Source organism: Manis javanica, chromosome 10 (assembly GCF_040802235.1).
Source record: "Manis javanica isolate MJ-LG chromosome 10, MJ_LKY, whole genome shotgun sequence".
Lineage (NCBI taxonomy): Eukaryota > Metazoa > Chordata > Mammalia > Pholidota > Manidae > Manis > Manis javanica.
The window spans coordinates 34873602-34975939 of NC_133165.1; the positions used below are offsets into that span (position 1 = coordinate 34873602).

The 102338-nt window shown below is 44.3% G+C and overlaps 2 protein-coding genes across 13 annotated transcripts; one reads left to right on the plus strand and one right to left on the minus strand.

Moving 5' to 3' along the window:
- Positions 1–12089: 12089 nt before the first annotated feature.
- MDH2 (malate dehydrogenase 2) lies at positions 12090–25949 on the minus strand. 3 transcript variants are annotated; one of them, XM_017654030.3, is made up of 9 exons: positions 25773–25949; positions 19825–19993; positions 18231–18314; positions 17618–17727; positions 16157–16282; positions 15364–15441; positions 14365–14464; positions 13878–14029; positions 12090–12409 (listed from the first exon to the last, which is right to left on the minus strand). In XM_017654030.3, exons 1-9 carry the CDS (start codon positions 25836–25838, stop codon positions 12278–12280), a joined length of 1017 nt encoding a protein of 338 aa, XP_017509519.1. In that variant the 5' UTR covers positions 25839–25949; the 3' UTR covers positions 12090–12277. The 3 variants fall into 3 exon arrangements, with proteins under 3 accessions (XP_017509519.1, XP_036858551.1, XP_036858550.1); XM_037002655.2 differs by having other exon boundaries at positions 12380–13607; XM_037002656.2 differs by lacking the exon at positions 19825–19993 and having other exon boundaries at positions 25773–25906.
- STYXL1 (serine/threonine/tyrosine interacting like 1) lies at positions 25892–101983 on the plus strand. Of its 10 annotated transcripts, XM_037002649.2 has the most exons (10): positions 26051–26185; positions 26443–26577; positions 35190–35293; positions 54857–54918; positions 58317–58455; positions 68292–68437; positions 81752–81897; positions 87346–87443; positions 89020–89132; positions 101725–101983. In XM_037002649.2, the coding sequence occupies exons 3-10, from the start codon at positions 35191–35193 to the stop codon at positions 101854–101856; spliced, it is 939 nt and encodes a 312-aa protein (XP_036858544.1). In that variant the 5' UTR covers positions 26051–26185; positions 26443–26577; position 35190; the 3' UTR covers positions 101857–101983. The 10 variants fall into 10 exon arrangements, with proteins under 10 accessions (XP_036858542.1, XP_036858549.1, XP_036858547.1 ...); XM_037002648.2 differs by lacking the exon at positions 26443–26577 and having other exon boundaries at positions 26048–26185; XM_037002650.2 differs by lacking the exons at positions 26051–26185; positions 26443–26577 and adding an exon at positions 34039–34186.
- Positions 101984–102338: the final 355 nt, after the last annotated feature.

The window sequence follows — 102338 nt, forward strand, 5'->3', positions numbered from 1 at the left end:
CCTCCCTCCCCTCCTCCCAGAACCTCTCTCTCTCTCTCCTTCTGCAGAGCCTGGGAAATTAAGGAGTCCCTTGTGGCAGACGGCAGGGCTGACCTTGAAGCAGATCTTTAATAAAATATGAGTGCAGCAGACCCTGCTCGCCGCCCTGCACTCCCCTCCTCCCTCTGGCCCCACACTCACCTCCAGTTTGTAAATCCCCCATAATGGGCCATTTCCTCCTTGGGGTCGTTTTGGAGGGTGCACATCCCTAGGATGGGGGAGTGTGACAGAAGGGAGCTTTTGTTGGGGTTGGGGAAGTGGATAGGAGGGGAGGGCTGCATGGAGGCCCTGGTCCCTGCCTACTTCTGCCTTAGAGTTTTACATGGGAATTCCCACACTCCAGGGCCTCATGACTGTCCCAGGGGTTCAGCCCCTTCCCCTCGCCCAGGGTGATCCTGGACTTGGAATTAAGTCCCTCCCAGTCCCAGGTCCCACTTAGCCTGGGTTTAGGTGTGAGTGACTCACGCTTTGGGCATGGCTGTGTCCCAGTGACAGTCCTCACTGACATTACCTCAGTCCTCATGATGAGCTGGGGATCTTTGTCCTATCTCACAGATAAGACACTGAAGATCAGGGAGGTTCAGAGCTGCCCACAGCCACCTAGTCCATAGGTGACCTGGGCAGTGAGTCCAGCCCAAAGCCACACTTCCCCTTGAGTCCCAGCCTTGGAGCTGTGGACAGTGTCATTTCTCCTCCTCGGGTCTGGGGCCCTGGCCCCCTGCCCTGTCTGGGACACAGCTCTTCCTCCTCTCCGAGGGTAGAACCCACTCAGGCCCTCGGATATGGGCCCTGTGGGAAGGACAGACCTCCCAGAACCAGGTTGCCAAGTAAGTCCCTGGCGCCTCAGGATGTTCCTTTGTACCCCTGGACATTTTGGAACCCCAGAGTCTGAACTTCCCTGCGCTGCCACATGGTGGGTGTGTGACTCTGCCTAGCCCAGCTGCTTTGCCCCTTAGATCTTGAAATGGGCCTTACAGGTGTGTAGGAAGTGTAGATATGTGCATGGATAGGGTGTGTGTAAAGGGCATGAGGAAAAATGAGTGAAAGAACTTGCATTGAATGAATAAGAAGTCATGCAAATAGATAAGTGAATGAGGCATGGAGTGGGTGAACTCTACCAGCTGGGCAAGTAGAAGCAGGAACAAACAGATTGTGTTATCTGGCTTCTTCCTTATAGACCTGCTGTGACCCAGATGCCCACCAAAGTTTAGTGACCCCCTTCCAGAATGGAGAGTTGTCTAATGGGACATGAATGCCCACCCAAGGACTACATCTTCCAACATTCCTTGCATTTTGATAGCCCATGTGACTAATTCTCACCAATGGAATGTGGGCAGAGTGACAGTTTCCTGGAAGAGGCACCTAAGAAGTGGGTTGTCCTCTATTTCACCATCCCCTAGCAGAATGCACAAGAGTCCAAGGCCCTGGGGACAGGAGAGGGAGCCACAGGACGGAAGGAGCCTGGGTCCCTGTATCATCATGTGAAGCAGAGCTGCCTACCAAGCAGGAACATCATAGCACTGTGAGAGAATGGGAAATGATAAGTAGTGATAAATTATTTCAGTTTAGATTTTATTTGTTATAGCAGCTAGTGTTGCCCTAACACTCACGGATGCAAATTATTCATTATGAAGCTATGGAAATTAGCCCTGAACCACCCAGGCAGGTGTGGTAGAGACCCTTGACAGGCATCTGTGACAAGGACCAGTCACGCCTGGGGGACAGAGAGCATGTCCTCACAGCTTTCTCTGCACCTTTCACATTCAGGGAGGAGTTAATGTGGCTCCTGGGTTGGGGGTGGGGCTCAGGGGTTGGGGTTAAAAATGACTGATTAGATAAAACTAACCTACAGTGTTAAAAGCCATGATAGTGGTTGTCTTTCAAGGGTGGTGACTGGAAGGAGCACAGGAGGGCTGTGGATATTTGTTTCTTGATGTAGATGCTGGGTACATGGGTGTGTTCCATTTGTGAAAATTCAGTGAGCTGTATGTGTATGATTTCTATGCTTTCTGTATATATATTTTATTTCAAGAAAAAAAAAATTTAATGCCCCCGAGAGGGATGGTAGGGTGGGAGAGAAAAAGTGAGGGAAGATGGGATGGAAACAAGGGCAGAATGTTGGTTGAGGGACAAAAGAGGGGTGCTGGAGAGGCAGAGGGCAGCCCAGTCCCTTTATCCATCACTGAGGCCTGGGACAGACACCTCCTCTTTTTCCTTGGCAGGTCACCGTAGGCCATCACCCTGTTGTCCCTCCATCCCACACTGGGCACCTACTGTTACCCCCCTCAGCAAGTGTCCTAGCCTGTCACCCCCAAGGAGTGCACAGCCAGCTATCCTGAAGGCCTGGAGCACCACCCCTGGGCCCACAGGTCTGACTGGGACAGGGCACTGGGGGGCAGTGGGGGTGGGGGAGGTGAGGGCAGCGTGGCTGCCGATATGGCAGCTGAGGCTATCTTGGAGGATGTGACCTAGTTTCATCTCCAGCATCCATCTTCTGACAGAATAGCTTTCAGTTACTTGAAGCCATCACACACGTCCACATAACATACACATATGCTGGACTCACACATGTCTCATGCATATCTCACACACATGTTACATGTTCTAAGTCCCATACACACACACACACCCCTACACATGCCACATCTCTACACACCTCTCACACATATCCCATACCCATGTCCTGTACCCATACCTCGCACACACACTCTTACACGTGGCCCCCACACAGCACATAGGTGCCTCATACACATGCCCCATGCACACACCATAACCACCCCTGGCCTTACACACCCTTATGAACACAGCTATGCCTCCTTTACTCCTGTTCAATCCAAACCTTAGACACAGACAACATCATACAACTGGTGACATGCACAGCACACACATGCTCCCCCACAAACATGGGCCCTGCATGTGAGCCTCCGTGTACAACACATGTGCCAGCATACCAGACTCTAGGACAGCGGTGGCTAGAAGTGGCCTGCCTTGGGAAGAGCATACCACAATGACCTGGGCTTCCACGCATTCAGAGGCAGGAGTGGATGAACTGAGGGTTCCTCGTTGGGTCCTAACCTGGACCCCCTCACTTCCATGTGTCCATTCCTGACTGTCTGGGGGCTGGAGAGGAGCCATCTCTGAGCTGCAGAAATCCTGCCTTACATGGAAGCACAGATAATCATGTCTTTGCAGGGATCTGCTGGGACCCCACGCCTGCCCCAGCTAGGGCAGCGGCCACTGTGAGCCAGGAGCAGGGCTGGGAGGCAGAGCCAGGCGGGAGCCACTGGGGAGCTCCAAGGTCCTTGGACCAGACCAACTTCTGCCTGCCCACCCTGGGGAACCCATTCGGGGTCTGGCAACTGGCTGGGGCAGGCTGTCGTATTGGACAGGGAGAGGGCTGGGCTACCTGGAAAAGGCCCGTGTGTGTGTGTGTGTGTGTGTGTGTGTGTGTGTATGTGTGCACACATGCAATGAATGGTATAAATATGATGCATTTAATTGCACACATCCAAAAAGCTTCCAGATACACTGCAGGCAGCATGGCCTCTTTCTCTCCCAGTCCTTCTTTAATTACTCCTCCAGGGATTCTGGCAGGCTGAATTTGCTTCCTGGAGCCAGAGGCCAGTTCAGACAAAGCCTGTGCTGGCCCAGCCTTGTGGGGGGTGAGGGGCAGCAGCGAGGCCTTACACATTTGCTCCGTCTGTGGCTGCCCTGCAGACCCCTGCTTCTTTATCTCTGGCTCAGCCCAAACATCCAAGTGAGGAAAATCACAAAACCATTCACCATTTACTGAGCACTTACTGTGTGTTGTGGACTTTGTATACTTAATCCTCTCAGCAAGCCTGGGAATGGACATTATCATCATCTCCATTCCACTAGTGAGGAAGCTGAGGCCCAGAAAAATTAAGTAATTTGCTCAAGGCTCCACAGCCTTGGGGTTGGGGAGAAGGTCTGTGGTATGGAGTAAGGTGGCCTCTTGTGTTGGCCTCATCTTCCAGGCTGTTGTTCTGGACTACTCCTGCCCTGCTGGACTCTTCCTTCTAGAAGGTTCTATTGCACTGGGAATTGTGGAGTCAAATTTACAATGCAGCATGGTTCTGCTGCAACTTGGGCAATTTTTGTCCTAGCTCCAGTTTTGTCCTCTGCGTGCCAGCTATTCACTTCTTTCTTTAAATCAGCTCCTGTTTGCATGTGGCCATGAGCAATCTGCCCAGGATGCTGCAGGCTTAACATCTGGCTTCTAACATGTAGATACACTTCATGATAAATGTGCCTAAGTCACGTTAGGGGAGCCCTGGCCTGGTGCTGAGCACTGGCCACAGCCCCTGCCTCCAGCCAAGACTCTGCAGCGTGTGGTCAGCACTGCCACCCCCACCTCCTGTGGCCTTTCCCCCAGGATTGCTGCTGGGACAGTCCCTCCCCTCTAGCAGCCAGGCTGATGACCCTGGTCCTCCCCCATGGAAAGTGCTCTGGGCCAGGTCTGTTCAGGTCTCAGTGAGGACTCAGGCCCCACCCACCAATCCCCACTGGCAAAGTCACTTGACATGAGCCTCAGTTGCTAATTGTCCCCACACATACCTATGCCTATAGTTAAGCTGCACTGGACTCAAAGGCTGGGGGGCTGGGCAGTCCCTCACAGCTTTCTCATTTGTCACAAAGGCCTCCTCACAGGCTGTGGGACACAGATGTGGAAGGTTCTGGAAGGGCAAGATGCTCTGTGGTATGAACAGGCACCCCAAATGGGGCAAATGCACCCCCCAACCCCCACCCCCAGCCCAGCCCAGCATAGGTACATCTGGCATTTGCTTTCAAAGCTTACCATGCCTGCCCCCCAACACATAGACACACCATACACCCCACACACATGCCACATACTCCACACACACACATACACACCGCCCCACCCCACCCCACCACACAAACCACAGAATCACCCCAGTCCACAAAAAGAGCATTTCCAGGCACCCCTGCCCTGGCCCCAATCAGCTGCCCTCATCCTGTCAGGAGGGGAGTTAACCTAATTATTGGCCTGCAGTCTGCCTAGCACGAGGCTCTCAGTCTGGCTGGGAGAGCATTAACACCAGCAGGAGCTGGGGAGGGAAGAAAGCAGGGTGAGGACGAGTTATTTTTAGGCAAGGGAGGTGGGGTTTGCTGGGGAGCTGGCTCCTGGCTTGGGGAGGAGGGGGCTCAGAGTCCTGAGGGCTTGGGTCAGTGGGAGGCAGCCTGGTTGTGGCCTCTTCTAAAAGGGACCAGGCCAGCCTGGGGCTCCCAGCAAACGGGGGACAGGCTGCAGGCTGGAAAGGGACTTGTCAAGACTTCCTACCAGAACCTCCCACTGGGCTGGGCTGCCTGCTGGGAAGAATGTGAAATGGCTCTAAAGCAGGGAGAAGGCTCTGTGTGGTCTGATAGCCCCTCCCCAACACCCACAGACAGACAGACACAGTGGGAGCAGGGCAGGAGCTACTGTCAAGCCTTTGAGCGTAGCTGGCCAGTGGCGGGGCTGTGACTTCCTCCAGCATGCAAGTCCCTCTGTGAATGGCTGGTCCCCAACATTCAGACCCCTGATCTGAATCAGTGCCCACCCCCATCCCTTATGGTATGTCACCAAGATTCTGCCTCCCAGAGTGGGGCATAGCAGGATGCCCCTGTTCATCAGCCCCTCCAGAAGCATACAAGACATCAATGCATGGTGAGCCAGAAACCCCTGAAATCCAACAGTCTGGTTTGAAGAGACAGGACCAACCCATGATGTGCAGGGAGGGTCTGCCCAGTAGTGGAGGGAGCTATTGGGAGCTGAGGCATCTGAGACACAGCCCTGCCCAGCCATGCACAGGCCACATGGGCTGCAGGCTCCTTGCTGAAGGAGGAAAGCTCTGCAGCCAGACCCCCGGGTTCAAGTCCCAGCTGTCTGACCTTGCAGAAGTTGCTTAACCCCTATGGGCATCCATTTTCTTAGCTCTAGATTGGAGATGCTAATTGTTCCCACTTTGGAGGCTTCTGATGGGGATTAAAAGGAATATGCCTGCAACATGACAACACCTAGGCTGGATGGACTAATTTCCTACGGCTACCATTACAGTCATTATAAACTTAGTGGCTTAAATCAACACAAATTGTCCTCCAAGAGGTCTGGAGGTCAGGAGTTCTAAAATCAAGGTGTCAATGGGACTGAATTCCTTCTGGAAGTTCTAGGAGAGAATCTGTTTCCTTGCAGGCCTTTCTAGAAGCTGCCTGAATTTCTTGGCTTGTGGCCTCTCCCTCTGCATCTTAGTATCTTCAAGTTTCTCTGACTTGCTTCTACCATTACATGCCCAACTCTGATTGAGCCACCCATACCACCTTTTATAAGGACCGTTGTGATTCCATTAGGTCCACACAGCACAATATAATCCCACATAATCCCACAGGCCCACATAATCTAGGACAATCTTCCATTTTAAAAAGAATTTAATTGCACTTACAAAGTGCCTTTGCCATGTAAGGCAACATATTCATGGGATCCAGGAATTAGGATGTGGACACCTTTGGGGGCCATTCTTCTGCCTCCCACAAAGAGGCTTGGGAAATAGGGAGTGCTCAGCAGATGGGAGAGAGGCGGCCTGGACAAGATGACACAGTTTACATGGCTGGAGGATGCTTCAGTCAACAACGGTTTCCAGGGGCTGCCCAAAAAGTTGGCCTTGTTTTAGGCAAAAAGTGACATCAGAATAAGGTGGCAGAGACAACAGTGCCCTGGTGCACAGCTCTTCACAGTTTGTAAAGGGCTTTTCATGATCATAGATAAGGAAACAGACTCAGCAAGTGGATGATGCTTCAGCTGGGGTCACTCAGGTATAAATGGCACATCAGGATTGGACTCCAGGACTGTTTGATTCCAAGGCTAGGGGGTCTTCCTGCCCACCCCTCCCAGGTGCCCACTGAAGCAGATAAATGCATAATGGGTTAAAGCAGAACGTTGGAGTGGGTGTGGCACCCTGAGAATGCAAAGGGCACTGGACTTGGGTCCAGCAGCCAGGGCTCCCATCCTGCACTGTCATGCAGGCTGTGTGAGCTTAGGCTGGTCACCCTCATCCATAAAAGGGGCAGTAGCCGTGGCAGCTGCATTAAATGACAAGATCCACCCATGAAGACAGGGAGTGGTGCTAGACTGTGAGTTTAGCTCCAGACCATGCTTTTGAAAGATATGTATTTGATTTTTCATTTTACAAGCTATACTCACTGTGTGTTTTGACCTCCGTTAGGATGAATTTCTCACAGTGCAATATTGAGCTCTACAGGGTGCATTCATTTACTGGAGCCACTGTAACAAACCACCACAAACTGAGGAGCTTAAATAACATGTGTTTACTGCTTCAGTTTGGAGGCAGAAGTCTGAGATCAAAGTGTTGGCGGTATGGGCTCCTTCTGAAGCTGTGAGGGAGACTGTCCCACAGCTCTCCCAGCTTCTGCTGGTTTGCTGGCCATCTTTGCTGTACCTTACGCTCATTAATACATCACCCCATTCCTGCCTTTGTGGTCACACGGCATTCTCCCTGCATATGTCTGTGTTCAAATTTCCTCTTTTCATAAGGACACTAGTCATTTTGGATTAGAAGGCCACCCTACTCCAGTATGATCTCGTCTGAACTAATTATGCCTGCAATGATTCTATTTCTAAATAGTCACATTCTGAGGCACTGTGGGTTAGGACTTCAACACAGGAATTATTAGGGACACAGTTCAACTCATTACACAGAGTACATAGTGCAAGAAGCTGAGAGCACCCTATGCACAGCACACACTCCAAAGGCAACGGCTGTCCCCATTCTAGAAGTTAACACTGCTGCCTGGCACGTTTTCCTTCAGGATCTTTTTCTATGCATTTACGTTCAAATACAAATAGTCTTGGGGAGTTCTGTTTTATCCTACATGGAAATACACATTCGTTTTCATTTAATAGGTTGTGGAGAGATTTCATGTTTGATCAGTGCTTATTTTATTAGATTTGGCCTTGGAGAGGGAGATGGGGTCTGCGAAACTGCTAGGAAACCACTCCAAAGCCCAGCATCTGGACCCACCCCTCTGGTTGAATTCAGCACAGCTTGGTGGGCGGGTCAGCAACAGGGGTGCTGTGCTGGGAGCGGGGAGCTTGCTCTCCATGTTCCTCTTCAGTTCCTCTGCAGAAGGGGCCCCATTCCGCAGTGGTATTAAATTATTTAACCACCAGAAGTGCTTTGGCGCTGGCTGACCAGCTTGGGAGAGGCCACACTGCCAGGCATTAGCCCTTTACTACAGGGAGGTCCGGGGCCACCAGGGGTGGGCAGCAGCTGCTCATTAGCCAGTTCAGGTATTTCTTTTACAACTGTATCAGCTGTACCAGTGCAAGCCAGCTGAAGAGCACCCTGCCTGGCCCTGCTTCTGGCTCTGGTAACCCTATTCGACTTGATGAGGGAATTAAGTATCTAGAAGAAAATAAAGAGGAAAGAAGAACACATTTCTGGTTGGTCAGCTCCAGCTGTTTTTAGGAGTGAGCGCACAGGCCCAGGATGGCAGGCGGCAGGCGGATGTGGGCGGCCTCTTAAACTGGGTTAATTGAGGAGATCCATCTCAGCCTGAGGGGATCAGAAACTGGAGATGTCTGGAAAGGCTCCTCAGGAACCCAGAGGCTGGCACCAGGCCCACCCCTGTCCCTGGTGCACAGCCTAATGGAGCCACTGCTGTGGATGCCCACAGGCCCTGGGGAAAGGCCCTGCTGCCCAGCAGCTTCTGTCCACCCTGGGTTTGGATTAATTAACCCGCACCCCCTCGGGGTGCTGGAAGGAGTGGCCTATCCTTGCTGTCCACACAGGGCCCTGGGGATAGGAGTCCAAGGTTACCTGGTTAAGGGAAGTGGGAAGATAATCTCTATGCTGCTCTGCCAACTCCTCTTGTGGGGCTAGGACTTAAGTCTCTGGGGCATGGCTAATGGGGAGGGGGCTGTTTTCCCCCAAGACCCCCCTTTTCAGCCACCTCCTGTTCCCTAGGCCTGTCTCCACAGATCTCCCTGGACTCACTCCCATCCCCATTATCCCTGCCAGAAGGCACTACCCCTTCTGTTTGGGGAGCCAGCAGAGACCAGGCAGGGCAGAGAGCACCATTGGCTCCTGCAGGCTCATCCTCCTCACTCCACCCCAACCCGCCACCTCTAGAAGCTGCTTTGCAGCCTCTACCTCCCTCTCCTGGCCATTTGGGGAAACTGCAGAGGGGGATGGTCTGCGGGCAAGCTCTTGTGGGAGGTCAGGGCCATTCTAGTCTGAGCTGTTCACGCCCCTTTCCAAAGCAGAGAGGACACGATACTCCTTTTTCCTCCTCATCTGTGTCTGCTCGGGACTTACAAGGCAGCTTTCCACAGGACAAATTTTCTCACTGGCTCATTACCCTTGTTGTGTGCCGCTTCTGCACCTGGCTTCTCTCTGCTTGCTAAAGACTGGTTCCTGGCTTCCCCCACCAAAGGCCTCAGCCAGCTCATTATCCTCATTAGCACCACACACTCAATCTCTGGGTTTTTGTTCCTCGTGTGTCAGGAGGCAGTCAGAAGTCAGGGATGGCAGCCAGTCGGCAGAGTGGGAGGCATGTAATTGGAGCTTCAAAGCGGGGCACAGCTGGTCTAACCCTGGCTGATAATAGGCTGATGGACTCCTGGGTGGGCGAAGTGGGCTGGCAGATGTGGTTTCCTCTCCATCCGTCGCCCTTGGCTCCCACTCACTGCCACCCCATTTTGGGCCCTCAGCCCTTCTGCTCCTGAGTGTCTTGGGTGGCCCCTGCCAGCACATCTTTCCTACTTAAAGGGCGGCCTGCAACAAGGACGTCACCCAGGCCCCATCCTGTCACAATCTGACAGCCCCATTGCAGGACTGTGTTACCATACTGCTCAGCATCTTGGACACTCTTCCTGTGTCCACTTCCCACAGAATGAGGTCCAAGCTCTTAGCCTGGCACTCAAGACCCACCCCAGAGCAGCCCTGCTCTGCTCATCAGGTACCCCATGCCATTCCTAAGACACATCCTGGGCCCATTCTTACGCCCAGCCCCTTCCTGCTGCTGCCAGCCAGCCAGCCTCCCCCCGGGTCTGCTGGACTCCTCCTCAGCCAGCAGGGCCATCTCAGATACCGTCTCCTCTTCCCTCCTGGCATCTTCATGGGGCAGTCTTCTTTAATCCTTGCTTCTGCTGAGACATTCAGAAGTAACCTTGTTCCCTTGAGTCCTGAGGTACTTTAATCTCCTTTTTTCTAATTCTCAGGTACCTGACTTATCCTTAACCCCTGAAACGCTCATTACAGTCAAGAGCTCTGGGGTAGCCAAGGTCCAAAGTATGGTGGGCACCCCTTCCCCCATTCAGCATAATCTGGAAGAATCTGGAATATTTTATATCTGCCCTCCCTCTCAGATGTTAGATCGACATTTCGGAGGGATGGGGCCAGGAGCCTGCATCCTAAGCATTCTCTTCTGGAGGTCCTTTTGTGGTTGCCTTGGTGCATGGAGCTGGGTGCTAGCGACAGTCTGCCGAGTCATCTGTGCTAGGTCCTACCTGTCACGCTTGCTGCCAGGATCCCATGAAATAACAAATAACCCCAAATAGGGCTAGTGTGTGCTTTGTGCATGGAACTCCAAGGGGGAATTAATCCAAAAGCACAAAGTTCAGAGCCATGTTCTTTGTAGTAGTGGAAATTTAAACCAAAATTATCCAATAACCAGGATAAATTAGAGCATGTTCACCCTGATGGTTATCCAGCATTACGTAAGTGGTAAGGGAAATCGCCAGAGTTGGCCCCTAAAGAACCAGGTCTGCCTAGAACTCATGCCCTTGTGGTCAGTCCCCTCCCACCATGCACCTGGCATTTTGTGATATGCTTTAACTGTAAGGCTGTGGCAGGAGCGATGCCACGCCAGTTATGAGCCAGAGCCTTAGCCTGGCAGCTCCCACTTTTGCCGTTTTGAGACCCCATGGGAGAGATGCCCAGCTAGCCCTGCATCCCCCAAACACCAGCACAGGTGTGAGCTGTCATCTTGGATGTGCCAGACTGGCTGATCCCACACCTAGAGGAGCAGAACCACCTGTGGAGCCTCGTCAACTGCAGAATCCTAAGAAAATGGCTTAAATACACCTACATTGGGGGAGGGAGGTGTTATGAAATATGCAAAATTACCAGGACAAATACCACTACCAGTGATTCTTTCCTGCTTTATATTTTGGCCACTTTTTAGGTTTTATACAATGAATGTGTATTACTTATGTAAGAAAACAGTATCATAATGATAAAATCCATTATCAGTTTTAGTTAAGAAAAGCTGTGGTAGATAAATGTGTCTGTCACTGGGCGTCGGCTCACCCCCACTGCCCTCTCACCCCTCAGCAGAAGGGCATCACCTGCTGCCGCAAAGCTCCTTCTCAGGTGTGGAGCGCCATTTCGACTTCAGGGCCGTGGCTTCTGAGCAGATGGCACCCATCCTAAAGGGAATCCCATCTCCCCTGAACTGCCTAGTTTTCCTGAGTCAGGCTAGTGCAGCCAAGTCCCTTTTCAGGCCACCAGTGGACATGAAGTCACCTTCCTGTATCCTTAGCCCTGCCATGGCGGCTGGCATGGGGGTTATTACTGGCCCTGCCCCAGCTTTCCTCACAACACTGGCTATGTGTTGTCACTGTCACTTAATCACGGCTTGGTCAGAAGGGGGCAGTATTCAGTGGAACAGAGATCAGCCATGGCGGCTCTATGTAGAAGATAATGTTCCCTTTGATGGAAGACCCCACAGAGAGAGTCAGGAGCTCTGACCCCGTGTGGGTGAAAGGGACAGTGTGAGGATCAGGCCTGAGCTGATCCTCCTGCTCACACGCCGGAGGAATGCAGCAGTATGGAGGCGGTCTGGGAGAAAGTCAGTGATAAATATTGCAGACTTTCCTGAAATTACCGATGAAACCATCACACTTCCAGTCTATTATTTAAATAACATCTAGCTCTGATTCGTGATGGAGAGATGCCAGACACTGACAAGTCAGCGCTAATGGGGAAGAAAGTGCAACATTTCTGGAGACCTTGAAAAAGAAACTCAAAGCCTGCTTTTATTGATGTACGAACAGACTGATCCGAGATTTTGGAAGGGATGGTATCGTTCATACAATACTCATCATCAAAGCAAATTAAAATACAAAGGGACCTGAAATGGCTTTACAGCGACATGATGCCTTAATAAGTTACAACTGGACTGCTCACTAACTGCTTCCTTATTTCATGTTTTTTACAAAGTCTTCTCCTTTTTTGATTGAGGCTTTCAGTTCAGGAATGGCCTCGGCTATCATCTTCTCTTCAAAAGAGGAGAGTGTGCCAATGCCTAGATTCTTCTCGATGCCCTGTTTCTGCAAGAGGGGAGGAGGTACAATTTTACAATTAAAAGTAATTACACAAATAAATTTTAAAAATCTTTAATTTCACAATAAGTTTCCATGAATGAGCGTTATGGGAAAATCCAACTTGTAATTGCATCAATTCTGCTTAGGCTACACCTGTGGCTTCTGGGCAGCCTGCGGAGGGACCCGTGAATACCCAGGATGGGGGGTGCTCTGCCAGCTCAGGCCCCACATAGTCCCAGATTGGGATCTGGACTCTGTCACTCACTGCACATCCCCTGGGCAACTGCTTACACACCAAGTTTGTTTCCTAACCTGTAACAGGAGTGTGCTATCTACTCAGGGAGCCTGTGAGAACACCCGTGGCGACCGGGCATAGAAAGCACTTAGTAGCACCTGATGTCACCCTGATGCAGTGCACACCTCTGGGTTCTAGGCTCTTTCCCCAGTTGGTAAAGGACTGAAGAAACATTTTGCCATCCACCTGAGTCCACTGTAATAAAGGAGGTCAATGTCTGACATGAGGGGAATTAAGTGTTTGTCACCATCTCACCCCACAGCAGCCTCCACTCCCAGCTGCCTCCTCAGAAAGCCCTCCCTGACTCTACAGCTTATAGGTCTCACCACACTCTGCACACACCTGGGCTGAACTGGTTACTGAATTAACCAGTTCAGTGTCCATCTTTCCACCACAGAGCCTGAGGCCATGTCTTAGGGATCTTTGAACATCAAGGTGTACGTGGGAAGGGCCTCTTGGCATGTTGCTAAACTGTTTCTATGAAACGAAGCAACCTCACACCTGCCTGATTTCAGCAGCTGCCACGACATAAGACATGGAAACCTGGAGTGAGTGAGACCTATGGGTTTCTGTTCACTGCAGACTGGGTCAGAGTCCACTGGACCGGACACCTGACCAGCTGCCTGGTGCAGCCAGTAGTATGATCAGCTGAGCTCTGACCTGGACACGACAGTGTTAAGGGGACAAACTGTAGCACAGCCCAAGGAAAACCAGTGGGGCAAGGAGCAAGGTATCAGCCACAGCTGACTGGAAAATACAACAGCTGTGCCACATCTTCAGGCCTCACTGGGACAGGAATCAGGCCTGGTGGCCCCCAAGGTCAGAACAGGAATGAGTGAGTTATGAGCTACAGCGAGATGGCCTGCACGCTGGGGGAGGGAGGCCTCTTTCCAGACTGTCCCGGGCTGCCTTGAGATGGAACAAAGGTCTTATCAGGAAACACACCAGCTGTCAGACCCACAGGAGAGGAGGTTTACATGCCAGGAGGTTCCAGCCCCAGGGTGAGGCTTCTCCCTGCTCTCAATTCTGTGGTGTGCTTCCACCCTCAAAACCCCAAGCACATGCAGGTGGTGGGATGTAGGAAACTGCAACTACGGAGTGACTGGACCACGCAGAGTGTCCCTGTCTTTAGCACAGAGAACTCTCCTTGCCCGAAGGCCCAGGCCCCAGGATACATACCCCCAGCAGCAGCGGTGTGGAGAAATAGTGACAGTCCGTCTCTTGGGACTTAACAAAGGAACACTCGACAACTCCTTCCTTGCCATTCATCGCATCCACCAGGGAGAAGACAAACCGGGCCCCAGCATACGCCATGGACAGCGTGGCGGAGCCTAAGGGGACATGCGTGGGTTAGTCGAGCTGGCGCAGCTACCATAAAATCCAGGCGAGGCTGCCCCGCCAGCGGAAGGATCAGCAAAGCCTCCAGCTTTTAGTCAGAGAATTTAGGTCAGCATCTTTTAATTTTACAAACTCATGAATGGTAGGGTTAGCTTTGTGGCCTCAAACACTGGTCCACTTCAGGAAGCCGAGCTGCCGTGGCTTTCTTTCAAGTGAACATACGTGAATCTTAGAAGAGGCTTTCCTCCTTGCTCAGGCCCCTGGCAGTCGACAGCACCAACAGGGCCTCAGACATCAGCACCCACAGCGGCTGCCTCCCACAACCTACCAGTTCCCGCTTTTGCCTTCACCACCTCAGTGCCGGCCTCCTGGATCCGCCCAGTGAGGGTTGTCAGCTGGTCCTGGGGAAAGTCCACCTTGGGGGTACACTGCAAGCCAAAGCCACAGAGGCCACGTGAGCAGGTCTGGGCGCCCGGCAAGCCCCTCCCTCCACTCACGGCAGCTCCCTCCCATTGCTGAGACCTGGGAAACCAACACCTTTTCTTTAAAGAAAAAGTCTACCTTGTTGGGAGGTGTAGACAGTTGCCTGCTCAATTTAAAATAACTTTACATTTTGGACTCATTTTACACTTAAGAGAAAAGCTGTAAAAATTGGCGCCCAGATTTCCCTCTCCCGGCTTACTCTGCTCTTAACATCTGATAACCACAGTGCAATTATGAAGAACAGGTAATTACAACTGGTCCATGTTAGCCAGCATACAGCCCATATTCAAATTTCCTCAACTTTCCTAGCTGTCCCTCTTCCGTCCCAGGTTCCCACGCAGGGCCACCTTCCCACCAGTCACTAGGCTGCAGTCTGCTCTCTCACAGTCCCTCCATCGGCCCCTGTCTTTCCCGACACTGGTCAAGAGTACTGGGCAGTTGCTTTGTACAGTGTCCATCAATTTGGACTTGTAAGATACTTTTTGTACGGTTATATATTTCTGGCAAGACCACCACAAATACTTTGTTCTCAGTGTATCACACTCAGGGGCCATGGGGTTAATTCACCTTGTTTCTACTAATTTTTAAACAAAGCAGCTTTGCCTGCTCTGACCTGACCAGGAAGCAGAGATGTTTCTCCCACGAGTTTTCACTGCACTGGAGTCGGGCCCTCAGAGCCCCTCCTGACCTCACTCACTCCCACAGTGAGGAGCCCTAACTGCAGCCCCACAGGAATCCTTTCAAAATACAGCAGACGGTTGAATCTTCATCAGTGTCTCCAGTTCCTCCCAGGGAGCCTCCTGAAGTGCTCACGACCCTCAGACTTCCCAGCAAGGTAACATACCTGAGAGATCAGGGGGATGATGGTCTTTCCAGCATGGCCGCCAATGACTGGAACATTGACTCGAGCTGGATCCAAACCCTGGTCACCAAAGTGGAAGTGTGATGCATTTATGACAAGTATTTGAGTATAAAACGAGCCATATCCCCACCAGCACCAATACTAGAAAAACCCGCAGAACTCAGGACAAAGTAAGGAAACCAGAAGAGACTCCGACTCCAGCTGTGCTTTGCTCTCCTACCACGGCCCCACCACATGCGGTGAAGAGACACTCATCTGGCGAGTCACTACGAGGTTCCCTCTGTACAATGAGCAGCAAACTGCCTCCTTGTAGGGCTCCTCCCAAAGCTGGCCCCCATCACTCTGTTATCTCCTCAGAAGCTGAGGATGACTGGCCTCTCCCCCACAGCTCATGTACAAGATGTCCCCACACCACCACAGATAGTGAGTCAAATGCTCTTTTCCTTATTTTACAGCAAAATTCAAGATGATTCTAGGAAACATAGGGGTGAGAAGTCTGTCAACTCAAACAGTAAACAGGATAGAACAAAACTGAGTTGTAAGGGGTCAAAACACCAAGGTTCCTTCTCAGGTCTCTTGCTGGGAAAGGCTGACTCCTTTGTTAAGCTGGAGGCACAATGCCTCCAAGAGTCTGTGAACCAGACAAACAGAAGGATCTGGTAGGAGTTATGGGAGGTGAGCAGTCGCAGGCTTGGCACCAGCCTTGCCCAGGAAGGGAGACCCAGCAGGACCTGGCTGAAGGAGCAGGACGCTCATCTGGCACTGCAGCTCTTACCTTCAGTTCTGCAACGAAACTGTTGGCTCTGACGATGTCCAGTGTCGTCACCCCGAAGATTTTGTTAGGGTTGTATACTCCATGTTTCTTGAAAATTTCTGCTGTGATTGGGATGGTGGAGTTAACCTAGTAATAAACCCAGAGAGCATTATTTGCCCTGTAGTCTGAGAGCAGAGACAGGCAACAAAGGGAAAAATCTTTTTGCCAAACTATTAACAAGTTCTGAAAGGCCAGATTAAACAGGCCTGGTAGCTGTGTTTATAGGCAAAGCCATCTTCATGATGGAAAGGTCACAGTGGGCAGACTTCCCACTCTGAGAGAACGCCCCTGTCACCCTCCATGGCAACAAACAAACCCTTCATTGCAGCAGGCACCCTTCCCCATGGGTGACAGGTCTCTGAGCCCACAGGTCAAAAATGCATGTGACCCCCCAACTATCAATTTTAAAATGTGATGAGGGCTCCACAAGGCACCTTTAGCTCCAGCTGGAGCTTACACCTCAGTGTACCTTCCTGATGAACAGACAGCATGGGGAAAAAGCTCAGCTGGCCTAGGGTCAAGCCCCAGCTCTGTCACTCTGCATGGTAATCCTGAGCAAGTTACCTCAACTTCCTAGGACTTGGGTTTTATCTGTAACATGAGGGACACAACTACTCATGAGGTTGTGATGATTTAATAACTTAATATATGGCAAGTGTTCGGCACAGTACCTGGTATCTAGAAAGAATACAATAAAAACAAAACAAGACAGCAGGATTTATATGAGGCCAAAGTGAGTCATCAACAGAAGTGGTTGCTTTCTACTTCTGACAAGTTGCCCAGATGAAGTGGGATCCTGCTCTCAGAGGCCAGGGACACAACCTCTGGGTGTTTATCAGTGGCCATGTCCCTTGGTCAACATTGCTGTCACGCACTTTCACCCAGATCCTTGTCACACACAGGACTAGAACCCAGTCAACCAGGAGTGAGGCATGGAGAGGGCTGCTGGTAGACACAGCTCAAGGCCCTGCAAAGGGCAGGAACGGAGGGCACAGCTGACCTCTCGGGGTGTGTGTGCATGTGTGTGTGTGGTTGTTCAGCATTCAGTTTTGGAAATAAAGAATAAATTCCTTGCAAAAACCAGAGAGCAGAGCCCAGGAGGCTGTGCATGAGATGATGTGTGACAGGGAACCAGGAACTGCAAACCCTAAGCAGAGCAGAGGAGGAGTTAACAGGCTAACGCCATCACTGCTGAAAGGAGCCTTAAAAATGGACTTACTTTCTAGGGGGAGAAACCAGGATATAGAGAGGGGAAGTGATCTGCCTGAATGAAAGCACACAGTTGGTGGGAAAACCAGGTTAAAACACATGCTTAGTTCATCCAATTTATCCAGTTGAGCACATTAATCTGCTTATCTTCCCTACACGCATACTACCGTACAGCTACTGTGAGTCTTCAGCACAGGACCCAGTAGCACTCACCGGATTTGCAATGATGCAAATATTGGCCTCAGGACAGTGCTGGGCACAGGCACTAGCCAGGGTGGCCACAATTGTGGCGTTGGTGTTGAATAGGTCATCCCGTGTCATGCCTGCGAACAATAAAACTCAAGATTTTCACAAAACATACCAAGTTTCCAAATACCTACCAAGTGCCTATATGGATGTTACAGGTAATTCAAACATTAGTGGGACACGGTCCTGTCCCGAGTAAGTCTATCTCTTGGGGAAAACAATCCAGTGTGATAAGTGCCCAAGGGGTTTGTGGGGGTGGAGCATGGGGAGGAGAACAGGGAGGGTGTTGTCTGAGGAGCAGCGGAGCAGCGGAGCAGCATCCAGGATCCACGGTGGAGGGGAGGTCCATGCACAAAATGTGTGCACAGAAGCACAAGAGGCTGGGCTGTGGAGAAACCCTACAGACTCGAGGAGGGTGATAAATGCTGCGCCAAGAAAGGCATTTGATCTTTATCCACAGCCAGTGGGGAGCCTTTGGAATTTTTCTGAAGTAGAGACAATGGCTAGATGCATTTTGAATAGAGAGTGACTTCCTCACCTGTGTTGCAGAAGATGCTAGGCAAGGCTTTCAGACACATACCTGGTTTTCGCGGGACTCCCGCTGGGATAACCACCACATCACAACCCTTCAGGCAGTCTGGCAGCTGCTCAGGCCCAAGGTAGCCTAGAAGAAAGCCCCCATGATGGCTCCTTCACCTTTTTGTTCCAGAGTGGCTGGCACCTCTGTGGGGACACTACCTGGGAAGGATGCTCCCCTACCCCACCCCTGGAGCCTGGGGTCCAGTGCCAACCACGAGGCTCCCAGAGAGGCTGCAAGGCCCACGTTTGAAGAGATTCCTTCTCTTGACTACTGGAAATCTGACAATTTCAGCTTGCAGGAATGTTCCCCTCCAGCCTCCACCTGCCCTGGCCCCTGCTTCAGGGACGAAGCCTCCAGTTTCCACAAAACCAAACCAAGTAAGCTCCTTGTCTTCATCTGCTTCAGCTCCCTGTCCAAAGAGCTGCTCCTCCCACTCCATGATCATATCAACCAAAGCTCATCTCAGGGTCAGATCAGAAGGCAGGCTGAAGGCCATGAAAGAAAACTCCTCTGCTGATAAACCAGGACTCTAAATACTAGTATCTATTTTGTTTACTCTTATCTTCCAAGGGAAAAAAGGTCTATTTTCAAAGACTTCAGGGAAATTTGCTCCAATGACCAAAATCTGCTTTGACTTTGCTACCTTTTTCCTTGCTGCAGAAGCTTTCCGGAACTCACACACACAGCCCAAAAGAATACGAGCGATCAGAGGGATCACGGAGGCACAGTCCTCCTGAGTGGGTCACGCCACCTGAAGACGTGTAAATACCACCAGAGGGGGCGTTCTCACACACTGTCGGTAGAGACGGACATTAGTACGGCCTTTCTGGACGGCAATTTGGTACTTTACAGTAAAAGCTTTAGAACAGCCACACTAGTTCTACTTTTAGGACTCTGAGAAACAAGATGTCAAGATGAAGGTGTTTATCACAGCTTATATATTTATAGTAGAGCAAAACAGGAAAATAGCTGATGGTCAACAGCATTGATATAACACTGAATCAAAGACAAATCATAGTACAACTTTAAAAATGATTTGACTAAGAACCTGGTAACATGGAGAAATGTTGCTATACTGTGAAGGTAACATAAGCAGGATATACAATTAGACAGTAACTCTGAATTATTTCTTGGATGATGTATCTGTATTTACTTAATAGGAAAGACAGATCTTCCTAAGAAGAGAAGGCTGTGCTTTGGAGAAGCTGGCCACAGTGCCGCTGGGGTGGAGGCTGGTCCCTGGCCGGGAGGGTGGCCACAGCACACGGGGGAACAGCATTCCGACTACACCCCCCCCCCCCCAGCTGGAGGAACCCAACAGCAACCTTTCCCCATCTTCCTACTACTTTTTAAACTGGGGAGAATTAAAAATGGGAATATTAGACCACCTTTGTTTTTCTGAAAGACACTATAGAAATTTTTATAGGCTAAAGTCTAAGAAGACCTAATCATTTGTAAAATTTAATTCTAAAATGAATGTGGAAACTCCGGGTCTCTGAACATTCAGTTTCATCTAAGAATCGTACCCTACAGCTTGTATCAGGTCCACTGGGGAGGAGAGAAGCTGACTCTCTAGGGTCAGTGTGCCCAGTACCTTTTACAGTTGCTCGGGTCTCGATGTGGCTCAGGTCCGCCGCCACTCCGGGAGTGTGAGCAATATCGTAGAGAGTCAGGCGGCTTACCAAGGGGCTGTTCTTCAAGAGAAGTGAGAGGGGCTGCCCGATTCCTCCAGAAGCCCCCAGCACAGCTACTTTAGCATTGCTCTAAAAAGAGGCACAGAGGAAGGACTCTTAAGTGGGAATCAGCACTGAAAAGATTCACACAGTGTCCTGCAGAACAGTGCACTGGGCCTCTTCTACTGCAGCAGTGCCCAAGGATGACACAATCGTGTTTCTACCAGTTCAAAGGTCCAGTTTCCTTTGAAGTTCAGAGGCTGGCTGTAGGAAAATGGGGATCTGGGGTCTGTACTCCAGACACTCCGACAGATGACAAACTTGACTCACTCAGGCAGCTGGGCTGGCAACAGCAGTCTTACCTTTAGCCTGTAAACAAACACTGAGCACCTACCAACATGCCAGTCATTGTACTTGGAGCTGCAGGAACGAAAAAGACCCCTGCTTGCCCTGGAGGAGTGAAGAGCTCTAACACAAGTGTTGTGTGCAAGATGGGGTGCATAGGGGGTGGGCAATCGGAGGATTCCATCAGCTGCACAGTCATGGCTGGAGCCTCGGGCAGGATCAGGAGGGATGTGTATCTTGAAAAGGCTCCTTCCCTTTCAGGTAGGTCAGAGCTGCAGCCACGAGTGCCTATGCCCCCCAATGGCATCTACCAGAATCAGCTGCTGAGCTAACGGGACTACAGAGGCCAGGGGCCTGGAAGGAGGATGGGGCTTAGGCTTGTGTATTCTTACCAAATTACCCAGGTGATTTGACACTGACCCAATTGTGAGAATCACTGCTCCCCACCAAGCTAAGAACAACAAGTAGCAGGTAGCTATGGGCGTGTAGGCTGGAACAGTTAATAAAGGGGTATAGCTTAGTGAAGTCACTGGCCCCCTGGAGTGCAGGGTCCAAGGAGACTAGACCGTTTCACTGACATCTAAAAGGCCAGAGCTCTTAAGAATTTGTATCAGTTTATCAGTCAACTTACTGGAACTTAAGTCAAAAGACGTGGCTTTCACCAGCCACTTCAGAGGTAAGTATATCTCACTGGCATCACCTAATTCCAGTCACTTTTTAAAAAACGGCTTCCTTGAGATGTATTTTCCATACATGATTTCCATAGTGCAATTCACTCTTCATTCTCTTAAAATTTACAATCCAATGATGTTTAGTATACTGACAGAGCTGTTCAACTATCACCCCAAACCCATTAGCATTCAGCCCCATTTCCCTACCCTGGCAACCACCGATCTACTTTCCATTTCTATGGTTTACTTTCCATCTCTATGGACTTGCGTTTGCTTATTTGGGAGTTTTCACATATAAATAGAAGCATACAGTATGTGGCCTTTTGTGTTGGCTTCTTTCACTTAGCATCATGTTTCCAAGGTTCATCCATGTTGGAGCATGCCTGCATTCTCCATTCCTTTTTACGGCTGAACAACATTCCATTGTACAGAGAGGCCACATTTTGTTTATCATTCATCAGCTGATGGACACTTGGGTTGTGGCCACCTTTTGGCTGTTTTAAGTAGTGCTGTTATGAATATTCATACACAAGTTTTTATGTGGCTATGTTTTTTAATTCTCTTGGATACATGCCGAGGAGTGGAATTTATGGATCATGTGGCAACTCCATGTTTAACCTTTTGAGAACTGTGAGGATGCTCTCCAAAGCGGTTGCCTAGTCATCCTTTAAGGCTCAACTACAATTCAACAGGCTCCAACTTCCTACATGCCACATGCCAGACTGACTTGCCAGCGCCCATGACAAGCCCCACAAACTGAAAATCCAAACAAACTGAACAGCATCTAGTGTGACAAGTGCTGCAGAGGGAGACACTCGGAAGAGCAGCAGAAAACGACAGAATAAGCTCTGTTACAGGGGCTTTTGAAGGATGAGCAGGAGTTTACCAGGTGGATGCTTGGGGGAGGAGATATGTATGGAATATAGCTGACTGAGGGAGGCAGTCCTCCACAGCTTGAGTGTTGTTTAACATGAGGAAGGAAGAAGGTAGGGCCAGAGCTGAGGGTCCAGCACAGCATATGTGGTCCCTCTGGGCAATGGGGAACCACTGAAAAGCCACCAAAGTTGGGAAGAACATGACCAGATCTGTTTTATGAAGATATGAGGCAGAGTGGAAGATGGACTGTAAATACACAGAATGGAGGGAGATGACCGCAATAGCCCAGGCGTGATCCAAGGGTGGGATGAAGGCGGCAGCAGCAAGAGGGACTGGCGGGTAATGAGTGATTTGAGGAATAGTACCAACAGATTTAAGTCGCCTCCCTTCCCTTCTTCTTCCATTCAAATGGCGAACAGAGAGGAATCGGGATGACAACTTGTTGGCCTGAGTAGACAACACTGCCTTTAAGCAAGAGCGGGAACTGAGGCGGGAGGTAAGGGGCTTAGCAGGAAGGATAATGAATTGTTTTGCATGTTGGGTCTGAGCCACTTGAAACAACCAGACAGACACACACCAGAGCCAAGCAGGGTGAAGGCTTGGTCTGGAGGTCATGAGCATCTGCACTGGGATGAATAGAAGTGATGGATGAGGCACGAATGGGAAGAGCACTAGGGACAGAACCCTGTGGACACCATTTGAGGAAGGGGAGTCTGTGAAGGATGGTGACCAAATGGGACTGAAGGCCACGTCCACCCCAGCCACTTGAAACAACTAATTTAATGACTGCTTCTTGGTCTCCCTGTCCTGTGAGGCACAGACCTTGCTATAATGATGCTCTGCCTGAAAACTCAAGCCACCCAGCAGCCTCATTGACTGGGGACACAAAGTGCTAACAGCTGGACATTTATCAGCTCTGCTCCGCAGCAGGCAGAGCAAAGTCTTTCCTCAATTCATTCTCACAGCTCTAGTAAGTGATATTAACAGACCCATTTTACAGGTGAGGAACTGAAGCACAGTCATTACAAGCCCAGGCTCACAAAGATAGCAGTTTGGGCTTAAAAGAAAAAAGAACAAAAAAGATAGACTTAGAGCTATTCTAAGCCCTGCCCTAAAGCTCACTCCTATTATCCAAAGGGCACCCTTCCCCCTAAATTCCACTCACTGCCTAAAAGCTTCCAGCCAACCTCAGAGAGCTGTTTCTAATCTAAACTAACAAAAGAGAAGGGGCCTATTCCTCCCAGGCTGGCAGCTGCCAGGGAAGGAGACAAACTGAGAAAGTAGCAGATGCAAGAACTCAGAGCACTGTGTGTGGTCATCCAGGGATGTGTCCACTCTGGATCCTTGCACTGTCACTGCATGTTGTATTTTACAGCCAATGATGCTGGTAATAACAGACTCTGGCTGCCAAAAACAAAAACCAAGCCAAAACCAAACCAAGACCAAACCAAACCAAAACAAAAGACACCCAATGGTCATCTGCCTAAGGAAGCTAAAACTCTAAAAGCATATACTATGACTAAAATTTGCATTTTTTAAAAATTGGTTTAAAGGTAGACCCTTGACTTCCCAGAAAACGTAACTAGGGAGACCAACCCAGAACCAATAACTGCAATGATTGCTCCTACATCTTGTCCCTAATCCTAGGGACTTCCAAATTCCAACTCCACATTCCCAGTTGTTAGGCATTCCCATGGCCCCACAAATCCAACTGCCTAAATCACTTAATCCTCCCTACCTCTCCCACCCCTGTTCCACACAGAACTTGTGTTCTCCCAAATTCAAACCTTTAGAACCATTTTCTGCCTCTTTCCTAATTAGACACCCAGTTAGGCCATGGAGGACTGGGCATCTCTAGCCTCTTCCTAGCCTGCCCAATTTCCATTCCAATTCCACTGTCCAACTTAGGTTCTCAGCTCCACCTCCAAACCATCCTTTCTTCCTAAAATTCAAAGTTTGAGTTGTTTCACTCCCTTGCTCAAAAAGCTCAAGTTCCTCATGTCCCGATTACTCTGCCTGGTTTCCAAGGCTGACCAGGGTAGTAGTTCCATTGCAGGGAGCACAAGACAATCCCAACGGGGTGGAGGATGAAAATGTCAAAATTTGTGTTTTTATCTGAAGAATAAAACTCTACTAAGAAACAGACTCATCTGGTGCCCTCACTCGGGTCCCTGGGTGGGCTAGTCCCATACTGTAAAGGGAACACAAGACTGGGGAGGACGGCATGACCTCCTCACTCTGCTTTGTGCTGAGATGTTATTGTTTATAACAAGATTTCATCAACTTAGTTAGCATTTATAAAACAGTCCTTACGTGGTGAGAACTCTACCTTGAGGTCAGAATCTCTGGCATTGCGAGGTTAGCTCATGGCAAGAGATGTCTCAGAACTTGCTGACCTTTTCTGCCTTGAGGAGTAATTGTTAACAATGCCCTGAGTCGAAATTGGATTGGATACATAGTAACAAATTTGCTTTTAATGCGGGTTTATTGCCGTTTGTTTTTATTAAAGCTCTATTCTTTGTTATAACATGTATTAGTACATCTATGTAGAAATAAATGCCTTGAGGCTGTGTGCTCCTTACATTTCCTGGAAAGGATAGAGGCTCTAAAGTCTCTAGACCAATGTACCATTTGGTGCAAACTCTTCTTTCTGACTTACGCAACTGCCTTCTCCATGTCTCCACTTGTGTCCAACAGGCATTTTAAACTCAGCATATCCCAAACTGAGCTCTTCCTCCCCTGGCTCAAACCCACTCTTTTCCAGCAGCCTCTCCCATCTCAGCAAACAGCAACTCCAAAGCCTGTAGCTCCTCTCTCTCACACCCGTCATCCAATGTCAGTGAACCCCCGTGGGTTTAGTTTGCTCAGTTCCCTTCTCCCACCCTTCAGCATGTCTTCATCACCTCCACCTGCCCTAAGTTTACTCACTTGGGCCTACCTCCCCTGCCACTTCACTCACTTTGCATCAGCTGTAGCATCCAGCACAGTTCTTGGCAAGAATGGATATTCAATGTATTTATTGGTATATTTTTCAAATGACTGAATGCACAGGGCAGAAGCTAAATGAGCATCAGGAATCTCCTTTAATGATCGCCTCCTTTTGCATGCGGTGCTTAAGAAGCAATGTGGGCATCTCCTAGGTTCTCAAACTTTGGTTGTATTAGAACCACTTGGGGCACTTGGTAAATACAGAGACCCAAGTGCTGCCCTCCTTCAGTAAGCCCGGGCCTCTGTTCTTTATTAGGTTTCTGGTGATTTTGACACACAACAGAGTTTGAGAACCACTTTCCCAAAAAAAGATGGCTAAAAATAGCTTAGGCCTAAGTACTCCCAGGCCAAGCCCTGCACTGTTATAACAACACCTGGGGGCAGGCCCAATCCACCCACTGCAGGAAGGATCCGTCAAAATGATCCTTAAGAGTAAGCAGAATCTTCAGGTTTTTAGAATGAAGACTTGGTGATCCAAAAGCCACAGACAGCGGTGCTGAGAGCTAAATTTTAATGCTCTGACTACATGTGTAACCTTGGACCAGTTTCCTACCCTCCGTACCTAAACTATCTCCGTAGGCACACTATCATCTGCACGGATGCTACAGGAGGAATAACATGAGTCAAACAACTATGAAAAGTTGCATAAAAACAAATTACTTTGGGCCCTAGAGTCCTGGCTTCCTGACCTTGACGGCACTCCTTGGCCTGCACTCGGCGAAAAGCAGGCCCTCTGGGGGACCTGGGGGCGAGCTGAGGAGCTCGGAGAAGCACACCGGCCCTGGAGCTGGGGCACCTACCCCTCTCCCGGGCTTTCCCTCCCGCATTTCCCGCCGGTATCAGGGCCGGCCCAAGGCGCCACAGCCGCTGGCCAGTACCGGGCGGCCCTGCGGTACAGCTGGCCCGGGGATCAAGGCTGCTAGCGAGCCAGAAATGCACGTGGCCCTGGCCGAGGGCCTCGCCTGCAGGCAGCCCCTCATCGGGCCTACCTGGGCCGAGGTGCTGAAGCTGCGGCGGACAGCAGCGCCGAAAGGCCGGGCGAGTGCGCAGAGCATGGCTGGGGCGGCGGAGGCGCAGACAGGCAGGAAAAGGAGCTGAAAAAGGGCAGATGACTCCAACGACCTCCAGGCTGCGCAGAGCCTCTGGGCTCCGCTTCCGGCCCAACTTCCGTCCCCACCTCTCAGATCTCGCGGTAACACGCCACTTCCGGGCTGTGCAGGAGAAAGACGGAGGGGCACGTTATGCTCCGTGGGAGCGCAGTTCTGGGCTCGGTCGTAACGCGCGTCAAATTTTGTGCGGCTGGTGGGGGAGACGCGGTCGGAGTGGGAGGGAGAGTCGGCACCCGAGAGGTGGAAGAGGACAGGCTTTAGGCTGGAAGAGCCTTAGAGGAGCCGTATTCCAGGTGGGGCTCCAGACAGGCCCTGACAGGGAGACCGGCCAAGGTCGTCAGCGGGTCTGGTGTAGCTGGTGCGGTCCGCCCCTGACCTAAGCCAAACCTAATCGGCAGGAGGGGGCTGTGAGCTTTGAAACACCCTGGAAAGGAAAGGGGAAAGGGGAGGTTTAGAGTCCCTGGGGGTGGGGCGGGAGGATGGGGTGCCCTCTAATCATCTTTAGCGTGCACCCCCACCTTGTTCTACATACGTACCGCCCACCCGCCAGGTGCACAGGACCTTTCTTTACAGTTTACAAAGCTTTAGAGACACCTCTAACGGAGTGGCCGACACTGAGCACTGACAGCGCTAGGCACTGCCCCTACGAGTTTACAGGAAAGCAAGGAAAACACCTGTGTTACAGGTGAGAAACGGGTATCGAGGTGAGATCTTGGCAGTCATTCAGTCCCTTCTCAGGTGTGAGCACAGCCAAGTTGTTTCTGCTTGAGGGACAAAGACACTGGCTGAGCTCTGTTAAGTGGATTTGTTTAGTGTTTACCCAAGCAGAAAGTAAAAATATGGTTCCTGCTTACAAGGAGTTTTAAGCTTCATTTTTTTTCCCCATGAGAGTTTGTTGCCCTCAAAAGTTCAGAGTCAAGTGGGGCAGTTTGTATGGGTCACAGTTCGTTGCCTTAATAAAGGAATGTACAAACTCAGTAGGGCGACCAATGACTTGAGCCTGCCTGGAAACAGTGGCTGGGAAGCAGGGGTGAAAAAAGCAGGAACGCCAAGGAACCTATTGACAAGGGGGTGCATGGTGACTGGCTTACAATTTCCTCCCTTCTTTCCACTTACTAAGCTACTAAGATGTGCCAGCCGAGTCTTGGAGCTGGGTATTCGGCTGTGAACAAGATCCACACATTTTTTGCCTTCAAGGAGCTGAGTGTAGTCGCGGAGACTGGTAAATTGCAGGCAGTATGACACCGGCAACATTAGGAGAATTAGGATGTGCTGTGGGAACCTGGAGGTGGGGCATCAAATGTCCTCCATATTTGAGGTGAGATGGGGGCCGTGCGAGAGAGAACCTCTGGAGGTGAAAATAGCCTAAACCGAGAAAAGAAGAGTAGAAGTTACTCAGTGGGGCTCCAGAGGAGGGAGAGCCCCTTGCTTGGTTGGGCATTGGAGTTCTCTGAGGGGCATTAGTAGATGGGTTTTAATAATGTAAAGTGTTCAGATGAGAAAGGAGATGAGCCCAAAGATAGACCTGGAGGTGGGGAAATCTAGGCCTATACTGAGAGGACATTGCATAGATAATTTCGGTTGGAGTGGGGACTTGATGAGTAGCCCTTTATCTTAACCCTGATTGTGTCCTTGGGTGATATACCCCTCTGTCTCACCACTGGAACTGAGAGCACCTTGTGGTCAGGTGTGTCTTTCATCTTGGAGTCTTTATTGTCCAGGCCAAGAGTGGTCTCTGGATTTTGGGAGAGTTGAATGGTTTTAGATAAGGTTGGAAAAACCATATTCTTCAAGACCTGTGAATATTATCTGAGAAGTTTGTATTTTACTCCTTGGGAGGCAAGTGTCCATTGAAGGCCTTTATGATACCATCAGACCTGTGTTCGAGGAAGCTTAGGCTGACCTTGGCAGGCTAAGGATTGCAAGGCAAAAATGTGGAGGGCAGGGAGATTGTTTAGGAGACTATCCTGAGATGATAAAGATACAAGTTAGGATGGTAGTCATAGGAACAGAGGGTGGGGCCAATAGGGAGCAGTCTCAAGGGAAGAGTTGATGAGTTTGTGCTCACCTGGGTTTAAGAAATGAATGAAAGGGATGTGGAAAGTCAGACTGACAGAAGTATATATGTACAGAAATGGGGAACTTTGGGGGTGTGGAAGGAGAGCTAGCTGGAGAAAAAAATAAAGAGCTCCACTTTAGGCAGGCTGAATTGGAAGTGATGATGAGTTGTCTACATGGAAATATCTAGGAACCAGGACAGATTTGCTGCAATAGCCTAAATGTCTGGTTCACATAGTCAAAACTGTGAACCTAACTCACTGTTCAAGCTTCTTGCCTCCTGCTCTTGAGCTGCTTTAGGTTCTCACCTTTGGAGAGTGGTTGACCTCTCTTACTTCTCTATCTTGCTTCCTCACTAACTCCTCCTGCCCTCTTCCCCATGCAGACTGTGGCTTCCGACACACTGATCCGTGTTGGCAGAGGGAGGGTTAAGAGTAGAGACAGGCAGGAAAGGTTCCCTTGTTATAAGGCATTATTATTCTCTGAGCCCAACAGAAGTTTGTAGCTGACTCTCTGCTCCATGTGCTGCTTCTGTGGGTCTTTTACCTGCAGTTCCCTTGACCCAGGTGGTTGCAGCTCAGTCTTGCTCCTGTCAATTGCTCCCTCAGCCCCTGGTTTCTGGGATCCCCCACTACCTGTCTCTCCCATTTCTCCATTGTTTCTCTAAGTGGTTCTCCTGGACAAAGTGCCTTTAAGATGGCTTCTGTGCTGCCTGGCCTGTATCTGGTCTATAGGAAACACTTCTGCATCCTTTGCCTCAACAAATTCTGGGGGGTGCAGGCTGTTTTAAGTGCAGCTTCCTCTCCTTGCTTTGCTAGCAGCTGGCAAGCCTCCAACCTTTATTTTAAAACTTTTTTTTTGTTTATTAATTTTTTAAATTAAGGTATCATTGATGTACAATCTTATGAAGGTTTCATAAGAACAGCACTGTGGTTTCAATATTCACCAATATTGTCAAGTCCTCACCCCATTGCAGTTACTGTCTATGAGTGTAGTAAGATGCTATAGAGTTATTACTTGTTTTCTCTGTGCTATATAGCCTTCCCTATGACCCTTAATCTTCTCCCTCCCTCCTCGCCCACCCTCCCCAGTCCCTTCTCTTTGGTAACCACTAGTCCCTTCTTGGAGTCTGTGAGTCTGCTGCTGTTTTTGTTCGTTGAGTTTTACTTTGTTATACTACACAAATGAGTGAAATCATTTGGTATTTGTCTTTCTCTGCCTGGCTTATTTCACTGAGCATAATACCCTCTAGTTCCATCCATGTTGCAAATGGTAGGATTTGTTTTTTTCTTATGGCTGAATAATATTCCATTGTGTATATGTACCACATCTTCTTTATCTATTTTGTTTATTCTCTCGAAGAACCAGCTCTTGGATTCATTGATTTTTTCTACTGTTTTATTCTTCTCAATTTTATTTATTTATTCTCTGATCTTTATTATGTCCCTCCTTCTGCTGACCTTAGGACTCATTTGTTCTTCTTTTTCCAATTTCGATAATTGTGACATTAGACTATTCATTTGGGATTGTTCTTCCTTCTTTAAATATGCCTGAATTGCTATATACTGTGCTCTTAAGACTGCTTTCGCTGCATCCCACAGAAGTTGGGGCTTGGTAGTGTTGTTGTCATTTGTTTCCATATATTGCTGGATCTCCATTTTAATTTGGTCGTTGATCCATTGATTATTTCGGAGCATGTTGTTAAGCCTCCATGTGTTTGTGAGCCTTTTTGCTTTCTTTGTACAATTTATTTCTAGTTTTATACCTTTGTGGTCTGAAAAGTTGGTTGGTAGAATTTCAGTCTTTTGGAATTTTCTGAGGCTCTTTTTGTGGCCTAGTATGTGGTCTGTTCAGGAGAATGTTCCATTTGCACTTGAGAAGAATGTACATCCTGTTGCTTTTGGGTATAGAGTTCTATAGATGTCTATTAGGTCCATCTGTTCTAGTGTGTTGTTCAGTGCTTCTGTGTCCTTACTTATTTTCTGTCTGGTAGATCTGTCCTTTGGAGTAAGTTGTGTGTTGAAGTCTCCCAAAATGAATGCACTGCATTCTGTTTCCTCCTTTAATTCTGTTAGTATTTGTTTCACATATGTTGGTGCTCCTGTATTGGGTGCATATATATTTATAATGGTTATATCCTCTTGTTGGACTGAGCCTGTTATCATTATGTAATGTCCTTCTTTATCTCTTGTTACTTTCTTTGTTTTGAAGTCTATTTTGTCTGATACTAGTACTGCAACACCTGCTTTTTTCTCCCTGTTGTTTGCATGAAATATCTTTTTTCATCCCTTGACTTTTAATCTGTGCATGTCTTTGGGTTTGAGGTAGCATATAGATGGGTCTTGCTTTTTTATCCATTCTATTACTCTGTGTCTTTTTATTGGTGCATTCAGTCCATTTACATTTAGGGTGATTATTGAAAGATATGTACTTATTGCCATTGTAGGCTTTAAGTTTGTGGTTACCAAAGGTTTAAGATTAGCTTCTTTACTATCTTAGTGTCTAACTTAACTTGCTTATTGAGGTATTATAAACACTGTCTGATGATTCTTTATTTCTCTCCCTTCTTATTCCTTCTCCTCCATTCTTCATATGTTGGGTGTTTTTGTTCTGTGCTCTTTTTAGGAGTGCTCCCATCTAGAGCAGTCCCTCTAAGATACCCTGTAGAGGTGGTTTGTGGGAGGCAAATTCCCTCAACTTTGCTTGTCTGGGAATTGGTTAATCCCTCCTTCATATTTAAATGATAATTGTGCTGGATACAGTATCCTTGGTTCAAGGCCCTTCTGTTTCATTGCTTTAAATATATCATGCCATTCTCTTCTGGCCTGTAAGGTTGAGAAGTCTGATGATAGCCTGATGGTTTTCCTTTGTAGGTGACCTTTTTTTTCTCTCTGGATGCCTTTAATACTGTGTCCTTGTCTTTGATCTTTGCCATTTTAATTATTATGTGCCTTGGTGTTGCCCTCCTTGGGTCCCTTGTCATGGGAGTTCTGTGTGCTTCCGTGGTCTGAGAGGCCATTTCCTCCCCCAGTTTGGGGAAGTTTTCAGCAATTATTTCTTCAAAGACATTTGCTGTCCCTTTTTCTCTCTCTTCCTCTTCTGGTACTCCTATAATGTGAATATTGTTCCGTTTCGATTGGTCACACCATTCTCTTAATATTCTTTCATTTCTGGAGATCCTTTTATCTCTCTCTGCATCAGCTTCTCTGCGTTCCTGTTCTCTGATTTCTAATCCATTAATGGTCTCTTGCATCTCTTCCATTCTGCTTTGAAGTCCTTCCAGAGATTGTTTTATTTCTGTATTCTCCCTCCTTAGCTCTTGCATATTTCTCTGCAAGTCCATCATCATGGTTATGACTTTTATTTTGAATTCTTTTTTAGGAAAATTGGTTAAATCTATCTTCCCAGATTCCTTCTCAGGGGAGGATGTAGAGGATGTCTGGGTTAGTCTGGTCTGGATCAAATTTTTCTACCTTTTCATGTTGATAGATGCAGTGGTATGCTGTTGGCTTGTCTGTCAGCTGGGAGAACCAAGACCCTTTCCACTTGCTCTTGGTTTTTCTTTCCTGGGACAATGGCGACCCCCTAGCAGCTTGTTTTGGCGGGTCTCTGTTTCTTGCCCAGCCACTATGGAGGAAGCTCCCTTGCTGTGGGCTTGGCCAGCCTCAGGCTGCTGCTCTGCTATGGCGGGGCTGCTCTGGAGGGGGAATGGGCGTGGGGCTGTTATCGCCATGAGGGGTCTCAGAGCTGCACTGCAGCCCAGGGGGTTAGGGTGCCCGGAGTTCCCCGGGATCCCCAGCTTCTGGGCTAAGTGTCCCAGGATGCTTCCATCCAGCTGTGGGGTCCCTGTCCCTTTAAGACTTTCAAAAAGCACTCGCTTTTCTTTGTCCCAGGGGTGTCGGCTGCAGGGACCCGCTCGCAGGTTTTACTGTCCATTTCGCTAGTTTCCTGCACTCCTCGCACCATGTGTCTGTACTCTGGTGCAGATGGCTAGGGCTGGGTGTTTAGCAGTCCTGGGCTCCCTCTCCCTCGCAGCTCCAACTCCTCTCCTCCTGCCAGGAGCTGGGGTGAGGGGCACTTGGGTCCTGCTGGTCCGCAGCTTGTATCTTACCCCCTTTGCGAGGCGCTGGGTTCTCACAGGTGTAGATGTAGCCTGGCTGTTGTCCTGTATCTTCTGGTCTCTCTTTTAGGGATAGTTGTATTTGTTGTATTTCCAAAAATATATATGTTTTGGGGAGGAGATTCCCACTGTCCTACTCATGCTGCCATCTTGGCTCTGCCCTCCCTTCTTGCTTTTTACCAGCAGGTGAGGGGCAGCTGTTGTTTGACCAGGGAGAGTGCCCTCCTTGGGAAGGAGAGCAGTCTGAAGGACTTGATCCCTGGGACTGGATTTTTCCCTGATGCCCAGAGACAGTCAGTGAATAAAGAGGTGGGGGTTGTAATGGGGGAAAGTGAATGGGAGCTTGAAGATGGGCTCTGAGGCACAGGCCAGATGGTTAGGGGCCAGCTACTAGGTTGGCTTAATGAACTGGGACTAGATGCAAAGCCCATTCTATCTCCCCTATACTCACCACCTCCAAAATGGTCTGGGGACAGGGCTTTCAGAGGTAGAGGACCTGGGACCTAACTGAGAGAGGAGTGAGGAGGTCTTTAGGAGGTGTCTCCATGTGGCATCTGTATGTATGGCATCAGGTTCCCATTGGTGAAAGCAGGAACAGTGACTGACAATGTATTGTTCAGCATGTGGTTATTGAGCCCTACTCTGCAGCAGATATCCTGAGTACCAGATAAGGATGCAGCAGTGAAAGGACAAGATCCCTGTCCTTACAACCCAGACATCCTAGTGCAGGGAGATTGCCAGTGAAGCAAACAAACGAGCATGATAATGGCAGATAATGGCAAGAGAAGTGAAGACAAACTCATATTTTGAAAAGATGGCCCCAACTGCCTGTGGAGATGAGATTGTAGGGAGAAAGCAAGCAAGAGGTCTAGCTGCACGGTACGGCATCATCAGGAGAGATGTGAGTGGGCTAGGGCATTAGCCTGGAGATGGAGAGGTGGATGGCTTTGGAATATATTTAGGTAGTGGAGCTGATAGATTGCATGTTCAGGGCTGTGGGAAGGAGGGATTTGGGATGTGGACTTGAGTACTTAGGTGCTGTATCGAGACTGGGAAGACTAAAAAGCCAAACAGGTATTGGTGTGGGCCTGTGTGAATTAAAGTTGTATCTTGGCCATGTTATAATTGAGATGCCCATCAGACATCTAGGTGGAGTCTGGATGCTCAGTAGAGAGGTCAAGCAGGGCCACAGTTTGGGGCTCATTGGTCTCCAAATGGTATTGAAGGTGCTAGACTCTAGATCTGAGAGTAGTGGGGGTTCTCAACTAGCAGTGACTTTGCCTCCTTCTAGGGGATATTTGGCAATGTCTGGAGAGATTTTTGGTTGGTACAGCTGGGTGGGAGGCAGGTTTGTTCCTAGATGCTGTTTAAACACCTTACCATGTGCAGGGCAGCTCCCTCCCCTGCCAACAAAGGATTCTATGGCCCCAAATGTCATGGGTATGGAGGTTGAGAAGGCCTGTCCTAGAGTGAGAGTGTAGATGGAGAAGAGATGACTGTGCTCAAGGCATTCTACATGAAGAGTAGAGCTTTCCGCAAAGAAGCCGGAGCAGGTCTTGTCTGAGAGGTTGTAGGGAAGCCTGGACAGTTGGAAGGAGTGCTCAGCAGGGTTAAATGCTAAGATGCTCCATTGTTTGAGCCCAGAGAGTAGTGACTAATGGCTTAGGCAACATGGACATTGTTGATGACCTTGCCAAGAGCAGTTTCTTTGGTTGGATGGGGTTAGAAGTGCCAAGGGAGAAGGTTGTGCTAATAGCCAACACTTACTCAGCATATCCTCTCTGCTCAGAATGCCGTACATTTGGAATTTCATTATTCTACACAAAACAGGCATGTACCATTATCCTCATTTTACAGAAGTGGCAATACCATTATTGCCCCTATTTTACAGGTGGAAACAGGTATAGAGAGGCTAATTACTCCCCAAGGTCGGGCAGTGGACAGTAAGTAGATAGTGGAGTTTCAGACCTACAGAGTTTGGAGGTGAGGAAGCAGAGACAGTGAGTCAACACCAGCCCTGGGAGAATTCTTGCTCTTGGGAACAGTCAGGAGCAAGGATGTTTGCATGTCAGTAGGAGCCATCCATTGGAGGCTGACATTCATGACGCTGGAGGAGGTGAGAAGGATCCAGGGCTGGTGTCCAGGTTTGGCCTTTCGCAGGAATGTTGTGCTCGTAACACTGAAGTGGATGAATCCCAACTGTTTTGGGCAAGATTACCCCTGGATTCAACTTCTTTTCCACCTTCCTGTGTTCTCCAGAGGCCTGCTGGGTAGCTCTTTGTAGTTCCCACCCCTGCTAAAAGGTCACCTCCCTGCAGGAAGCTGCTACACAGACCCAGCCCTTGCCCCTCAGTGTCCTTGGGGCACCAGAGGCAATCGTGCACAGGAGTGCATGTATCAGGCGCTGGCCCGCACTCAGGAGGCAGAGCCCAGGCTGGTGGGGCAGTCAGCACCACTTCCCAACACTGACCATCATGGTCCTTGTCATAAGACTACAAGGCCTCTCACAAGGGGACTCGGGTTGGCCTCCCCAGGGTCTTGTCACTCTCCCCCTGCTGTGGCCACACCAGGCTCCTCTGACCTCTCTCAGGTACTGAATATGCTCACCTTCCTTACCCTCTCTCCCTCCTCTACCTGACCAAGTCCTGCCTGGCCTCCCAGCTTATCTCAGCCTCACATCTCAGGCAGCCCTTCTCTGAGGCCCTCCTGTTAGCTACTGGATGTTGGCTCTTTTATAGTGCTTTTCAACCTTTAAGCATTTTTGGTCCAATGTCTGCATTCTATGCTAGCCGTAGCCTTCATGAGGTGGGTGTAGTTTACTAATTATTTCCAGTGCCTGGCATACAGTAGGTTCTCAGTAGTAACTTGCTGAAAGAAGAAATGAATTGGTGACTATTTTATAGCCTCCTTGGTGGTGTTGTGGTTCAGATATATTGTGTTCAATATTTTCTCTTCTGCAAACATTTCACTACAAAATTCTGAAGCTTTCTCGATCACTTTCATGATTACTGTCATCTTTGTTTGAAAGTGCGTGAAGAGTTTAATTCAGTGTCTTTGTGACCATTCATTTAAAACAGAAAGAGGTACTAAACCTATGCATTATTGATTCTTCCCAATAGGATGACTGGTTTGGTTTTGTGTGAACCAATAGAGCTGTACAACATCTTGAATCAAGTCACAAAACTCTCCAGATTGACTGAACCCAATTATCTCTGTTTATTGGGTGAGTACTTAAAAAAGTATGTTGTAGACAATTTCCTTCAGAGATTACTTTCGATGAATCAACAAACTTAAATGACTTTAGAAAACCATTAAACTCACTGCACATAACTCAAAATGCTGCTACTGTCACATTACTTGGAAATCATTCTAGATTAAATTTAGAGGAAAATTCCTGGAAGACTTATGTTCTGAGTCCTCTTGTTATTGTTTGAATAAAATATTTTAAATACCCAGCAAATATATAGTAATACTAATAAATACCCATGTACTCACCACTCTAATTTAACATAATAAATAAAATGTTACACACAGATGTACCATGACTGCTTCTATATTTTTATATTTTTGTTGCATATTCAGACATCTCAAAATAATGTGTGGTTTGAACATTTACACCAAGAGTACCTTAATATACATTCTTTCTGCAAGTTTCTTTTTCTTTTTTCTTTAAAATTATATTTTTGAGATTTTTCCACCCCATGTCTAAATGTGAAGATCTAATTTATTTATTTTAAATGGTAGCTGGGATATGTGCCTGTTCCTAATCGATTGCAAGGAGTTGCTTGTATTGTGCTGCCATTGTGAACTGCACTGCGGTCAACAATTTTGAGCATCTCCCCTTGTTTGGGTACAAGAGTTTCTTTAGAATATCTACCTAGAAATGGAATTGCCAAGTATTAAATTCAGCTCCCCTACATGTTGGCAAATTGCCTTCCAAAAAGATTGTTATTAGTTTATACTCCTGTCATCAGTGTGAGAAACACACTTATAATAACTTGTTTTGTTTGCCTTTAAAATTTTTGCAACCTGGTGTGAACTTGTATTATCATGTTTTCTCCTGAATTCAAACAAAATTGTGATAAAATACACATAACATAAAATTTACCATCTTAACCATTTTTTTTAACATAAAAAGCTTTTAATGTCACAGGTACATATATGTTACTCAGAATTTTTAAAAATTTTTTATTAAGGTATGATTGATATACACTCTTATGAATGTTTCACATGAAGAAACAATATGGTTACTACATTTACCCATATTACCAAGTCCCCACCCATACCTCAATGCAGTCACTGTCCATCAGTGCAGCAAGATGCCAGAGATCCACTATGTTCCTTCTCTGCAATACACTGTTCTCCCCGTGATCCCCAACACCATGTGTCCTAAACATAATACCCCTCAGTCCCCTTTTCCCCCAGTCCCCACCTGCCCTCCCACACCCCTCCCCTTTGGTAACCACTAGTTCCTTCTTGGAGTCTCTGAGTCTGCTGCCATTTTGTTCCTTCGGTTTTGCTTCATTGTTATACTCCACAAATGAGGGAAATCATTTGGCATTTGTCTTTCTCTCCTTGGCTTCTTTCACTGAGTATAATGTTCTCCAGCTCCATCCATGTTGTTGCAAATGGTAGGATTTGTTTCTTTCTTATGGCTGAATAGTATTCCATTGTATATATGTACTATATCTTTATCCATTCATCTACTGATGGACACTTAGGTTGCTTCCATATCGTGGCTATTGTAAAAAGTGCTGCGATAAACATAGGGGTGCATATGTCCTTTTTAAATTAAATTAAATTTTTATTTTGTTATCAATCTACAATTACATGCAGAACATTATGTTTACTAGGCTCTCCCCTTCACCAAGTCCCCCCCACAATCCCTATTACAGTCACTGTCCATCAGCATAGTAAGATGCTGTAGAATCACTACTTGTCTTCTCTGTGTTGTACAGCCCTCCTCATGCCCCCCCCACATTATACATGCTAATTATAATGCCCCCTTTCTTTTTCCCTGCCCTTATCCCTCCCTTCCCACCCATCCTCCCCAGTCCCTTTCCCTTTGGTAACTATTTGTCCATTCTTGGGTTCTGTGATTCTGTTGCTGTTTTGTTCCTTCAGTTTTCCTTTGTTCTTATACTCCACGTATGAGTGAAATCATTTGGTACTTGTCCTTCTCCGCTTGGCTTATTTCACTGAGCATAATACCCTCTAGCTCCATCCATGTTGTTGCGAATGGTAGGATCTGTTTTTTTCTTATGGCTGTGTAATATTCCATTGTGTATATGTACCACATCTTCTTTATACATTCATCTACTGATGGACACTTAGGTTGCTTCCATATCTTGGCTATTGTAAATAGTGCTGCGATAAACATAGGGGTGCATCTGTCTTTTTCAAACTGGAGTGCTGTGTTCTTAGGGTAAATTCCTAGGAGTGGAATTCCTGGGTCAAATGGTATTTCTATTTTGAGCTTTTTGAGGAACCTCCATACTGCTTCCCACAATGGTTGAACTAATTTACATTCCCACCAACAGTGTAGGAGGGTTCCCCTTTCTCCACAACCTTGCCAACATTTGTTGTTGCTTGTCTTTTCGGTGGTAGAGATCCTTACTGGTGTGAGGTGATATCTCATTGTGGTTTTAATTTGCGTTTCTCTGATGACTAGCGATGAGGAGCATCTTTTCATGTGTCTGTTGGCCATCTGAATTTCTTCTTTGGAGAACTGACTCTCTTCACATCCTCTACACATTTCTTAATCGGGTTATTTGCTTTTTGTTTGTTGAGGCGCGTGAGCTCTTTATATATTTTGGGTTTCAACCCTTTATCAGATCTGTCATTTACAAATATATTCTCCCATACTGTAGGGTACCTTTTTGTTCTATTGATGGTGTCCTTTGCTATACAGAAGCTTTTCAGCTTGATATAGTCCCACTTGTTCATTTTTGCTTTTGTTTTCCTTGCCCAGGGAGATAATGTTCATGAAGAAGTCACTCATGTTTATGTCCAAGATATTTTTGCCTATGTTTTTTTCTAAGAGTTTTATGGTTTCATGACTTACATTCAGGTCTTTGATCCATTTCGGATTTACTTTTGTGTATGGGGTTAGACAGTGATCCAGTTTCATTCTCTTACATGTAGCTGTCCAGTTTTGCCAGCACCATCTTTTGAAGAGACTATCATTTCCCTATTGTATGTCCATGGCTCCTTTATCATATATTAATTAACCATATATGTTTAGGTTAATGTCTGGAGTCTCTATTCTGTTCCACTGGTCTGTGGCTCTGTTCTTGTGCCAGTACCAAATTGTCTGATTACTGTGGCTTTGTAGTAAAGCTTGAAGTTGGGGAGTGAGATCCCCCCCCCACTTTATTCTTCCTTCTCAGGATTGCTTTGGCTATTCGGGGTCTTTGGTGATTCCATATCAGTTTTTGAACTATTTGTTCCAGTTCATTGAAGAATGCTGTTGGTAATTTGATAGGGATTGCATCAAATCTGTATATTGCTTTGGGCAGGATGGCCATTTTGACGATATTAATTCTTCCTAGCCAAGAGCATGGGATGAGTTTCCATTTGTTAGTGTCCTCTTTAATTTCTCTTAAGAGTGTCTTATAGTTTTTAGGGTATAGGTCTTTCATTTCCTTGGTTAGGTTTATTCCTAGGTATTTTATTCTTTTTGATGCAATTGTGAATGGAATTGTTTTCCTGATTTCTCTTTCTATTAGTTCATTGTTAGTGTATAGGAAAGCCACAGATTTGTGTATGTTAATTTTGTATCCTGCAACTTTGCTGAATTCTGATATTAGTTCTAGTAGTTTTGGAGTGGAGTGTTTAGGGTCTTTTATGTATAATATCATGCCATCTGCAAATAGTGACAGTTTAACTTCTTCTTTATCAATTTGGATTCCTTGTATTTCTTTGTTTTGTCTAATTGCCATGGCTAGGATCTCCAGTACTATGTTGAATAACAGTGGGGAGAGTGGGCATCCCTATCTTGTACCCGATCTCAGAGGAAAAGCTTTCAGCTTCTCACTGTTCAGTCTGATGTTGGCTGTGGGTTTATCATATATGGCCTTTATTATGTTGAGGTACTTGCCCTCTATGCCCATTTTGTTGAGAGTTTTTATCATGAATGGATGTTGAATTTTGTCATGCTTTTTCAGCATCTATGGAGATGATCATGTGGTTTTTGTCCTTCTTTTTGTTGATGTGGTGGATGATGTTGATGGGTTTTCGAATGTTGTACCATCCTTGCATCCCTGAGATGAATCCCACTTGGTCATGGTGTATAATCCTCTTTATGTATTTTTGAATTCGGTTTGCTAATATTTTGTTGAGTATTTTTGCATCTACGTTCATCAGGGATATTGGTCTGTATTTTTATTTTTTGGTGGGGTCTTTGCCTGGTTTTGGTATTAGGGTGATTTTGGCTTCACAGAATGAGTTTGGAGTATTCCCTCCTCTTCTATTTTTTGGAAAACTTTAAGGAGAATGGGTATTATATCTTCTCTGTATGTCTGATAAAATTCCGAGGTAAATCCATCTGGCTCAGGAGTTTTGTTCTTGGTGCCTATGTATTTTTAAATCTGAGAACATCTTAACCATTTTTAAATATATAGGTCAGGGTTCTTTAATACATTCATAATATTGTGCAACATTATGTACCTCACCAATCCATCTCCATACCTCTTTTCATCTTGTAAGCTGTAAAACTGAAACTCTATACCCATTAAACAGTAATTCTCCTCTCCCCCACCTGTAGTCCTTTGACAATCACTGCTCTACTTTCTGCCTGTGATTATGACTGTCTTGGGACCTCATACAAGTGGAATGTTAGAATATCTGTCTCTTTGTGACTGGCTTATTTGACTTAGCATCATTATGTCCTCAAGGTTCACTGGTGTGGTAGCATATTGCAGAATTTCCTTTCTTGTTAAGGCTGCATAATATAACATAATATATGTTATATATATATAAACTAATACAATGTAAACCACATTCTGCTTATCCATTTGTCTGTCAATGGACATGTGGGTTGCTTTCATGTTTTAGCTATTGTGAATAATGCTGCTGTGAATAAAGGTATACATATATCTCTTTGAAACCCTGCTTTTATTTCTTTTGGATACATATGCAGAAATTGAATGGCTGGATCATATGGTAGTTCTATTTTTAATCCCTTGAGCATCTGTCATGTTGTTTTCCATAGCAGATACATCATTTTTTATTTCCACTAACAGTGCACCAGGGTTCCAGTTTCTCCACATCCTTATCAACACTTTAATTTTTTTGTTTTTGTGTTTGAGTAATAACCATACTAATGGGTATGAGGTGGCATCTCATTATAGTTTTGATTTGCATTTCCCTAATGATTAATGATGTTGAGCAGGTTTCCGTGTACTTATTGTCATTTGTATATCTTCTTTGGGGAAATGTCTAGTGAAGTCTTTTACCCATTTTTAATCAGTTTTTTTTCTTTTGAATGTAGGAGTTTTCTGTATATTCTGAGTACTAATCTCTTTATCAGATCTAATTTTCATAAAGTTCAGTTTGTCTGTTTTTTCTTTTGTTGCCTGTTGTTGGTGTCATAGCCAAGAAATCATTGCCAAATTCAATGTCATGAAGATTTTGCTCTATGTTTTCTTCTAAGAGTTTTATACTTTTAGGCCTTATATTTATATCACTGACCCATTTTGAGTTATTTATGTAGTATTAGATAAGGGCCAAAATTCATTCTTTTGCATGTGGATATCCAGTTTTCCCAGCACTCTTTGTTGAAAAGACTTATGTTTGTAGTCCCTTGAGAGTCCAAATGAATTTTGGAGTAGGTTTTTCTATTTCTGTAAAAAATGCCATTGGGATGTTGATAGGGACTGCATTGAATCTATAGATTGCTTTGAGTAGTATTCACATCTTAACACATTAAGTCTTCCAATCTATGAACACAGAATGTTTTCCTATTCATTTGTCTCTTAAATTTCTTTCAGCAACATTTTAAAGTGTTCAAATCATTTATCTCCTCAGTTAAGATAATTCTTAAGAATTTTATTCCTTCTGATACCATTGAAAATGAAATTGTTTCCTTAATTTCCTCATCACATCATTCTTGTTAATGTATAGAAATATAACTGGTTTGTTTTGTATGTTGATTTTGTATATTGCCACTTTTCTAAATTAATTCTAACAGTTTTTTTGGTGGAATCTTGAGGAATTTTTACATATAAAATCATATTTGCATGATTTTCCTTCTTCCTTTACAATTTAGATACCCTTTATTTATTTTTCTTGCCTAATTGCTCTGGTATGTATGAATATTATTGATTTTTTCTGTTTTGCTTTTTTTTTTTTTTTTTTTTGAGAGGGCATCTCCCATATTTATTGATCAAATGGTTGTTAACAACAATAAAATTCAGTATAGGGGAGTCAATGCTCAATGTACAATCATTAATCCGTCTCAAGCCTAATTCTCGTCAGTCTCCAATCTTCTGAAGCATAACGAACAAGTTCTTACATGGTGAACGAATTCTTACATAGTGAATAAATTCTTACATGGTGAACAGTACAAGGGCATTCATCACAGAAACTTTCGGTTTTGATCACGCATTATGAACTATAAACAATCAGGTCAAATATGAATATTCGTTTGATTTTTATACTTGATTTATATTTTGATCCCACATTTCTCCCTTTATTATTATTATTATTATTTTTATTTTTATTTTTATTTATTATTTTTTTTTGAGAGGGCATCTCTCATATTTATTGATCAAATGGTTGTTAACAACAATAAAATTCAGTATAGGGGGGTCAACGCTCAATGTACAATCATTAATCCATCTCAAGCCTAATTCTCGTCAGTCTCCAATCTTCTGAAGCATAACGAACAAGTTCTTACATGGTGAACGAATTCTTACATAGTGAATAAATTCTTACATGGTGAACAGTACAAGGGCATTCATCACAGAAACTTTCGGTTTTGATCATGCAATATGACCTATAAACAATCAGGTCAAATATGAATAATCGTTTGATTTTTGTACTTGATCTATATGTTGATCCCACATTTCTCCTACTATTATTATTATTTTTATTTTTAATAAAATGCTGAAGTGGTAGGTAGATGCAAGATAAAGGTAGAAAACATAGTTTAGTGCTGTAAGAGGGCAAATGTAGATGATCAGGTGTGTGCCTATGGACTAAGTATTAATCCAAGCTAGACAAGGGCAGCAAAACATCCACGGATGCAGAAGATTTTTCTCAAAGCAGGGGGGATGAGGTTCTGAGCCTCACCTCTGTTGATCCCCAGTTTCTCACCTGATGGCCCCCCTGCGACTGTGCCTGTCTTAGGTTGTTCTTCCCTTGAGGAATCTTACCCGTCTCTGGCTAACCAGTCATCTTCCGGGGCCATACAGGGAAATGTAAAGTTGGTAAGTGAGAGAGAAGCCATATTGTTTGAAAAGGTTAGCTTTTTACTTCTTTGCAGATTTATGCCCTGTGGCTTCTATGCCCAGCACTTGTCTCGAGGTATCTTTACCACCTGGAGGAATTATGATACTCGGTAAATTCGATATGAGGCACGAATTCTATTTAAGGGTTGTAATTAGGAAGGAAGAAGAAAAGCTAAAGAGGTAGCATATGAAAGAAAACATGGGAGGATTGATTATTTCTTTGACATATCTTCTTCTAGAGTACCTTAAGTATGTATAGGTTTTAAACTACTAATTTGCACACACATATTAACATAATAGGAATACGGTGACATAAACAAAGCAAATCTATAATTACCATCCATCTCCAGTGAAGCCAAGAAAACCATTTAGGCACCCTAGGCATTTGTGAAAATTTGTCTATGATATGATGGATATTGTCCTACTGTACTTGAACAGTCTGAGAAAAATCAGACAAATTAAAGCAGCCCATTTCTGGGATCTGTTCACATCCCATATGTTCTTTTAACCGTAGATAGTCTGTAGTCATAAGATTTTGGAGTGCTACAACTTGCACCCCTCCCAACTCCTGGTTGAGTTCCAACACTACAGATGGGGTCAAATTCGTTGTCTCACTGTATGCACATGCCAGCCTAGACATCTCCCTCCTCATTCCAATGGCAAGTCCAGGAAACGGTGGGGGTGGATGCAGCCACAACCGCAGCATTGCCCGGATCCCTGTGGAGGCTTTTTGATGATCATCCCCCGGCACGAGTCCTCCAGAGAGTGCTGATGCCAGAAGCTTCTCCTCATATCGTATCTTAGTTCATTTTCTGGGTATCCAAGCTAGGCCTTGATCTTCTGCATAGAAACAAACAGACCCTTTGCCCACACTTTGACATGCCCTCTATACCACTGTGCAGAACTCATTGGAGGTCAGCACACAGGGACTGCCCTTTTTTTTTTTTTTTTATTAAGAGAAAGGAATATTATCAGAAAAGAGTACCTCCATAGCTGATCATCTGACACCCTTTAAGTGATCAACATTAAGGATATTTAAAGCATGCGTTGATCTTTGATTTACCAATAGTTTTATCCTATCAAGGAGTAATCCCCCTTTTCTTTCTTTCTTTCTTTTTTTTTTTTAATCTTTAATCTACACTTACATGAAGAGTACTATGTTTACTATGCTCTCCCCTATATCAGGTCCCCCCTAACAACCACATTACGGTTACTGTCCATCAGCTTAGCAAAATGTTGTAGAATCCCTGCTTGTCATCTCTATGTTGTGCAGCCCACCCTCCCCTTTCTCCCTCACCCCCCATGCATGCTAATCTTAATACCCTCCTTCTTCTCCCCCCCCACCCTTATCCCTCCCTGCCCACCCATCCTCCCCAGTTCCTTTCCCTTTGGTACCTGTTAGTCCATTTTTGGGTTCTGTAATTCCGCTGCTGTTTTGTTCCTTCAGTTTTTCCTTTGTTCTTATACTCCTCAGATGAGTGAAATCATTTGGTATTTCTCTTTCTCCGCTTGGCTTATTTCACTGAGCATAATACTCTCCAGCTCCATCCATGTTGCTGCAAATGGTTGGATTTTTCCATTTCTTATGGCTGAGTAGTATTCCATTGTGTATATGTACCACATCTTCTATATCCATTCATCTACCGATGGACATTTAGGTTGCTTCCAATTCTTGGCTATTGTAAATAGTGCTGCGATAAACATAGGGGTGCATCTGTCTTTCTCAAACTTGATTGCTGCGTTCTTAGGGTAAATTCCTAGGAGTGGAATTCCTGGGTTAAATGGTAGGTCTGTTTTGAGCATTTTGATGAACCTCCATACTGCTTTCCACAATGGTTGAACTAATTTACATTCCCACCAGCAGTGTAGGAGGGTTCCCCTTTCTCCACAGCCTCACCAACATTCGTTGTTGTTTGTCTTTTGGATGGCAGCTATCCTTACTGGTGTGAGGTGATACCTCATTGTAGTTTTAATTTGCATTTCTCTGATAATTAGCGATGTGGAGCATCTTTTCATGTGTCTGTTGGCCATCTTTATTTCTTTTTTAGAGAACTGTCTGTTCAGTTCCTCTGCCCATTTTTTAATTGGGTTATTTGTTTTTTGTTTGTTGAGGTGTGTGAGCTCTTTATATATTCTGGACGTCAAGCCTTTATCGGATCTGTCATTTTCAAATATATTCTCCCATACAGTAGGGTTCATTTTTGTTCTATTGATGGTGTGTTTCGCTGTACAGAAGCTTTTCAGCTTAATGTAGTCCCACTTGCTCATTTTTGCTGTTGTTTTCCTTGCCCGGGGAGATATGTTCAAGAAGAGGTCACTCATGTTTATGTCTGAGAGGTTTTTGCCTATGTTTTTTTCCAAGAGTTTAATGGTTTCATGACTTACATTCAGGTCTTTGATCCATTTTGAGTTTACCTTTGTATATGGGGTTAGACAAAGGTCCAGTTTCATTCTCCTACATGTAGCTGTCCAGTTTTGCCAGCACCATCTGTTGAAGAGACTGTCATTTTGCCATTGTATGTCCATGGCTCCTTTATCAAATATTAACTGACCATATATGTTTGGGTTAATTTCTGGAGTCTCTAATCTGTTCCACTGGTCTGTGGCTCTGTTCTTGTGCCAGTACCAAATTGTCTTGATTACTGTGGCTTTGTAGTAGAGCTTGAAGTTGGGGAGTGAGATCCCCCCTACTTTATTCTTCTTTCTCAGGATTGCTTTGGCTATTTGGGGTCTTTGGTGTTTCCATATCAATTTTTGAATTATTTGTTCCAATTCATTGAAGAATGTTGCTGGTAATTTGATAGGAATTGCATCAAATCTGTATATTACTTTAGGCAGGATGGCCATTTTGATGATATTAATTCTTCCTAGCCATGAGCAGGGGATGAGTTTCCATTTGTTAGTGTCCCCTTTAATTTCTCTTAAGAGTGACTTGTAGTTTTCAGAGTATAAGTCTTTCACTTCTTTGGTTAGGTTTATTCCTAGGTATTTTATTCTTTTTGATGCTATTGTGTATGGAATTGTTTTCCTGATTTCTCTTTCTATTGCTTCATTGTTAGTGTATAGGAAAGCTACAGATTTCTGTGTGTTAATTTTGTATCCTGCAACTTTGCTGTATTCCGATATCAGTTCTAGTAGTTTTGGAGTGGAGTCTTTAGGGTTTTTTATGTACAGTATCATATCATCTGCAAATAGTGACAGTTTAACTTCTTTACCAATCTGGATTCCTTGTATTTCTTTGTTTTGTCTGATTGCCGTGGCTAAGACCTCCAGTACTATGTTAAATAACAGTGGGGAGAGTGGGCATCCCTGTCTGGTTCCCGATCTCAGAGGAAATGCTTTCAGCTTCTCGCTGTTCAGTATGATGTTGGCTGTGGGTTTATCATATATGGCCTTTATTATGTTGAGGTACTTGCCCTCTATTCCCATTTTGCTGAGAGTTTTTATCATGAATGGATGTTGAATTTTGTCAAATGCTTTTTCAGCATCTATGGAGATGATCATGTGGTTTTTGTCTTTCTTTTTGTTGATGTGGTGGATGATGTTGATGAATTTTCCTATGTTGTACCATCCTTGCATCCCTGGGATGAACCCCACTTGGTCATGGTGTATGATCCTTTTGATATACTGTTGAATTCTGTTTGCTAATATTTTATTGAGTATTTTTGCATCTACATTCATCAGGGATATTGGTCTGTAATTTTCTTTTTTGGTGGGGTCTTTGCCTGGTTTTGGTATTAGGGTGGTGATGGCTTCATAGAATGAGTTTGGGAGTATTCCCTCTTCTTCTATTTTGTGGAACACTTTAAAGAGAATGGGTATTATGTCTTCTCTGTGTGTCTGATAAAATTCCGAGGTAAATCCGTCCAGCCCCGGGGTTTTGTTCTTGGGTAGTTTTTTGATTACCGTTTCAATTTCTTTGCTTGTAATTGGTTTGTTTAACTTTTGTGTTTCTTCCTTGGTCAGTCTTGGGAGGTTGTATTTTTCTAGGAAGTTGTCCATTTCTTCTAGGTTTTCCAGCTTGTTGGCATATAGGGTTTCATAGTAGTCTTTCATAATTCTTTGTATTTCTGTGGAGTCTGTTGTGATTTTTCCATTCTCATTTCTGATTATGTTGATTTGTGTTGATTCTCTTTTTCTCTTAATAAGTTTGGCTAGAGGCTTATCTATTTTGTTTATTTTCTCAAAGAACGAGCTCTTGGTTTCGTTGATTTTTGCTATTGTTTTATTCTTCTCAATTTTGTTTATTTCTTCTCTGATCTTTATTATGTCCCTCCTTCTGCTGTCTTTAGGCCTCATTTTTTCTTCTTTTTCCAGTTTCAGTAATTGTGATGTTAGAATATTCACTTGGGATTTTTCTTCCTTCTTCAAGTATGCCTGGATTGCTATATACTTTCCTCTTAAGACTGCTTTTGCTGCGTCCCACAAAAGTTGGGGCTTAGTGTTGTTGTTGTCATTTGTTTCTATATATTCCTTGATCTCTATTTAGATTTGTTCATTGATCCATTGATTATTTAGTAGCATGTTGTTAAGCCTCCATGTGTTTGTGAGCCTTTTTGTTTTCTTTGTAGAATTTATTTCTACTTTTATACCTTTGTGGTCTGAAAAATTGGTTGGTAGAATTTCAATATTTTGGAATTTCCTGAGGCTCTTTTTGTGAGCTAGTATGTGGTCTATTCTGGAGAATGTTCCATGTGTATTTGAGAAGAATGTATATCCTGTTGCTTTTGGATGTAGAGTTCTATAGATGTCTATTAGGTCCATCTGTTCTAGTGTGTTGTTCAGTGCCTGTGTGTCCTTTCTTATTTTCTGCCTGGTGGATCTACCCTTTGGGGTGAGTGGTGTGTTGAAGTCTCCTACAATGAATGCATTGCAGTCTATTTCCCTCTTTAGTTCTGTTAGTATTTGCTTCACATATGCTGGTGCTCCTGTATTGGGTGCATATATATTTAGAATGGTTATATCCTCTTGTTGAACTGAGCCCTTTATCATTATGTAGTGTCCTTCTTTATCTCTTGTTACTTTCTTTGTTTTGAAGTCTATTTTGTCTGATATTAGTACTGCAACCCCTGCTTTCTTCTCACTGTTGTTTGCCTGAAATATGTTTTTCAATCCTTTGACTTTTAGTCTATGCTTGTCTTTGGGTTTAAGGTGAGTTTCTTGTAAGCAGCATATAGATGGGTCTTGCTTTTTTATCCCTTCTATTACTCTGTGTCTTTTGATTGGTGCATTAAGTCCATTTACATTTAGGGTGACTCTTGAGAGATATGTACTTATTGCCATTGCAGGCTTTAGATTCGTGGTTACCAAAGGTTCAAGGTTAGCTTCTTTAGTATCTTACTGCCTAACTTAGCTCACTTATTGAGCTGTTATATACACTGTCTGGAGATTCTTTTCTTCTCTCCCTTCTTATTCCTCCTCCTCCCTTCTTCATATGTTGTGTGTTTTGTTCTCTGCTCTTTTTAGGAGTGCTCCCATCTAGAGCAGTCCCTGTAGGATGCCCTGTAGAGGTGGTTTGTGGGAAGCAAAATCCCTCAGCTTTTGCTTGTCTGGGAATTGTTTAATCCCGCCATCATATTTAAATGATAGTCGTGCTGGATACAGTATCCTTGGTTCAAGGCCCTTCTGTTTCATTGCATTAATTATATCATGCCATTCTCTTCTGGCCTGTAGAGTTTCTGTTGAGAAGTCTGATGTTAGCCTGATGGGTTTTCCTTTATAGGTGACCTTTTTCTCTCTAGCTGCCTTTAAAACTCTTTCCTTGTCCTTGATCCTTGCCATTTTAATTACTATGTGTCTTGGTGTTGTCCTCCTTGGATCCTTTCTGTTGGGGGTTCTGTGTATTTCCGTGTTCTGTTCGATTATTTCCTCCCCCAGTTTGGGGAAGTTTTCAGCAATTATTTCTTCAAAGAGACTTTCTATCCCTTTTCCTCTTTCTTCTTCTTCTGGTACCCCTGTAATACGAATATTATTCCTTTTGGCTTGGTCACATAGTTCTCTTAGTGTTGTTTCATTCCTGGAGATCCTTTTATCTCTCTCTATGTCAGCTTCTATACGTTCCTGTTGTCTGGCTCCTATTCCTTCAATGGCCTCTTGCATCTTATCCATTCTGCTTATAAATCCTTCCAGGGATTGTTTCACTTCTGTGATCTCCTTCCTGACATCTGTGATCTCCCTCCGGACTTCATCCCATTGCTCTTGCATTTTTCTCTGCATCTCATCCCATTGCTCTTGCATTTTTCTCTGCATCTCTGTCAGCATGTTCATGATTTTTATTTTGAATTCTTTTTCAGGAGGACTGGTTAGGTCTGTCTCCTTCTCAGGTGTTGTCTCTGTGATCTTTGTCTGCCTGTAGTTTTGCCTTTTCATGGTGATAGAGATAGTTTGCAGAGCTGGTACAAGTGACCGCTGGAAGAGCTTCCCTTCTTGTTGGTTTGTGGCCTTCCTCTCCTGGGAGAATAGCGACCTCTAGTGGCTTATGCTTGGCAGCTGTGCGCAGGCAGGGCTTCTGCTAACTGCCCGTTTGCTATGGAGTTCATCTCCGCTGTTGCTGTGGGCGTGGCCTGGCTGGGGCTGCTCCTCCAAAGTGGTGGAGCCCCATTGGAGGGGGAGCGGCCGGGAGGCTATTTATCTCGGTAAGGGGCGTCTGTGCTCCCTGTTGCCCAGGGGGTTAGAGTGCCCAGAGATCCCCAGATTCCCTGCCTCTGGTCTAAGTGTCTTGTCCTGCCCCTTTAAGACTTCCAAAAAGCACTCTCCAAACCAAAACAACAACAGGAACAATGAGAGAGGGAACAGAAAAAAAAAAGGAAAAAACACGCATTTTTTTTTTTCCTCAGGCGCTGGTCCCAGGTACCCACTCACTGGTCCTGCTGCCCTGCCTCTCTAGCACCGGGGTCCCTGTCCCTTCAAGGGTTCCAAAAAGCACCCGCCCACCGGTCCCGCAGGGAAAAATGCGTGATATTCTTTGTCTTCAGGCGCCGGTCCCAGGCACCCGCTCACCTGTCCTGCTGCTCTCCCTCCCTAGCACCGGGGTCCCTGTCCCTTTAAGGCTTCCAAAAAGCACTCGCCAAAAAGAGAAAATAAAAGGGGAAAAACGCGCGATATCCTCCGTCCTCAGACGCTGGTCTCAGGCACCCGCCCTCCGGTCCCGTAAGGAAAAACGCGCAATAATCTTTGTCCTCAGACGCCGGTCCCAGGCACCCGCTCACCGGTCCCACTGCCCTGCCTCCCTAGCAACGGGGTCCCTGTCCCTTTAAGGCTTCCAAAAAGCACTCACCAAAAAGAGAAAAATAAAAAAGGGGAAAAACACGCAATTTCCTCCGTCCTCAGGCGCCGGTCTCAGGCACCTGCCCACCGGTCCCGTAGGGAAAAACGTGCGATAATCTTTGTCCTCAGGCGCCGGTCCCAGGCACCCGCTCACCGGTCCCGCCGCCCTGCCTCCCTATCAACCAGGTCCCTGTCCCTTTAAGGCTTCCAAAAAGCACTCACCAAAAAAAAAAAACCGCTCCGGTTTCTTTCCACCCGCCGGGAGCTGGGGGGAGGGGCACTCGGGTCCCGCCGGGCCGGGGCTTGTATCTTACCCCCTTCGCAAGGTGCTGGGTTCTTGCAGGTGTGGATGTGGTCTGGATGTTTTCCTGTGTCCTCTGGTCTCTATTTTAGGAAGAGTTTTCTTTGTTATATTTTCATAGCTCTATGTGTTTTTGGGAGGAGATTTCCACTGCTCTACTCACGCCACCATCCTCTCTGTTTTGCTTTTTAAAACTTTATTTCAACATAACTATGCTTATAGAAATACATTCATTTTGGTTAATAGAATGCAATTTAAGTTTAACTTTTCCTACACAGTTTGGACCCAAATCTTGGTACATGGTTTAAAATGTGGGGTAAAAAAGGATCTTTAATCTGTTTAATTCTTCATCCATCACAAATGTATGAAAGATACTTTATCAGATGTCACAGCAGGCAGCAAGAACCTTGAGAAATTTACCCTTGGTTTAACCTCAGAAAAATAATGTGTTGTACTCTAAAGGTTTATAAAGTTGGTGTAACAAAACATTGTTTCAGTGCCATTTGACAAAGTTCAATCAATGGATGTGTATTGGTTGGGGGATGGAATGGGGTGCTATTGGCACATGTGAAACCAGAAAAGCTATCAGATTTTGTCAAGATTGCATGTATGTTGTAAATCTACCCAAACCAAAGTTCAAATAATTTCTTGAATCTGAATTAATAATATTGGTTGAATTCATCTGCTGAGAAAATGTGGTACACTAGTTGTTTTAAGTTTTTTTGATGTATGCAGAAACTAAGAAAATTAAGTTTTCTTTTCCAGCTATTCATATTTGATATTATACTACAGGCAAGGTATTCCTTCCACAGTCAGTATTCATTGGGCACATGTATTGAGGACTACTTGGGTTTAAATTTGTATCTGGACTCATATGCAAAATAGTTCCCAAAGTTAGAGACCCCATGACTGAAATAAAATGGTCCTTAAAAAACTAGGGCAAAACATCCAGTGGTCTTTTGATTAGAAGCCTTATCAAAAAAGGAAACAATATATCTTAAAATATCTTGAAAACCAATGTGAATATAAATTCAAAAGATAGTTAAAAGAGATCCACTTTTCATAAGACTACCTAGAATTAGATTTCCTGCATAGTCTAGTATTTCAAGTTTATTATGAGTTACTGAACATCAATTTACAAATAACATTAACTTTTTTTCTAGTTTTATTGAGAAATACTTGACATACCTTATTGTATAAGTTCAACAGGCACAGCACAATGGTTTGATTTACCTATATTGTGAAATGATCACATAGTAGGTTTAGTTAACCCATCATTTCATACAGGTAGAACAAAAAAGTTAAAAATTTCTCCCTGTGATAAGAACTCTTAAGAGTCACTCTCTTAACTTTCCCATATGTGATAGAACAGTATTAACTATAGTCATCAAATTGTACATTATAACATGTTAATTTTCTGTTCCTTTATCAAAAGGGAAAAATTCTGGCTTCAGTTCTGTTCAGTTGGGGGAAACTGATAAAATAAAAGATCCCAGCAGTTCCATGCAAATATCACATTTGTCAGATGGAAGAATGCCCACTGGACCAGATGTCTATATACTTTTTATTGATAAATTTTTTTTTTGAAAGGGCATCTCTCATATTTATTGATCAAATGGTCATTAACAACAATAAAATTCTGTATAGGGGACTCAATGCACAATCATTTGATAAAATTTTTAATAAGGACAAAAACATAGCATTAAGGTTCAGAACCTATAATTAGCCTGACAATCAAAGGCCTTGTTTTCTGGAAGCAGTCTTAAGTATTAAAGAGGAACAGTGACAATGAGCATTTTGTCTTGTTTCTCACTTTACCAGTCAGTGTGTTTGCTATAGATACTTAGTAATTTACCTATTAGGTTAAGGAATTTACCATGTATAATTAACTCACTAAGAATTTTTTCACAATGTGAATTGAAAATTTTCTGCATTGTCAAAGTTTCAAAATAGCCACAGTTGATAAAACCAGTGAATTACTTAGGTAATAGTAACAATGCACTGTGCATACACCAAAAAGACAGTTAGAAAACCAGGAGCATCCAGACTAGAACATGAAGTGAGGCTGGGGGGTGGGGGTGAGGGGGTGTGGGGCAGAGGTAGGGGTGGAGGGGTAGGGAGGTGGGGAATATTGTTACAAAGCAGCTGATAAAGTGATCCAGGTCAAGTTAACCTTGCATGCTGAATTTTCTTTGTATGATTTAACTGGTTTTTGTCTGCTCGGGATTATGGGGTGGAGGGCATGGTGGGAGGGGGTGGAGGGGTGAGGGGATGATCAAGGTTCCTCTCTATTTCTGATTTTAACAGCATCTATTGAAATGAACATACACTTCCCTTTAATATCTTAACATGATACTTCTAATATTACATAAAGTTTCTCCTAGATCACGCTAAGTTATTTTTTCACACACAGTTCGATTTGGCTATTTATTTCAAATTTTCACATCTATGTAATGCGTGAAATGAGTATACTACATAGTATACTTAGTTTAACTAGTTTTTAAACCATTACCATTTTTTGGTCAAGATTTTATTAATATCCATTCTGGTGATTTATATCATTATAGATTAAGATTATATTATTACGATTCACCATATGAAGTAGTATACTATAGTTGGCTCATTTTTGTTGCTATTGTCAAAGATAAACAAATCCAGGTACTAGTAAGGACAGATTTTAATCAGTAATATTGCAGTAGGGGAGAGTCCAGTGTGAAATGAACTCTAGTTTAATTTGCATAGAGGTGACTGTGGGTTTTAGGGAGAGGGAGGGAGCACAGAGCTAGGGGAGTGTGTCCGGTCTTAGTACAGCCGGGAAAGTGAAAAATTACAAAACGTGTGGGGGGCTGTCCACATGAAACCAGTGTGGGTTAGCTAACTGACATTTATCAAAATTAGGTTCCTACCTCCAAACAGAGGCTGGGATATGGGGGCCCTGTCCGAAGGTGTTGGCTGGAACAAACAGTGAGTTCTTTTGGCAGCCTTGAGTTATCTCAGGCAGGTGCTTTAAAGGGGATGGGGTCAGCCTAGGGATGTGGCCTCCAGCTGTTTGCAAAGATGTCTTAAAATGAAGATATCCTCAGATAATGTATCTTCAGATGTTTGGAGGTTTTTTCTCCACTCATTTATGAGTTCTTAATAAATTCTGGATACGAGTCTTTTTTGGTTATTTGTATTATTTTTATTGTCTCATAGCTCACTGTTTTACTTTTTTAATGTTGATTTTTAATGAAAAGAGATAGGAGTTCTAACTTGTAATGGCATTAGATTCATCAGTATTTTATTTTCTGGCTAGCTCTTTCTTATGTCTTTAAAAAAAAAATAGATTTTATTTTTCAGAGTAGTTTTAGGTTCACAGCAAAATTGAGCAGAAAGTTCAAGAGTTCCTGTATGCCCTATCCTCCACCTCCAAACATAGCCTCCCTAACTACCGCCATTCCATACCAGAGTGATATTTTTTTACAGTTGATGAATCTGTATTGACACATCATTACTATCCAAAGCCCACAGTTTACATTAGGTGGTATACATTTTATGGGTTTTGACAAATATACAATAACATGTATCCATCATTACAGTATCATATAGAATAGTTTTGCATTAAAAATCCTCTATGCTCTGCTCTTTCATTCACTCTCCCCCTGTAAGCCTGGCAACCATTGTGATCTTACTGTTGCCATAGTTTTTTTTATTTTCAGGAATGTCATATGCTTGGAATCATGTAGTACGTGTCCTTTTAAGATTGGCTTCTTTCCCTTAAATGCACATTTAGCTTTCTTCTATGTCTTTTCATGGCTCAATAGCTTGTTTCTTTTTAGTGCTTAATAATATTCCATTGCCTGGATGGACCACAGTTTATCTATTCACCATCTTTACGACATTTTTGTTGCTTTCAAATTTTGACAGTTAAGAAAAAAGCTGCTATAGACATCTGTGGTCATAAGTTTTCAACTAATCTGGGTAAATGCAAAGGAACAGTATTGCTGATAAGAGTATATATTTAGTTTTGTTAGGAACTGCCCAACTGTCCACCAAAGTGGCTGTACCATTTTGCATTCCTACCAGCAATGAATGAGAGTTCCAGTTGCTCCACATCCTCACCGGCATTTGGTACTATCTGTGCTTTGGATTTTTGACACCCTAATAGGTGTATAGAGATATCTCTTTGTTTTAATTTGCATTTCCATGAGGACATACAGTGTGAAACATTTTTCATATGCTTATTTGTTATCTGTATATCTTCTTTGGTGTGGTGTGTCTGTCATATCTTTTGCCCAGTTTAAAATCAGGTCGTTTGCTTTCTTAATTGTTAGATTTTAAGAATTCTTTGTATATTTCGGATAACAGTTCTTTTTAGGATTTATGCATGAGGCTCTCTTTGTGTTCCATGTTCCTCTCACCTTTGAGGATGTCAATACCATACCTTCTGTCATAGCAGGGCCATTAGAACCTCAGCTCCTAGGTTCTAGAGTCTGAATTTGGGTTGAAAATTTCATGCAGCATTTAGTTTGAGCTCACTCTGACTTTGATTTCTCCCCTTCCCACTTTTTGGACCTAAATCAAAGATACAAAGTCTTACCACCTTTTAAGGGGATGTGTGGATATGGATGTGAAGTGGCAGGGGAGCCATGTGGGCAACTGCCCATAACTATTCCTTATTGCCAAACAAATATATGTTGATGATAATGATGTAAGTACTCTACGGAGTTCGGTCATGTGTTCCTTTGCAAATACATGCTTTAAAAAATTAATTGCTTTTCCTTTTCAGATGTGCGTTCCAAGCGGGAATATGATGAAAGCCATGTGATTACAGCCCGTAGAGTGAAGAAGGTACCCCAGCAGAGTCAGAGTCCAGGGAGGCTGGCTGCCTTACGGGAGTGGGGGGAGAATGAGGATTTTACCTTAGATCAGGAGGTAGCACCTGCAGTTGGACACTGGGCACAGAGGCAGGACCACCCTTGTGCATCCCCCTTGATGTCTCCCACACTCCCTAAGGTGTCACAAGACCCCCATCATGGTCAACAGCTTCACTGAGCAAATATTGATAAAATTTCTTGACATGCCAGGCAGTGTCCCAGACCCTGGGGATACACAGAATGCAAGATGCCCTTGGTCCATTGTCTTCTGTTCCACTTAGGGAGCTGACAGTAAGCCACAGAGATAATTACTATAATCCAAACATGGAAGTGCCTCCTTTCTCTTCCCCTTCCTCTCTCCATTCCAACTTTTCTAGAAGCCAGCCCTGCATGCACCCTTCATGACCCCGTCCTGCAGGAGGCCCTGTTCTCCTTGCCCAGAGGGTGTCTTCTCTCTCGTGTCATTGCCATACCTGGCAGCCTTCACCAGGATCTCCCTCTGACCTCTGCACTCCTGACCACATTCCCTGCCTTTGACTCCCAAGTTCTCTCTCACTTGACTGATTTCCTCTCTCTTTGGTTCAGCTGCATTTTCTCCTGTTGCTGCTGAAAGAAACCCACTGGCCTGTCCTTGTTCTCCTCCATACCTGCCAGTGCATTTTCTCACTCAGATTTCACCCAGGCTTCCAGCTTCAGCTGTCCAGCTACAGTTAGCTCTCCTGTCCATTTTACTTCGAGAATTTTGTCTTACCACCCCCCTCACCTCCCACCCTGACCAATTCTTACTGCCACTGTGCCATTAGGCACCCGCCATGGCCCTTCCCCACACACGTCTTGACAGGGAGCATGGGCCCAGGCCCAGGCATTGTTCCAGGACAGGCTTGCTGCCCAATACTGCCTTCCCCACCCCAACCCATCATCATCTACTTTTTACTTCCCTGGGATTTCAGGTCTCTGGCTCTCAATCCCCATTTCACACATTTCTCTGCTTTCTGTAGCCTGCTCAGAGTCCTGTTGTGATGCATCACCCTTGGCCTCCAGCTCAGCTTTCAAGTCTGCTTATTCCTTTGATTCTGGCAGCATCCCCGGTGTGGAAAAGAGCTATTCTCTGCCTCAGCCAGGCTGATACCTCTCGCCTCCCCACCTCAGCTTTCCTGCCTCTGATTGCAAGCCTCAAGGACACCTAGCCCCTAGCAGGACACAGTGCCCACCTCGGCCTTCCCAGATCCGATTCCACCTCCTTTCTCAGCCCCATCTTGACTCCTCAACAACGCAACCCTACTGCGTCCCCATGGTCTAAGATGCACATGTTTTAACATTTCTGAAATTGGAACACGTCCTATAACTGATTGGCACTCTTGATACCAAGCATCTTTTTTCCCAAGGAGATGTAGTAGATACCTGTGGTAGAATCCAGATGCCTGTTCTGCCTGGCACCTGCCCCCTGCCCTATTTTTTGAGGTGATGTCCTCCTTGTCCTGCTCAAGCTACGGGGGGCCTAGAGGTGCTCCCTAAAATAGTATCTGGATTTGGCCACAGTGTTTGGCTACAGGCCTAGTATGAAAACAGCAAGTCAGAATTGGAATTAGAGAAGGTGGCTCTTTTTTGTTCAAGTGCTGGAGTTTGGAGGATAGGAGTCTGAGCATCACTGGTGGCCGGGACTCAGGCCTCCAGAGAAAGTTGTTTGAGAAGGTGGAGTCAGTGTGCAGGGAAAGCAGGGAGTAAGGGCACCTGAGAGGGCAGTCTGGGCTTTAGAGCCCCGCCTCAAGTTTTCCGGGGGACCAGCTGGTCCCCACTCTCCCTGAAGTATTGTTATATGCCAATAAATCCCTCCTTTTGCGTATCCTCCTGATGGCAACTATTATTAAATGGGTGGCACATCTTAGGACAAATGGTCTCTTAAAATGCAGGAAGTACAGTGTGTGTGAGCCTCTCAGCACACTGCTGTCCATGAGCACAGGGATGTGCATGCTTTGCTCACCGCTGTATCCTGGATGCTCAGCTTGGTCTCTGGTATTTGGTAGGTTGTTGACTTAATGGCGTGACCGGAATCTGTTGCTTCTGCCTGGACACTCTAACCCTTGTCCATCATGCAAAGTTCTACTCACTCTTGTGGGCTCATCTCAGATGCCTCCTGCTCTGTGCGGACTCTCTGAGTCCCTGAGGCCGACTCAGGCGTTTACCTTTTCTGTTTTGAATCTGTATCTCAGAACCTCACCCAGCATAGTGCAAAGTGGGTCCTCAGTGAGTGTTTATTGAACAGACCACCAAAAGTCCAGCCACATCTCTCCTGCTTGCCCACCTGCTCCAGCGTCTCTGGGCTGACCACACCTCTCCTCTTCCTTGTGTTCTTCTCCACACCCAGAGCCCCACTTTCCTGCAGGGCACTTGTCTAAATCCTGCTTGTCCTCTGAGTGCCATCTGTCTTGTGATTCCTTTAGACAAACAGGATCCCTACCCTTTGAGTCCCAGAGTGCTTCCCTGGTTGGGCCTCCGTGGGCCTCACCTCACTGTCTTGTAGGCAGTAGATGTGCTCTCGTTCCGTCCCACTTGTTAGGGCCTTGGTGTCAGCTGGACCAGCTTGTAAGGGATGGAGTCAGGCTCAGGTGCTCTGAATAGTGGGGGCTTCCTGGAAGCATTGAGAACAAATGAAGGCTAACCTCTCAGCTGCTGCCTACCAGGCCTCCCTGAGCTCAGAAACACCCTGTGGGACCCTGGGCAGTTCTGGTACTGCAGGAGCTCATCACCTCCTTAGCAGAAAGCATCTGCCATCCCCCATTATGGCGACAGCCTCTCCCCAGCTACTCCTTATGACCTCATGGTTTCTGTTTGTCCATTTCTTTTCTTAACCATATTTATGGCTAACCATGTGCTGGGCCCTGTTATAGAAGCTCAGGATACATCAGTGACTGTGAAGGGGCCAAAGCTCCCGCTCTCAACGAGCTCATAGTCTGCCTCGTCAAAGCTGCTTGCTCATGACTCCTGCTTATTCATGCCTTCTGCTTAGTGTTCTCTCTGTGGCGGAGTTTGGATTTGGTCCCCATTGCCAACCACTGACCCCCAGAGAGATGATGCCATCGGTTCAGTTGGCCACAGTTGCTCTGATGGCACTCGTGGCCTGGGCTGTAGACCAGCTGTTCTGTGACCAGGCACCTATCTGCAGTTGACTTTGCTGTGATCAGCTTTTCACAGCAGTGGGTGTGGGTGTGGCAGGTCCCTGAAACCCAGCGGATCCTCTGGTCCAATCTTGGTGCCTCCGTGCCTGTGTGTGTGATCAGGGGAGCGGGCCCTGTCCTATGTCCAGCTCTGCCTGGGGCTGCTGTGCCAGAAACACTTGAACTTGCCAACGGACCTCTCTTGTGGTTTTGTTAGAAGGCAAATGAATACCTTATCCCGGAGTCTGTGGATCTGGAGTGTGTGAGATACTGCGTGGTGTACGATGACAGCACCAGCATGCTGGAGATGGCCCTGAAACACAGTGATGATGACAGCTCTGATGGCAGCACAGACAGTGAGTGTTTACAGTAGCAACAAGCATAATAGGTAAGTTATTGAATGCTTTTGCCAGGCACCAGGAACCACGCACAGTGCTCTGCCGGGGTCAATGCGTGCAGTTTGCAGAACAACCGTATGAGGGCAGCAATGCTAAGACTTGGGAAGGGTCTGTGATATTTTTCTTCCTTGCAAGATGACAGGTGAGCCTGCCACAGTTTCACGAATGCTGGCAGAAGACATGAAGCTCCTGGGGCAGAGACAAAGGACTTTATTACTCAGATCCATAAGAGTAGCCGGAATGTCATGTTCCTGCCCTGGTGCCCCCAGCTCCAGCTCTCACAGGGTGACCTTCTGTGGGCTAAGTAACACCTTGCTGTGCAGTGGGTTGTATGATAGGAAAAGTGAGTTCAGGGGCCTGAATCTTTCATGGTGGGCAGAAAGCCTGCCTACCTTGGCTCTGGAGGGAGAAACGGTCTGTGTCTTCCAAGACTGTTATACATATATCCTGGAAAAGCCAGTACCTTTGTTCAAAGGACATGTATAAATAAACATGAGATACCATGGAGGATTGTCTCCTAACAGGTAACATCTCTATCTTATAAAGATGGGAAATTGAGACCTGGAAAGGTGAAATAACTCACCCAATGTTTCACACCTGGTGAGTTATCTATTGCTGTGTAACAAGTTATCCCCAAACTCAGTAGCTTAAGGCACCCAGTGTTAATTATTTCATAGTTTCTGTGGGTCTAGAATTCCGAAGCAGCTTAGCTGGGAGGTTCTGGCACAGCATCTCTCTTGAGGTTGTGGTCAAGATGTCAGCCAGGGCTACTGTCATGTGAAGGCTTGACTGGGCCAGGATATGCATCCAAGATGACGCCTTCATGTGGGTATGGGCAGGAGGCCTTAGTTTCACTCTGGCTGGTTGGCAGGAGGCCTCAGTTCCTCACCATGTGGTTCTCTCCCTGGGACTGTTTGAATGGCCTCACAACATGGCAGCTGGTTTCCTCCAGAGCAAGTGATCCAAGACAGCAAGAGAGCAAGGGAAAGCCACATGCCTTTAATGATGTAGTCTTGGGACTTAAACACAGTCATTTCTGCCATATTCTGTCCATTAGAAGCAAGTTACCAAGTACAGCTGAGCCTCAAGTAGAAGGGAATTAGACTCACCCTTTTAAGGGGGGAGTTATGAAAGAATTTGTGGGTGTATTTTTTTTATTTATTTTTATTTTTTTATTTTGGTATCATTAATTTACAATTACATGAAGAACATTATGTTTACTAGACTCCCCCCTTCACCAAGTCCCCCCACATACCCCTTCACAGTCACTGTCCATCTGTGTAGTAAGATGCTGTAAAATCACTACTTGTCTTCTATGTGTTGCACAGCCCTCCTCGTAACCCCCATGCACACTATACATGGTAATCGTAATGCCCTCTTTCTTTTTCCCCACCCTTATCCCTCCCTTCCCTCCCATCCTACCCAGTCCCTTTCCCTTTGGTAACTATTAGTCCATTCTTGAGTTCTGTGATTCTGCTGCTGTTTTGTTCCTTCAGTTTTCCTTTGTTCTTATACTCCACATATGAGTGAAATCATTTGGTACTTGTCCTTCTCCGCTTGGCTTATTTCACTGAGCATAATACCCTCTAGCTCCATCCATGTTGTTGCGAATGGTAGGATCTGTTTTTTTCTTATGGCTGTGTAATATTCCATTGTGTATATGTACCACATCTTCTTTATACATTCATCTACTAATGGACATTTAGGTTGCTTCCATATCTTGGCTATTGTAAACAGTGCAGCGATAAACACAGGGGTGCATCTGTCTTTTTCAAACTGGAGTGCTGCATTCTTAGAGTAAATTCTTAGAAGTGGAATTCCTGGGTCAAATGGTATTTCTATTTTGAGCATTCTGAGGAACCTCCATACTGCTTTCCACAATGGTTGAACTAGTTTACATTCCCACCAGCAGTGTAGGAGGGTTCCCCTTTCTCCACAACCTTGCCAACATTTGTTGTTGTTTGTCTTTTCGATGATGGCGATCCTTACTGGTGTGAGGTGATATCTATCTCATTGTGGTTTTAATTTGCATTTCTCTGATGATTAGCGATGAGGAGCATCTTTTCATGTGCCTGTTGGCCATCTGGATTTCTTCTTTAGAGAACTGTCTATACAGCTCCTCTGCCCATTTTTTAATTGGATTATTTGCTTTTTGTTTGTTGAGTCATGTGAGCTCTTCATGTATTTTGGATGTCAATCCTTTATCGGATCTGTCATTTATGAATATGTTCTCCCATACTGTAGGATACCTTTTTGTTCTATTGATGGTGTCCTTTGCTGTACAGAAGCTTTTTAGCTTGCTATAGTCCCACATGTTCATTTTTGCCTTTGTTTCCCTTACCCGGGGAGATATGTTCATGAAGAAGTCACTCATGTTTATGTCCAAGAGATTTTTGCCTATGTTTTTTTCTAAGAGTTTTATGGTTTCATGACTTACATTCAGGTATTTGATCCATTTGGAGTTTACTTTTGTGTATGAGGTTAGACAGTGATCCAGTTTCATTCTCTTACATGTAGCTGTCCAGTTTTGCCAGCACCATCTATTGAAGAGACTATCATTTCCCCATTGTATGTCCATGGCTCCTTTATCATATAGTAATTGACCATATATATTTGGGTTAATGTCTGGAGTCTCTATTCTGTTCCACTGGTCTGTGGCTCTGTTCTTGTGCCAGTACCAAATTGTCTTGATTACTGTGGCTTTGTTGTAGAGCTTGAAGTTGGGGAGCGAGATCCCCCCCACTTTATTCTTCCTTCTCAGGATTGCTTTGGCCTTTTGGGATCTTTGACAGTTCCATATAAATTTTTGAACTATTTGTTCCCGTTCATTGAAGAATGCTGTTGGTAATTTGATAGGGATTGCATCAAATCTGTATATTGCTTTAGGCAGGATGGCCATTTTGACGATATTAATTCTTCCTATCCAGGAGCATGGGATGAATTTACATTTGTTAGTGACTTCTTTAATTTCTCTTAAGAGTGTCTTGTAGTTTTCAGGGTATAGGTCTTTAACTTCCTTAGTTAGGTTTATTCCTAGGTATTTTATTCTTTTTGATGCTATTGTGAATGGAATTGTTTTCCTGATTTCTCTTTCTATTAGTTCATTGTTAGTGTCTAGGAAAGCTACAGATTTCTGTGTGTTAATTTTGTATCCTGCAACTTTGCTGAATTCCAATATTAGTTCTAGTAGTTTTGGAGTGGAGTCTTTAGGGTTTTTTATGTACAATATCATGTCATCTGCAAATAGTGACAGTTTAACTTCTTTACCAATCTGGATTCCTTGTATTTCTTTGTTTTGTCTAATTGCTGTGGCTAGGACCTCCAGTACTATGTTGAATAACAGTGGGGAGAGTGGGCATCCCTGTCTTGTTCCCGATCTCAGAGAAAAAGCTTTCAGCCTATTGCTGTTCAGTCTGATGTTGGCTGTTGGTTGATCATATATGGCCTTTATTATGTTGAGGTACTTGCCCTCTATGCCCATTTTGTTGAGAGTTTTTATCATGAATGGATGTTGAATTTTGTCGAATGCTTTTTCAGCATCTATGGAGATGATCATGTGGTTTTTGTCCTTCTTTTTGTTGATGTGGTGGATGATGTTGATGGATTTTCAAATGTTGTATCATCCTTGCATCCCTGGGATGAATCCCACTTGGTCATGGTGTATGATCCTCTTGATGTATTTTTGAATTCGGTTTGTTAATATTTTGTTGAGTATTTTTGCATCTGTGCTCATCAGGGATATTGGTCTGTAGTTTTCTTTTTTGGTGGGGTCTTTGCCTGGTTTTGGTATTAGAGTGATGTTGGCTTCATAGAATGAGTTTGGGAGTATTCCCTCCTCTTCTATTTTTGGAAAACTTTAAGGAGAATGGGTGTTATGTCTTCTCTGTATGTCTGATAAAATTCCAAGGTAAATCCATCTGGCCCGGAGGTTTTGTTATTGGGAAATTTTTTGATTACCGCTTCAATTTCGTTGCTGATAATTGGTCTGTTTAGATTTTCTGTTTCTTTCTGGGTCAGTCTTGGAAGGTTGTATTTTTCTAGGAAGTTGTCCATTTCTCCTAGGTTTTCCAGCTTGTTAGCATATAGGTTTTCATAGTATTCTCTAATAATTCTTTGTATTTCTGTGGGGTCCATCGTGATCTTTCTTGTTTCTGATTCTGCTGATGTGTGTTGACTCTCTTTTTCTCTTAATAAGTCTGGCTAGAGGCTTATCTATTTTGTTTATTTTCTCGAAGAACCAGCTCTTGGTTTCATTGATTTTTTTCTATTGTTTTATTCTTCTCAATTTTATTTATTTATTCTCTGATCTTTATTATGTCCCTCCATCTGCTGACCTTAGGCCTCATTTGTTCTTCTTTTTCCAGTTTCGATAATTGTGACATTAGACTATTCATTTGGGATTGATCTTCCTTCTTTAAATATGCCTGGATTGTTGTATACTTTCCTCTTAAGACTGCTTTTGCTGCGTCCCACAGGAGTTGGGGCTTTGTGTTGCTGTTGTCATTTGTTTCCATATATTGCTGGATCTCCATTTTAATTTGGTCATTGATCCATTGATTATTTCGGAGCATGTTGTTAAGCCTCCATGTGTTTGTGAGCCTTTTTGCTTTCTTTGTACAATTTATTTCTAGTTTTATAATTTTGTGGTCTGAAAAGTTGGTTGGTAGGATTTCAGTTCCCTCAACTTCTGCTTGTCTGGGAATTGTTTAATCCCTCCTTCATATTTAAATGATAATTGTGCTGGATACAGTATCCTTAGTTCAAAGCCCTTCTGTTTCATTGCATTAAATGTATCATGCCATTCTCTTCTGGCCTGTAAGGTTTCTGTTGAGAAGTCTGATGATAGCCTGATGGGTTTTCCTTTGTAGGTGACCTTTTTCTTCTCTCTGGCTGCCTTTAATACTCTCTCCTTGTCCTTGATCTTTGCCATTTTAATTGTTATGTGTCTTGGTGTTGTCCTCTTTGGGTCCCGTCTCTCGGGAGTTCTGTGTGCCTCCGTGGTCTGAGCAACTATTTCCTCCCCCAGTTTGGGGAAGTTCTCAGCCATTATTTCTTCAAAGACACTTTCTATCCCTTTTTCTCTCTCTTCTTCCTCTAGTACCCCTATAATGTGGATATTGTTCCTTTTGGATTGGTCACATAGTTCTCTTAATATTGTTTCATTCCTGGAGATCCTTTTATCTCTCTCTGCATCAGCTTCTATGCATTCCTGTTCTCTGGTTTCTATTCCATCAATGGCCTCTTGCATCTTATCCATTCTGCTTATAAATCCTTCCAGAGTTTGTTTCACTTCTGTAATCTCCCTCCAGATGTCTGTATTCTCCCTCCGGACTTCATCCCTTAGGTCTTGCATGTTTCTCTGCAGCTCTGTCAGCATGCTTATGATTTTTATTTTGAATTCTTTTTCAGGGAGACTGGTTAGGTCTGCCTCTGCAGATTCTTTCTCAGGTGTTTGAAGTATCTTGGACTGGACCAAATTTTTTTGCCTTTTCACGGTGATAGGAGTGGCTGTAGGCAGGTTGCGGGTGTGTCAGCTGGGAGAAGAAAGTCTTTTCCTGCTTGCTGGATGCCTTGCCCTTCTCCGCTGCCTGTGACGGTTACCCGCACTCATGGAGCAGCCCACCGGGTTAGTCCCCTAAGCTGCTGTGGGCGGTGTGTGCATCAGAGCAGCGCGGAGCCCTGCAGGGAGTGGCAGGCACACTGGGTGTGCTCCTCCGTGTTAGCGGCGACCCTGCTGGGAAGCTCTGTACCAGCAGCGGCCTTTGGGTCTGGCCTGGGTGACTGTGCCTTGGGCTGGGATTCTGGTTGGCTGCTGGGTGCGTGCCTGCTCCCTCTGGCTCTGCTGCAGGTGCACATGGGCCTCTACTGGGCTCCTCTGGCTCCCCTGCTGCCGGTGCGCACGAGCTGTGCCTGGGCTGTTTGGTTGCGCCGCTGCGAGCTCGCACAAGCCTCTCCTGGTCTCCTCTGGTGCCGCTGGTGCACGAATCTGCTCTTGGTCCCTTCTGGCGCTGCCGTCCCCGGCACACACTGCCACTCTCCCACTACTGGCTACTGGGCCAGTGTGTCGGGGTCCACGCCAGTTGGAGGAATGACTGGCAGGCTGCTTAGTGCCATGAGGGGCTTCAGAGCTGCACTGCCTCCCCGGGGTTTGGGGCGCCTAAGTTTCCCCGAGATTCCCAGCTGCTGGCTAAGTGTGCCGTGACAACTTCGTCCAGCTATGGGGTCCCTGTCTCTTTAAGACTTGCAGAAAGCACTCGCTTTTCTTTTGTCTCAGGGGCGCCAGTTGCGGGGACCTGCCCACAGGTTTTGCTTTTCCATTTCTCTAATATCCAGCACCCCATGCACCTTGTGTCTGCGTTCCGGGTGTGGATTTCTAGAGCTGGTTGTTTAGCAGTCCTGGGCTTTCACTCCCTCCCCGTTCCAACTCCTTTCTTCCCGCCGGGTTCTGGGGTGGGGGAGTGTTCAGGTCCCACCTGGCCGCGGCTTGTATCTTACCCCCTTCGTGTGATGCTGAGTTCTCGCAGATGTAGATGTATCCTGGCTGTTGTACTGCATCCACTGGTGTCTCTTTTAGGAATATTTGTATTTATTGTATTTTCATAAATATATATGTTTTGGGGAGGAGATTTCCTCTGAGCTACTCATGCCGCATTGTTCCCGTGATCCCCCCTGTGGGTGTATTTTAAATCATGCCCACCATGCCAGTGGTGGGGCTAGGATTCAAACCTAGGCAATTGGCTTTACTGGTCTCCCAAGACTTAGATAATGATGCTGGAGAACAAAGCAGTCACTTCAGTCCAGAGCCAGAGCGTGAAAACACGGTCAGTCTGAATCTGCTTTCCTAAGCCTCTGCTGCGTTTTCCATCCACTCCTGGTTTGGGGCTGACCCCCCTCACCATTGGCAGGGGCTCTGCTGCTTGTAGCTCAGGCACTAATACGTGTGGGTGGGTCCATGGGCAGAGCATCACACAAGTGGGCACCAGGTGGCGCTAGGCTTCCACCTTGAATAAAATCAGTCATCTCTGGAGGTCCTTAGCAGGAAAATGCCCTCTCTTCCCTGAGCATATCCTGTTGTGCTCCAGTGTTCAGTCCTAGGCTGGACCCTGAGACTCCAGGAAATGGTGGTCAATAAAAATAATCGCCTCTGCATTCCATCACTGACCTCACTGTGCCGTGTTCTCAGTAGGAAACCCCAACTCTTCTGGTACATGCGGAGTCTTGTGGGGAAAGGCCACCTCAGGGTTTCTTTCACCACATGCTCCTCCTCTCTACTAGCAAGAGGCACCAAGGAATGGCTGTGTGTGGGACCTTCAGCACCTGGAAGCAGGGGCTGGTCTCTGTGTAGTCCTTTTCTGCAGAGCTCCTAGTGGCAGGCAGCTCAGCCTGTATGGCCTTTGGCCGCAGGCCTCTTTCCTTGCTGTGTCTGCAGCCAAAACGTTCACAGTGTGTAAGTCACGAGGTTCTGCCCTGTACTGTGCCCTCCTACTTGGCTACCCTGGTGCTCCTGGTCCCTGGGCCTGCTGCATCTCCCCTCATCTCCCCACCTTTGCTGTGGGGGCCTCAGCATCCTCGTGGGAAATGGGACACAAGCTGTTTTCAGCTCCCCATTGCTGGCAACATGTTTCAACCTCCCTAGCTGGGTCTCATCTTAACAACCTGAGAAGTAGCTTCCCTTGTCTAGGCTGTACGGACTCTCCCTGAGCTCTTCTTAGCATGCAAATGGCAGCCTCCCTCTTGTTTGAGAGACATTTCCCTTATGTTAATCATCTTTCCTGGCAACGTATAGGTTCTAGACCTGCACACTAGGCTCCTGATAATTGTGGAGTTCCCTGGGCTCTGAAGGGGAGCTTTGGGAATTTGGGATTCCTTTTCTTCTCCTTTCTCAACAAAGCCTGACCTTCAAGATGATTCTCTGGCTAAGCACCCAAAATAATTTACAGCTCCTACTGGAGTGGTGACCCCTTTGATCTGCGTGGCATTCTCCATCCCACTGCAGCAGTCGGTGCCCCAGTTCAAAGTGTGGGAAACCTCACATGATTGGTTAACTCAGGATTAATAAGAATAAAAATAAGTGAATTTAACCTTTCAAAAATATTAACTCGATTAGCATTCTTGGGTGGATAGCCTGGACCCTGGGGTGTTCTCATGGCTTTCTGCCAGAGTCTCTCATTGCCTCCTGGAAACTGGCCTTTCTTCAGCACTGACCCCATGGCCCTTGAGCGTGAATAAGTCTCCAGTGGGCTGTGTGATACTGGCAGGGGCAGTTGTCTGGTTTGAAGGCAGCAGCACTGTGGCTTGAGAGTCCCTGCCCAGCAACCCTGAGGCCTCTGACCCTCATTATTCATTCTCTTGCTCAAGAGGGAGCTGGAATGAGAAGACCCAGGATGCTGGCTTCCGAGGCAGGTCCCCTGGGGTGGGGGTTGCCTCCTGTCTCTCCAGCTACAGGTTCGCTTCTTGCCTGGCTGCTGAATCTGGGTTCTTCCTCCAAATATAGTCTTTCCAGATGGGCCATAGCCCATTTACATCCTCAGCAGGACATATATCAGACATTGTCCTGCTGGAATTAAGTTCCTCTGCCTGGACAGAAGTTGAGTATGGAAGAAGTTGAGTCCATGGCCTCCCTTTGTCCTTTCAGCTGGCTCTCCAGAGTCTGCTGCACAGAATTTTTTTTTAGGGGTCAGATCCTGGCCTTAGGAAATCTTGGTTTAGCCCTAATTATGCAACCTTTGGGTCTTGTAGCTACTTTACATATAGTCTGATAGTGATTCTGCAGATCAATGAAGGCATTTAAGATTCAACTGATGTCAAAACAACCGTGAGATATCACCTCACTCCCACTAAGATGACCGGGATCCAAAAGGCATGTGGTAATGAGTATTGGTGAGGATGTGGAGTACTGGAACCCTCGTACTCTGCTGGTCAGAATGTAAAAGAGTACAGTTGCTGTGGAAGGTTTGGCATTTTCTCGAAAAGTTAAATGTAGAGTTACCATATGGCCCAGCAATACCACTCCTAGATATGTACCCACAAGAAATAGAAACCCGTGCACACAAAACTTTGCACCTGAATGTTCCGAGCAGCATTATTCACAGTAGCCCCAAAGTGGAAACAGCCCAGTGTCCATCAGCAGCTGAATGTACCGAATGTGGTTGATCCATGCAACAGAATAAAAAGGAATGGAGCTTGGGCACAGGCTACAGCATGAATGGATTTTGGAAATGTGATGCTAAGTGAAAGCTGCCAGACACAAACACCACATATTATGTGATTCCATTTATATGGAATGTCCAGAAAAGGTAAATCCATAGAGAGAAGTGAGATTAGTGGTTGTATAGTGCTGGGTAGGTGTTTGTGGGGAAATGAGGAGTGAAACCCTCCAACTGGCACAGGGTTTTTTTGGGATGATGGAAGTGTCTAAAATTGATGGTGGTGATGGGTTACACAACTCTGTGAATATACTAAAAACTGTTAATTTGTACATTTTAAATAGGTGAATTGTATGGTATACAATATATGATATATATATGACATTTATCTTAACATTAAATCATCCTTCCCTGGAACTGTACATATGTGACATATATACATATATGAAATCTCAGAATTTACAGGGGAAAAAAAGTAGGTCAACTTACTGAGTTGTAAGTTGCTCTTTAAGTTTTAAGTCTAACACTCATCTTTATTTACATTTGCTTCAGCTTCCTAGATAGTTGCTTTTCAGAATAAAGTGGTCTGGAGCTTTAGACAAATGGCAAGCACACAGGGGACATTCATCTCTTGGTCTCCATCCTTAGTAACAGCACTTGGAGCTGCCATTGAGTGTGGCAGAGCCCTGACCCTCCTCACCCGCCACCCCGTTCGCATCCTGAAAGGGGGCTACCAGCGCTTCTCGGCCATGTACCACTTCTTCCGGACACAGAAGATCATCTGGATGCCACAGGTAAGGCAGGGAGCTAAGCACGGGCAGGCTTAGAAAGAAGCATGGGCCTCCCCTGGGCCAAGGAGGAGGGGAGCAGGGTAAGAGAAAGAGGAGGAGGCAGACAACATGGAAAAGATGGAAGAGATATCGAAGGCTGCATTTGGGGGATGAACTTGTGGTGAATTTATAATTGCCAGATTCAGGCCAAGGCCAGTGCGGTGTTTCAGAGATGGGGCCCATTCACTGGGCAGGGATCCCAGGGGGAGCTATAGGTGGTGGGCCACACTCAAAAGACAGGCAGGGGTGTCCTGATTTGAGGCTGTGTCTCCATTCTCAGCTGTCTGGTCCCACAGACCCTGGCTGGGTCCAGATATAAAAAAAAGGGTGTGATAGAGTCCCTGGCAATGTGAAGTCCCTTGTCTAGTAGGGCAGACAAGGGATGCAGCAGGGCTCTGGAGCCCAGAGGAGAGGTATTTCCTTCCTGGAGCCAAACCTTCAGGAAGAGGGTCTTGTGAGGAAGAGAACTGGGTGGCAGTGATTGGCAGCAGGGATGATCCCAGGGGCGTGTTGTGGAGTCTCAGCTTATCGAGTGTCTGAATGCCATGGCACGTGAACCCGCAGGAGCTTCATCCTTTCCAACTGTTCCTTCAGCTCTGTTCTCCTTGCCCTTAGCTACATCTTGGGCAGATTCCAACCTTTCTGGCCACTTTCAGTTACAAAAAATTTCAGTTTAGTCATATGATAAAATGATTGGGGAAATGTAACTGGATATTTGATGATAGTAAGGAATTATATTTTTTTAGGTTGTGAAGACATTATTATGCTTATGTGTTCAAAGTATGAGACCCTCTCTTTCACAGATACATAATGAAATATTTATGGGTAAAATGATAACATGTCTGGAATTTCTTTCAGAGTAATCTGAGGGTGGAGTGGGAAATTGGTGGGGGTATAGATGAAATAAAACTGGCTATTAATTGATAATGTTTGCAAATCGGTTTATTAAAATCTAGGGGTTTATTAAAATATCCTCTTTACTTTTTTTTTTTTTGAGAGGGCATCTCTCATATTTATTGATCAAATGGTTGTTAACAACAATAAAATTCTGTATAGGGGGGTCAATGCTCAATGCACAATTATTAATCCATCTCAAGCCTAGTTCTCGTCAGTCTCCAATCTTCTGAAGCATAACGAACAAGTTCTTACATAGTGAACGAATTCTTACATAGTGAATAAGTTCTTCCATGGTGAACAGTACAAGGGCATTCATCACAGAAACTTTTGGTTCTGATCACGCATTATGAACTATAAACAATCAGGTCAAATATGAATATTTGTTTGATTTTTATACTGGATTTATATGTGGATCCCACATTTCTCCCTTTATTATTATTATTATTTTTATTTTTAATAAACTGCTGAAGTGGTAGGTAGATGCAAGATAAAGGTAGAAAACATAGTTTAGTGTTGTAAGAGAGCAATTGTAGATGATCAGGTGTGTGCCTGTAGACTATGTGCTAATCCGAGTTAGACAAGGGCAATAAGACATCCACGGATGCAGAAGCTTTCTCTCAACACGGTGGGGGGGGTGAGGTTCTAAGCTTCACCACTGTTGTTCCCCAATTTCTCACCTGTTGGCCCCCCTGCGACTGTGCCTGTCTTAGGTTGTTCCTCCCTTGAGGAATCTTACCCGTCTCTGGCTAACCAGTCATCTTCTGGGGCCATACAGGGAAATGTAATGTTGGTAAGTGAGAGAGAAGCCATATTGTTTGAAAAGGTTAGCTTTTTACTTCTTTGCAGATTTATGCCCTGTGGCTTCTATGCCCAGCACTTGTCTTGAGGTATCTTTACCACCTGGAGGAATTATGATACTCGGTAAATTCGATATGCGGCCCGAATTCTATTTAAGGGTTGTAATTAGGAAGGAAGAAGAAAAGCTATAGAGGTAGCATATGGAAGAAAAGATGGGAGGATTGATTATTTCTCTGACATATCTTCTTGTAGAGTACCTTAAGTTTGTATAGGTTTTAAACTACTAACTAACTTGTGCACACATATTAACATAATAGGAATACGGTGACATAAACAAAGCAAATCTATAATTACCAGCCATCTCCAGTGAAGCCAAGAAAACCATTTAGGCACCCTAGGAATTTGTGAAAATTAGTCTATGGTATGATGGATATTGTCCAACTGTACTTGAACAGTCTGAGAGAAATCAGACAAATTAAAGCAACCCATTTCTGGGATCTGTTCACATCCCGTATGTTCTTTTAGCCGTAGATAGTCTATAGTCATAGGATTTTGGAGCACTACAACTTGCACCCCTCCCAACTCCTGATTTGAGTTCCACCAGTACAGATCCACTCAAATTCGTTGTCTCACTGTATGAACATGCCAGCCTAGACATCTCCCTCCTCATTCCAATGGCAAGTCCAGGAAACGGTGGGGTGGACGCAGCCACAACCGCAGCATCGCCCGGATCCCTGTGGAGGCTTTTTGATGATCATCCCCTGGCACGAGTCCTCCAGAGAGTGCTGCTGCCGGAAGCTCCTCCTCATATCATATCTTAGTTCATTTTCTGGGTAGCCAAGCTAGGCCTTGATCTTCTGCATAGAAACAAACAGACCCTTTGCCTACACTTTGACATGCCCTCTATACCACTGTGTAGAACTAATTGGAGGTCAGCACACAGGAACTGCTTTTTTATTTTTTATTTATTTTTAAATTTTTAAAAAAATTTTTATTAAGAGAAAGGAATAATATCAGAAAAGAGTACCTCCATAGCTGATCATCTGACACCCTTTAAGTGATCAACATTAAGGATATTTAAAGCATGCATTAATCTTTGATTTACCAATTGTTTTATCCTATCAAGGAGTAATCCCTCTTTTCTTTCTTTTTTTTTTTAATCTTTAATCTACACTTACATGAAGAATACTATGTTTACTATGCTCTCCCCTATATCAGGTCCCCCCTAAAAAACACCTTACGGTCACTGTCCATCAGCATAGCAAAATGTAGAATCACTACTTGTCCTCTCTGTGTTATAGAGCCCTCCCTCCCCTTCCTCCCCCCCCCATGCATGCTAATCTTAATACCCCACTTCTTCTTCCCCCACCTTACCCCTCCTGCCCACCCATCCTCCCCAGTTCCTTTCCCTTTGGTACCTGTTAGTCCATTTTTGGGTTCTCTAATTCCGCTGCTGTTTTGTTCCTTCAGTTTTTCCTTTGTTCTTATACTCCTCAGATGAGTGAAATCATTTGATATTTCTCTTTCACCGCTTGGCTTATTTCACTGAGCATAATACTCTCCAGCTCCATCCATGTTGCTGCAAATGGTAGGATTTTTCCTCTTCTTATGGCTGAGTAGTATTCCATTGTGTATATGCACCACATCTTCTTTATCCATTCATCCACCGATGGACATTTAGGTTGCTTCCAATTCTTGGCTATTGTAAATAGTGCTGCAATAAACATAGGGGTGCATCTGTCTTTCTCAAACTTGATTGCTGCGTTCTTAGGGTAAATTCCTAGGAGTGGAATTCCTGGGTCAAATGGTAGGTCTATTTTGAGCATTTTGATGAACCTCCATACTGCTTTCCACAATGGTTGAACTAATTTACATTCCCACCAGCAGTGTAGGAGGGTTCCCCTTTCTCCACAGCCTCACCAACATTTGTTGTTGTTTGTCTTTTGGATGGCAGCCATCCTTTACTGGTGTGAGGTGATACCTCATTGTAGTTTTAATTTGCATTTCTCTGATAATTAGCGATGTGGAGCATCTTTTCATGTGTCTGTTGGCCATCTGTATTTCTTTTTTGGAGAACTGTGTTCAGTTCCTCTGCCCATTTTTTAATTGGATTATTTGTTTTTTGTTTGTTGAGGCGTGTGAGCTCTTTATATATTCTGGACGTCAATCCTTTATTGGATCTGTCATTTTCAAATATATTCTCCCACACTGAAGGGTTTCTTTTTGTCTATTGATGGTGTCTTTCGCTGTACAGAAGCTTTTCAGCTTAATGTAGTCCCACTTGCTCATTTTTGCTGTTGTTTTCCTTGCCTGGGGAGATATGTTCAAGAAGAGGTAACTCATGTTTATGTCTGAGAGGTTTTTGCCTATGTTTTTTTCCAAGAGTTTAATGGTTTCATGACTTACATTCAGGTCTTTGATCCATTTTGAGTTTACCTTTGTATATGGGGTTAGACAAAGGTCCAGTTTCATTCTCCTACATGTAGCTGTCCAGTTTTGCCAGCACCATCTGTTGAAGAGACTGTCATTTTGCCATTGTATGTCCATGGCTCCTTTATCAAATATTAACTGACCATATATGTTTGGGTTAATTTCTGGAGTCTCTAATCTGTTCCACTAGTCTGTGGCTCTGTTCTTGTGCCAGTACCAAATTGTCTTGATTACTGTGGCTTTGTAGTAGAGCTTGAAGTTGGGGAGTGAGATCCCCCCTACTTTATTCTTCTTTCTCAGGATTGCTGTGGCTATTTGAGGTCTTTGGTGTTTCCATATGAATTTTTGAATTATTTGTTCCAATTCATTGAAGAATGTTGCTGGTAATTTGATAGGGATTGCATCAAATCTGTATATTGCTTTGGGCAGGATGGCCACTTTGATGATATTAATTCTTCCTAGCCATGAGCAGGGGATGAGTTTCCATTTGTTAGTGTCCCCTTTAATTTCTCTTAAGAGTGACTTGTAGTTTTCAGAGTATAAGTCTTTCACTTCTTTGGATAGGTTTATTCCTAGGTATTTTATTATTTTTGATGCTATTGTGAATGGAATTGTTTTTCTGATTTCTCTTTCTATTGCTTCATTGTTAGTGTATAGGAAAGCTACAGATTTCTGTGTGTTAATTTTGTATCCTGCAACTTTGCTGTATTCCGATATCAGTTCTAGTAGTTTTGGAGTGGAGTCTTTAGGGTTTTTTTATGTACAGTATCATATCATCTGCAAATAATGACAGTTTAACTTCTTCTTTACCAATCTAGATTCCTTGTATTTCTTTGTTTTGTCTGATTATCATGGCTAGGACCTCCAGTACTATGTTAAATAACAGTGGGGAGAGTGGGCATCCCTGTCTGTTTCCCGATCTCAGAGGAAATGCTTTCAGCTTCTCGCTGTTCAGTATGATGTTGGCTGTGGGTTTATCATATGTGGCCTTTATTATGTTGAGGTACTTGCCCTCTATTCCCATTTTGCTGAGAGTTTTTATCATGAATGGATGTTGAATTTTGTCAAATGCTTTTTCAGCATCTATGGAGATGATCATGTGGTTTTGTCTTTCATTTTGCTGATGTGGTGGATGATGTTGATGGATTTTCATATGTTGTACCATCCTTACATCCCTGAGATGAATCCCACTTGGTCATGGTGTATGATCCTTTTGATATACTGTTGAATTCTGTTTGCTAATTTTATTGAGTATTTTTACATCTACATTCATCAGGGATATTGGTCTGTAATTTTCTTTTTTGGTGGGGTCTTTGCCTGGTTTTGGTATTAGGGTGATGTTGGCTTCATAGAATGAGTTTGGGAGTATTCCCTCCTCTTCTGTTTCTTGGAACACTTTAAGGACAATGGGCATTATGTCTTCTCTGTGTGTCTGATAAAATTCCGAGGTAAACCCGTCGGCCCCGGGGTTTTGTTCTTGGGTAGTTTTCTGATTACCGTTTCAATTTCTTTGCTCGTAATTGGTTTGTTTAACTTTTGTGTTTCTTCCTTGGTCAGTCTTGGGAGGTTGTATTTTTCTAGGAAGTTGTCCATTTCTTCTAGGTTTTCCAGCTTGTTGGCATATAGGTTTTCATAGTAGTCTTTAATAATTCTTTGTATTTCTGTGGGGTCTGTCGTGATGTTTCCTTTCTCGTTTCTGATTCTGTTGATGTATGTTGATTCTCTTTTTCTCTTAATAAGTCTGGCTAGAGGCTTATCTATTTTGTTTATTTTCTCGAAGAACCAGCTCTTGGTTTCATTGATTTTTGCTATTGTCCAGTGGATCTATCCTTTGGGATGAGTGGTGTGTTGAAGTCTCCTAAGATGAATGCATTGCAGTCTATTTCCCTCTTTAGTTCTGTCAGTATTTGTTTCGCAAATGCTGGTGCTTGTGTATTGGGTGCATATATATTTAGAATGGTTATATCCTCTTGTTGGACTGAGCCCTTTATCATTATGTAGTGTCCTTCTTTATCTCTTGTTACTTTCTTTGTTTTGAAGTCTATTTTGTCTGATATTAGTACTGCAACCCCTGCTTTCTTCTCACTGTTGTTTGCCTGAAATATGTTTTTCAATCCTTTGACTTTTAGTCTGTGCTTGTCTTTGGGTTTGAGGTGAGTTTCTTGTAAGCAGCATATAGATGGGTCTTGCTTTTTTATCCATTCTATTACTCTGTCTTTTGATTGGTGCATTAAGTCCATTTACATTTAGGGTGACTCTTGAGAGATATGTACTTATTGCCATTGCAGGCTTTAGATTCGTGGTTACCAAAGGTTCAAGGTTAGCTTCTTTAGTATCTTACTGCCTAACTTAACTTGCTTATTGCACTGTTATATACACTGTCTGGAGATTCTTTTCTTCTCTCCCTTCTTATTCCTCCTCCTCCATTCTTCATATGTTGTGTGTTTTGTTCTGTGCTCTTTTTAGGGGTGCTCCCATCTAGAGCAGTCCCTGTAAGATGCCCTGTAGAGGTGGTTTGTGGGAAGCAAATTCCCTCAGGTTTTGCATGCCTGGGAATTGTTTAATCCTGCCATCATATTTAAATGACAGTCGTGTTGGATACAGTATCCTTGGTTCAAGGCCCTTCTGTTTCATTGCATTAAATATATCATGCCATTCTCTTCTGGCCTGTAGGGTTTCTGTTGAGAAGTCTGATGTTAGCCTGATGGGTTTTCCTTTATAGGTGACCTTTTTCTCTCTAGCTGCCTTTAAAACTCTTTCCTTGTCCTTGATCCTTGCCATTTTAATTACTATGTGTCTTGGTGTTGTCCTCCTTGGATCCTTTCTGTTGGAGGTTCTGTGTATTTCTGTGTTCTGTTCAATTATTTCCTCCCCCAGTTTGGGGAAGTTTTCAGCAATTATTTCTTCAAAGAGACTTTCTATCCCTTTTCCTCTTTCTTCTTCTTCTGGTACCCCTATAATACGAATATTATTCCTTTTGGCTTGGTCACATAGTTCTCTTAGTGTTGTTTCATTCCTGGAGATCCTTTTATCTCTCTCTATGTCAGCTTCTATACGTTCCTGTTGTCTGGCTCCTGTTCCTTCAATGGCCTCTTGCATCTTATCCATTCTGCTTATAAATCCTTCCAGGGATTGTTTCACTTCTGTGATCTCCTTCCTGACATCTGTGACCTCCCTCCGGACTTCATCCCATTGCTCTTGCATTTTTCTCTGCATCTCATCCCATTGCTCTTGCATTTTTCTCTGCATCTCTGTCAGCATGTTCATGATTTTTATTTTGAATTCTTTTTCAGGAGGACTGGTTAGGTCTGTCTCCTTCTCAGGTGTTGTCTCTGTGATCTTTGTCTGCCTGTAGTTTTGCCTTTTCATGGTGATAGAGATAGTTTGCAGAGCTGGTACGAGTGACAGCTGGAAGAGCTTTCCTTCTTGTTGGTTTGTGACCTTCCTCTCCTGGGAGAATAGTGACCTCTAGTGGCTTATGCTTCGCAGCTGTGCGCAGGCAGGGCTTCTGCTACCTGCCGGTTTTCTAAGGAGTTCATCTCCGCTGTTGCTGTGGGCGTGGCCTGGCTGGGGCTGCTCCTCCAAAATGGTGGAGCCCCGTTGGAGGGGGAGCGGCCGGGAGGTTATCTCCGTAATGGGCCTCTGTGCTCCCTGTTGCCCAGGGGGTTAGAGTGCCCAGAGATCCCCAGATTCCCTGCCTCTGAGCTAAGTGTCCTGTCCTGCCCCTTTAAGACTTCCAAATAGCACTCTCCAAACCAAAACAACAACAGCAACAACGAAAGAGGAAAAAAAAAAAAGGAACAAACGCGCGATTTTCTTTGTCCTCACGCGCTGGTCTCAGGCACCCACTCACCAGTCTTGCTGACTTGTTTCCCTAGTATTGGGGTCCCTGTCCCTTTAAGGCTTCCAAAAAGCACTCGCCAAAAAAAAAAAAGGAAAAGGGAGAAACACACGATATTGTTTGTCCTCAGGCGCCAGTCTCAGGCACCCGCTCACCAGTCTTGCTGCCCTGTTTCCCTAGTATTGGGGTCACTGTCCCCTTCAGGCTTCCAAAAAGCATTCGCCATAAAAAAAGGGAAAAACGCATGATTTTCTTTGTCCTCAGGCGCCGGTCTCAGGCACCCGCTCACTGGTCTTGCTGCCCTGTTTCCCCAGTATTGAGGTCCCTGTCCCTTTAAGGCTTCCAAAAAGCACTCACCAAAACAAAAGGGAAAAACGCGCAATTTTCTTTGTCCTCAGGTGCCGGTCTCAGGCACCTGCTCACCGGTCCCACTGTCCCGCCTCCCCAGTATTGGGGTCCCTGTCCCTTTAAGGCTTCCAAAAAGCACTCGCCAAAAAAGAAAGGGAATAAATACTCGATATTCTTTGTCCTCAGGTGCCGGTCTCAGGCACCTGCTCACCGGTCTTGCTGCCCTGTTTCCGTAGTATTGGGGTCCCTGTCCCTTTAAGGCTTCCAAAAAGCACTCACCAAAAGAAAAGGGAAAAACACGCGATTTTCTTTCTTCTCAGGCACCGGTCTCAGGCGCCCGCTCACCGGTCTTACTACCCTGTTTCCCTGCTATTGGGGTCCCTGTCCTTTTAAGGCTTCCAAAAAACACTCGCCAAAAAAGAAAAAAAACTGGTCCGGTTTCTTTCCACCCACCGGGAGCCGGGGGGAGGGGCGCTTGGGTTCTCCCGGGCCAGGGCTTGTATCTTACCCCCTTCACGAAGCGCTGGGTTCTCGCAGGTGTGGATGTGGTCTGGATGTTGTCCTGTGTCCTCTGGTCTCTATTTTAGGAAGAGTTGTCTTTATTATATTTTCATAATTCTATGTGGTTTTGGGAGGAGAGTTCCACTGCTCTACTCATGCCGCCATCCTGGCTCCACCCCCTCTCTACTTTTGTATAATTTTGAAATAATTTTTTTAAAGGGAGTAAAAATGATTAGTCCAGTATAGGCCAGGATAGTTTAACATTCCAATTTCAAATCTGAATCAAATTTCCTCTCTTCCCATCTCCAAGAGCTGGGCAGACTTTGATTCGCTGGGTGGCTGGGAGTGGGGAGGGGTGTGGGTTAGGTTCAAGGACATCCTCTTTTCTGCCCCATCTGGGCCTGACCCCGTTGGTGCTGGGGCTCCAGAGTGGGCCTGTCGGGTGTGATGGGCTGCTTGTCACGGGTGGAAAGTGCCTTGTTCTCACTCTGGCCCAGCCTAGTTCTGTATGCTGCTGGTTTTTTGGGGGAGCTTGTTCAGGGGCCCCGTTTATTACAGAGGATCCTTCAGAGAGAGCCATCTGTTGAGACTTCCTGCCAGGAGTACCTCCAATTCCCTTCCCTTCCTTTGGCAGCCCCACCATTGGCCCTGCCAACCCCCCACAGCCGCATTCCTCCACCTGAATCCCAGAATGAGCCACAAAGGAGGGTGATGGTGGGGGGAGAGGCCTGCAGACCCCACTGTAGCCCCTCCTTACCTTGCTGACTCCGTTGCTCCAGCCAGCCTCTGGGAAAAGGCAGGGACTCATGTCTCAGGCCATACATGTCCTCAGATCCAGGGTATTCACATCTGCCTCCCCTCCTTCCACTGAAGTAACTACACTGTGATTTTTAGCTTAATGGGGTGCAGCCAGTCTCCTCACCCTGCCTGCACTCCTTCTGGCTCCCAGAGGAACACACCTTAATAGCTTTTCAGTGTGTGGAGTATTTCTCTGCACACATCACACCAACAACATTGCAGATAACTCACCCCCAGCCCAGAAAGCTTTGGTAAGGTGTAATTGACATAGGATAACTGCACATGTTTAAAATGTACAGTTTGGTCAATTCTGATACATGTATACAGCTGGGAGTTGCCCTTTCCTCTGGTTGTCTTATGTACACTGGGAAGAGGGCTGGGTGTGGTGGGGTAGGGGGTGGCTCATGCCTGCTTTGGGACTGCTGTTAGTAATTCATGGGCAAGTGTGAAAGCCCCTTCCCCTCCAGTTATACGCTCTGACACACTGTAAAGCAGGGTGTCCTCACTGCTCCCCAAAGAGCTCCTTCTGTACAGGGGTGGGGTGGAGGCACAGAATAGGGCTCTGAGATGGCCTCTCTGCTTCAGACAAGAAGACTTCTCATCTCCTGTTTTGCATGGGGCAATCCCTTCTGTAAGTTTTCACTGTAAGCAAAAGGGTTCTGTTAACTAGAATTTGTGAAGACTGCACTTGAGAGAAATGGTGGTGCACTGCTGAGTGGTTTTAAGTTAAGGATTAGCATGGTCAGATTGCACTTTAGACATACCAGTGCAGATTGCAGTGCTAAGAGCAGATCAATGGGGCAGAGTGGATTTGGGGGGATCTGCCAGGAAGTGGGGGTAGAGAGGAGAGGACAGAGTGAAGAACTGTTTAGGAAGTGGCTAGGAAGTGGCATTGATTAGATTCAATGGTGGGGTTGGGGGGTGGGGGGTGGGAGAGGGAGGGGTCTCAGATAATGGCCCTGGTTCAGGTGCTGGTGACAGGTGGCCAGTGGTGTGTCTCCTTGAGGTGGGTGGCACAGGAGGAGAAGGCATGTTGGGGGAAGGCAGTGGGCTTGGTCTGGACATGTTAATTTGAGATCGCTGTTTCTTTTACATTTGTCCATGTGGTTGTCAAACGTACATCATCTAGAAGTAACAGGCTCTGGCTCTTTCCAGCACAGCAGGTTTTTATCCATGCCACACCCTCTTCCCCGCATCTGCACAGCCACAGGGAAGGAAGCTGGCTGGAAGTGGCATGAAGAGAGCTGATAGATGTGTGGAGGGTGGTGAGTGAGATTTTTCAGGGGAAACTAGGAGGATTTCATTTGGCTCCAGCAAGCTGAGTATTCTGGGGTGGGGTCAGCCCCAGCTCTAGGGAGGCTTGGGTCGCATCCGTGAGAGGTGGGCCTGCCTGCAGGCAGAAGGCTCGTGAGCCTCTCTCACCAACTTGAGGATTGACTCAGGTTGGTGTTTGCTCTCTAATAAAGGCTTTTGAGGCTGACAGCTTGGAAGACTGTGGGCTGGTGATGGGTTCACTGGGACGGCAGGGGTGTTGACGCCAGAAGGTTCTGGACCGAGGTAGATAGCAAAGTATCCTGAGGTACTTAAATTGTTATCTCCGAAATCAGACTTGGGGCCAGAGGAGTTTTAGAACTGGGTTTGAGCAGTGAAATGACATAGGCCTCCTATGAAATACTAATGGAAAAAAGGGGTTGGTTGCTAAACAGATCATACTGAAAACACCAATTTATACATTAGTGGATTTCTTCTTTTTTTTTTTTTGAGGTTATGCCTAGGTTTTACTTTACTAAATATCACAGGTAAAAATTTAATCCATGCCAACAGTAAATATGTAGCCACTGTTTCGTTGCAAACATCCAAGCTACAGGTGGTCAGCCCAGGAACTGGTAGGAAGATTTTCACCGGCTCTCAGTCCCTGGAGGCACCCTTTGAGAACAATCTTAGATTGGGGTGCTTTTCCTACCTAGTTTATAAAATTAGTCTTATGATTTGATGATAATTTTTCCTAACTAATACTCTAATAATTATCTATCTAATTACATTATAATCTAATTAGATTATCTAATAATCTAATAACGACTCTAGGAATCTTCCTTTGGAACAATCAAATTTTGTAATTTTTTCCTTCCAGTTTTATTGAGATGTAATTGACATGTACCATATGTAAGTTTAAGGTGTAAACTGTGTGTTGATTTGATACACATGTATATTGTGAAATGTTTGCCATAGTAGGTTAATGAACATATCCATCACCTTATACATTTTACCTGTTTTTGTTTGTGTATGGTGAGAACATTTAAGATTTACTCTTAGTAACTTTCAAGTATATAATACAGTATTATTAACTATAGTCACCATGTTGTATATTAGATCCCCAGGACTTATTCGTCTTATGTTTCAAAGTTTGTATCCTTTTGACCAACAACTCCCCATGTTCCCCACCCCAGCCCTTGGCAACCACCATTATACTCTCTGTTTCTATGAATATGGCTTCTTTTAGATTTTTATATTCTACATATAAATGAGATCATATGGATTTGTCCTTCTCTATTTGACTTACTTCACTTAGTTTAATGCCCTCAGGGTCACAGATAGCAGGATTTCCTTCTTTCTCATGGCTGAGTAATAATCCCATTGCATATATATGCTACACTTTATCCATTCATCTGTCAGTGGACTCTTAGGCTGCTTCCATGTCTTGGCTATTATGAATAATGCTGCAGTGACAATGGGGGCTGTTTCTCTGAGGTAGTGATTTCATTTCTTTTGGCTATATACCCAGAAGTGGGATGGCTGCATCATATGATAGTTCTATTTTTAATTTTTTGAGGAAACTCTATACTATTGTTGATAGTGGCTGTAGTTAGTGGATTTGTTTACAGCAGGATGTTCTCGATCCTTTAATTGTTAATATCCATGTAAGGTTCTGAGGGAGAGATATCATAGGTATCATTTCCCCTATGTAGTTGATTCCCTGAGCACTTTTTTCATAGTGAATTGTGAGGGACCAGTGTTTGTTAGGACACACTTTGGGAAATGTAGAAATAATACTTTCCATTGTTTCTTTGCTTTCCAAAGAAACCAAAAGTTTTCCTGTTATAACTTGGGACCTGGAATTCAGGAAGTTTCCATGTAACTGGTGTCCTGTTCTCCCTACATCTCTACATCAGAACTCATCAGAATTTATTACCTAATGATAAATAGATGCTATGTGAGTAGTTCTATTGTTTTTTTTTTTTAAAGGTGTTTAAATTCTGGTGGCCTCCAAGTATAATGAAAGGTCTGTTTCTCCCCACTCTGGGTTGACACAATTCTGGGCCATGATATGTTAGACTCCAGTCTTTGTGCACCTTGCAAAATGCAAAGAGGTGCCATAGAGGTAAGTGGATGTTAGTGTTTAGAGTCTTCATGCTGTATGGAGATGCTGTGGCTCAGTCCTTCTGTCACTACCAGCCCTCTTGTTCTTCATGCAAGTTGTTAACTTGCCAATCTCTTTGAATACCTAGATCTCAGGGTCATTCACTGTGCTGGACTATCTTTCTAAGCTAGTTTGTTGAGCCACATTTCCAGAGACAAAAACAACTTCTTCCTTGGGGAATATGAACATATTATAGTATATGTAACATACATATTATATATAGCAGCCTCTCTCCTTCCCCACCTAGGAACTGGATGCATTTCAGCCATACCCTGTTGAAATAATACCAGGCAAGATCTACCTAGGCAATTTCAGGCAAGCCTGTGACCCTCAAATTCAGAAGGATTTGAAAATCAAAGCACATGTTAACATCTCCATGGAGGCAGGACCATTGTAAGTAGAAATACTGTTGTTTTTTTTAGATTAAGTGTCACTCATTTATACAAGATTCCTAGTGCCCTGCATTTATAGAGTTGAATGGGCTCTCAGACATCACCACACACTGAAGTAGGGCCTGTACTTATCTTCACGTATTCCTGGCTTGAGGTCTAGCTTGACCATGGTATCCTCTGCCCCTAACCAAGACCCCATACTTACCCTTTAAATCTCACCAAAAGTAATGCTTCCCTGGTATTTAACACTATCCAGGTAGTATGTAACGTTGTACAAAGTATTGTGTCCTACCTTGCTTTGTCTAGCTTAGGCAAATGACCTATTGAGGAATGACCCCTGTCTTAGTCCATTTTGGCTGCTATAACAGAACACCATAGACTGGTGGCTTATAAACAACAGAAATTTATTTCTCATGGTGTAGAGGCTAGGAAATCCAAGATCAAGATGCTGGCGGATTTTGTGTCTGGTGAGAGCCTGCTTTCTCGTTCATAGACAGCTGTCTTCACTGTGTCCTCACCTGATGGAAGTGGCTAGCGAGCTCTCTGGGGCCTCTCTTGAAAGGGTACTAATCCCATTCATGAGGGCTCCACCCTCATTACCAGATTTACAGTTCCACCTTAAAAAACCTCCAAAAATCCAGAAAACAACTAAAATAAGGGTTTTCAGACAATGGGTAACAGCAAAGGATAGTGATTCCTGAAAGAAGGGGAAAATACCAAGATGAGCCCCACAATCAATCTGGCTCATTTCTAGGGGATAATTTGCAGGTCACAGTTCAGGAAGGGTGCCAAAACAGATCCTGTCATTCTTTCTGAGTTGACAGCACAGTTTTGAGAATTCAGAGAGGTCAGGTTGTCTAAAATTTGCAGGAGAGACCTTTATGGATAATAGCTAAATACAAAGAAGGAGCTCTGGACATCTGCAGAGTCCCACTGTATCTTCAGCTGAGTACTTCTAAACAGATGCATGTGAGGAAACTACTCAAGGCTGGGAGAATAACCAACAGAAATGAATAAGCAGTATAATCTCCAGAGATTATATGGGGCCAGGAGTAGTTTGTGTTTCAAGTCAGAGTAGACAAAACTCATGCTATACAGGGTGTCAAATGGAGCACTCAGAAAAACATTACCTTAGTGGTGACACAAAGCTAGCTCTAGATTAGGGATGAAAAATACAATGTCTGAGAAGAGAAATACCCTGGGTGGAAATAATGCAGATTTATAATCTACATTAATACAATGGAAAAAATGATTAGTGAATTAGAAGACCTAGCAATAGAAAATATCCAAAAATAACATAGGGATGAAAAAGACTTAAATAAAAATAACCCGTAACAGAACTTCAGTGACAGCTTAAACTTGCTTAACATGTATAACTAGAATCTCCAAAGGAGTGGAAAGTGGGGAGACAGAAAACATATTTGAAGAAATAATGGTCCCAAATTTCCAAATTTGATATAAACTGTAAATTCACAGATCCAAGAATCTTAACAGAATTCAAGCACAAGAAACATGAAGAAAACTACAGCAAGGCACATCATATCAAATTGCTTAATATCAGTGAAAAAGAGGAAAGCTTAAAAGTAGCTAGAGAAAAAAGAAGTATTACATACCAAGGAACAAAAAAGTAAGGATGGTAGCAAACTCCTTATTAGAAAAAATGGATTTGAGAAGAGTATGAAGAAAGAAAAAATTGTCAACCTAGAAGTAAATCAGTGAAAATATCTTTCAAAACAAAGAGAAAATAAGTATTTTTTCAGGCATATAAGAGTTTAAAAAATTCATTACCAGCAAACACTATAAAAAATATTGAAGGAAGGCTTTCAAGCAAAGGAAAGCAATACCAGATGGAAATCTGAATCTATATAAAAATAATCAAAATCACCAGAAGTGATAATTATGTCAATAAATATAGAACACTTTTCTCCTTGGTTTTAAATCTCTTCAAAAGATAATTAATTATTTAAAGAAAAAAAAAACAATGTATTTGGATATTATAAATTATGTAGAAGAAATATGCATGCCCACAATTTACTAAGGCAGGAAGGGGAAAAATGAAAGTATATACTTGGTAGGTTCTTAACTCTGTTTATGTGAAGGGGTGTAATGTTACTTGAAGGTAGACCACAGTAAGATAAAGATGTATCTATAAATTCTAAAGCAACCATGAAAAAATAGAAGAAAACTAAAAAATAAGACAAAGAGATATAATCAATAAGACAAAAAAGAGATAAAATGGAATCATAAAAAAACTCAGACTCAAAGAAGAGAAAAAGAGGAAAAAGGGAATAAAAAGATGAGATAGATAGATTCAAACGTAGTCATATGAAAAAATCACACTAAGTACAAATGATCTAAATACTCTGATTAAAAGGCAGGGTTTATAGGCTGTCTGTAAGAAATGTACTTTAAATAGGTTAAAAATAAAAATGGAAAAATATTCAGACTAAGACTAATTAAAAAGCAAACTTCTGGAGTGGTTCTATTATTATTAGAAAATAATATTACCAGAGATAAAGATCTTGCACATCTTGTGTCAGATTTCTTCCTAAATATTTGATATTTTGATGCAATTATAAGCGGTATTTAAAAATTCTCAATTTGATTGTCTTTGCTAGGGTATAAAATTGGTTTTTTAATATTAACCTTCAATCTTCTCCATCCAGATGCCTCCTCTGTGAAGCTTTCCTCAGCTCCCTTGACTTCCCTGCCCCTCCTGTCCAGGTTCATGGGCAGGTCTTTTTTTAAAAAATTTAATTAATTAATTAATTATTACATTTTGCTATCATTAATGTACAATTACATGAACAACATTATGGTTACTAGAGTCCCCCTATTATCAAGTTCCCCCCACATACCCCATTACAGTCACTGTCCATCAGCATAGTAATTTCCTATAGAATCACTACTTGTCTTCTCTGTGTCATACTGCCTTCCCTGTGTCCCCCCCCACCCCAACCTACATTATGTGTGCTAATCATAATGCCCCTTTTTCCCCCTTATCCTTCCTTCCCACCCATCCTCCCCAGTTCCTTTCCCTTTGGTAACTATTTGTCCATTCTTAGGTTCTATGAGTCTGCTGCTATTTTGTTCCTTCAGTTTTTTCTTTGTTCTTATACTCCACAGATGAGTGAAATCATTTGGTACTTGTCTTTCTCTGCCTGGCTTATTTCACTTAGCATAATACCCTCTAGCTCCATCCATGTTGTTGCAAATGGTAGGATTTGTTTTCTTCTTATGGCTGAATAATATTCCATTGTGTCTATGTACCACATCTTCTTTATACATTCATCTACTGATGGACATTTAGGTTGCTTCCATTTCTTGGCTATTGTAAACAGTGCAGCGATAAACACAGGGGTGCATCTGTCTTTTTCAAACTGGAGTGCTGCATTTTTAGGGTAAGTTCTTAGAAGTGGAATTCCTGGGTCAAATGGTATTTCTATTTTGAGCATTCTGAGGAACCTCCATACTGCTTTCCACAATGGTTGAACTAGTTTACATTCCAACCAGCAGTGTAGGAGGGTTCCCCTTTCTCCACAACCTTGCCAACATTTGTTGTTGTTTGTCTTTTCAATGATGGCGATCCTTACTGGTGTGAGGTGATATCTCATTGTGGTTTTAATTTGCGTTTCTCTGATGATTAGCAATGTGGAGCATCTTTTCATGTGCCTGTTGGCCATGTGAATTTCTTCTTTGGAGAAGTGTCTGTTCAGCTCCTCTGCCCATTTTTAAATTGGATTATTTGCTTTTTGTTTGTTGAGGTGCATGAGCTCTTTATATAATTTGGATGTCAACCCTTTATCAGATGTCATTTATGAATATATTCTCCCATACTGTAGGATGTCTTTTTGTTCTACTGATGGTGTCCTTTGCTGTACAGAAGATTTTTAGTTTGATATAGTCCCACTTGTTCATTTTTGCTTTTGTTTCCCTTACCTGGGGAGATATATTCATGAAGAAGTTGCTCATGTTTATGTCCAAGAGATTTTGCCTATGTTTTTTCCTAAGAGTTTTATGGTTTCATGACTTACATTCAGGTCTTTGATCCATTTTGAGTTTACTTTTGTGTATGGAGTTAGACCGTAATCCAGTTTCATTCTCTTACATGTAGCTGTCCAGTTTTACCAACACTAGCTGTTGAAGAGGCTGTCACTTCCCCATTGTATATCCATGGCTCCTTTATCATATATTAATTGACCATATATGCTTGGGTTTATATCTGAGCTGTCTAGTCTGTTCCATTGGTCTATGGGTCTGTTCTTGTGTCAGTACCAAATTCTCTTGATTACTGTGGCTTTGTAGTAGAGCTTGAAGTCAGGGAGTGTAATTCCCCCCACTTTATTCTTCCTTCTCAGGATTGCTTTGGCTATTCAGGGTCTTTTATGGTTCCATATGAATTTTAGAACTATTTGCTCTAGTTCATTGAAGAATCATGGGCTTTATGCCTGAACCTGGTCAACCAGATTGGGGCCATTTGTGTGTCTGGGCCTCCTCCCCCGTCAGATTGGGAGCTCTTTGAAGCTGGGAGAGGCTCTGTTTGATTTATCTTGTGTCCACTAGGGTCTGGCCCAAGGTCCAGCCCCCAGGAGGCAATGAGTGAGGAGTGAGTGTCTGAGGAAAGAGGAGATGGATGGATGGATGTGTGGATAAGGAATTGTGCGTGTATTTGTCACAGCTAGTGTACATGCAGAAACTAAACCAGCCAATTTTTGCTTCTGAAGCCACTGCAACTTTCTTCTTGCCACAGTGGTCTATATACTGCTGAATGTTCCCCAGCATGCCAGGCATTGTGTCAAGTGCCTTGCAGGCATCCTTTCACTAAATGTGCTGCACACTCCATCTCCCTCCCCTCTCCCCATTGTTCATAAAGCTCCAGCCACTCTGATATCCCTGGTGTTTCTCAAATACATTAAACCTACTGCCTCTCAGCACCTTTGCACTTGTATCCTCCTCTACCAGGGATGCCTTTTCTGGTTTGGTTCATCACCTCCTTTAAGCCTCTGTTTAAATGTTACCTCCTCAGTAAAGCCTTCCTGGACCACCCCATCTAAAACAGCTACCCCACCACTCTCCATCATCTTACCTTGCTTCCTCCATGTAACCTAACAGGTTCATTCTTCAAGGTCATTACACATTCCTTACCATCCTCATTTTTATTATCTGTACCATATTCTAGAAAAGTACCATGTTTGGTTAATAGTAATATCACTTTATTAAGCACTGACTGTGTGCCAAGCAGAGTGCTAAATGCTTTACATAGATTGACTTAATCTATGTGACACCCTGTGAGGTTGGTGCTTTCTTCTGAGAGGGCCCAGTTATTTGCCCACATCTCCCTGATGCTATCTCAGCATCCTTCTCCCACGGTCCTGCTGCTGTGGAAGAGGGATGCAATGTGGGGCTGTGTGGGAGTCTGCCTAATTACTTGTGCTTTTCTTCTGTTTAGTTTCAAAGGTGATGCTGACAAGCTTCTGCACATCAAGATAGAAGATTCTCCAGAAGCCAACATTTCCCCCTTTTTACGCCACCTCTGTCACTTCATTGGTGAGGAGCATTTTTTAACCACACAGCATCTGATCTGAGCCCAGAAGGCAGAGAGGCTGTGGCACCTTGTCTGATGCCTGTTCCTGCAGTCTCCACACCCAGAGCTCAGGAGAGAAAGGGCAGGGCCCCTCACAAGCCCAGGCAGGTGTGGCCAAGCCCCAGGACAAGCCTGCATCTCAGGAGCTCTCGGCAATGTGGGCAGCCACGCATTTGAGGTAGAAGAGCCAAATAACAGCACTGACTGTGGATTGAGTGCTCATGTTCTGGCGCTGGCTGAACTGCTATGCCCTTTTGGGTCTTTCATGTCCTGGTTCTGGCCTCACTGTGTTGTTGGCCTGTGGTGGAATGAGGGTGTTGGCCTACCATGGGTACAGACATTCATGGACGCCTGCTCTGGTCTGGACTCTGGGGACCTGGAGGTAAACCTCACTCTGTCCCTGCCCTCCTGTCTGGTCAGGGGGGTGGGATGGAAGGACTCTGCAGCCCATCCAGCTCTGACTCCCATGATCTGCTGTGTGCCCCCAGGGCCCCTGCTGGCCTCCCTCCACACACAGCAGTGCCCACCAGTGCCCACTCATTGAACATGGAGTTTTCAGTCATTCCAGGGCCCAGGATTGCCAAGGAAAGCAAGAGCAAGACGGCTGGAGAGAGTGAGGTGGAGCCAAGCCAGGAGCCCCACCCCAGGACTGCCTGCTCGGCACCATCGCAAACCCCAGCTTGCATTGCTGCATGAGGTGCTGGAGGACAGCATTTGCCACAAACGTCCCTTTTTTTGCCCAGGAGGTTGCAACTATCACTTGACTAGTATCTGAGACTGAGACTTGCCATGTGTCCCACCATGAGGTGCCAGAGCCCTATGCCACAAAGAGAGCCTCTCTCTAGCCCCCCTCACTGGGCAGCTCTGGGCCAGTCCTTAATCAGTCCATGCCTCAGTTTCCTTACCCATATGATGAGACACTTGACCTTAATCATTTCTGAGCCCTCCTCCAATCATTTCTGAGCCAGTCTAGGATGCTAGCTTCAATTTCCTCCCCTCCCCTTAACTGGGCAGGACTCAGGGCCTAAGGGACATTATTGAATGTGATTACAGCTGATGTTTCTGTGCCAAGCACTGGGCAATACAAAATGTAGGTAGTGTACTGTTATCCCATTTTCCAAATGAAGAAACTGGCTTAAAGCAACATGCCCACACCCACAGCCAGTGAGTAGTGGGGTCAGAATTTGCACCCAGGCTCCATTGCTTCTACCAGCACCCAAATGCCCTTGGGGGATAATCCTGTCATCCCCTCCCAGGGAGGCCAACTAGCAGCAGGGCTCCCTGGGGTGGATGCCTGGAGAGCCAAGAAAAGGCCTTTGCAGGATAATACTGAACACCTAGGTGTGATTCTCTTGAACTACCAGCTAGGCCTGAGGATCCCATCTGCCAGGTGATGAAGCTCTCCTAGAAGTGACTTGCTGTGTGCTGTTTCTAAGCTTACTCATGGACCGTGTGCCCACTGAGCTAGTCATCCCACAGCAGCTCAGGTCCCCAGGGAAGGGGACCACTCACAATCTCCATCTTCCCTTTGTCCTGCAGAAATTCACCTTGAGCTTGACTCTGTCATCCTAGTCTTTTCCACCATGGGCATCAGTCGCAGCTGTGCGGCCATCTTGGCTTACCTCGTGCACCAGAATGAGCAGACCTTGAAGGTATTCATTCCCTGGTCTAGGCTTAGACTACAGCTACCTTCAGGAGGTGGGGTCAGATCTGGACCTGGGAGGAAAACCCCAGCACTATCTCAGGGCCCTAACTGGGGCATGGGAAGAGGAAGGGTCAGGGAGGAGATCTTCAAGTCTGGGGATTTACCTAGCACACCACTCCCATGGGCAAAGTTCCAACAGTCTGGGTTGGAGACTGAGGCTGTGACATTAGAGGCCTGAGGCTGGGCTCATGGGGCAGGCCCAGGGACCCAGGCTGGGTGTGGCTATGGCCAGCAGCACTATCTGTGTGTCCCCTACTGGTGTCAGTCTGTCCCCAGAATTTGTTCAGGGTTCTTCAAGGGAGGTGCATTTTGGCTGCTGTTTCGAGTCAGAACTGCAGGCTGGCAGGGATTCAGAGTACACCCACTCCAACAATCTTCTTTTACCCTTAAGAACAGCAGGGCCCAGAGAGGGGAAGAAAGTGGGGCCCTATCAGGATAAACCCACCAGAGTTCCTGACTCCCAGGGCAGTCCTTTCCCACTGCCACTGCACTAGGAAATGGTAGGCCTGCCCTAAGGGACGGGGACCCTTGCCTGGCATGGCTTATGCATGATTTCAGAGGGCTTGGGTAGGGCACAGAAAGCTCCTTCATGTACCCAGGGGTGTGCTTGAAGGAAGGGGAGGGACAAATACTGAATGGGTCAGAGCCCATTGCCAGTAGTTTTAGACGTTGACCCTGTATGCTCTTTGGGGGTGAAACTGCAGGCTAGAAAGTCTTGGGTATCTAGCAATTCCACTTCTGGGTGTAGACCCAGGGTTCCCTCATATATAACAAGTTGTTTTTCTCTTGCTGCTTTAAAGATTCCCTCCTTATCTTTAGCTTTTGGCAATTTAATTATAATATATCTTGGTGTGGATCTATTTGGGTGTGTCTTGTTTGCAGTTCTCTAGGGTTCCTGATTTGGATGTCTGTTCCACCCTAGCTTAGGTCAGTGTTTTCAGCCATTATATCTCCAAATAAGATTTCTGTCCTTTTCTCTCTCTTCTCCTTCTGGGACCCCTGCAATATAAATATTAGTCTTTTTGGTGTTGTCCCATAAGTTTCTTAAGCTATTTTCACTGCTGTTCATTCTTTTTACTTTTTTAAAAATTTTATTTTGGTATCATTAATCTACAATTACATGAAGAACATTATGTTTACTAGACTCCCCCCTTCACCAAGTCCCCCCTACATACCCCATTACAGTCACTGTCCATCAGCATAGTGAGATGCTGTAGAATCACTACTTGTCTTCTCTGTGTTGCACAGTGATCCCAGTGTGCCCCCCTCCGATTATACATGCTAATCGTAATGCCCCCTTTCTTTTTCCCCGCCCTTATTCCTCCCTTCCCACCCATCCTCCCCAGTCCCTTTCCCTTTGGTAACTTAGTCCATTCTTGGGTTCTGTGAGTCTGCTGCTGTTTTGTTCCTTCAGTTTTTCTTTGTTCTGATACTCCACATATGAGTGAAATCATTTGGTACTTGTCTTTCTCTGCCTGGCTTATTTCACTGAGCATAATATCCTCTAGCTCCATCCATGTTATTGCAAATGGTAGGATTTGTTTTCTTCTTATGGCTGAATAATATTCCATTGTGTCTATGTACCACATCTTCTTTATCCATTCATCTCCTGGTTGCTTCCATTTCTTGGCTATTGTAAATAGTGCTGTGATAAACATAGGGGTGCATATGTCTTTTTCAAACTGGGCTGCTGTATTCTTAGGGTAAATTCCTAGAAGCAGAATTCCTCGATCAAATGGTATTTCTATTTTGATCTCTTTGAGGAAGCTCCGTATTGCTTTCCACAATGGCTGAACTAATTTACATTCCTACCAGCAGTGTAGGAGGGTTCCCCTTTCTCCACAACCTCGCCAACATTTGTTTTTTGTCTTTTGGATGGTGGCGATCCTGTGGTTTTAATTTGCATTTCTCTGATGACTAGTGATGTGGAGCATCTTTTCATGTGTCTGTTGGCCATCTGAATTTGTTCTTTGGAGAACTGTCTGTTCAGCTCCTCTGCCCATTTTTTAATTGGATTATTTGCTTTTTGTTTGTTGAGGTGCATGAGCTCTTTATATATTTTGGATGTCAATCCTTTATCGGATCTGTCATTTATGAATATATTCTCCCATACTGTAGGATGCCTTTTTGTTCTATTGATGGTGTCCTTTGCTGTACAGAAGCTTTTCAGCTTGAAGTAGTCCCACTTGCTCATTTTTGCTTTTGTTTCCCTTGCCTGGGGAGATATGTTCATGAAGAAGTCAATCATGTTTCTGTCCATGAGATTTTTGCCTATTTTTTCCTAAGAGTTTTATGGTTTCATGACTTACATTCAGGTCTTTGATCCATTTCACATTTACCTTTCTGTATGGGGTTAGACAGTGATCCAGTTTCATTCTCTTACATGTAGCTGTCCAGTTTTGCCAGCACCATCTGTTGAAGAGACTGTCATTTCCCCATTGTATGTCCATGATTCCTTTATCATATATTAATTGACCATATATGTTTGGGTTAATGTGTGGAGTCTCTATTCTGTTCCACTGGTCTGTGGCTCTGTTCTTGTGCCAGTACCAAATTGTCTTGATTACTGTGGCTTTGTTGTAGAGCTTGAAGTTGGGGAGTGAGATCACCCCCACTTTATTCTTCCTTCTCAGGGTTGCTTTGGCTATTTGGGGTCTCTGGTGTTTCCATATGAATTTTTGAACTATTTGTTCCAGTTCATTGAAGAATGCTGTTGGTAATTTGATAGGGACTGCATCGAATCTGTATATTGCTTTAGGCAGGATGGCCATTTTGATGATATTAATTCTTCCTAGCCAGGAGCATGGGATGAGTTTCCACTTGTTATTGTCCTCTTTAATTTCTCTTAAGAGTGTCTTACAGTTTTCAGGGTATAGGTCTTTAACTTCCTTGGTTAGGTTTATTCCTAGGTATTTTATTCTTTTTGATGCAATTGTGAATGGAATTGTTTTCCTGATTTCTCTCTCTATTAGTTCATTGTTAGTGTAAAGGAAAGCCACAGATTTCTGTGTATTAATTTTGTATCCCATAACTTTGCTGGATTCCGATATTAGTTCTGGTAGTTTTGGAGTGGAGTCTTTAGGGTTTTTTATGTACAATATCATGTCATCTGCAAATAGTGACAGTTTGACTTCTTTTTTACCAATCTGGATTCCTTGTATTTCTTTGTTTTGTCTGATTGCCATGGCTAGGACCTCCAGTACTATGTTGAATAACAGTGGGGAGAATGGGCATTCTTGTCTTGTTCCCAATCTTAGGTGAAAGACTTTCAGCTTCTCACTGTTAAGTATGATGTTGGCTGTGGGTTTCCCATGTATAGCATTTATTATGTTGAGGTACTTGCCCTCTATGCCCATTTTGTTGAGAGTTTTTATCATGAATGGATGTTGAATTTTGTCAAATGCTTTTTCAGCATCTATGGAGATGATCATGTGGTTTTTGTTCTTTTTGTTGATGTGGTGGATGATGTTGGTGGATTTTCAAATGTTGTACCATCCTTGCATCCTTGGGATGAATCCCATTTGATCATGGTGTATGATCCTCTTGATGTATTTTTGAATTTCGTTTGGTAATATTTTGTTGAGTATTTTTGCATCTATGTTTATCATAGATATTGGTCTCTAATTTTTTTGTGTGTGTGTGGTGTCCTTGCCTAGTTTTGGTATTAGAGTGATGCTGGCTTCATAGAATGAGTTTGGAAGTATTCCTTCCTCTTCTATTTTTTTGGAAAACCTTAAGGAGAATGGGTATTATGTCTTCTCTATATGTCTGATAAAATTCAGCAGTGAATCCCTCTGTCCCGGGGATTTTGTTCTTGGGTAGTTTTTTGATTACTGATTAAATTTTGTTGCTGGTAATTTGTCTGTTTAGATTTTCTGTTTCTTCCTTGGTGAGGCTTGGAAGGTTGTATTTTTCTAGGAAGTTGTCCATTTCTTCTAGGTTATCCAGCTTGTTAGCATATAGATTTTCATAGCATTCTCTAGTAATTCTTTGTATTTCTGTGGGGTCCATTGTGATTTTTCCTTTCTCATTTCTGATTCTGTTTGTGTGTGTCGATTCTCCTTTTCTCTTAATAAGTGTACCTAGGGGTTTATCTATTTTGTTAATTTTCTCAAATAACTAACCCTTGGTTTTTTTTTTCTTTTTTATCCAGTCAAATTTGTTGTTTTACTGTATGCACAGGCCAGCTTAGATATCTCCTTCTTCATTCCAATGGCAAGTCTAGGAACCGGTGGGATGAATGCAGCTACAACTGCAACAGCACCAGGATCTTTGTTAAAGTTTTTTGATGATCATCTTCTGGAATGACTCTTCCAGAGAATGTTGATGTTGGAAGTTCTTCATATCATATCTTAATTCGTTTTCTGGGTAGCCAAATTAGGCTTTGATCCTCTGTTAGTCCATTCTTGGGTTCTGTGATTCTGCTGCTGTTTTGTTCCTTCAGTTTTTCCTTTGTTCTCATACTCCACAGATGAGTGAAATCATTTGGTATTTCTCTTTCTCCGCTTGGCTTATTTCACTGAGCATAATACCCTCTAGCTCCATTCATGTTGTTGCAAATGGTAGGATTTGTTTTCTTCTTATGGCTGAGTAATATTCCATTGTGTATATGTATCACATCTTCTTTATCCATTCATCTACTGAGGGACATTTAGGTTGCTTCCAATTCTTGGCTATTGTAAATAGTGCTGTGATAAGCATAGGGGTGCATTTGTCTTTTTCAAACTTGAGTGCTGCACAACCCTTGGTTTTGTTGATTTTTTCTATTGTTTTATTCTCAATTTTATTTATTTCTTCTCTGATCTTTATTATGTCCCTCCTTCTGCTGACTTTGGGCCTCATTTGTTCTTCTTTTTCCAGTTTCAATAATTGTGACTTTAGACTATTCATTTGGGATTGATCTTCCTTCTTTAAAGAAGCCTAGATTGCTATATACTTTCCTCTTAGAACTGCCTTTGCTGCATCCCACGGAAGTTGGGGCTTTGTGCTGTTGTTTTCATTTATGTTCATATATTGCTTGATCTCTGTTTTAATTTGGTCATTGACCCATTGTTTATCTAGGAGCATGTTGTTAAGCCTCCATGTGTTTGTGAGCCTTTTTGTTTTCTTTGTACTGTTTGTTTCTAGTTTTATACCTTTGTGATCTGTGAAGTTGGTTGGTGGAATTTCAATCATTTTGAATTTTCTGAGGCTCTTTTTGTAGCCTGGTATGTCATCTATTCTGGAAAATGTTCTATGTGCTCTTGAGAAGAATGTGTATCTTTCTGCTTTTGGGTGTAGAGTTCTGTAGATGTGTGTTAGGTCCATCTGTTCTAGTGTGTTGTTCAGTGTCTCTTTGTCTTTAGTTATTTTCTGTCTGGTTGATCTGTTCTTTGGAGTGAGTGGTATGTTGAAATGTCCTAAAATGAATGCATTGCATTCTATTTCCTCCTTTAATTCTGTCAATATTCATTTCACATATGTTAGTGCTCCTGTGTTGGGTGCATATATATTTATAATGGTTATATCCTCTTTTTGGACTGCCCCCTTTATCATTATGTTATGTCCTTCTTTATCTTTTGTTTCTGTGTTTTGAGGTCTATTTTGTCTGATAGAAGTACTGCAGCACCTGCTTTTTTCTCCCTGTTGTTTGCATGAAATATCTTTTTCCATCCCTTGACTTTTAGTCTGTGTATGTCTTTGAGTTTGAGATGAGTCTCTTGTAAGCAGCATATAGATGAGTCTTGCTTTTTTATCCATTCTATTGCTCTGTGTCTTTTGATTGGTGCATTAAGTCCATTTACATTTAGGGTGATTATCGACAGATATGTACTTATTGCCATTGCAGGCTTTGGATTTGTGGTTACCAAAGGCTGAAGGGTAGCTTCTTTACTATCGAACCATCTAACTTAGCTCTCTTATTAAGCTTTTATAAACACAGTCTGATGATTATTTCTCTTCCTACTTATTCTTCCTCCTCCATTCTCTATATGTTAGGTGTGTTATTCTGTACTCTTTTGTGTTTCCTTTGACTGCTTTTGTGGATAGTTGATTTTATTTTTTGCCTTTATTTAGTATTTGGTTGGTCTACTTTCTTTGCTGTAATTTTATTTTCTCTGGTGACATCTATTTAGCTTTAGGATTGCTTCCATCTAGAACAGTCCCTTTAAAATATCCTGTAGAGGTGGTTTGTGGGAGGCAAATTCCCTCAACTTTTGCTTGTCTGGAAATTGTTTATTTCCTCCTTCAAATTTAAATGATAATAGCGCTAGATACAGTATTCTTGGTTCAAGATCCTTCTCTTTCATTACATTAAATATATCATGCCATTCTCTTATGGCCTGTAAGGTTTCTGTTGAGAAGTCTGATGATAGTTTGATAGGTTTTCCTTTGTAGGTGATATTTTTTCTCTCTCTGGCTACCTTTAATACTCTTTCCTTGTCTTTGATCTTTGCCATTTTAATTATTATATGTCTTGGTGTTGTCCTCCTTGGGTCCCTTGTGTTGGGAGATCTGTGTGCTTCCATTGTCTGAGAGGCTGTTTCCTTCCCCAGCTTGGAGAAGTTTTCAGCCATTATTTCTTCAAAGACACTTTGTATCCCTTTTTCTCTCTCTTCTTCTGGTACCCGTATAATGCAAATATTGTTCTGTTTGTATTGGTCATACAGTTCTCTTAATGTTCTTAGCTCTTGCATATTTCTCTGCAGATCCATCAGTATGGTTATGACTTATTTTGAATTGTTTTTCAGGAAGATTTGTTTTATCTATTTCCCCAGGCCCTCTCTCTGGGGTTGTCTGGGTGATTTTTGACTGGATCAGATTCTTCTGCCTTTTCATGGTGATAGAAGTGATTGTGGGCTGGTGGCACATGTGTCAGCTGGGAGAACAAATTCCCTTCCTGCTTGCTGGTCACCTTGCTCTTCTCTGCTGGAACAGTCTCTGGGATAATCTCCTGAGCTGTCATGGGCAGGGCAGCCCTCGGGATAGCCTAGTGCACTGTGGGAGGTTGCAGCCATGCCAGGTGTGTTCTGTGAGAATAGCGCCCCTTCATGCCTTCTGGATCTTGCTCCAAATTCTGCTGCCTGTGCCGGTTACCTGCCCACTGGGAGCAGTCTCTGGGATAATCTCCTGATCTTCCATGGGTGGGGCAGCCCTCGGGATAGCCTAGCACACTGCAGGGGGTGGCAGATGAACCAGGTGTGTTCTCCTGGGAGAATGGCACCCCTTCATGCCTTCTGAAACTTGCTCTACCTTCCTCTGTCTATACCAGGCAGTTGCTCACCAGTGGCAGCCTCTGGGTCTGTCCTGGTTAGCTGCGTACTAGGAGAAGACTGTGGTTGCTATGGGCAGGATATTCTCCGGCTGCTCTGCAACTGTTGCAGGTCAGCTGGCTTGCTTACAGTGCCAGTCAAGGGGGAATGAATGGCAGGCTGCTTATCGCCATGAGGGGCTTTGGGGCTGTGTTACCCCCCAGGAGGTTAGGGTGCCTGAAGTTCCTTAAGATTCCCAGATTGCTGGGCTGAGTGTGCCAGGAGAATTTTATCCATCTGTTAAGCCCTTGTCCCTTTAAGACTTTTAAAAACCACCTGCTTTTCTTTTGTTCTGGGGGAGACAGCTGTAGAGCCACGCTTGCAGTCTCCATCATAGATTTTACTTTTCCGTTCCTCTAATATCCAGTATACCATGCAATGTGTGTCTGTGCTCCCAGTGCAGATTACTAGGGCTGGTCATTTAGCAGTCCTGTGCTTCCACTCCCTCCCCACTCTGATTCTTTTCCTCCCACTGGTGAGCTGGGGTGGGTGTAGTGCTTGGGTCCCACCAGGTCATGGCTTTGTATCTTATGCTTTTCGTGAGATGCTGAGTTCTCACAGATGTAGATGTAGCCTGGCTGTTGTACTGTGTCTTCTGGTCTCTCTTTTAGGAATAGTTGTATTTGTTGTATTTTCAAAAATATGTATGGTTTTGAGAGCCCTGCCATCTTGAGCCCCTCCTGGCTCTGCCCATTTTTAAATTGGAGTATTTGGATTTTTTTTTTTTTGGTATTTAGTTATATGTATTCTTTACATATTTTGGATATTAACCCCTTATCAGATAATCATTTGCAAATATATTCTCCCTTTTAGTAAGTTGTCTTTTCATTTTATTGATGGTGTTCTTTGCTGTGTAGACACTTTTTGGTTTGGTGTAGTCCCACTTACTTATTTTTTGCTTTTGTTTCTCTTGCCTAGGGAGACATATCCAGAAAAGGATTACTAATGCTAATGTTCAAGATTTTACTGCATATTTTTTTTCTAGAGTTTTATGGTTTCAGTTCTTATATTTAGGTGTTTAATCCATTTCAAGTTTATTTTGTGTATGGTGTAAGACAGTGATCCAGTTTCATTCTTTTGCATGTAGCTGTCCAATTTTCCCAACACCATTTATTGAAGAGATTGTCTTTTCCCCATTGTATATTCTTGTCTCCTTTTTCATATATTAATTCACCATATAAGTGTGGGTTTATTTCTGGGTTCACTATTCTGTTCCATTGATCTATGTGCTGTTTTTGTGCCAGTATCATACTGTTTTGCTTACTGTAGCTTTGTAATATAGTTTTAAACCAGGTAGCATGATACCTCTAACTTTGTTCTTTCTCTGGATGGCTTTGGCTACTTAGGGTCTTTATGGTTCCATATACATTTTAGGATTGTTTGCTCTAGTTCTGTGAAAAATGGCATTGGTATTTTGGTAGGGATTGCATTGAATCTGTGGATTTCTTTGGTAGTATGGCCATTTTAACTATGTTAATTCTTCCTACCCATGATCATGGAGTATATTTCCACTTATTTGTGTACAGCCATCATTTTGAACTCTTTATCAGTTTACTAATATCCATTTCATCAAGATGTTGTTCTGAAATTGTGTCTTGTGTTCTCATTTGGAATATATTCCTCTGTTTCTTCATTCTCCTTGATTCTCTCTGTTGGTTTCTATGTATTAGATAAAACAGCCACCTCTTCTAGTCTTGAAGGAGTGACCTGGTGTAGGAAATTAAACTTATTGTTCACCCTTACCTAGTTCTTGGTTGTTTCTCAAACATTTTTGATTGTCTAAGTAGCCTACTTTGCTCTTAGTGGCTCCCAGTAGTTGAGAGTGTACCAAGACCTGTCAGTATCCCAAAGGGATGTCTCAAGTCTGTACCTAGATTCAGGCTGATTGGAAGCCCAACCTCAGGCATCAACTTTTGATGTATGTATATATTTATGTCTACCTCCTTCTGAGGAGGACTGGAAGAGAGGGACATTTCTGTCTGCTTCCTTCCATGCTGAGCCTTGGAGTGCTAGCCAACTAAGAACTGTTTATTTGCAACTGTCCTGTTGAACCTGTGAACACAAGCCCTGCTGGCCACCTGCTTTCAGTTCTTTTGGATGTATACCCAAAGTGGAATTGCTAGATCATATGGTAATTCTATTTTTACTTATTTGAGGAAAATTCTATTTTTACTTGTTTTCCATAGCAGCTTCATCATTTTACATTTCCATCAACAGTTTATAAGTTTCCAAATTCTCCACATCCTCACCAACACTTGTTATTTTCTGGTTGTTTCATAGTAGCCATACTAATGGGTATGAGGTGGTAGCTCTTTATAGTTTTTCCTTTTTTAAGTGTTAAAATACACACACACAAATTTTCCTATCTTAACCATTCTTAAAAGTATAGTTCAGTGGTATTAATTACTACCATCTATCCTCATAACTCTTGTCATCTTGAAAAACCGAAACTCTATACCTATTAAACAATAACTCTGTCCTTCCAGCTCTGCAGCCACTATTCTACTTTCTGTGTCTATGATTTTGACTACTCTGGATACCTTGTATAAGGGAACCACATAGTATTTTGTTGACTGGCTTATTTCACTTTGAATAATTTCCTCAAGGTTATCCATGTGTCAGAATTTCCTTCTTTTTAAAGGCTGAATAGAATTCCATTGTATTATACAGTTGACCCTTGAATAACATGGGAGTTAGGGACACCAACCCCCTGCACAGTCAGAAATCCAGGTGTAACTTTTGACTCTCCAAAAACTTAACTACTAATAATTAAGTGTCAAATAAACCTTACTAATAACATAAACAATTGATTAACACATATTTTGTATGTTGTATTACATACTGTATTCTTACAATAAAATGTTAGAAGATTTTTTTCAAATTGTCACAAATCTCTAAAAATTTTTCCAATGTATTTATTGAAAAACATCTGTGTATAAGTGGGCCCATGCAGTTCAGTTCTGTGTTGTTCAAGGATCACCTGTATACCACATTTTGCTTATCCATTCATTTGTTGGTGGACACTTGGGTTGCTTCCATGTTTTAGCTATTGTATGTAATGCTGCTATGAATATGGCGTACAAATATCTCTTCAAGATCCTGCTTTCAGTTCTTTGGGTGTAGACAGAAGTGGAATTGATGGGTCATATGGTATTTCTATTTTTAATTTTTTGAGGAATCTCCGTACTGTTTTTCACAGTGCTTTGCCATTTTACATTCCTACTAACAATGCATGAGGGTTCCAATCTCACCACATCTTCAACTATGCTTCCAGTTTCTTTGATAGTAACCATCCTAATGGGTGTGAAGGGGCATCTTACTGTAGTTTTGATTTGCATTTCCCTAGTGATTAGTGATATTGAGCAAATCTTTTCATGTGCTTATTGGCCATTGTATATCTTCTTTGGAGAAATATTTGTGCTTTTTGTTAAGCTTTAGGAATTGCTTATAGTGTTCATATTAACTGCTGAATATATATCTAGATATAACTTAGAAATATGACTTGCAAATGTTTTCTCCCATCCTGTGGCTTGCCTTTTCACTCTATTGTGTCTTTTGATGCATAGAAATTTTTCGTTTTGATGTAGTCCACTTTATCTATTTTTTATTTATCTCCTGTGCTTTTGGTGTCATATGTCCAAGAAATCATTGCCAAATCCATTGTCATAAAGCTTTTCTCCTGTGCTTTTTTAAAAAAGAATTTTATAGTTTTAGCTCTTACACTTAGGTCTTTAATCATTTTGAGTTAATTTTTGATCATGGGGTAAAGTAAGGGTCCAACTTCATTCTTTTACATGTGAATATTGAGTTTTCCCAATACCATTTGTTGGAGAGACTGTACTTTCTGCATTGAATGGTTTTGTGTTTTCCCAATACCATTTGTTGGGGAGACTGTACTTTCTGCATTGAATGGTTTTGTGTTTTCCCAATACCATTTGTTGGAGAGACTGTACTTTCTCCATTGAATGGTTTTGTGTTTTCCCAGTACCATTTGTTGGAGAGACTGTACTTTCTCCATTGAATGGTTTTGGCACCCTCTTTGAAACTGTTTGACCATATATGTGAGGGTTTATTTTTAGGCTGTCTATTCTATGCCATTGGTCTAAATGTCTTGTCTGTAGGCCAGAACCACAGTTTTGATTACTGTAGTTTTGTCAAAGGCTTAAAAATCAGGAAGTGTGAGAATTCCAACTTTGTTCTTTTTTCAAGATTATCTTGGCTATTTGAGGGTCCCTTGATAATCCATATGAATTTTAGGATGGGTTTTTCTGTTTCTGCAAAAAATGTTGCCGAGATTTGGTAGATTGCATTAAATCTATAGGTCAGTTTGTGTAGTATTGACATTTTTACAGTATTCTAATCTGTTACATGGGAATGCCTTTCCATTTATTTATGGAAATTAGCTAAATTATTCTAGTAGTTATTTCAGTATATCTTTAAAGTGGTCTACATATAAGATCATGTCATCTGCAAACAAATAATTTTACTTCTTCCTTTCTAAGTTGGGTGCCTTTTATTTTTTATTTTATTTTGCTTAATTGCTCTGGCTAGGACTCCTGGTACAGTGTTGAGTAGAAGTGGTGAAAGCTGGCATCCTTGTCTTGTTCCAGATCTTAAAGGACAAGCTTTCAGTCTTTCGCCATTGAGTATGTGTTTGCTTTGGACTTTTCAAATAGGGCCTTTATTATGTTGAGGTAGTGCCTTTCTATTCCTAGTTTGCTGAGGCACCAATTTTCTCTTTCCTTTTCTTCTGTCTTCAATATAGATGGAGGCTCACTTGTCACCTTTCTTCATGTAATGATCCTTCCTGCATTTTAGCTTGGGCACCTGAAAGAAGGTAGCTTCACTATTCCTTCTTCAGAGAATTTGCCCACAGTTCTCTTTCCCTTTCCATTAATTTATTCATGCACAATGCAAACCTTTGTGGAGGTTCACCATGTGCCAGGCATGGGTATGCTGCTTCCCTGTCTATGGGAGGTTTCATATAAGTTGTCTCAATCTTCACAGGAGCCATCGGAAATAAGAATGATTCCTGTTTGCATATTCAGGAGCAGAGCTGCAGAGGGGCTTGCCAGCTCCTACAGCTCCTTGAACTAATTTATTAACTGCAGGCTGCTGCTGTGGCCAGCCCTTGAGCCATGTTGCTGGCCCCTGAGCAAGGGCCTCCTGTCCCTCCTGAGCTGGCTCTGATCTAGGAGGAAAGGGCCCAACTCCAATCCTGAACACAGCTTTCTCTCCTTGTGCTCACAGAGGTCCTGGGCCTACCTCAAGAAGTGCAAAAACAACATGTGTCCAAATCGGGGCTTGGTGGCCCAGCTGTCACAGTGGGAGAAGATCGTCCTTGGAGACTGCATCACGGACATCATGGATCTAGTCTACTGATCTTCCCTGTGGTCCACCTATGGGTCCTGAAGAACCTTACTTGGGGGTTTCTTGGGGGTAGTGTGACAGGATGTGTAACTAGGTTGGTGTGCAAAGAAGAGGCCTTCGCTGCCCCAATGTCATGCCAGCCTTCTGCAGTGGTTCTTCCCAGGCTCCTGGTTCATGCCACATAGCAGAGGCTCAGTGAGAACCCTCATCCCCTGGGGCATCCTGGGCCACCCCTGCTGCACTCCTGAGGCTGCTTCTGGAGGAGCATCTGCTTGTCAGAACACCTGCCCCTCAGCCTCCCAGAACGTGGACTCCTTGGTGGGTGCTGGAGAGGACCCTCAGGCATTCCTCCTTGCCTTGTGCTGGCTTACAGAGGGTGTCACAGTGCCCACACTGGGTGGAGAGCCTCCAGTCCCAGGGGTGCCAGGCCCAGCCTTGACCCAGGCCCTGGGCTCCCCAGCTCTGAGAGGCTCCTGGCATAGGGGCACACCCTT

Bases quoted from the DNA above. Each gene is read 5' to 3' on its own strand.
- STYXL1 (XM_037002647.2), top strand. From the start codon at position 25,892: ATGACTCCAACGACCTCCAGGCTGCGCAGAGCCTCTGGGCTCCGCTTC. The intron at 26,186-58,316 runs GTGGGGCTCCAG...TGGTTTTGTTAG, and splicing joins TTAGAGGAGCCGTATTCCAG to AAGGCAAATGAATACCTTAT. The intron at 81,898-87,345 runs GTAAGTAGAAAT...TCTTCTGTTTAG, and splicing joins TCCATGGAGGCAGGACCATT to TTTCAAAGGTGATGCTGACA.
- MDH2 (XM_017654030.3), bottom strand. From the start codon at position 25,838: ATGCTCTGCGCACTCGCCCGGCCTTTCGGCGCTGCTGTCCGCCGCAGC. The intron at 16,283-17,617 runs GTGAGTGCTACT...GTTTATTACTAG, and splicing joins TTTGCATCATTGCAAATCCG to GTTAACTCCACCATCCCAAT. The intron at 14,030-14,364 runs GTAGGTTGTGGG...ATGTCCCCTTAG, and splicing joins GAAGGCAAAAGCGGGAACTG to GCTCCGCCACGCTGTCCATG.